Raw genomic sequence first — 144,179 nt, 5'->3', positions numbered from 1 at the left:
CAGCCTTTGTTTTGCCTGCATCCATTTCCCTTTCAGACCCCAAGAGGTGGTGCATTCACCGCCTCCTAATCTCATCTGATAATCTTAATAATATCCTGTAGTGTGTGCAAGATTGAGATTAGAGGGAAGAATATCTGTGAGTCAACCTGATTTTTAAAATCTGAGCTCAGAGCAGCAACAAACTAGAGAGAAATGAAAACACTAGCTAGCTTAGCATGTTAGCATGCTCCAGAGTATTTTTCTTCTGCTGCTGCTTCGTCTGGTTTGTTTGACGGCGGCCAAAGAGCGGATCAGTGGATTTATAGAAAGTTGTAGCAGAACAGTCTGTTTTCTCTTGGTGCGTTCACAGCCCTCTGACCTCGCACCATGATCGTATTAATATCCTCTAGTGTGTGTGTGTGTGGGTGTGTATGGGTGTGTGTGTGTGTGTGTGTGTGTGGAGTCCATTTTTTAAAATCACTTCTTCATAACATGTGCCGGTTTGAGATTAGAGAGAAGAATATCTGTGAGGCTTCTCCTTCAGCGCGTGATGCAACCTGGTTTTAAAATGTGAGCCGAGTGGAGCAGAAGAAAACCGAGAGGGAAATAGAAGCTCAAGCTGCTATGGACAGACTCTAAAACTGATCATTACAGAATAAACACAGAGTACACAAGTATTCTCTCACACTGCAAAGAAAGTTACATCACGTTGTTCTGCTGCTGCTTCGTTTGGTTGGTTTGATGGTTGCGGGGGATGGAGGGTACAATAATGTTATTAAGTAGAGTGTGTTGCACTACTGTATTATACCGATCAGCCATAACATTATGACTCCTAATATAGTGGATCATCCCACAGATACTTGATCAGTTTGATCTGGGGATGGCTGCTGCCATCAAGGAGTGTCATTGCTATGGGGTGGGGGGGCCTGGTCTGGTCTAGGTGGGTAGTTTTAATGTTATTCACTTCTCCTGTCAGTGGTCATAATGTTGTGGCTGATTAGCTGCTGTATCAGTAGCAGTGTGCATCATCACAGCAGGTCTTCTATGCCGTAGAGCAGATAGAATAGTGCAGCAGTGGTTCTGGTGTGTGTCTTGTCAGTGTGTAGACGTAGAACGGAGGAACTATATTTTTATTGACATGTTGTGAAGAACATCTTGGATCTCGACTCTAAATGTTACTAAACTTCCTCCGTCTCGTTTCCAGAGTGTTTCCATAAACACGTTGTCAGCGTGGGATGCAGCACTAATCCTGAGCCCTGCTCGTTAATGCTGCTCTGCAGACGACAGCAGGTGGTCAGCGTCGTGAGAGAGGCGCTATTGTTGATCTTCAAGTTGCGGGCATCAAGGTTTCCATGGAAACAAACCCCTTGATGCTATTTGTGATCTGCATTTTTCATTAAACGTCTTTACATCCTGTAATTACCTCATGATTTGGATTCGTCCCCTGGATGGAAATGACCTGCCTACGCACGCTGATATTATTATTATTCATACATTTTATTGGACATCAGCAGCTCTCTGCTGAGCTGCAGCCCCAAAATAAACACTCAGCCGCTCCAGCTACACTTAAAAAATGACTGAATAAAATACACATGCTCCAGATATACCACTCCGGTCTGTCTGTCTGTCTGTGGATGCTCCTTCCTCTTCGTCTCATCCTCTTTCCATCGGTCTGTGAATCAGTTTGATTTGTTTGATCCTTGCAGCAGTTTCTGGTTCTGCTTTTGTGTCTTGGTTTTTCTCTGAATTATCCAGTTCAGCCTGCTGCCGGTGTTTGGGTCTCGACCCGTGCACCATCTGCTCTTTGGCAGCAGAACTTACTTGACAGTACACCACCGGTGGAGGAAGGAGTTGTTTGTCTGATCAGCTGATTTTATGGCGTTGTGCACCAACCACGTCTGTAAATCTGAGCTGAAAATCTGGTTTGTGTTTTGTTCTCCCTATGACTGAGCCGACCACTTCTCTCTCGCTCACAACATTTCATTGCTCTGTTAACTCTGTATGAACCTGAACAGGACTAATAAACCTGAACCTGGATCTAAAGTCAGTGAAGTCCTCTCAGACTACAGGAGACTTAAATCAGGTCATATCACAGACTTAAGGAGAAAAAATCTACTGATCCACACCTGTCTGTCAAACAGACCAAAGAAGAAGCTGCAGCAGAAGAACTCACTGTAACTTTGTAAAACTTTGTAATAAGACAAACACAAAAAAGTGGTCGGCTCAGGTTTTAAAACCAGGTCGTATCACACACTGAAGGAGAACATCCACAAATATTCTTCCCTCTAATGTCAAACTGGCACACATCATAATAAAAAATGAATGGACATGAAAATACACTGATCAGCCACAACATTATGACCACTGACAGGAGAAGTCAATAACATTTAAACCATCTTGTGACAGTTCAATGTTCTGCTGGGAAACTTCTGGACCTGGCATTCATTGGTGTGGATGTTACTTAGACATGTAGCACCCACCTAGACCAGACCAGGCACCCCCACCCCATAGCAATGACACTCCTTGATGGCAGCAGCCATCCCCAGCAGGATGCAGCCTGACACAGACACACACACAAAAACACTTTAGGAACAACTAAAAAAAAACATGAAGAACAGCACAAGGTGTTGACCTGGCCTCCAGATTCACTAGATCCCAAACTGATCAAGTATCTGTGGATCAATATTAGGAAGGTGGTCATAATGTTGTGGCTGATTGCTGTATGTAAGGATCATGTTTCTCACTACACTGTGGTCAGTCAGTTATATTTATCTGCACACTGTTGCTCATTAAGTTGTAATAGTTGTGTTTTCAGACTCACTCGTCCTTTTATTCTATTCATATAAATCACATCGTCACAATCATTTCAGGAGAAGAATATTTTATTCCAACTTCATGAGCAGCAGTCTATAAATATATTTAATTTGATCTAACTTGTATTTCTGGAGCGTTACTACATCTTCCCTCAGGGATCAATAAAGTCTTATCTTTATTAAATCCAGGTAACAGTCGTGAGATATGTGTGTGTGTGTTTATAAAGTTATGTTTTGGTCGTTCACAGTCATTAGTGGAGGGAGGCAGGAATTAATGGGGGGGGGGGGGGGGGGGGGGCATGCAGGATAATAATCCAACCTGCTCCACCACAGTGAGGACAGTAGCCTCGTCAGTTTAATGGTTCAGCTGCTCTTAGCTGGTCTCCAGGTTTAATATATGTGAACTGTTCAAAGTTCTTTTTATTGGACTGATCAGTTTGTTAACGGCCGCCACACTGATGCCTCCCAGCCAGAAGGTTCTGGGTTCTAATCCAGCTTCCTCCCACCGTCCAACGACATGCTGGTTAGGTTCATTGGTGTTATGTGGAGCTACCAAGAGTCTTTGGTTTATTGCATTTAAGAAAGAAAACAAAAACACTAAATAGAGGGATGACATGCAGGAGATGTCAGAGGCTGGACTCAATCTGGCGCCACTGCTCTGAGGACGGCAGCCGCTCGTAGACAGACTGGGATGAACTCAGCTCTCAGCTCTTGTTGCCAGGAGTTAATTAAAGCGCATTTACTGTCGAGGTCATTGTTGCACCACAATGAATTTTAATAGTCATCTGTTATTAAAGGAGAGTGCATTATTAAACCTACAGTAACAGTAAGAGCTGTAATATTTCATGTTGTTATGGACTCTGTTCATTAACAACAGTCTTTACTTTAGACGGCGTATACGAGGAACAGACAGCTAGCTTCATTAGAGTCACTGTCAAGGTGTGTGTCTGGATGAAACATGGAGAGTGCAGCAGAAGGTCAGGACATAGTACAGCTCTGTAGCTGCTGAGTCTGAAAAGACCCCGGTGAAGAAGAAGAGGAAGAGGAAGAGGAAGAAGATGAAGAAGAAGAAGATGAAGATGATGAAGAAGAAGTCAGACAACACATCTGGATCTGATCTCAGTCTCTGTCTTCTACATCAACACATTTTACTTTAAAACAAACTTAATACTCACTTTGTACATAGCCATAACATTATGACCACCAGCCTAATATTTTGTAGGTGACTCATCAGAGAATGGACATGGGCCTTCTGAGGGTGTCCTGTTGTGTCTGATCAATACAATGTTGTTAGTGTGTGTGTGTGGGGGGGGGGGGGGGGGGGGGGGTCTTTGAGGGGAGGGGCCTCTGTGGGGGTGCCTGGTCTGGTCTAGGTGGGTGCTACATGTCTAAGTAACATCCACACCAATGAATGCCAGGTCCAGAAGTTTCCCAGCAGAACACTGAACTGTCACAAGATGTTTAAATGTTATTCACTTCTCCTGTCAGTGGTCATAATGTTGTGGCTGATTGGTGCAGATGTTCAGTTCAGTTTAAACTTTATTTACACATGTTGAGACAGGGTCCTGGTTTATACTGGATGTGCTGCACAGTAGTAACTGGCGTATGTAGAGCATGTTTCATTAAGACACAACAGGAAACCGATGAGAACAGATGAAGAACATCCTCCATGGTGTTAGAGGTCACAGCTGAGACAGGCATGAACAAAATGACACCACTCTCCAAGATGGATCATATTTATCCTTCCAGTGCAGAAACTCTGATTTATTCCTGTAAGAAAATGTTTGGTGATGATTACATGGACTAAAATGTTTAGATGAGTGGATGTGAGTGAGAGCTGCTTAAAGACACAACCGGAAACAAATGCATTTATTTCAGCCGTTCAGTAAACGATGCAACAGATGCACCAGCCAACATCTCATCAGCAGCCGCTTCATCTCTCAGCCTCCCGTCCACAAGCGCAGTCAGCATCAATTAAATAAACCAGTTACTGGGTAAATAACACACCAGCAAATAAAGGGAGAGGATGAATCCAGTGAACGAGTCTGAGTCTGGTTCAGATGGATGAGTTTCCTCTTTCTTCTTCTTAGTAACAGAGGGAAGTGAATTTAACAGTAGAGGAGGTTTGCTTCGTCCACTGAAGTGTGAACCTGAAATGTGACTTGACTGGCCGTGACCCCGTGACACAACATGAGGCGAGCACATCCCAACTGTTCCAGGCACACAGCTCCCAGGCTAGACTGCACCCCCCCCCCACCACCACCACCACCACCTCCTCCTCAGAGACTCAGAGTCAAAATACGCTGACACGTATTGTGCATACAGATGAGCTCCACGGCTGCAGCCGGTAGCAGAAGGCCCTGGAAGGTAGTGAAGAATTAGACGGAGTCCAGATCTCTCAGGTCCCTTTACCATTTCCTCACATTCTTAAGTGATAACAGCAACAGACAATGTTCACGCCTCATTTCATTTCATTATCGTGTCCCATTCGCCTCATCGCCTCAGTTCCTGGACTAGCCTTTTATCTCAGCATGCGGGCAATCACTCATAGACAGCAAACATAATGGAAGTGTGTGTGTGTGTGTGTGTGGGGGGGGGGGGGTGTCTAATCAAAGGTTTGCGAAACCAATTTACAATGCTCTAGAACGAGTACTCCAGAGAGGAGGCGCTCACAAAGGACTGGAGATGGAAAACTCTGCATAATACTGCGTGGGAGGCTGCAGCTTCAGTTATGGCATGGACCCTCAAAACCCACGGGAGGTTATTTATTAGCACGTGTTAGTATGCGTTCAGTTCCTTCTGCATGCAGATGCACAATAACACCAGAATAACATGAGCGAGGACGGGTGCAGGGGAGGAACAGTTATGGTTTCTAGTATGCACTCGGCTTCCACAGTGTCGGGTATCAGCGAGCTCTGCAGCTCTCCTCCAGGGAGGGAGGGGGGAGACAGAGAGAGAGAGAGAGGGAGGGAGAGGGAGCACCAGTGGGCAGCGTGACCTGTGGTCAGCTTTTACTCATCCCCTCATATCTCTTCATTTGGAGTATCACCTGGTCAGATGGACCATGGGAAGATGGATGGTCCATCCCCCAGATTTATAACATTTATCCAAACACATCAGCCGTGTTCTCTCAGACCTTGACTTCACTCCATCAGGAAATTGCGCTTGTCGTTTGTTTTATCATGTGAACGTCGTGCTTACAGAGCTAATTTGCCGTTACTCATTTTGACAATTTCCTTTGTTAATTTGAACCAGTGAATCTGAATCTGTGAATTTACTATTGTTAGAAAAAGAGGCTGAGAGATCGCTCTGGACGGAGCTGTGAAATGGATCTGGCAGCCGGTGAAAGGCATGTGAGGCGCCGGCTGATTAAAGGAGACATGCCATCCTTCCCCCTCACCAGTGCCAACCTCTGAGCTCCGGACTAATAGCCAGCGCCGCTTTGTTCGCCGTGCTGCTTTGACTTTATGGCTCACACACCGAGCAACAGCTTCAACTCTGTGTACAACTCACAGCAACTTGCTCCTTGATTATGATTCAGTGGCTGCGTCCTCAGAATCGATCACGAGTGCGAGATTATCGGCCTGCAGGATTGATGGAAGTTATGAATTATTAGGTGGAGAGAGGAAAGTAATATTGGAGGACGGAGGATTGAAGACCTGCAGCAGAAATGACCAATGACTGCAGTGCTATGGTATAAAACAGACATTCATTTGATTTATAAGGTGAAGGGAGGCCGCTGGAGAAAGGCCAAGGCTTATGCAATTAGAGCCGGCTAGTGAAGCCGGCCTCTTCACAACACCGGGCCACTTAGAGGAGTCCTTCAGTCACACACAAATTTGCTCCAGTCTTTACTTTGATGGATGATTTTACAGCCGCTGTCACAGGCTCAGATACCCTGAGTCTGACTCTGACTGCTCCTACAGATTACTGTGGAGCTGTCTCTGTCTGCTTTATGTTAACTGCCTATGAGTCTCCAGATATGATCTAAGGACCTGAATGATACAACGGACACAAAGCAAAGTCTAGAAAAGTTTAGAAGATGAAATGACAACAATATATCATAAAAAACCCAGGATTATATATTTAATAATCTAGTATAGTTTCATATTGTTTGTCTTATCTGACTCATGGAACTCACATTTCAAAGCCAAGCTGGATGAATATGACTCTTACAAGTTGTAACCTTGTGTAACAGACAATAAAGTATTATCTTATCTTATCTTGTCTTTAAACAAAGATATTTATACATTTTATAGTGCCACATATCTTCAAATCTATATTTATTGCATTATACTTTATATATATATTCTAACTTTACTTATCTATCCATCTAAGTCCAGTCTAGTCAAGTAGAGGATCTGGTGTTGGTAACCATGGTAACCTTTCCTAATCAGCATCAGGTGAGGAGTTTCAGAAACATGGAGGTAGAACAACAAGATGAACCAAGATGGAATCAATGTGGACAGAGACGATGGAGACGTGGAGACATCTTGGTCGTCTTCTAAGACTCTAGACATTCAGGACATGGAGGAGGACATGGAGGAGGAGGACATGGAGGAGGACATGGAGGAGGAGGAGATGGAGGAGGAGATGAAGGAGGAGATATTTATTCTTCTTTTTATGGTACACCTCCTCCTGGTACTTTTTTCTCATCTTCTTTCTTGTTTTTCCTCCCTCTCCATCTTCATCTTCGTCTTCTCTATCAGTCCAGGGTTGGAGATAAACATGGGAGACAATACTCCTTCTTCTTCTTCTGTTTTATTTCCTGCAGATTTGACGTTCCACAGCCACAGAACCCCTGTGTGAATACAGATCTGTGGTGACTGATGTCATGGACCATGTAAAGACATCTTCTCGTCTCGTATGTTGTCGTATGCAGCAGGTGAAATATTCTTGCTAGGTAGCTTAAAGCACAGCTGATGTTTTGTCGTCTAGAGCTGCACAGAGTCAAATGTTAAATGAGTCTAATGAGACTAATGAGGACCAAAGTGATCGGACATGAGTCTGTGGACCACATTTAATCTACTGAATAGTGTGAGAACGTCACAGTGATGCAACAGAGACATTCTGATGTATCATCTCTCCCACTGGAGCCACGTGACTCACAGGGATTAAAAATAAATGTGTAGTGACTTCCACTACAGAATAATTAAAGGTTTCACATGTCTGCCCTGGGAGCCAGCTCCAGTCAGACACGTTGAGGTGTGGAGTATTCTCTTCCGGTAACGCATCTGTAAATATGCATGAACATGCGTCCGTGTTCTCCAGCGCTCTTCTTCCTCTGCTCTCACTTCACACGTCTGCCCTGCGGCCGGCTTCATCGCGGCCGAACAACAACCTGTTCAGAATTTAAAATGGCAGCGTTGTGTGACAGTGGCGCCTGTAGAGCGACGTCAGGCTCCTGGACCTGGTTTATACGGTGGCGGGGGGAGCTCAGCGGACTGCAGGCCAACAAAACACAAGCAGGATAAGAACGTTTGACAACACAGACCCACAACGAGCAGCAGCAGATAGAGACACTCAGCACAGGAAGAACACACACAAGAAAATGGTTCCAGACGAACCCAGTAAGAGACGAACCTGCTGCTCCTGTTGTTTCATGATGTTTGGAGATGTTTGCTACTGGTCAGTGGTGGTGGAAACGCTTTAGTTTAAACATCCTGATTGTATTTTCTTATCTTTGCATGTGTTCTAATCTCTCTGGGCTACTGCAGGTTCACATAAACCAGCTTTATATTTTTCATTACTGCTCAAACCACTTGATATCTGATTGAATCATCTTCAGACCACAACGAGCAGACACACATTCAGACTTCACTCCTGAACCGGTCTGGTGGAGACGTGACACAAACAGTCATCTGAGCCTCCTGCGTCGGAGCGAGCGTGATCAAGTTTTGCTCTTAGGACTTGTTAAGATGCAAAGTGGATTTCTGAGACACAGAGTGAGTGGTCCAAGAAGCAGAAGAAGAAGAAGCAGGAGCGTAGATAAATAATGAATTGGGCTGCGGTTGTGATTGTGTTTGAAGCGTGGGGCTGTAAGTGGAGCTCTGCTCTGTGCTCTGTGCTGACATGACAGATTTGCATGGTTCCTCTCTGGTTTCCAGCTTTTGAAGAGCTTACCCGTAGCCTCTGTAAATCTATGGTAATCACATCCAAGCTGTGAGTTTCCTCTGAAAAAAAAAAACATGTTGCGAGCACTAATACAGTCCCAAGCACAGAAAATAATACTCAGTATAATCTTTTGAAAAATGATTGAAGTCTTTTTTTTTTTGAAGTTGTAAACTTTTGTTAGACTCAGCCACTCTCCAGCTCCCTGACGCCGTCTATTCACCCACAGACCATCAGTCAGTGTTCGACATAAAGAGTTCAGACGGTGAAACAGAGCGTACCGGCGTCACATCAAACCGTCGTCCTGGAAAATACCGCGTAGAGTTTAGACTCTCACATAAAAGTCTGCCTGCGCCGAGAATCCATTTCTGATTGCAGCCGAGTTTGTTCGGTTCAAATTGAATTGATGGTGTCGTGATTTATTCCAGTTTGCTGTGATGTTCAGACTCATTCAGGAACAAAGGGCCTCTCCTCTCCTCTCCTTCCTCTCCTTCCTCTCCTCTCCTGCTGCACGCCATGAAATGATCTGAAGGAAAATGTCACGTCGTTCCGGTGCAGAGCCGCTAATCAACGTAATCCATTTAATTTCCCCTTGAAGTCATCACTAAAGGTTTTCAACAGAGATCTGCTGAGTTTGCTCTACTCTCAGAGGAGGCATTGCTCCAAAAACAGATTTTAAGACTTCAGACAACGAAAGAAGGACAAGTGAAGGTCTGAAGACTGTGAGGGTTCTCAGTCGTCCAGGTCATGGTGCATCCAAAAAAATCAAAGCTGAGACGAGGACATCTGGACGTGTTGGCTTTCACCACTCAAACAAGTAGCTTCTTCAGATCCATGTCACAGGTCAAACTTAGATTTTTGTGCAGCTCATAAAACAAGAATCTTAATCTGTACTTATGATTTTATACCGTACCTCAGTGTTGCATTTCTTCTTTTTCGGGGTTGTGGCTTTGTCAGATCATCAATTAATACTGATCCTGATCAAGAACTGTGATATCATTCCATCCACATCTATCAGCATCAGCATCATGATGAAAACTAAAGATAAAATCCATTTAACACTCGAGGATCGCTGCATGTCGTCGTATCTCCTCCACAAAGTTGCTCCTGACAAATCTTATCTGAGAACTTCTTTAAATAAATGTGCAGCGTAACGTTTGCAGGTCTGATTCTCAGTAATCTTAAATGACCTGGTGAAATCTGAGGCTGAGAACCAGAAGAAGAGTCTGTGTTAGAGCACTGATTGAAGTCTTCACATGGCAGCAGGTCAGAAGTCTCATGATTAGAGACAGATCAACTCTTTGGTATTCTGGTATATTTGACTTTATTCACTTACGTTCACAAAGCAACAGGAGAAAGCTCTGGACGGTCTGTGGCTTTGATGAAGACATGAAACAAGAGGTGGAAACATAAATCCATCAAACAGTCAAACAGTAAACTCCATCCATCCATTCTCATGGCAACGTCAGGTTGCTGTGGGAACAGGCTGAGTGTGGAGACTTCTTCTAGTTCCTCTTGAGGGATTGCAAGACGTTCCCAGGTGAGATATGTTATCCCTCCAGAGAGATCTCCTCTGAGCTGGACGTGCCCTGGAGGCATCCGGACCAGATGCTGAACCACCTCACAGACCTTCCTGCTGCTCGGTTCTACGCCGAGCTCCCTCCAGATCTCTGCAGCAGATTCTCATGCATCCAGTAGCTGTCACAACATTTCACCGAGCAGCAACGATGTCGTCACTAAATGCTAAGTTCAAGTGGTTTCTGGGCAACTGCTGAGAAGCCAGTGAGGCTAACAGCTAACGAGCTAACCAACCGGGTCACTTAACGTAGGACATGCAAGGACACAGTGAAAGGATGAAGCTGTCTGGAACATCAGCGTTGTTCCCAGACATATTATAAAACTAAAACTCCACCCACCAGGAAGTTTAGGTCAAAGTTCAATAAAGAAGACCTACCTCCTCCTCGTCTCCTCATGCAGTGTGTCAGGATCTTGTTTTACTTCGTAATTGTTTTTTTCTCATTGCGTTTACTTCCTGTCTCTGTCTGTCCCCGCCCACTGAGGCTCCACTCACCTGTCCTGCCTTGTGTCTGCTTGCTCCTCCTCCTCCTCGTTGCTTTCACCTGTGTCTCGTATATAACCCTGCCCTTCCCTTCGTCCCTTCGTCAAGTCGTCGTGCTGTTCCCTCTGTTGAGTCCCTCGTGTTTCTTTTCATTTCCTCAGTTCTTGTCCAGCTTTTGGTTTTTGGATTTCACCTGTTTTTCGATGCCCTGCAGCACTTTCTGTTCCCTGCTGCTTGTGTCCTGTGTTTGGGTCCTAGCTCCCCACTCATAACCACTCATCATTCATAACAGAATGACTTGACAAAGGACAAAGGGAAAGGCAGGGTTGTATATATATATATGAAATATTAGAGATAGAGTAAGTAAATATCAAATAAATATTAAAAAAATAGCTGATTAAATCTAGCAGTTGTTCTACATGTGTGGTCAGGACAGGTGGGACAGTTGAGTGGAATCACAGGGACGGAGACAGACAAAGACGGGATGTAGGAACTTAAACACTAATGTAAATCATTGTCCTTGTCTTTCTGTCACTCCCTCTGCACCGTGGGATAAATAAAGGATTATCTTATCTCATCTCCACCTCTCCATGACCAACTTCTTCTTCTTGACTCTGGGTGTCTTGTCCTAACTTACCTGCTTCATCTGACCTCCAAACTATTTCCTCAGTAAAAGTTCCTTCTTCACCTGCTTGCCTCCTTACTGACGGAGGAAAAGCCACTTTATTGGACTCACTTCATTCTGTCGTGTGCCTTAGTTTTTATATTGTTTATCTCAGATGTTTATCTGTCTAGTGTAGTGTTTGACTCGTTGCCCCGTGGCTCTTAGAGCAACGCAACTTTGATCTGTATGCTGCACATACAGCAGAACTGACAATAAAGCAGACCTGGACTTTGACTCACGGCTTATTATCCTTAGAGGCTGGAGCATCAGCCAGCTGTCACTGGGTCACACCATGGCTTTAAAGATGAGCGGCCACTGACACTCCCCTGCTCACCAACAGACAATTTAGAAACACCAATTAAATGCAAACTTGCAAACTCTGCACAGAAAGGTCCCGGACGGCCGGAGGGTCCAAACGCTGCTAATAAACGACCACATCACAGTACAGGAAGTCAGCACTGAGCTCCACCATCTGTGACAAACGTCAGCAAACACATCAGAACTCATCAACTCAGAACATTTAGGAGGACTCTACCTCGTCTGAAGGCGGCACAAAGGCATCAATGCCAGAGTCATTTGGAGACATCATCAGGGAACCGTGAATGGTTGCAGGAAACTGCCAGCTACTTCAAACATCTCAGTCTGAACCACAGCGGAGGACCAAGAGAGACAGGCGTCCCTAGAGCCATGTCACTAAACAGCCGTGGCAAATCAGTGCATGCACCGGGGGAGAAACTGATTAATGCACATTTGCAAATATGTGTATCTGCCGCCCCATATGTATAAGTTGGCTCCTGTCTTTGGCGAGTTCCAGAGCTCCCTTGGAGTCATGGCAGGGTGGCACTTCACCAGGAAATATCTAGGTCATTATTTTGTCCAAGTCCTGGGATGTGGTGCACTGTACTCTCATTTAAGCAGCAGATTTTATTGGTGCTCACCAGCTCCTTTGAAAGCTTGTAAGTTCAGCTCCTTCCTCTAAAGTAGTGGAATTACACTGCAGCTAAATTGCACGTGGGAGAGTGTCCTTCAGAGCCGCTCACCTATTCTCCAGAGATTTGACAGGTGACATTTCCAGACTTTTATGGGCTCGTAGTGGCCGCCCGGGACGACATGAGCGCGGCCCACAGAGGACCGAGGCTCATTGTTCTCCATAAACCCGAAGCACTAAACCTGCACAGATATTAGCCATTAGCATGTGTGTGTGAGCGCAGCAGAGTGAGAGGAAACACTGTCTGATAAATGAGACGGCACTCTGTGAAATAGCGTTTCCCTAGGCATTTCTATGCACTGGTATGCGTGAGGATGACATTTTACAATGAATACTCCACTTAATGAAGTGAAGTTTTTGCAGTTTGCTTTCTGTGTGTGATGTGGTGGGGGCGTCGTGTCAGCATATCTGGAGTCAAAATTCTGCCAGAGTCCCACCTAGAAGTGAGACTACTTAGAAATAGACGCTGTTAAAAAAAACAACAAAAGCCAATGTTTTTTCTTTTATGATCTGCATTATGCATGCTGGATGTTCCCTTGAGCTAATCTGCACAGTCTCAGATAGAAAGTGTGCTAAAAGGGCTCAAAGTCAAATGTTTAGACGGAGCCTCCAACCGTCCTGAACTGAGTCCTCAGCCTCAGTCTGAGTCTCTTCTTCTGTCACCTTTCTACGAGCTGATCATTCCACATGTCTCCTCCATTTTCCTTTTAGCTTTGTCCCAACAATCAACCTTCTCAGATCTGATAGATGTTGATCATTTCTCTGCAACACAGCAGCCCATGCTGTACTAAGTGTCCATCCATGCATCTACCCACGTTCCAGCAGCATCGTAACCTGAACCAGACAGTCCACCCATCCAGCGTCCTCCATCCTCCGTCCTCTGGATAAAAGACGTAAAAATACATCACATCCATTTTTCTTTTTGGCAATCATTGGACATAAAACATAGCTTCAAACCCAGAGGCTGCATATATATTTTATTGTGCTATTTCTTGATAGTTGTGTCTCAGACGGGTCCTGTAAAGAATTACACACTGACTGAGAAGGTTTGAGAAGGTTTGTACAGACAGAGGTTTAATGATGATGCCTGTGTTACCTTTGTCTACCTCTCAGGTCTTCGGGCTAAAAACTAAAATAAAAACAGAAGACCTGAGGACCTCTGTAAAGGCTCCAGGACAAACCAAAGGCTGAATGTGATATATGTCAGGCAGGGTTTTAAATGAAGATACTAAAGTAAAGGTGCATGTGTTTACGTTGTAGATATATGCACCTCATGACACCGACACTCTGTCAGGGATTGTGTTCTTGTATATCCTTTTCTTTGATGATCATTGTTGGTGATGAAACACTTGGTTGGTTCTGCACCTCATCTGAGTCTCAAGCCTCCTGCTTCGTCCCGCTGCTACTAGGAGCCTAAAGGGTGGAGAAACACTGGGGCTTAGACTTTATTCACGGTGGTTGAGAACCATAAGTAAAAAGAAAAATAGGTGAAGATAGTAATAAATAAATAAATAATAAACTAAACTTGTCTGGCTCTTCCATTTTGTTGTGTACATGTCATGATTCTATTGTTGCACGCCCTAAAACACCAACTCACTCTTCCGTGCGTTGGCCTCCATCTTGCTGCCGTAGATTTGCTCTGACTGAAGCGTCCTGGATGCGCTGGGGCAGTTCACAGCTGCTGGTTAATGCAGGGCTGAAGGCTGATGTGTGGTAGTCTGACAGAAGACAAGACATGGCTTTTTATACTGAGGACGCTGCCATCGTCAAAGGATAGAGTGCAAAATTAAAAGCAGACTCAGAGCATGTCGGGTACTGCTCAGGACGGTCGACAAAGGACAGAGAGGAAAGACTTTATCGTCACTGCACGAGACAAATATTCACTCAATAAAAACAGATAAAAGACAGAACACGATCAGAAGACGACAATAAATGATATAAAGAATGTAGCAGGATATTCAAATATTGCTCTAGGATGTTTGTTCTGTATCCTCTAGCAGAGGAATAAGAGGAGGAAGTCCTTTATTTCTTTGTTTTATTCTTTATTTTGAACATTTTCCACAATGTTGAAACAGAACATGATGTGACTTTTCTCTTCATAGATTAATAAATATAACAGCAGACAAATGACCAAACAAATAGTTGAACAAAGGACGGACGTCTGAGGTAAATATATTTCTTCCATTTCCTCCAAATGTCATCACATTTATTTTCCTGCAGCTTCTTTCTCTTCTGAACATTTCATGGATTATTTTGTACCAGTCGTCCAGAGCGGCAGGTACCAACCAAATAAGTCTTCTGCTTTTATATTAATACTTTTTTAATTCTGAGACTTCAATAAATGTGAACTCAAATTAGGCACAACAAATACTTGGACATGGGACGTTGTTGTCTCTGCAGAGGCACTGGGAGCGTTCTCCAGCAGGTCATGGTTGGTGGTTCTAACGCCTGAACCTGAACCTGAAGCCTCAGACTTCAGACCAGCCGCCCGTGTAAATGCTCTGCAGGCATCGGCTGTTTGAGTGTGTTTGATCGTCTGCTAGTTTCTGTGCGAGTGTCTGAATAAGAAGCAGAAATGAGAAAGTGCTCTCAGCCGAGGTGAAGCAGCCGAGTGGATGTTCCTCTCCGTCGGGACTGGATGGGGACTCACAAGAAGTTCTGTTATTTGCACTTGTACCTGAGCAGCAGTGTCTCCGTGTCGTGTTGTTGCACGGTTGAGGTTAATAGTCACACCGCTAGCGTCAGTGCATGCACCTCCACACTGCTGATCTGTATTTAAATGAGCACTGCTCCACATTATATCACCCCCCCCCCCCCCCCCCCCCCCTCACCATGTTGTTCCCGTGAAATGTGGCGCTGTAGAAAACTCATTTTAACAAGGTCGCCATCAGAACGTCTCATGATTTAAAGAAATCCTTCAGGAGCCTGGATGTTTTGGTGAGAAACCAAGATGTTTATGGTGTTAATTAGGCCTACAGTTTCCCACACGATGATGATGATGATGATGGTAATGAATGATTAAACCGTGGAAGTGGTGATAACACCATGCATCATGTAGATCACACATGTCTGTCTGCAGCCCTGCAGCTCTGCTGCCTGTCCTAGTTCCATACCAAACAGTGATGAGGAGCAGGTCCTCACCCCCTGTCATTACAGCGTCAGTGTCAGTGAGGTGGGGGGGGGGGGGGGGGGGTTAATCAGTTCTAATCATCAACAATGACGCCTGTAATCTAAGTTTTAAGTGAAAGCCGCTGCTCTCTCTCTGGGCGCAGAGAGAGGAACCTTCCTCTGCACTTCAGCCCGACAAATATTCATAAATCATTTGGAAATGGCTCCGTTTACGAGTCGCTTTGATGCGAGGGAGAGGCTTGAGCCGTCCTGAGCCGACGCCAGACAACAATGGCTCCGGTGTCAAAGTGCAAGTGAGATAAATGAGTCGCAGGCGTCTGCTGTGGAGTCGTCCTCCTCTGCCCGTCGCCGGGTCAGGGACGCTCCCTCGGCTCGGTCACGTCCTTCCACCACTGGTTCTGATTCTCCAATAACAGCTCTCCCTCTCTATAAGTGACCCGTCTCCAAACCAGCTTATCCAAATAACTGAAAGAGAATAAAACATAATGAAATGAATAACCAAGGGTTAAAAAAAGAAGTCAGCATGCGGAGGAGATCCAGTTGATTTCTCTGAGGATTTGATGGAACCCAGAAAATAGCTATAAAAAAAGAGACACTCATCGACTGGAGAGAAACAACTTCAGAGGAATGCTAATTTAGTGTGCTGCTTGTGTAAGTGAGCAGTTGTTTGCAGAAATATCGGCTTAATAAGGCTATAATATATCTGGGCTGTGTGTCTGTCAGCGTCTTCCTGGTTCTAGTGGCCCCTCTGTGGCCACAAATCCATTAATGCAGCTTTAACGGTGCCCCGTGGACATTCGTCGTCAGCAGAGTCTCTGTTTACGTGGCGTGTGTTTGTGTGAATGTATTTACTTCCTCTCCTATAAATCTCTAGCAAACATTGTTCATACCCGTGCCGGTTCGTTGCCCCGCCGCCCCCCCACCCTCTCTGACTTTGTCGGGACGTTTCTTGGCGTGTTGTTGAGCGGTTTACGGCGTTCTCAACAAATGAAACAAACACCTTGATAGAAACGTTCCTCCATCACTGCTGCCTGTCAGAAACACCACACATTTATGTTTCAGTACATTCATAACGTCCCCTCCCTCTCTACATCTGCAGCTTGTGTGATCCCTTCCTGGTTCAGGAGCCAGTGGGAAGGTGGGACGTCCTGAAACAAGTCACACCTGAGATATTTGGCCCTCAGCCTGTTTTCCTTCACAGAATGTCTGATTAAGCTTTTCTATATTTTCTTTGCACCTTCACGCGCTCATTACTGGACCACATGAATAATTCATCTGGAGCTTTTGATCAGTTTAATTACTCTACTTAAATGTGATTCTCATTCCACTTACATTATGATAGAACTCGACGTTTTAGGTCCACACCAGAGGTTTTTTCCTGTTTGACATGATTTACAGGTTGTACCTTAATAGCTCCCGAGCTCATTGTAGAAACTCTAAAGCAGCACAGGTAGTGAATTCATGAATGTGGAGCTGAATTTTATGACTTAAAGCTGAGAGAATATTGGTTCTAGTTGACCTGTAGTCGCCGCTGAACACCAGCCAGTGGATGCATGACCATGGACGCCTGGGGCAGTCAGGCTGAATCATTTAACTTTATTTCTCTTTTCATATCTTCTACAACAGACCGGCAGAGCTTTGCAGGAGCAGAGTCAGCTCCCAACAGAGAGGCTCCAGACCAAAAAAATCTGATCTCCTAACAAACAGCACCTGATCAGCTGGTTTCTCTCTGGTTGTTGGAATAAATCCATCCTCTCTGCTCCATGTGGGCTAAACATCAGGTGAGGAACAGAAACATGGAGGTAGAAAAACAAGATGAACCAAGATGGAATCAATGTGGACAGAGACGTTGGAGACGTGAAGACATCTGGGTCGTCTTCTTCTACTACAATCAGCTGATGAGAGGAGGCAGATTTGATGCAGCTTCGTCCCAGGAGCTCCTGAACTCATCAATAATCATAAACATCTGAAATCGTAAAAATCCTCTTCTTCTTCTTCTTCTTCTTCTTCTTCTTTGTCTGCTGTTTTATTTCCTGCACATTCTGCAGCAGCAGATGTGGAACAGTTTCAGACCAGGAGCTTGTTTAATAAAAGCTGCAACGTGAAACCATCTCCTCCCCGACACTGAGTCATTTCATGCCTGCCTCTGTGCTTTTATCCAGATATTGTCGAACACCTTTGTTTATGGTGCGTGGTTCCGCTTGCAGGGAGTTTCATGTCCAGCTGAGGGCCTGTACTGTACGGCCGTACAGCTGATCCAGCCATGAATTGATACCATTTCAGAAAAGTTAGTGAAGCAGTGGTTTTCCTGCTGTTAAAGGTCAGTCTCAGGTTTACAGGCTGTGCTGTTAATGTCACCCTCTCCAAATACTGCAGCTCTATTTCAGGGGACTGGACTTCATGACATTTGTTTCCCAAAAGTTGACAGAATGGTTGCGGTGGCTTTTATTTGTTTCAGAAAGAGTGGGCGAAGGCGCAGTGTGGCGCTTAAAGTCACTCAACGAGGAGCCTTTTGTCAAACGACTTTAAGGAAACAGAGGAAGGTCAGCGTCCTCGTGGCCGACGGCCGGCTGAGCTCAGAGAATTTAAAGTCATGTTGTGAGGAGGCCACAAGTTAAAAGCTGGAGACATTTGATTAAGATTATGTGATACTGTCAGTGAATCCCATGAGAAGAACAAGCAGACTTGTTCCCTCTGATCATGTAAATCCTTAAAAACATTGTTCTAATCAGAGAATTAGAATGATTCATGTTAGAATTACAGCTTCAACAAGTAAACAGGAGGAAGTGGTGCGTTTGTTGGGGACTATTTTCTTATGGGGAAGAATACTGGAGTGAATATTCAGAGCAGCTGGTTAGTATATGTGAGACTGACTCAGAATAAACTCCAGAGCCTCATCCATACTTTATATATTCATATATGAATGCTTTTTGAACAACAGTAGCTCCACGGGGCAAATATATATTATGAATATGAGGCTTTTGGCAGCACGAGCGTAGGGGAGATAAAACGCCCTGCTGTTTGTTTTGGTGCTTTTAATGGCATTTCTTGGCAGAACAATGCAGAATAATGCCAGCCTCATCGACTAATGAGGAGATCAGAGAGGAATTAATGAGGGAACACATTTGTGTGCACAGATAAATGCATTCATTGTGGAGCTCAAGTCACAAAACTCACTGTTCCTAAACGCTGTAAAATGAGTTTCTTCTCCGGTCGTTCAGCGGCGAAGGCGGTTTGGAAAGAGGCTCAGGATTTCAGCTGCACACGGGACTCTGTGTTTAACCCTGTGAGGTCTGACATACTAAAAATAATAGGCAGAAAAACAGAGACGTGCTTAAAGGATCTTTAAACGGTTCCAATGGATTTAGTTTTTTTATAATATCTGGTTCATTTATGGCAAATAACCAACCATCATTTCTTTTAGTTTCTTTGGAAAAATCAGTTTCTATCTTTGTTCAGGCAACAAATGACAGAAAAACTAATAACTGAACTAGTAAATCTATATTCTATAGTCATTTAATTGTGTCACAACAACAATTACCAAGTAAACTTCTGCAACATTTGGATGAAGAGAAAAATGATACGTAAATATATTTAAATTGCGCTAATATAGAATAAATTCATGCATAAGTAAAAGAGGACATTTTAGTCTTTTAAATAATCTGTTTAAATTAAATAAAAACTGCAGATTGATCATGAAATGTGTATAAAGACATAAAGGCAGCCATTCTGGAAAGGGCTGCCAAAAGCTAGTGACTGCAGTACATGGATAAATCCACCAGGGGGCAGATGACGAATCTTAAATTGTTTACGACAGGTTTTTCGGGGGGGAGTATTTGATGTGTGGGTGGAGCAGAGGTCTCAGAAAGTCAAGAGTCAGATATGATCCGCTTTAAAAGTCGCTGATATTTAATCATTAAGTCAAAGCTCCAGTGGATACGGTGAGACTTCTGAATAATTTACCTTAATTAATATTTTACGATCTAATGTCAAAGTGAAAACAAGGTGAAGATGTGACGTTCATGGTGATGGACCTGGCTATGACCTGGATCACCTGCAGCCTCATCATTCAGCCCGTGGTTCCTCCTCAGAGCGTCTTACTCTAACGTCTCCAGTGGAAAAAAGAAAAGAAAATCAGTTACAGAGCAGCTGTATGAATATAGTGGAACATTTAGCCGCTCAGAACAGGCAGACGGAAACACTCCAAATGAAAGATAATGTTTCTCTGGAGCTGCTGAATGTCTAAATAAGTGGCTGCTTCCTAACAGGTTCACTTTAGCAGCTTAGAAAGATGAAGCTCCATCAGCGTTGTGTTTTCGTTGCCTCCAATAAAAATGAGTCACTGCAGATTTAAACAACTACTCTCTCGCTGATTTCCTACTGGAATAATCTCTTATGGCCAAAGTAATAATGTCCTGAAATGGGTTTCCACAAATAAGAGAAGTATATTATATGTTTTAAACCCGTTTCAGTGAGTAAACTGTGACTCTTTAGCCAGATTTTCCTCCACACATCTGATTGATGATAGACTCCAGCTGCTGTACTGAAGCCTAGTAGAGCTTCACTGGATCATTTCTGAGCCGTTAAAGAACTGATAACTCCTCTCTGAATGCAGCCACACCGTCTCATGTCACAGTGGCTCTTAAAAGTTTTTACATCCTTCACAATTTTCTACATTTCTCCACAAATATTTTCACCACACGTCCTGAAAGTAGACTCAAGTAGAACTCAGTCAGACACATGAAACACAAATACACAGCCTGGCCAAAATAAAAGTCTCCACCTGGATTTAACTCAGCAAACAGGTAGGAGCCTCCTATTGGATAATTACTGCATGGGTGATTATCTCTCAGCTGACAACAAGTTATTTAAGCCCAACTGATGCAGTGAGTAGCTTCTCATTTCTTCAACAACCATGTCTAAAGACACATCCTGTGGTCGTCTGTTTGAGAAGGGTCAAATCATTGGCATGCATCAAGCAGAGAAAACATCTAAGGAGATTGTAGAAACTACTAAAACTGGGTTAAGAACTGTCCAAGGCATTATTAAAAACTAGAAGGATAGTGGAGAACCATCAGGGTAAGAAGAGAGGCAGATGAAGTGATGCACCCATCATGCCTAGTGTCTACTGTACAAGCCTGTGGGGGCAGTGCTATGATCTGGGGTTGCTGCAGTTGCTCAGGTCTAGGTTCAGCAACATTATGAGGTCAGCTGACTACCTGAATATACTGAATGACCAGGTTATTCCATCAATGGATCATATTCCAAGATGACGATGCCAGGATTCATGGGGCTCAGATTGTGAAAGAGTGGTTCAGGGAGCATGAGACATCATGTTCACACATGGATTGGCCACCACAGAGTCCAGACCTGAACCCCATTGAGAATCTTTGGGATGTGCTGGAGAAGGCTTTGTGCAGTGGTCAGACTCTCCATCATCAATACAAGATCTTGGTGAGAAATGAATGAAACACTGGATGGAAATAAATCTGGAGACATTGGAGAAGATTATAGAAACAATGATACAGAGAATGAGCTGGAATCAGAGATAAAGGAGGTCCAATGAAATATGAGAGTGACCTTTTTTTCTGGTGATGCCTTTTTTTTGCCAGGCAGTGTATTATATTAATGTATTTGTTTATTCTAGTAAATTAATAATTTGTTCATATCTGTGAGTTGTAAAAGTGGGTGAAGCCTTGTTTCCAGTATCTGCTGGGACCTCCTAAATGTTTCTGGTAACTGCTGAACAGTCGTCTACACTTACGTGGAGGAGTTTCAGCTCATTCATCAGAACAGAACCACTGGTCCTTTGTGTCTTATCTATGTAGAACCTTATTTATTGTCCCTATTAATCAAACTTCTCAAGTAAAATACAAGAAACTTTAAAGCGGTGTCCAAAAGTATTTGGACACTTTTCTGTGGCCTCACTAAATCTCCTGGTTTCGTATTAAGTTTTCCTTTCTTTAACACGCAGGACACAACATCTGGGAATTAACGAGTGTCTGTAACAGCTGTAGCTTTCAGATGATCCACGCTACAGCCTCCTATTGGTGCTTCTGTTGGATTTAGGTCAGAGCTCTGGGAGGACCATCATAAGACGATTTCCTCCTGAGCTAAATATTCTTTCGAGTCACGGCTGCTTTGCTTTGGACCGTCATCCCGCCGGAAGACCCACATGAAAGTGCTTGCTTAATTCTTCGGCTGATTTATTTAAGTTCTCCTACAAAGTCCCTCCACAGTTCATGATTCCATCAATAAATAACAGGTCCTCCTAAACTATTGTGAGGAACTCCTCCCGCTGCTCCTCCCGTGCTTCACTCCGTTAGTGCCGTCTGGTTTTAGTTCTTCCTCCGGCTTTCACATTCCTTACCACCAGATCCATGTAGGCTGAATTTGAACTATTCCAGAAATAAAACACATCTTCAAAAGCTCATATCTATCTGTGGATGTTCTTTTGCAAATTTAATCTTAGCTCTCTCGTTGTTGGAGCCTTTAGTGTTTCCGCTCTGTACCCATACTGCTTTCCATTTTCCATTTCCATTTTCCATTTCCATTTCCATTTCCATTGGTCTGTGAACTGAGTTGTATCTGGTTGATGTTGTTGATCCTTGCTGCTGTTTTCTGGCCTCTTTCACTTACTTTTACTCACGGTCCACTCTGCTGCTGCTGCTGCTGCTGCTGTTTGTGAATCAGCCTCCGTCCTCCACTTTAAAACTCTCTGACAGCGTCGTACAGTACAGCAGCCGTGGACGGATGACTCGCGTGGCCTTTTTTGAGCAAACAAAAGAAGCTTGACCTTTTCTCTGAGCTCACTCCTCTTGTGTTTGCCATCCGTGCAAGTTGCTGTTCCAAAGTAATGTATAGTGTAAAAGTTAATTAAGTTCAGCGTAGGCAGAGAAACCGCACGACTGTGTCGCTATGGATGAAAAACCAGTTTATGAAATACCTTTATGAACCCTGTGGAAGTTTACTGACGGTTTGAACTCTCTGTGAATCTGATCAAACTCCTGAATGAGACCAGAGACCGTGAGGAATGAAGCATTAAAGGAAATTCTTGTGAGTTTTTGATCAATAATATCCCAGGAAACAAGAGTCCTCTGCACAGACACAGTCATTTGACTCTGGATTCAGGAACGGGGGGAAATAAATTCTATTAAATTATGGCGACCAGACACAGGGACACTTGGACTCTGCAGACTCTGGGATTGATTTTTATTTTGTCTTGTAAATTATTAGCTGATTAACTTGATTTGACTGAGTTTACAGAAAGATTAGAGATGGTGTCAAACCTGCTAAGAGTCCTGTCCTAAACAGTTCCTCTAATGATGGTCGTATTAGTGGAGCTGTTTAAGGACAGATGATGAGGTGTTAGGTGAAGATCTATAATATAATAATGTGTAATTGCTCTGAGACCTCTGCTCCGCCCACAGATTAAATACTTCCCTGATAAACACGTTGTAAACTATTTGAGACATGTCATCTGCCCCCTGGTGGATTTATCCATGCACTGCAGCCACTAGCTTGTGGCAGCCCTTTCCAAAATGGCCGCTTTCCTGGAATTTGCAATTTTTTACAGAAAAATCTTATTTTGAAAAGGTCTCATTAAGAATATCATTTATGTTGTTACTGATGTTTCAATGTGAATATTTACTTTACTGAAGCAACATAGACTCACTTCATACTTTATACATGATGTTAGAGTAAAATCAAACATGATACAGCAGCTGTATGTGGTCATAACATATTATATGATCAGCCTGCATGATACCTGTCACTATGATGATTTACAAGATACAAATCTTAAATTATACATTCATTTATTCCATATCAGTGACATTTTTAGATATTTAGATGTGATTTTTCTGTTCGACCTAATGTCACAGAAGTATATATATATATATATTTATCAGTTCAGAGATGCAGATGTTAGTGTTTCAGTCCATCTTTGTCTGAACAAGGACAGAAACTGAACTTTTAGTTCCACAAAGCAAAAATTAAAATGTCTTACAAAGGACATTTTCTAAAGTAAAATAAATAAATGTTCAGTAAATGGCCATAAATCAACGCGGTGCATCAGATATGAGACAAGACAAAAAACAAAAGGTTATTAATAATCATAATAATTCATAAATGTAGTTTGGGATTTTGTTTAAAGGTCCTCTAAGAATTTAACCAGCGGGGTCAAGAATATAAAACTCATATTTTGTTTTTTATTTTAATTTATTTTTAAAGTTCAGCTTTTAAAGTTCAGGCAACGGAAAAACTAATAACTGAACGGGTAAATAGTTCAGTTCTTAGTTTTCTATAGGTTCTGATTTATTTGTGTTACAACAACGATCACGAACAAAATGTTTCTCTTTAGTTTACAAGATTTTAAAGAACCAGAAAGTTTCCTCCTGTTCCTTGCAGTTATAATAAGAACACATTATATACAGAGTATATATAGAATGTTTTAATGCAGCCCGAGGGTAAATGGATAAAACATTCATACAAAGTGGAATTTTATCAATATCTATCTTATAAATTATTAATCACTCACGTATTGCAGAAGAAGAAGAAGAAGTAAAGTAGAATCTGTTCCTTTTAACACAGATGTGGATGTTTTAGTCTCCTTCATGGTGGCCCCACTGCCACCAGTAATATCACATTCCTGCTCCGAGTACGAATGTCTATCTGCAGGACTCATCAAGCCGTCTCCGGCCCCTGGAGAGTCTAATTTTAAAACAACAATGCTGTGCTTTTAAGATCTGAATCTCCGTCCTTGTATCCTGTATCAAATTGATCTGGTGCCCTTTTCTTTTCTTCTTTTTCTTTTTTTCACTTGACCTACAACTTCAAGAACAAAAACCCGAGCGTTCATCGTCTCTGAGCTGTGATTTAGACTCAACTGTGGTTTCTCTTATAATTTGTTGATTCGTTGAATTATTTATGATGAGAACAGCCACAGAAATCAAACGTGGGCACTCGTTTAGAGGCTGATAGAGGCTGTTCAGGTCCTCTCCAACATTACCACATCCTCCTTTCACTGAAGACCACACAGCAGGTCAAGAAGGCTCAACAGAGACTGTACTACCTGAGGAGGATGAGGAAGTTCAACATGTCTCCTGAGATCCCCAGCAACTTCTACAGCTGCATCGTTCAGAGCATCTTGACGGCTGCATCACCGTGTGGACTGCTGAGAAGGTCACCAAGACTCCTGAAGCTCTCTGCAGAGCATCTAGCAGCACAGAGTCCATCACCAAGGACCCCACCCACCCCCAACATGGACTGGTCACCCTCCTACCCTCAGGATGGAGGTACATGAGTGTGAAATGTAGGACCTGAAGATTGAAGGAGTCCTTTTTCCTCACTGCCATCAGACTCCTCAACAGCTGACAGGAGTCTAGAGTCATGGACTACTTCATGTCATATAATGCTCTGTTCACTTTTTCAGTTTCTTTTGCACATTGATATTTGAACTAGTTATTTTATATTGTGTATTATATGTATCTTTTATATTCTATTTCTAAGATGTTTTATATTGTTGGCATTTGAGTGGACGGCAAAAGAAGAATTCCATTGTACAGAGAAACATGTTTCTACACCGTGCACATGACAATAAACTCTCTGAGTCTTTGAATCCTGCCGTGTGGTGTTACACGGTATTCCAGACAGATCTGCATCACCTCTCTGAGGCCTGCACCGTCCTCTCAGCCCTCGGCGAAGCCACCAGACACGATGTGGTCACGGCCCAGCTGCAGCCTGCAAAGAGAACAGGGATTTGATGACAATGCAGACGGAAAGCGTGTAATTATTTTTCAGTAGGACGTGGTCAGAGTAGCAGAGTAGTAGACGTAATGACCACTGTATGAGCTGGCTGTGAGATTATAGGGCAGATGACAAGTGCCAGACGATTCAAAGGCTGCAGCTGAAACATGTCACGTTGAAAAGGCTGAATGCAGACGATCTGACAACTCCACTTTAGGTTGGGAGTTATTTTCAGTTTGGTATTCATGTTTAATTGTATTAGCACACGCAGCAATGATCTAAAGCACTGCTCCTATTTGTATTCACTGCACAGTGGTCAAAATGCAAAACACAGGCTGTCAGGATTAGCATAAGAACCAAGCTGCATATTTTCAAAAACATTTCCTGAGACTGTGACTAGAGCATTCAGCAGAGTTCAGGACAAAAGCAGAGTAATACAATAAATTATAGATTACTCAAAGCTGACTTTTAAACTGGGCTAACCATTTAAAGCATTCAGAGCAGACACAACGCTGACAGGTTTGCATTATTCATGGTCCACACACACACACACACACACACACACAGGCGGCTGCAAAGCCTCACAAACAGAGATGAAGGAGCTGGGCTGCAAATTTGTTTTTATTGGTAAAGACGAAATATTTGAAGGATTATCCGTGGCAATGAGGAGCAGCTACCACGTCTCTATTTTCCATTGGAAGCTGTCACTTCAGTGTCGCCGACATTTCAAAGAGGTAATTCTTCGTGCCGTCGTTGTGAGGAGTGAGTTGGATCTGTTTATCTGAGGAAAATCACCAAAAATGAAGTTAGCTAAACCCTCCGTTTGGTGTTGAGTTAAATCTTTAGATCTGTGACGTCCCCCAGCTCGACGCCGGTGCAGCCAACGCACAGCTTTTACGTTTCACTTCTGTTCATTTTAACGAGAACTGAAGGATTATTTTGGCCAAAGCAAAGTTTACTTTTTCTGTCAGGACGTTTTCAGAGGAAAGATGAGGACGTCCTCAGATGCAGAACCCCTGGATAACCTCACAAACACTCTGGCTCGAATGCTAGCGTTTTATTCTAAATCTCAGTTTATCAAAAGAAATTGAGCAAATTCTGTAACTCCAGATCAACCAGTGAAAGAAATCAAATCAAAATAAAACCATCTGCTCTGGTTTCTGCAGAGAGAAAATGAAATGTATTCGTTTTAAAAGAAGCAAACAAGCAATCTCCAGAGTCAACCTCTGATGTTTGGTTTTTGTTCGTCCAAATATCCCGGCAGCGTCAACCTGTTTGTTCCTCAGCTCCTGACGTACAAGGCCGACGGTGGGAGCGCTCTGACGGTTAACGGCTGAAACCTGCAGAGACTGAACCGGCTGCACATGAAGACTGAAGAGGAGCATCGAGTCAGGGAGGAGATCGTGAAGGTGCAGTGTCTCTGAGGAGACACAAGCTGCTCAGCTCCAGTCCCTCTGTCCTCCTCATGTCTCCTGCAGCCAGTCACCATCCAGCTGAGGGTATTTAAACCACCAGGAGATCCAGTCTGAGTCTCTTTGTCCATCAATGCAGTGATTTCACTCCACTTCACACCCTGGACTAGAGTCTGCTAAAGAGTTTTTAGCCATTTGGTTAAAGTCCAGAGAGTTAAACACAGGTCGTCTATTGATTCCTGTCTTTCCTTTAGTCTGTGATCTTAACTCTAGACAGGAGGCCTCGTAGGTCAGAGCTGACATCCCTATTTTTACTTGTTTTTTTTTTCCTCCTGTTGCTAGAGTTAGAATTAGTTCAGTTATTACTGTGATTTTATCTCCACGTAGGGACAGTGGGTTTGTTGTTGTGTCCTTGGCTCTGTTCCCAAACTGCCAATAAAAAAAGGAGAGACTGAAACAAGTCCTTCGTCTGGTTTTATGTTCCTCCTCCGTCCCCCAAGACTCAAATGGGGTCGTAACAACAACAACAACAAACAAGTGGACAGAGTGGACGGGACGACCCGACAAATCCCACAAGAACGTTCCGGCGTCGTCTTGTACCAGAGCAAACAGGGGGCCGCGGCAGAGCAGCTCAGAAACATGAGGGAGATGGTCAGAGGCCGTCAGAGATCCAGAGAGAGGGAGTCTGGTTGGTAAAACCAAGCTACAGAGTTCCTTTCAATCAGAAGTGACTCAGCAGGCGTCACAACCAGAGAAAAAACCATCTCCTTCCACCACGTCACCAGCCTGACGTCAACTCTGACACGATGAGCTCCTTTTAGATGAGATAACATGAATCAATCCTTTCTTCTGTAGAGCACAGTGTCTTATTGATGTTCCAGGTGAGAAATTGGACGAACAATCAAGGCTGGGGTTTGATTTCTGGAATCATTTCTGATGGAGACATTACAGGAGATTAGATTTGTTAGTAATCCCTGAATTCAAAGAGGAACAGATCGCACTGAGAGAGTTTTATTTATATGGCGTCAATAACAATATAAATATCTTTAAGATGCTTCACAGAACCCAGACCCTGAAACCCTCAGAGCAGCAGGATGGGTACATGAACGCATGGACAGCAAGGAAGAAGATGCTTAGAGAAGAGAAATGCTCCCAGCAGCCTGGGCCTACAGCAGCATAACTAACTATTAATAACTATCAGCTTCATCAAAGAGGTGTGTGGCTGGTCTTCACGTTCTGTTCAAGTCATGTAATGGAATCTGTGCTCTGAGGAGGAGATAAAAGTGCTGGAATCCAAGTGATAATTGTTCAATTACAGTAAGTAGCACGGTGTCATTTCAGAAGTTACTTCTACTCAGCTGAACTCTCAGTGTTTGCTTGTTCTGGTACAGTCAGCCTCATGATCGTCGTCCGTGTGTTAAGATAATTAACAGCACGACAAAGTGATCTGCTGTCTGAACTGAAGACGACGAGATGATTCAGAAATAAAGGAGCAGCCACACGTAATTTTAGGAGTCGTATTTGGGGGAAGAAGCTGATTTTAATGAGCTGCTGGTCGACTGGAGGGGCAGGTCTCACCTGGCTCCGTCCTGACACCAAACCACATCTTCCCACCTGCACACCAAAGCTCACTAATTAATGCATCCAGACCCCGACGTGTAAAAACACCAAATTAGCGGTTCACTGGGGTGATGTGCCCCAGCGTGTCTTAGTCGGGACCAGTTGCCCGGCAACTAGCGGAGAGGAAGGTACCAAGAAATGCAAACTCTTCCTGTAATCATCGGTTTGTTGCTGCTTTGTCATTCACAAAGTTTAGAGCCCACACCCACACCCACCCACGGCTGCAGCCCACCCACTCCTGAAACCCTGTCACTGTTGCAAATGTGCGTCTGTGCACAGGCTCGTCTGATGTCTCCTACCAGGACGGATTGAACAGGTGCCTGAAAAACTTCCTCCAGCCAATTTATTCTCCCAGACATCTGCTCGTTGGTGCACCGGTGCCAGTTTCTTCCAAGACACTTAGCACATGAACAGAGCAGCTTGAATTTAGCCTGACAGCGTTCACAGGTCAGGGAGGACACGGGGAAGTAAGAGCTGCACCGAAGTTATGGAACTAAACTCCTCATTGGACCAAAATTTTGAATTAAAAAAACAAAAACAACATTTCTCAAACATTACATCACGCTCATCAAATTTAAATGTCATTGTAAACATAGCCCTCTCTGCCCAGCTTGTGTTTATTTGCCTCATCCTGTGTATTTGCAATTAGAAAGACATTAAGCATGCCCAGACCGTCCTGGTGCTGAAAGGCGCTCGGTATGACCAGCATGCGGCGTCAGCTCAGGGGACTCCTCTAATGAAGTTACAATATGTAGACGTATGAGCCGAGTGTAGTAGGAGGGAGCAGCAGCCCCTCGGTGTGCAGACACTCTGATAAATATTGATGGTGGAAAGCAGGCCTGTTGACATAGCAAGTGGCTGTGACACAGTTACAGCTGGCAGCGAGCTGGCGAGAGCTGCACTCTTGGCACTTATAATTCTCGCTGAATGCTGCGAGTGCTGAGCTGTGCAACCAAACCCTCTATTAGATCACAGTAATACATAATGAAATCAATCTCCATTTGTGCCCCTGCAATGTTAGCGTTTTCCATTTTCTGGGTCAAAAATGTGCTTCTTTCACGTCAGTGTCAGCGGGTCTCACATATCTGCTTTACAACACGCCAGGCTCATCGACGTGGTGACGGACGGGAGAGGAACAGGAGTCACACACGTCTTCTGCAGTCGTTTAAATGTCTCTGATTGGTTGGAGGACAATCCAGGTGATGCAGAGGGATTTATTTCGCTCTGTCGATTGAAAATGAAATGGAAAAACTGCTGTTGGAAAATAAGAAATCACAACTCTCTGGTCTGTGCTGTGAGTCCATTAGACTCAAAGCTCTGAGCACAGAGACAAGCTAAGGTCTCTTTTCTGTCTCTCATCTACTCAAGGTCACGTTGTTTACTCCTTTCAGCTGTCTGTCTGGATCACAGGCCCTGAAAGAACATGAGAATACCACAGAAAGTATGACATACACCGATCAGGCATAACATTACAACCACCTTCCTAATATTGTGTAGGTGACTCATCAGAGTGTGGACATGGGCCTTCTGAGGGTGTCCTGTTGTTAGTGGGAGGGGAGGGGGGGAGGGGCCTTTGAGGGGAGGGGCCTCTGTGGATCATCCCACAGATACTTGATCAGTTTGGGATCTAGTGAATTTGGAGGCCAGGTCAACACCTTGTGCTGTTCTTCATGTTTTGTTTTTAGTTGTTCCTAAAGTGTTTTTGTGTGTGTGTGTGTCTGTGTCAGGCTGCATCCTGCTGGGGATGGCTGCTGCCATCAAGGAGTGTCATTGCTATGGGGTGGGGGTGTCTGGTCTGGTCTAGGTGGGTGCTACATGTCTAAGTAACATCCACACCAATGAATGCCAGGTCCAGAAGTTTCCCAGCAGAACACTGAACTGTCACAAGATGGTTTAAATGTTATTCACTTCTCCTGTCAGTGGTCATAATGTTGTGGCTGTTCGGTGTATACCTCAATAGACTTGTGGTTTAAAGCAGCATCTAAACCATCTGTTACTAGACTCTGGTGGGAGTTTGTAAAGGCTCAACTAAGTACGACTGAGAACCACAGAGTCAGTCACTCATTAGATATTAAATCATATTTCTGAGTTAGTGGAAGTAAAAATGACAGTTATGTGCTTATGTTTCTGCCGCTGTATTTAGTATTGGATTTTCATTTATTGTTTTTTGTTTAATACTGAATTAATTAGTCGTACTTCCTGTCTCTGTCTGTCTTGCCCTTCATATATGTATATAGCCTTGTTTCTCCCCTTGTCCTTCATCAGCTTGTCGACAGTCATCCATGTGTCTTTTGTCTTGTATTCCCTTTGTTCTTTTATTTTCTGAGACAGAGATTTAAATTCAGTGCTAAATTACGGCCTTTCCTCTTTACCACATTGTCTCAGTTTTGTCTGCATGTATCCGGCTAAAGTTGAGCCGTATCCAAACTTCGAATTCTTCAGTTCCATAGTGACAAAAATCCAGGTAAACTCAAGTGTCATCTGCGTAACGTCTCATGCGTCTTTTAACGTCTTTTACAGTGTGGCCTAATAAGAGCACTTTGGTACATTTAAAATAGAAGAGGTTCGAGGACGGAGCCTTGGGGAACACCAGCCATCATGGTCGTCCTTTCAGATGTATAATTATCAACTAGTTTCTGTTCTGAAGATGATTTAGAGCCGGTCTGTCCAGCAGCATGGTCACCTGTGGACTGACATTCAGACCATCAACAGAACTATTTGAAGTTGGGGTTAGGGAGTCTGAGCTGTAGTTGTAGAAGTAAACTGTAAATGTAGTAATGTTCTTAGGGAGGTCTTGAGATGCGGCTTTGAGCCTTTAGGAAAAAATAATTTTGTGGAGCGCAGAGCATTAGACTAGCGGCAACAAATCTGATGCCGAGCGGCTAAAAATAAGAAACAAGGACAACTGATGGACAGCTTAAGAGCTTAAGACGCTGAGCAATTTTCTTTCAGGGTTTTGTCATCGACAGAATAAAAACCTTTCCTCTCATGATATTAAACTTTTCATTTGGGTGTTTTACTCAGACGTCTGACGGACCAGATCCTTGTGTAGACGGACCTCAGTGCCACCCGTGATTCCCCTGATCTGATGTGAGCAAAAGAGGCACAGCTGACACTCTGCAGGGCTCAGTACAGTACAGTAACACACAGAATAATTACATGACATCATTACGGTTCTGAAAGCGCGTTGGCTGATAAGGAATCAATGATACGTTCAGGGCGGGGGGAGCTCCAGCTGAGCAGCAGCGACCCCGCAGACGAAGCCTCCCACACTCGAGGGAGCAGCTTGTTTACCAAAGCACTGCCTCTCTGCGCCTTTGGTGTTGTTTCACTGAGATTCGATTTTTTATTGTTCAAAGAGGCTTGTTTTTGCCATCAGGGTTTATATCTCATCACAGAAAGACATCAAAGGGAGATGAAGCATTCTTGTGATTCTCTCTTTGTGCCTTCTGGAGAAAACCAGCTCCGTCTCTTGGGTCAAAGGGACTCCTCAAGATCCCCTTCCTCTATGAGGCAGTTTGTTTTTTCTCGGCTTGTTTGTCATTTCATTTCTTTCGTGCGCTAGCACCGTGCAACGTGCCACAACACAAGGTGGACAAAAATGAAACTGAAAAGTAGCCGGATCATTTCAGCATGCTGCCCCCGCTGCAAATTATCTTCAGTGCTTTTCCTGTGATGTTGTGGCCGTTGTTTCTGTGAAGCAGATGGATAGAAACCATGTCAGTCAAAAACATGTCAGTCAGATGGTCCAGCTCATATATTTTAAAATTCATATCCTCCTGAGGATAACTCCTGACCACTCTGGTAATCCACTGACCTTGTCATTTCCTGAAATATCTTGAAAACCTCTCAACAGATAGCCACGTAATTTGGAAATAATTATTCATGATGGCCCAAGGATGCGTCCCAGTGATGGATGAATCTTTGTGTCTCAGTAAATCTTGACATTAAATGACAGGTTAGCTGCTATGCTGCTCTGCTTGGAGCTGGTGCAGTGCAGGAAGCATCCCCAGGTTTCGGGTTGCTGTGTAGAACTTGTCTGAGGCTGAGTTTGCAGTAAAAGCCATGAAGCGCATTCATTTCCTGATTAACACTGCTGCTGTCCTCTGGAGGCCACCAGGCTTTATTCTGCTAATCATGAAAAATGAGTGCACCGGTTTCTTGTTTGTTTACCTCTTTCTCGCTCATATAGATGATCAAACCTGCTTCCGCGGCGGCGCCCACACGGCTCCACGCGTCCTTTAATTGTTTTCTATTTTCTGTTTTTCAATCAGTGCTGATGTACTATCCTGGGACGGATCAATAGAACACCGGTGAAAGCAAGGTAACCATCTCTAGGATGCTTTCACACCTGTGCTTCATTCAGACCCTGATGTCTTCAGCTCTGCGTTCTTGCAGACAGTTTTGTGATTGGTCATAAATATTGTGGATGAGAAATGGATTTCAGGAAATAATCAAAGTGGAAGTGGAGCCTGTGTAGAGAGAGTGGTCACTGTGGTTCATCAACCAGGGACCAGTTTGATTGAACATCTATGTGTAGAAAACTACTCTATTAGATTCAACTTTACTGTCTTTGCATATAGTCCAGGTACGTACACAATGAATGAAGTTGACCGAGTATTTTACAGTACGGGATTAGTCTTAGCTGAGGACGTCATGTCTGTGACTCATGTGGACAAAGAAACTCTGTGTTTGACTCTAATCTACTGTCCATAGTTGTGTCTCTGCTGCATGTCAGACTTTCTGACAGCTTTAGTTACTTTGCAAATTCTAATTGATGATAAAAATATATTTTTATAAACATGATGAGACTATTGATCCCGAGGGAGAAGTTACAATCGACCTGTCAGCATTTAAATCAGCTACACCTTTACTGATGCTCCATTTAGTCAAAGTCAAAGTCAGCTTCATTGTCAATTCTAACATATGTGCGACACATACACAAGACTGAAAAGGCCTACGATGCAAGTTAAGTTGTTAAATGTTTTTAATGATTTCATCTGTTTAATGTGTGAATGTGTCAGAGACATCTCCTCTTCGCTCCCTAACATCTGTCCAGACTTTGATTTCTAACACATCCTTCATGATTCTTTAGAGGCAAGACGCAGAAAAAAGACAAGAATCAAACAAAAGTCTAGAAAAAGGAAAAACAAACCCATAAATCACAGAGACGCTGATTCACACTGGATTAGTTTCATCACAGGACCTCAGGGAGGTAATATGTGGTGTCATTTCTACTTTACAAATTACAGACATGGCCGATTCACACGGGATTAAGATCACAGACCACCTCTGACATTATTACTAATTACCAGAGGTCCCAGGTTAGACTAGTCCTGTCATTGGTCTAGAGGGGGGGGGGTCCACCCTGGACAGGTCTCCAGACTATCACAGGGCTAACATAGAGAGACATTCACACCTACGGCCAATTTAGAATCACCAATGAACCTAACCAGCATGTCTTTGGACGGTGGGAGGAAGCTGGAGAACCTGGAGAGAACCCACGCAGACACAGGGAGAACATGCAGACTACACACAGAAGGGAACCAGTCGGAACATGGATGAGAACCCAGAACCTTCTGGCTGGGAGGCATCAGAGGTCAGATCACGCTGCAAACAAACGGCTCCAGGTAAACCAGCTCAGTTCTGTTGATTTGTTCCTGAACACAGTGTGATGGCTGCGTTGACACCAGAACAAACCAACCCACCTGAGAGAGAAACACTTCCCTCTTAACAGGCTCACAGGAACAAAAAAGCAGCCTTAAGTCCTATTTGCATGGAATTAGTTTTATCTGGAGACACCATGTGATTTAGAAATTACCTGCATCTGTGTTTCATGTGGCGCGTTCACACTGAATAAATAAACTCTGTGTTTTATTTCAGATGACTTCTCTGCTGCTGCCTGCTCTGACTCTACCACCAGTTAATACCTCTACACAGCTCACAGCTTTGGGTACTTGGCGAATTGGGATCAATAATTAAAAATAGATGTTTTTAAATTTAAAATGTGATAACGAGAATTTATGTGTGAATGAGAGTTTACACATCTACATCTGCTGCTGCACATCTCATCATCCTTCAGGATTTCATTCTTCTGATGGCTTGGAGTTTTTTTTTTCTTTTGAACAGGTCTGAGTGCTGCACAGAGACATGTTGACGTAAAACAAAACTCTGGTGAGCCTCCATGTGGATGATTGTGTCATGGTTCTTTCTGGTCATGGTCAGGTTCTTCCTTGGTGTTTCTTGTCTTGCTTTACCTCCTGTGTTTTTCTCACTTTGATTGTTGGATTGGTTTCTTCTTGTGTCTCGTCCCTCATCAGTCTCACCTGTGTCTCGTTAGCTCTTCTGTCCATATATGTCCCTGCCTTTCTCTTGCTTCTCTGTCAACTCCTCTGTGATCTCAGCTTGGTTTTGGGCTTGTGTTTTTGGATACCCTGCCTTTCCTGCAGCAGCTTTCATTCCCTAGTTTGCAGGTTTTTATTAAAGTCATTTCGTTTCCAAGTCCTGCCTCCCCTTCGTGTCCTGCATGTGGTTCCTGCTTCACCAGAACCTAATGGATCAGCCCAGCAGGAGATAAGATTAGATTCAACTTTATTGTCATTACTCATGTTCGAGTACAAGGCAACGGAATGTAGTTAGCATCCAAGCAGAGGTGCAGAAGAAGTTAGTGCCGGGTGTGAACAGATAGATGGAGAATTTAAATGAAAACAGAGTCAGTGTCCACAATGATTATAGACATCAGGATATGTTCAGATACTGCAGCAGGATCTTTGCAGTTCAGAGCGTTGGTTAATAGAACTAAAGGGAGTACAGGATACGTACACACTATGATTAATAGAAAGGATCAGTTCCTAACGGAGAGACTCCAGACCAGATCATTCGTGTGCAGGCTGAAGCTGCTCTGGTTTGCAGCCTTGTGTCTGTGACTAAGTTAAATCTTTTGTGGAAACTCGTTCTCGGTGATGAAGCATCTGTTTGAGCATCTGGTCCAAACTTCCCTCACATCAGGTGCTGCTGCTTGAGTTTCTGAGCGGCCACCGCTTTGAGAAAGCAGGACGCCCAGACGTCACTGATGGCTCCTGTAGTAGGTAATCACACCTGGGATTAAACTATTTGTCTGCACCGAGCTGTTATTGGCAATTTCACACTTCTGGATATTTACAGTCCACATCATCCCCTTGTTGGAATGAGATTTTGCTTTCTCCAGCATTAACAAATGGCAGCAGGTGAGCCATCAGATTAGAGATGTCCTCAGGCAGCCAGAACACACATTTATCCTGTAATGGACCAGCGTGCTGAGGTGAACACCATTATTCTTAAGGCGACGTGGAGGGAAAGTTGGCAAAGTGCCCGGCTACTCAATCAGCTGGTTCAAAGTGTGACACCTCACCTCTGACTATCGATAACCCCCCCCCCCCCCCCCCCCAAAAAAAATAAAAACCCACTGGCGCCTGAACATCTTGAAAACATTTCACACCAGGTGCTGGAAGTAGTCACCTCCAGCGCCACACGGCTAGTGAGATGAGGCTAATTAGCACGTTGGCTCGGCTAAATTTAAAATTCTAAATCTTTAAAAAATAAAAGAAGTAGAAAACAACACACAAGCCCTGAAAACATCTAGAGGCCTGCTCCGTCTTCTCTTCCTGACACGGGACATAAAACCATAATAATAAAATATTGATAGCGATTGACACCACCAGGCTCCACACACACACACACACACACGCACACACACACACACACACCAGCTAACCTGATTAAATGATGCTGCCTCCTCGCCACGTTTTAATGAGCCGTCCTGTCTATAGCGTTTTAAAGGTGTTGAGATGTGTGAGAGGTGGAGCTACTGACAGCAGCCTTCGCCGGGGGGGCGGCTCTACTCAATCACTACATCGACTGCAGTCTCAACAAATGTATTTCATGTTAACACAGAATGTGTCAACAACAAGCCTGGTCTCCACCGGGCTGAGAAAACCTCCGTCGTCTCTCATGTACGGAAGTGTTTGATTTGTTTTTTTTTTATTCACATTAAAAGTTGTTTTATTATCAACGAAGAAGTAGAGACAAAGAGGGAGGTCGTCATGGTTCACTGGGTTTAACTTTTTACTGCATAATAATCATTTATACTTATTTCCTGCATTAGACCCATCCATTAGCTTTGTGTACGCAGCCATGGAGATGCAGTGGGGGGGTGTGAACCTTTGACCCTTCAGTGCTAAAGCTGATTTTCTAATCTCCAGCTCCTTTATGAGCTTTCAGCTGCAGTTCAGTTGGTTTTAGGAACCAAAGCTTCTTAAAAAGATGATGGTTTGTGTCAAAACACTGACTGGATCTAAAGATGGATGAAGCCTCCACGTGTCTCCTGAAGTTCTGAAGCTCAGCGTCCATCAACAATAATTAAACAATGGTCAAGGAGGTGGAGCGTGAGTGGAGCTGAGGCTACAGGCAGCTAGCAACCTTAGAGGGCACCCACCTGTCAATCAAAGAGGCCACGCCCCCCGAGTTCTACAAAAAAAAAAAAAACAGCTCTAGAGACCAAAGCTGTGTTAGTAGCAGGCTGCAGACATGGCGGTCTATGAGGACTAACTCAGTGGTGGAGCCTCTAGTGGACGTTAGAGGAACTGCATTCAGATCAGTGCTTGTTTAAGGAGATCAGGGTTTCATCTGCCGTGTCACTGGAGGCAGAAATCATTTATGGTCAGTTTCTCTGTAATTATCTGTTGATCTTGAGGTGAACAAACATCTTGTGATAAATGATCCTGTTATCTCTGCCTTTTGTTTTCTGGAGACAAATGAACCTGTTATCAGATTGAACTCCAGATAATAAATTCATTTACTCGTGATCTTGAGATAATAGCATTAAAAAAATAATTAAGAAAAACAAAAACGTAATGGCATCTAGGGTCGCGTTCGGCTTCGGCACACTCATACCCGTCCCGTTGTCTCATATGTCCGTTTGACCTTGCCTAGCCAGAGTCCAGCCTGGTGACCGGGGACAGGAACTGGAGAGGGCTCCTCGCTAACGGTTAGCAGGTAGAGACTCTGGAGGAAAAACCGTCTCTGTCAAGGAGGAAACTCGAGTCGACGGAGGAGGGAAATGACTGAGCAAGTGCAGGTGCCTCGGAGAATGTGCGAAATGACACATTCAGCTGGCAGCACAGAAATATCTAATTACAGAGTTATTTCCACAAAGAATATCTCACAGAGGCTCAGCTGACACGAGTACTTGAGGAAACACCAAACGCTTTTCTCTGCAGATTTGAGCAGATTTCCAGCAGCAGTAATTAACCCTGCGTTAGATGGAAAGAGAAGAAACGAGGCCCAGGTCGCAGACGACACAGAGTAAGGCATCCCAGTTAAAAAATGAACCCGATCACATGAGCTCTGAATGTGGGCTAAAAAAAAAAGCCACAAATTTAAAGACAAGGAGGAAGAGGAGGAGACTCTGCTGACGCCGCTCCCTGTTTACGCGCTGAGGAATTAGGACGGTGGTAATTAAACAGCAGCATCCAGGGCAGGCCTCGGAGGACACACGACTGAAAGTGAAAGTGATGACAAAGACCCGTTTTAAACCCCGAGCCCGACAGCGATGCCGTGGAAGCCGGTCGCACGGCGAGATCCCAACGTCTGAGGACATTTGCTTCTGTTTAGTGTTTCTCTCAGATCGAGGACGTCCTTCAATCGGTTTAATATCTGAGATGTCACAGCGTCTCAGCGTCTGATCGGCGGCGCTCCAGCTGCATGGACCGGATTTTGTTCAAAGCTGATAACCCGTGTTATCCCAGCGTGACCTGACAGCGTTCCAGAGAGCTTCTTGTGATGTCAGGAATGTTTGGCTCTCGGAGTCAACGCCACTAATCTGCTCTGCTTTGACTGATGACCTAGAAATGGAGCCAGATCTGAAATATTTCTTCTTTTATTTTATTTTTTCTTTCACATATCACAACGTTATGAGCTTTTAAATGATTCCAAGCCTTTAAGCTTTCTGAATATTGAGAATATGAGCGATTATGAGCGACTCTGGCCTCCATTATCTGCTCTATACGTTGTGTTGAGCTGAGATATAATCTGCCATCAGTTTACAGTCTGAACATCTGTCTCCAAGAAGTTTCACCCCCGTTCACACCTTGAGTCTGGAGCCTCTGGAAAACCACTGAGACCAGACCCTGGTCATGCTGGTTTCTGATGTCCCTGTTTCAACTCCAGACCAGTCTCTTAGAACTGAAGAAGCTTCTTGGACCAGTCTACAAGTTGACCTTGCTCCAGCTTGTTTTTATTTGTGTCAAAGATGATTATTAATAGTCTCGTTACAATGATTGGAAACAGATGGACTTTAATTCAACCCTAACATTAATTTATAACCCTAGAGGTGCACCTCACTTTCCCAAATAAACAAATGCACAAGTCTAATATTTCTGTTTCCTGTGTTTGGGTTCTCTCAGCTCTTTGTCTGCTTTCAGTCATTTTTAGGCAGAAATGTAGAAAATTCTGAAGGACGCAAAAACGTTTAAGCTGCACAGTGCGTATATATGTACTGTTAATAAATATATATATATTTTATTAAAGCAAAAAGCTGAAAGACCTGAAAGAAAAAAACATCCTATTTCAATCTAACACAATGCCATCGCGGTTTGTGCTGTGCAGCAGTTTCTCCATTTCAGGGAAGTTCAGAAGGGAATAATTACGGTGGTGATGAGAAGGAAGAATGTAATTGTGACTATAGACTCAGTTTTTTTTTTTTTTTTTGTCTCAGCAAAAAGAGAGAGCCTCAGTTATGAAGAGGTGGTCTGATTTGCCAGTGTCAGCTGGCCGGGCTGCAGAATCCCCAGTTGGGAGCTTAGCCGCTCTCAATTAAATCCACAGCCGAGCACTTTGATGGTGGAGGGCTGCACTGTGAATTAGCCTCTATGTGGAGCTTTTGTAGCTCTGCCACTGGCTAAGTGCACTCGCAGTGACCTCTTTCCTGTCCTCAAGCAGAGACAGAGAAAATTATAATGGAAAGGCAGCGGTGTCACTGAAAAAGTATTTTATCAGACGCCAGCATGTCATCAGAAGGAAAAAGTGAAGGAAATTATACGACGCTGCGCTCTTTTATCGTCAACTTTATAAAGCCATACATGTGAAAAGTTGTCATCAGCAGGAAGGCCTCACAGCGCTCTGCTGTCTCATTGTCTTAATTGCCGTGTGGAGGTCAGGACAGTGGACCTTTAAAGACAGACGGCTCCTCTGTTTTCAGACGCTCACGTCCTCCAGGATCAGTCACTGCTGCTCAGGCTTCCACTCCGCCGGGCTGTCGGCTGTCGGCTGTCGGCTCTGGGCTACACCTTTTAATTTAGCACTAAAAGTGTCGTCTGAAATCGGCTTACACCTGGCTCCAGAGACTCCTCCATGACAGAATATGAGACGTGCAAGACGTGACAGAAGAAGGACGGAAAGACAACTAGTGTGGAGTCTCAGAAACAAACAGCAAGCTACTTCACTATTAGTGGTTAATGCAGACGTACGTTCTGTAACTGCTGTGATAATACAATCATAGCAGATGAATGTAGTGAGGCCTGGGGAACGTTTGTGCACCGTGAATGGGAGAACCTCTGGAGGGGAGGGAGGTGACCAGTGAAACTATGGTCAACCATCACCGATGTGTCTGCACCTGGATCTGACAGATCTCTTCAGATGCTACTAATGCAGCAGCTGAAAGGAAGTGGAGGCCTTTAACAGAAGAAAACTGTTAAGAATACATGGCACAATGTCCGTGGATACAATAACGTATGTTATAATATGAAAATATAAAATATACACGAGGAAGTATGGAAACCATCTAATCAGGTCACTAAAAAGGCAAACACAAGAGGACATAGCAGGTAGCAGATTATTTATTCAGATACCATAGATCATTAAACAGGCTGAGGCACTGGGCAGGAATGACTGGTTCTCCTCATATTTATTAGACAGAAGGTTTTATGTTACCGTGAATAGTTTTAAATCATCTGTGTGTAATATAAAATATATGGTGTTCCTCAGGGCTCGGTTTTAGGACCAATATTATTTTCTTTATACATGCTTTATACTTCCTTTGGGAGACATCATTCACAGCAGACATGGTGTCTCCTTCCACTTTTATGCAGACGATACTCAGATCTACCTACCTTTCAACTCATCAGACATGAGAGTTCATTACACAACTGTCTACACGACATCACAAACTGGACGAACAACAACTTCCTGCAGTTAAATGATGATTATTGGACCCCAACAGCTGCCAAAGCTAGTTCTACCATTGGCTGGTTCCTTCTGCAAGAACATTCAAAATGTCTCAAGACACTTTACAAAATCTGGTCTGTTGTGAATAAGCTCTGTGTCTGGACTGACTGTGACCTAATGTTCTGAGCCCCATATCAACACGACAGTTCACATGTTACCATCTGAGGAACGTTTCCAAGATCTGGCCCAGTTTATCTTTTAAAGACACAGAGACTATTTGACATGCTTTTATTTCATCACATCTAGATTACTGCTGCAGCCTTTTCACCTGTCTGAGCACTAAAGTAAAACTCAGCGGCAGAACCAGGAAGGTTAGCAGATCTCCACTGGCTCCCAGTATGTTTTAGAATCGGTTTTAAGTTCTTACTGATCACTTTTAAATCTCTTCATGGCCGCGCCCCGTGCTACATTGCTGAACTTTCAGCACCGCACCGACCAGCTCGTACCTGGAGACCCTCAGACAGAGGTCTACCGTCTGTTCCAGGGCCCCGACTGAAAGCTGAAGGTGATGAGGTGTTCACCGGCTGTGGAATGATCTGCCTGAGGAAATCAGGTCAGCTGACTCTGTGAACTCTTTTAAATCTCTACTTAAAACACATTTTTATCAGAGAGCCTCTCTTGGGAGTTTTCTGAATGAAGTTCTAAACTGTATGATGTTGTGTTTTATTGTTCTTCTTTTAACTCTTCTGCTTTTATTAAGCTTGTTTTATGTGCCTGTTCTTTTTTTTTAAATTGCAAATACGTTTTTTGTGAAGCACTGTGTAATGTTGATTTGAAAAGTGCCGTACAAATAAAGATTATTATGAGTTTTAGCTTCAGAGAGAGAGACCAGACAGAGAGAGGGGGCTATGCAAAAACTGTAATAATATGTGATTCACTAGTAAATCGTATTTGTTAATGGGATGAAAATCAATAAAGGAAAAACAAACCTCAATAAATAAAGCTTAAGGAGTTTCAGAGTCGACACAGATGACGAGTGTAGACGTCAGATTTATAATGATAGGAATCAATGGGAGAGGAGACTGTGAGAGGAGAGAGTGATGTTTAAATGACTAACAACATACTCCAGTACTACAACTGACTTTAACACATTTGTGCCAAATATCAGCAAGTATGTTTTATAATATGCAACTAAAGCTGCTGTCTGCTGGTAAATAAAGAAACAGTGGAGACTCTGAAACCTACAGCAGCAGACACAGACTGTCCTCTGGACCAATGCTTTGTTATTCTGGAGTCTTTGAATAAATAACACTGGAGCGTTGAATCCTGGGACAAACATCTGTCCGTTAACATTTACGCTTCATATTCAGGACGGCGTCCGTGTCAGCGCCACTAATTCAGCCGTTTCTATTCCCCGCGGTTTTATTCTGACTCTCAAACCAAACGTCTTCCTGCTGTGACCCCAGCTGTTCCTCTTTATTACACCGGTCTACGTTAAATTAGGCCAATGAAACTTCTCTCTGCTTCCTGATTGTTGTTCTCACAATAAAACCTCTTCATGTCACTGATACACCTTTTTATATTTGTCTCACAACTTCTATATCTTAAAGTTTCCATCTATCTGGAACATTTTTATATATATTCCGATATATATATCTGTATGTAGCTCACTGTCTCAGACACATACTTAAATATACGCACAACATATCAGGAGAAGTTAATGCACATGAATAATGAGGTGTTAGTGTTGTCTACTGGGAGCAGACCTCATGTTCATTACATGCTTTTAGATTCCTATTATATTCATATGTATAGTTCATATTTGCCCTTCTTGTAGAATCTTATATATTCTACATCGTATATTTACAGAGAGCATTGCGCATATATACATTTATTTATTTGTTTGTTATATTTGTGTATTGTATCAAGGCGTGCTGACTTGATATCTATCCATCCATCTAATAAAGGGGCAGCTTGAACGCTATGTTAGTTTTGAATGAAAGCACCAACACGTCTGTCAGTATTCTGACCACAAACCAACTAAACCTCGTGTCCGTCCGGTGAGTCACTGACGGCTGAACCTAAACCAGCCCCCGTCACCGTCGCCGCTGTCGTCCCAACCCAGGCGGTGAAGCTAATGGCTAGCCAGAGACCGAGGCTTAAGCCCTGATGCGAATGCTGACATGGATAATGGACACGGACGCCGCAGCACAGTCAGCAACTCCTGCTGCATTTCCTCCGGACCGAGTCATTAACATGAGGAGGATTCATCCAGCGGAAAACAACACGGACTTAGAAAACTGTCTAACATGCATAACTGGAACCACTCTCCTGGTTATCTCTAAGGAAAAAAAACTATTAGCTGAAGGTGTGACATTTGCACAGAGGCTACTCCTCTGTAATATTTATTTGATCTTTTTATTGCAGTTATATACGTGAAGCTCCAGGCAACATACGGAGCACGTCCAGATTTCCACAATGCAATTCAAAGTATGGATTTGTTGTTCCTCATCCCCAAAAATCTAATTACTTCCTGGTTGGTCTATCTATTCATACGTCTAATTAGTTTGCTAGCTAGCAGATGAAATTACGGCGCTCCACATCTACCTCTGTAGCCTCTATTGATCTACGGTTTATTTCCTTCGCCAACAGATGAGTGAATAAAGCCGGGAGCTCAGCAGTTTGTCTGCGTTCGACATCGTATTTGTTCCAGCAGCTTTAAGCTTTTAGAGGCGCCTCTCACAAACCGTTCATGTGGCTGTGGCAACAGAACCGAGGTTTGTTTTCCTTCGCCCAGACACATAAACTTAATTGCACGAGCTAAATCTGCAGCTCCGACTTGTTCCGCTCTGTGGTTTCCAGCCAAGGTCTTTCCCATTCGCTCCCGCTCTGTAATGTAAGATGGTGGCAGCCCGGGTATGACACACAGTGTGTTTCTCTTTGTTTGACAGGATGACCCAGTGGGCGAGGAAAAGCTCCTGCAACAGGGGGAAAGCATCTGGCCAACTTGATATTATGACAAATCTCCCTCAGAATGAGAGGAAGCTTGCAATCTATTACAGCGCTGGATGGGAGCCTCGTGGCCCAGAATGATTCCAGCAGCTGCGTCCTCCTTCCTCCTCCATTATCTGCAGGAGAAAATGACAGTTCCTCCTGAATGCAGGGGGTCATGAATATGACATTACTTTAACAAGCAATCTGGGTTTTTAGGCTTAAAAATAGACATGGAAATAAAAAAAAACACGAGTCGCCCCACCGACGTTCAGCACATTTGCATTTTTTAATTGAGGCTTCATCAGCATGACAACGAGAAGGCTTTTACATTTTTAGCTTCTCTTCCCGTTCTTCCCGATCCCGTGCACATCTGATCTGAACACCGCAGCCTTGACGTCCACCTGGACAACGTGTCCCCAGCATGGACAACGTGTCCCCAGCATGGACAACGTGTCCCCAGCATGACTGATCATTCTGGTCAATGCACAGATCCACAGAGACTAAATAAAATGATGGGATCAGATATTAATGTCTTTACACCACCCAAAACACTGGTCACTGTAGAACCTGAACGACAGAGAGGTTCTGCTGCCGTGGAGCACGTAACACAACAAAAATGAAAATTAAATACAACAGAAGTCATATGCATGTATAACTGATCCATGTCATAATCACATCAGCTGATAGTAGTAGTAGAAACCCCTCATCTAATGTTTAGTGGCGCAGAGAGAAAACCAGCTGATCAGGTGTTTATTAGAGATCAGATAATCAGAGGTTGACTCCACCACCTCTACGTCTGACCCCGTCTGCTCTGATTGAGGTTACGTGAGGCATCATTACAAAACCTTCAGGATCATACTGAGTGACTTAGTGGAGCAGAAACAGATGTCACCCAGTCTCAGGCTCTGTCCCCCACAGCTGAGAAAGAGGGGATAAAAATAAAAGTGAGCAGATGTGTCTTTGAAGGCGTCTGTGTTTGCACCTTGTTTTATAAAGTGTTCCACTCTCAGCGGTTTATCTGATAAATGCCTCGGTGCCGTCATCGTGGGAGCTCACCGGATGACGGAGGGTTTTAGGTTTAGTTTTCATCAGCGACTGATCACGAGTCTCCATGTTTGACGTTCTCTGGACAACATCGTCCTTCTGGTTCTGTAACAAAACCGTCTCATCTCACAGGTTGGACAAATGAGTTTTAGTTCTTATCGTGGCCACAGACCTGAACCCTCTGTGGGACGTTTTACTCTGCTGCTTCCTCCTCTTCGCCCTGTGAGCGCCAGACAGCTGCAGGAGGGACTGACCTTCATCTTCATAGCCGGGTGTTTCCTGATTCAGAGTCTCTGCATCACCTGGACAGTCCTCCAACCAATCAGAGACATTTAAACTAACCCAGACGGCGTGTATGACTGTTACTCTTCCTGTCCATCACCACATTAAGCCCCGCCCCCAAACGATCACCTGTAAGCAGGGACGTTTCATCATGTGACAGGCGCTGCCTCATATTCTGATATATCATTAGAGACAAACAGGTTAGACCTGAGTCCACCTTTCATCAGACACGCTCTGTTCTTTTATTCCTTCTTTATATTTCCTTTGACAGCCTTTTATCTTTTATGACATCCTCCTCCAAGCGTTAACACACTCAGATGTTGTGCTTCCATCAGCTGTGTTCAGGTATTTATTTCTCTTGCAGCCAGAGGACACGGCGTGCTCCATCAGACCAACGTCTCCCTCCTGTCTTCTTGCAGTGGGCGTCGGATCGTTGTCCCGCTGTGAAGACGTTGTCCTGTGAGGACTCCTGACGCTGGGACTCATCTGTTGAGTCAGTGTCTGGGTGGACAGACTGTACCGTCTCCAAATGTCACCAACCTCCAGGGTTACACCTCCCACCTCCACGTCTCACCGCCCTGCCCCTGTCCCGCTCTGGTCCAGACCCAGACACGCTGGACCCCAGCTGACCGGGACACATTCTCAGGTCTGTTCTTACTCTTTAACTCTGCTGAGGACAAAGGCGGTCTCTGGTCAAACTAAACCCCTCCCATGAGTTTGTTGGAGGATTAATTAATAAAAAAACCTTTACAGTGGCTGTTAGCTACAGTCAGGTCCTTCAATGCATTTTGCTGTTAATGGACAGAATCACCAGAGACACAGAGAGACGGAGACACAGCAGCTACATGATGATCAATGACTCTGATCAGAGATGAACTGTTTCCACGGAGACCAAATAAAAACGATATGATAACATCTGAACACGAACCACTGCAGAGCTTCACTGACTAAGAGGTTCTGCTGCTGGGGGGGGGGCATCAAATCTGCTGGAAATAGAAGAAAAGAAGAAGAAGATGTTTAGGATGAGGCTGTAACTGAACCTGGCTGTTTTGCTCCAGACGTCCAACAGAGAGACCGGTCCATGGTTGGGGGGCTGGGGGGCTGGGGGGCTGGGGAGGGAGGGCGGGGGCTTTGATGATGCTCTGGAACAATGTCCAGGAGGGGAGGGGTGTCTCTTGTGCTGTCCTCTCCACTCTCTGATCTGACTCCTTGTCTGAGGCTCTGCAGCCGGTCACCTTGCTCCCTGCTGTGTTTCTGTTGAGAGCTGTTAAGATGGAAGGGGGTGGGGGGGGGCCTGGGGGGGTGATGTGCTCCCCTTGTCCACCTCAAAGCGTCTACACCCTGCTGTGCTCGCCTTACAAGTGATGTGGTGCTGAGAGTCCAGGTCAAACTGTCTGTTTACTGACAGCACGGAACTGATTCAGTAGAAGAAGACGATGAGCAGGATGTGTCCACGTTACCAGCACACCTCTGTCCTCGTCCCTCAGTCTGGTCCTCACTGAGCTTTTATTCTGATAGCTGGACATACGTAGAGATCCTCCCTGTTTAGGAGAATCTTCTTTACACTTCAGTCTCTAACGTTGCCTGGTGTGGTGCGTTTCATTCTCCTTCCTGAGCAGAAAGTTCAAGCAGACACATGTAGAGTTGAGGAAGCCCTGCTCTATTTTCTACTTTAGTTCAGTGCTGCTAATCTGCAGACCCGAAGAGTCCGTCGGTTTATCAGCGAACATGTTCAACAGTAATCCTCGTCTGGAGTTTTTCCATTCGTCCGGCGTCAAGGTGTTTCTTTCCCCGCGCTAAACGAGGAACTTACAGCATGTACTTATTCTGCTGCCGTCCATTTATTCAGGTGTTGCTCTTATCTGTCAGCCTGTTGGAGCCGTTCACTGCTGCCTCTCAGATACGGACGTGACGCGCTGCAAATTCAAGCCACAGAACCAGAAAATACTTTTTACATCAAACATTTTTCTCCCATATTAAGCAGACAGATTTAACACTTCCAGCCCCGCCGCCGGTGCCTCTACAGGAAGCATGCAGCGCATTTCTGTAGAGGCCACAGTCCAATAAAAAGCAGCGGCACGCAGGTCTGAACTTTAACCGACACATAACTCGACTAGTAATTGAACAAGTGGTGTGAAAAGCCGTGTGCGGACACGTTCCTGAGGACAAGGAGAGCCATTGATGAGCAACACTGCGCCTTTTAGCGGGAAGGCTAAAAGTACTTAGCAGAGAACAAGACATGAAAAACATCATTATCACAAGAGTGAAGAATATCTGCTCGCTGGAAATGAGAGCGAGGTGCTCTGATTCCGTCTAATTAGCTGCTTTGTGCATGCGCCGCAGTCATTATTGATGCCAGGCTGGAGTGTGTCTCATAAATGTCCCGCGTCCATTTTTACTTGACAAAAGACTTTAATGGAAAGAAGTCCTGAGTGGAAGTCAAGGAAGAGAAAGGCATGAATGCCAATGCTTCAGAAATGATTAACCGCCGTGGAAATGATTTTTCATGAGGCTGCGGCGTCTTGTGTCATGTTGTGTCTGTGTGTGTGTGTATATAAGTGTGTGTGTGTGTGCGAGCAGACGACGGTCCAGGTGTTAAAGATGGAACCCCCCCCCGCCCCCCCAGCTTGAGCATAAACCCAACGAGCACATTTAACGGTTCATTTTACATCACGGAATAAAAAATGAAAGTTGTCCATAAGCGAACGTTCAGAGGGACGTCGTTCAGAGGGACGTCGTGCAGGAGGACGTCGTGCAGGAGGACGTCGTGCAGGAGGACGTCGTGCAGGACGAGGACGCCGCTGCTGCAGCTTGTTGTTCTTTCATTCAGCTCCCTCATTCTCACACACAGAGCCGCTGCCTCGTTCAGATGAAGAGCAGGACCTGGGTGGAGGGCCTGCACGGACGTGACACGATTAGAAAGACGGAGGAGAACAAACATCCGACGCTGCTCTTTGTTCTGTCTTTGGAAATAACCGACACGTTGTACGTCTCTGAACAATATTTAAATTTGTGTGCGTGTGATGGAAGACGAGCAGCTGCTTTGATTTACGGGGTCACCAGCCAGACTGATTTGGAAGCGTTGATGTAATGCGTGATTATTTTGCGGCTAGGTGAGAATGGGATTGTGTCGCCTCGCCGTCTCTCGCAGAGCGCCGCGTCCTCTTGTTTTTCTTTTGTTTCCGTCTCAGATTGTTTGATTAGTTGCTTTTCTCTGAAGTTGATTTTTTGCGACGGTGCAGCGAGTCTCGACATGATTTATTTTTCAGACTCTTTTCCTGATATTGTCTCCGGCAGAGAATGAAATCAAGGAGATTTGTCAGGTTACAGCGAGAGCAGAAACTTCGGAACAACGGCGTAGATGAGCTTATTGTGGGCGTTTTAAAGGAACCTGATTAGTGAAATGATTTCATCTGGCGTCGTGTGCGAGCGAGGCCGGCCTGTTTCATTCCAGTTAGTGGATTCCAGTCGGTAATGACCACATTCCCCATGAGGCCATTCTCCTTGGCCGGGCTAAAAGAGCCGCGTGATTCATGAGAGGACTGAATTGGCTTTTCAAAAGAACAATAAAGTGGGGACGGGACGTGGAAGGCAGTGAAACAAGAAACATTAGCTCTGGAAATGATCTCATAATCCGTGCAATTAAAATGAAGTGGCTGACGCTGTGGTTGTGGCCCTCTCCCTCCACCGCCGCTGCATCGCTGGTGTTCAGCTCCTCACAGCGACGTGCTCCTTTGATCCTTTCACGACTCTCTGGAGCTCCATTCAGAGGACGGGAACATTTAGGAACATTTGTTTCAATGACTACAGCTGTGGGCAATTTGAAAATGGAAACTATGCTGGCATTATGTGGACACAGGGAATCTGAGGAGCATTCAGGCTCGGTCTAATTCCTCTCTCACGCTGGAATCAGAAGGCTTCGGCCCACGTGTCGGCTCTGAAAGACAACCCTGGGGAGAACAGAGCGCTTCCCTTTCTGTGGCTTACAGATCACCTGAGTGTGTGACACCTTTCTGATGGCAGCTTTGTCAGGATCCTCTCTCTGCGACAGAAGCGCTCAGTGAGTCGTCCTCTGATGCAGCCACCGTGGAGAATTTAATTTGGGAAGCGCTGAGAGTCGCTGCTGAGAGTTTCCCTCTCACAGATGATGGATGAGCGCAGAGTTTCCACATGCAAAGAACTCTCACATTTAGGCCCGGGCCACTTCTGTCGACGCGTCCTTGAGGGAGGGGAGTGTTCTCCTTCACAATCAGTGTCCAACTAACCAGAAAACAGGCGGAAGTAAGTTACAATTACATTTCCCCCGACTGTGATGAAAATCTCTTACCGAGTTCAAGGGTGTACTTTATCATTAGGCAAAGCAGCCGGCGTCCCGAGGCGGCCAGCCGAGAGGAACCGTGGCAGCTCTACCATCGTCATACGTACGGGGCGAGGGAGACGTTTGCTTTTAGCGGCGCTCACGCTCTTCACTTGTCTCTCGTCCGGATGATTCAGATCAAGTCTGAGCTCTAACGTACGAGTCTGTGTCCACTTTCACAACAACTGATGATAGACGGTTGCCAGGCAACAGTAAACATTCAGCTGTTTGAGGCTAACGTTAGCTAGCGTGCTACTGCAGACACATACCAGAGCTGACGGCTAATTTCACGTCCACGTGTCTCTGAAGAACAGACAGCCTTCTGCCTTTGTTTTCATTCATTTATTTATTTCCGTGTGTGTTTTATATGTTTTGTCTGTGACGTCACCAGAGGTGGTGCGTTCAATGCCTCCACCATCTGATCCCAAACTCATCTAAATAATATTCTCTGCAGCGTGTGTTACAGTTCCTCCTTCAGCGTGTGATGAAAAATGCGAGGGAACTGAAAGCACGAGCACTTTGGCCAGAAGTCACCAGGATAATTATACACTAAGAAGAGTCTGGCTCATTACTGTCACTTATACAGTAATGTACATCCGAGGTTTGCCAACATAAGCCGCTGATTGCAGCAGACTAAGTGGGCTGTTTGAGAAGAATCCCACTCTGTCACCTCTTCAGAGAGCCTCTGATGGTCACAGTCTTTTTGTCGCTCCCCCATAAATCATCTGAGGAGCTCAGCAGCAGCACGTTGACAGACAGATATAAATATAACATGTCCCTCAATAAATAATAACTCACAATATTCACAGGAAGCAGAAGGTTGCAGGTCGGGGGGAGGACGGGGGGGAGGACGGGGGGAGGACGGGGGGACGTCGTGGCGTTTTCCTGCTCCACCGACTCAGACGGCTCCTAATTAAAGACAAAACTAACTGCACTCAAGGCACCAAGACAAGACGTTTTCAGACACGAGGCGCGGTGTTTTATTTGTTAAATGTAGATATTTAAAGGAGGACGTTTAGACTCATCACCAGCGTCTTCAGCCACATCAAGCAGCTGTTTCCAGCCAGAAGAAAAAGAAAGAGAAGAGAACTAGAGTGGATGCTGTCTGCTCAGCACCAAGCAGCAGCACAGCAGCTACCTCTTGAACACAGTGGAGCATTTAGCAGCTAAAGAGGCAGATATTTCCCTCAGGAGTTGGTGGAAATCAGAACACAGCACCTACACTATATAGTGGAAGTATGAACACAGCTACACTTTTATTAAGCACCGACAGAGACACTGGAGTAACACCTACTCATGGTGAGTTTTCAGGGGGATTAAAAGAGGCGCTTTGTTCAAACACAAGCAAACACACTGACTATTTATTTATGAGAAACATGATCCACATTGACCACCCACTGCTCTTATCTGGAACTAATTTCCTGGACGTGCACCAACTGTCTCGGTTTTCACATCTTTGTGCAAAACTGAGTTCATCCCAGTGAGTTATCAGCATCACTTCCTCTGGAGGAGATTATGAGAAACTGGACCTTTAAAATAAAGTGTTACTTAAGTGGAACATGTATGTTTTTCCTCTGGTTTATTTCTGGACGTATGTACTAGTGAATTGAGGAGGCTGGGCCGGGTGTCAGAGCGAGGACACGCATGACCAGCGCCTGTGCAGAGGGAGCTGTCCGCCGCCGCCGCTGCCGTGCTGCTGGAAACGTGCGCAGACATTAACCGTTCGCCTCCGTTGTGTTTTTCTGCCACGCAGTTGAACAGTAGGACGGAGCACAGGTTCCTCAACGCTCTCCGGCCAAAAACTAAATTCAGCACGTACACGGGGAATAAACTGACATTGCAAGTGAAGGAGCAATATGTGTCAGAGCCTGAGGGAGAAGCAGCAGAACAACACATGAGATTGTACCGAGCTTCTTTGAAATGTGCCTCCTCCTCCTCCTCTGCTCGTCTCTGACTGTCTCACGCCGCCGCGGCAGAGCCGTCGTTACATCTCATTGGAGCTGATTACATATATAGTGGATTTATAGATCTCTCTCCAGGGACATGTGTTTTTCGTGCAGTAATGCGGCTGCAGCTGGAGACGCGGTCACACCAATGAGGGAAATTTGAATTTAGATTTGTGCAGTAAACAGATTTTCTGCTGCTTGTGTGATAAAACGTGTCTGGAGCCATGAACGACCTGCTGCTGCTGCTGCTGCTGCTGCTTCTTCTTCTAATGTTCTTGTGGCGTCTCGTGTTTTTATGTTTTATTCAGGAAGTTAAAATGCACATAATTAACACGTCCATCATGTAAATGACAGATTCATCCATACAGGCCCGGGTCCATCCTCCGTTAATGTATGTATTTATTGTCGAGTCCGTGCTTTTACTCTCCCTAGAGGATTTTGTTATTGAGCTTTATGTATTTTAAAAACCCACACAGGGACCTGCACTGCAAATTAACTTATGCTATAATCAGTTCAAGTCCCTATAGAAATAAACAGTGGAATAAATGAAATAAGAAAGCTGAAGGCACTCCACACAAAATCTTATCTGAGAGTGGTGGTCTGGTGGAAAACACAGCGGTGGATGCTCGGCCATTATCTGTGTGCTGCCAAGAGAAGAAGATGGAGAGAGCTAAAGCAGCTGACCATGAGGCTCAGCATCACTTTCAGCCGACGGCCTCTGACCCATCAATTTACAGCCAGGGGGGAAAGAAGAGTGCATCATCCTCTGAACAACACAAACTCAAAGTAAACTCTGGAGCCGCTTCAGCACGGAGCTGCAGACTGTCTGGGCAGCGTGAGCAATCACACACATTATTCCAGAAAAAACCCAGTGACCGCACAAGCGACCGCAAATTGGCGAGTGAGTCGAGCTGTCACAGAAAAACCTGGCAACCTGCAGGAAACAGACTGAGTCACTTCTGGAGGCAACGAGATGGAGACGAGGAGCAGCCTGAATCAAGGTCTCCAACAAAACACAGCAGCTCCAACCGTCAGATTACAGAAGAGAAACCAGGACACGTGCAGAACAACGGCTCAGAATCTGCTGCTCCACCTTCTGTGTGTGTGATTCTGTTTAAATGTCTGGTTGGTAGAGTTCATGGCTCGTTATAGCGTCCTACGATCTTTAGAAAGACAGATACTGTTGTCTCTAGCACAGTGAAGAAGATGTTGGGTCACCACGTTGGTCCAGATACCTCAACGTAGCCTCTCACTCCTTTATGAGATGATATGACGCATTTAAAAAGGAGGGTGATGCTGTAAATTCACCAACCAGCTCTTATCACATGATATAATCAGTCATACATCAGGTTCATTCAGATTTTTATCTTATTTTCTAAAATAAAATAAAGAAAAACCTGAATCTGTAAACTACCATCACCTGCTTTTATTTCCTGCTAATGTTAGCAAGCTAAGCTAGCTAGCAGAAAACATTAGTAACATAATAGATTATTTTATATTCTCTATTAGATTATATGCGTGTGCAGGGTTTTGTTCATGTTTCTTTGTCCTTTAACAGGTGGATTATTTCTTTATTACTTTAGTTTGGGTTGTAGGTGACCGGTAGTCCTGTTTTCGGTTTAATTGTTCATGTTGTTTAGGTTTAGTTTAAGCTCTTTAATTTAGTCAGGATGAGGTTGGGGTCCTACAGCCCAACGTGGGCTGGCCTCGGGTCTGAGTTCCTCTTTTGTTCTTTTTGGCCGGCACCTTCAGTCCTTTTTGGTTCTTTGAGTTTGTTTGTCCTCTGCTCTTGTTTTTGAATTTCAATAAAACACACCTTTCTGTAGACCCTCCAACTGTTGTCTGGCGTCCCTTATATATGTTATGTGTCTATTTGAGCCTTAACAGAGAGCGTAACAGTTAGATTTAAATATTAGTTCACCTTTAACTCACCAGACTATCACAGGTGAGTACGTACAGAGCAGCTTTCACCATAAAATACACAACATAATTAAACACAATAAAGAGTGTCCTACCTCTACCTGCTGACATGTGACACGGAGTGGGCGGGGCATATACAACATCCGGCCACCAGGGGGCGATTACTGAGATATCCACTTCTTTTGGGAGGTCGGCCATCTTGGAATCTACAGGTGAGTCCAGTCAGGTGAGCTTCCTGTTTTTAGGGTTTGTCTTCATTCTGATGAGTTCAGTTTAATTTAGAGACACTAGAGATTTAATGTCTGATCTTTGTAGAACAAGATTAAAATAAGAAGAAATAAGAAAGTCTCCACAGACACAGCAGCTCCAGCAGCTCGAGCTGTGGAGATGAATCCATCAGAGAGCTGCCAGACACACAATCAGCTCTTATCTCATGATATAGTCAGTTATGTGGAGGCACTGAGGCAGATACAGCAAATACAGCAAATACAGCAGGGAGGGACACACGCAGCTCTCTGAGGGTCTGAGCTATTGTTCTGTTTTTACAGCCGTGCTCGGGCTTCACTGTGCTGCTGCTCTGCCAATAAACCCGAAACACACAGGGAGAGGGAGGGAGGAGGAGAGAGAGAGAGAGAGAGAGGCTGCATCACAGTGAGGGAGTGCCTGCTGCCATCGTGGGAGCGGTTCTGCTCCTCCACATCAGACTCCTTCCATCCCTCCAAGCCGGAGGAGCGAGGAGGACCCTCTGCTCAGTTCTCTCTTTCCTTCCTCTCTGCGGACTCTGGGATAATTACCACCACGGCTGGGAAGATGGTTTTTCTGCTGTCCATGGTTTCCCTTTATACCCTGAGCGTGTTGAGCGGAGCCTCCGCCGCCACTCTCTGTAAGTACTCCGGCTCACCTGTCGCCTCCTCTTCCTCCTCATCCTCCTCCTCTGCAGCCGGAGAAACAGAAAGCTGCTCGGAGCTCCGGAGTTCTCTCACGGCTCCGGGCTCCGGGATCCGTGCTCCCGCTGCAGAGGGAGAACCGAGACCGAGACCGAGCGCTGCCTGCCTGTCACACCTGTGCGTCAGCGCCGCGCACATGAACAAGTTGTGTTGTGTTGTGTTGTGCTGTGTTGTGCTGTGGATGGTTCGGTGGGCATGGATGTGCGCTGAAGGTCAAGCAAACAGGTCCGCTGGTCGCTCCACGGTGGAGGGACAGAGCTCTGGCTCCCCCCGCTGCCTCCATGAGGACGAGGGACGGGGTGTTAAGAGTCAATCTCCGGACATGTTCCTGCTCATGTGTTGTGTGTTGGAGAAGCAAAAGTGCTGAGTGGTCACAACTGTGTGTGTGTGTGTGTGTGTGTGTGTTGGAGACAGCTGCTGGTGTCCATCCCTCCGCTTGTCTCCGCTTGTCTCCGCTCGTCTCCTCAACACTGAGTGATTTTCCATCAGGAGCTTTTTGTTTCTACCTGGAGCTGTGCAGCAGTTTAATTGCAGGCCCGTGTGCATGTTGCTGTGTGGACATCAGGACCATATTGATCAGCTATCAAATATTTATGGCACCTTTCGAGCTACATTCACAGTTTCATCTTCTCTCAGATGTGAAGGAGTCTGCTCCTCAATGGAAGACAAACTAAATGAGGCTGGTTGTAATTAAAGGACAACAGAGAGACTGATGCACATGGAGCCACGTCAGGCTGAGGCTCGCTGGTCAGAACAACACGAAGCTGAATCAGCGCCTCAGTAAACAGGATGTTATCATGTTGGAGGGTAGACCTGTGTTCAGCTAGCTGCCTTTATTGTTCCTCCAGTCAGCGTCTGAAGATGAACTCAACATGTAGATGAGTGTTAACGTGACGACAACTAAAATACTAGAAACTAGAATTAAAAGACGCCACAGCTGGAGTGTTTTACCTGAGTACGTTCTGCAGCCGCTGGTTTCAGATGTTTGCATCAGTTTGTGACGGAGGCAGAGACAGATGTTCTTGTTCATCTTCACACGGTGCTGAGACGTTCAGATGTGTTTGTTTTAACACTGAAGGGAGCTCAGGTCTTTGACGGGTCACTGGTCAGATTTCACTTTAACATTTAACTAAATGTAACAGAGGATGCTCATGCTCATCATTGTGTTTTATAACTATAAAGGCCCAGCAGTGTGTCTGACCTCGGAGCAGCCTAAACCACAGGAGACCACACACAAACTGGTTTTCTGTCCAATTTGCAATTTGGGCAAAATGTCAATTTGGCTCAGAACAACTTAGAGCTGAATCAGAATGTAAAACTAATTCCTCATCTCATGGTTCAGATCTGAATGTTTTTTCTCCTTCCAGTGATTTTTTTTATTTTTGTACTTTTATAGTTATTCTGTCAGATTCACACAGAATATTCCTGCTCATCAGATGATTAAACTTTGCTTATTTTGCACAAAGAAACCCACGACCCCAGCGCAGCGTGTCTGACCTTGGTGCCACTCAGACCACAGGAGAACAAAGAGAAACACATTCGCTTTCCAATTTGCAATTTGGCATAAAACCAGTGAGAGCTGAGTGAGAGTTTAAAACAAACGCGACTCGTCACGGTTCAGACCTGGATGTGTCTTGGTTCAGTTTGTGACGGATGCAGAGACAGATGTTCTTGAGGAATGAGACGTTCAGGTGTGTTTGTTTTAATAATGAAGGAGCTGACGGGTCGCTGGTCACATTTACTGTTTAACATTTAACTGTCAAAATTAACTGGGCTCATTTTACAGATGATAAAACCTTTTTTTTTTTTTTTTATTATTATTATGCACAAAGAAAACTATAAAAGCCCAGCAGTGTGTCTGACCTCGGTGCCACTCAGAGCAACCACAGGAGACCACACATAAACTGGTTTTCTTTCCAATTTGCAATTTGGGCAAAATGTCAATTTGGCTCAGAACAACTTAGAGCTGAATCAGAATGTGAAACTAATTTCTGATCTCATGGTTCAGATCTGAATGTTTCTTGGCTGCAGAGTCAGATGTTGTTCTTGTTCCTAAACGTCTTCACTCGGAGGAATCTGTGGCTGAGAATCAGCAGCAGAGTCCAGACCAGACCAGACCAGACCAGCTGACCAGAGCGTTCTCATGCTCCTCAGATGATGAACCTTTTTTTTTATTATTATTATTTGTTTTGCGTAAAGCAAAGCAGCGTGTCTGACCTCAGTGCGTCTCAGATCACAGGAGAACAAATGAAAACACGCTTTCTTTCCAGTTTCCAATTTGCGACTTGAATCTGGATTAAAAACTAATTTCTAAACGATTGCCTCATATTTCTGTTTTAGTTGTTTTCTAGGCCTTTTTTGTCTAAACTGTAAAAGAAGTGGAGCCCGCTGACCTTCCTCTGCCCGTTGTCCACATGTTGAAACACGTAAAAGGTCTTCCAGCCGTAAATGAATCCACCCGAGGCCTGATATCATCTGATCTGTTTGTCTGTCTTCACTCTCCGAGGGCGAGTGTGACACCAGGCTTGTGTTGGGCTTTAAGCAGTTTATGTTAAGATGAGGAACTGAGCTGAACTGACAGCTGCATTAGTCATTTATGACAGTCATGTGCTTCTCAAATGTGTGCCGTGATCAGCTCTGACATCCGGCGCACAGATGAAACGGTGAGCTGCTCCTGGAGGTCAAAGAGCTGCTCTCATGTTTACCGCCGAGCAACAAGAGGAGGCGAGCAGGGATGTGTCATAGCTGCTCTGTCAGGTGGCTGACATGACGGCAGCCATTTCCTCTCACAGCTCCCTCTGCACTTTCTTTGGGTTCTCCTCCAGAGAGACGATGACGAGCAGCGGGGCTCACCGACGCTGTATCGACGCGGCCTCCGCAGCGATCGCCGACACGATGGACTCTTTACAAATACATGGAAACAAGTCTTAACTTTATCAATTATTTTATTATTGTGGTACAATACGACGTTATTGACCATGGAGGAGATTTGTCTTGACAACAGTAAACCGCAGGGAGCTCTGCAGCAGTATCAGTAAAAGGACGGGAGGAAACTGATCATGTTGGCGTTGAGTGCTTTCTTTAAAACGTATCGAGCTCTTTGCACTATTCCCCAGCTGCTTCAGCTCAGGCTTTTAATGACTTTACTGCCGGCCTCTCTGCAGCGCTTTGATATTTTCTCTTTATTCGTTTTCAGGACGTGGAGTTGGACATTTTTAGCGGCTCCTTATAAATAACGCCCCCGCCGCCGCGGCCAGCTCCGAAACCGTGTGCATCAAATCAGGTTTTATTTAGAGACGAGGCCCGAGACTCGTTTAGAGCTGAGAGGCAGTAAAACACTGAGGAAACCAGAGTCATTCTGCTCAGGAACAGGTGATGGAGCGCTCAGTTAGCTTAGCTTAGCTTAGCTTAGCTTAGCTTAGCTTAGCTCGGCCAACTGTTGAAGATGTTCCCAGCAGCGTTCCTGTCCGTGTACATAAACACATGTTTCTATATTTTTAAAGTTTCTGTTATTGCACATGTTCTAGTATTTCATTTTTATTTTATTCATTTTTATTTTATTTTTTATTTTTTTTGGCGCACAAGTTTTGATCTGTAGGTTTATGGAAATTTCTCTCTTGATGTCAGCTCCCTCTGCTGTGCTGTGTCCGTCTGAATTAGCATCTTATTTTATCTTATCTCATTTAGGGTTGCTGCTTTTAATGCAAACTGTGTGTGTGTGTGTGTGTGTGTGTGTGTGTGTGTGTGTGTGTGTGGAGTCGTCTGAAAATAAGTCAGTAATGAATGCATCTAAATGTTTTAGCCGTTGAGCAATTAGAAGTAATTACCTTTTCACTTAGGATAATGAGAAATTGATAACGGTGATTTATAAAAATATGTTTGTTAGCGTCGCCGCTAACGACCGCTTCCCTTATTGATTCGCCCGTTGTCCATATATAAGACGTGACTAATGTGTGTCGCTGGGGCTTCGTCCTTCCAACGTTCTCCGTAAACTAAGAGAAGAAAGAGAAGAAAGAGAAGAAAGAGAAGCGCTGCCACTTTTCCTGGAAGTCGAACTCAAACGCGGTGAATTGATTGAAGCGGTTTCCCGTTGCCTGACTAATTGTTTCTGCGCTGCGTATCTACATATTTATAACTCAAACACAAACGCTGTTGTCTGTGTTCCGGTGGCGAATGGCTTAATTCATAATCATAATCTGCTTTACCGTCCTTAATAAGGCCAGCCAGGGCCGCGTCGGGGGCCGGCGGGAGGCCTGGTTTGAAGGAATTTGCTTTTGGCTGCGAGGAGAAAGGCTTTCATTAGCGGCCGATGTGACGCTCCTCACCGCCGCCGCTCTGTGGGAGGAATATTGCTGCACTTGATCCCCTCACAGCGAGCGGAGACCGCTTCAGCAGGCATCCATTTTTTATATGATAGAATCAGTTTCCGGGAGGGTGCAGCACCGCACACACACACACACACACACACACACACACACACAGACATATTTACTTAAAATTTCATGCTTCAAGTTAGCTCGGTGAGCAGATACTTCACAAGTAATTATATCCCGTCCCGAGCACCTGAACGTGTCGGAGAGGCGGCGGAGACGCGGCGGCGTGCGCTGGAGACGATGCAGCTGCAGATCCCCTCACTAATGAACGTGAAGGAGACACTCGGGGAGGGAACACCTACGGCTGCACACGTTCAAGGCCTGATGAGTTTATCAAAAGGTAAATGAGGCAGAGCGCTGGTGTGACTGCGCGGCGCCGGCGCTTTTCCTCATGTTTAAACATGCAGCGCCTCGTCTTAGAGGCAAACTGAACCGGAAGGAGATCTCAGGCTGAGCATCCGCAGGGACGGGATTACTCTCATCATCATCATCATCATCAACATCAGCATCATCACAGGGAGATGTTTTATAAAATCTAGACAGACGTCAGGTTTTATTTAACTTTAGCTCCTTCTACTTCATAAAAACAAAACGTGTAATTCTCTTTAGAGTTTAATCCTCTGTGATGAATCAGATCCAGGTTAATGTGGCCGCATCAAAGGAAGAACATCGTTGGTTGTTTTCTGAAGAACTGTCCTCAGTAATTTGTCGTGTATAAATCCCACAGTCACTCTCTGACCTCTTCGTCCTGATCTTCGTCAGCTTGAAGTAAATTCCAGAGATGACTGGAAGCGTCATTTGCAGCCGTGTGGGTTTGTGTTTGCTCCTGAATAAATAGTTGCCTTCCTTCATGAGAAGAAAAAACAAAAAGCTAAATTAACAAGGTGATGTTTGTGCGTTTGCTCCTGAGAGCCGAGCGCGGAGCTGCTCCTGTAAACACATGCAAATACAGCAAACAGCATCAGAACAGGGAGACGTCCTGACGCAGGAGCAGCGCTCAGCGTTTAACAGCAGCAGACACACGGGAAACGTCTCCGGGAGGAAGTGGACGCTGGCTGCCCGTTGCCGTGGCGACCCTCATTACGCCTGATTATTTCAGTTATTAGGTCGATACATAATCAGCTGATTGCGGTGGTTTGATGTGACGGAGATGATTTACATGAATTAATTAATTTAAGGAGGATTTCCATTCACATGAGTAAAAACCAACAGGGAGGACATGTTTCATGTTTCCATCAGCGTTCTCCACCTTCCTCTCCACCTTCCTCTCCACCTTCCTCTCCACCTTCCTCTCCACCTTCCTCTCCACCTTCCTCTCCTCGCTGACATCTTCTCCTGGTCTAACGAGACCTGAGGGGACGATTAGCAGCTAACGGTTCATCTCCAGGTCTTTAGCTTCTGCTTCAGTGACAGTTTATAGGCAGAGAGATACACTGATTTACACGACAATTAACTGTTAACTCTGGTGATTGTGACGCCAACGTGGTCCTGGATCTAGTCAGTACTGGGTCACTGTCAGTTCATTCAGAGAGAGTTTAGTTTTGAAGAGATTTTCTTCAGACTAATGTCCTCATTGGTTCCAGACGTCTGTAGTTTTCATGCGTCTTTCATTTCCCTCACACATCCACTAATCTGTTAATGCGACCTCGACGAGAGGATGCAGGAAATGGCTTGTATTTGAAAAATCTATGTGAGTATTTTATGAATCAGATCTTTTAAATCAAGATCTCTTTGAGTTGTTAAATTCAAACCCAGCCCTAGTAGTGGTCCAACCAGTGTTAGAGTCTTATGAGTCTTATAAAGGATCTCTTTGGACATTTACATTTTAATTGTTCAACTCGATTAGTTTCTTTCTTTCTTACGTGAACCAATGTTTTATTTTTTTCCGGAGTGGAACACAAGCTCATTGATCTTCTGTCTTATTAATGCTGGATCTTCTTCCATGTACGTTTTATCCGTGGTAATGTTTTAATAGCCCTCAGCCGTGGCTCCAGCAGCAGAATAAAACCATCCTTTGAGAACAGCTGGGATTTATTTGAAGTAAATCAGATCAAATGGTCAAATGTCACATTTATGTCAGGTTATTCTGATCTTTTATTTATTTGTTTCTTTATCTTGTCGTTGCATCAGTTGTAATTTAAAACACATTTGCAGAAGTTATCGTCTGTGCGTCTGGTTTTCATTCATCTGTTCAATGTGCAGTTTTTATTCTGTGTAACCTTTACTGAACAAAAACACCTAAAAATAATCTTAATGGTGACTAAGAGGAGGAAGAGAACGTAAAGCTAGCTGCAGTAGCTTGTAGCTTTGACATTTTAAACACGTCACAGCGTTTGAACGAGGCTCATGATGATCAGCAGCTCTGAGTCTCATCTGAGTCCGTCATGGAAACACGTCCTTTGTTCCTCGTCTCTCTCTGAGCATGAGGTGGTTTTTCTATTCTTTTAATTCTGTGTCTTTGTTTTCAAGTTGCTGGAGACACTTTCTTGATTTGCATGTGTTTTTCTCTGGTAGCAGCGCGTGTTGAGCTCTCGGGGGGGCTGCTGTACACCACCACCCCCCCTCCACCCTCCACCATCCACCCCCAAATCAATCTCCATCACAACAACCTGATTTTCAAACGCCAGAGCTGAATAAAAAGCCCGGCCGCTGAAGGCTGCGTGTTTATTTGGCTAAACTGTGTAAATAGAGTATTTCGAGTCCCCCCAGCCTGGTCCCCACCATTGTCCCCAGCCTGGTCCCTGCCGTTGTCCCCAGCCTGGTCCCTGCCGTGTCCCCAGCCTGGTCCCGTCCCCGCTGTTGTCCCTGCCGTGTCCCCAGACGGGACGCAGCGCCTCTCGGTTAGAGCTCGGGGACGTTGTTGTGTTTGAGGTTTTCCATTGATTATCTGGACGCATGAAGTGTTGGTGGTGAAGTCACAGCGTGTGATCTGATACCGTGACACAGATTAGCTTCATTTGTTTAAAGTTAATAACCAGAAATAAATCAGACTCACTGATTATTCATTTTAAATATTTGAAACTTTTAATTATTGGTTCTAAAATGAAGCTTTGTCTCTTCCAGAGCAGTTTTTAAAAACCTCTGACAATAAACTAATTTACATGATGTCTTACTGTTGATGATTATTCTTCCTCCCTCAGTGGCTGCAAAGCTATTAACCCTCCACGCCGCCGTCTCCGTCAGGTCTCCGTCAGGTCTCCGTCTTCAGAAGTCTTTAAATTGTGGAGAAGAAAATCCAATGACACACGATATCAGACTATTGAGAGGAATAATTTCTGCCTTGTCTCTCAGGAATTGAAATAAATCTATTATTGCGATGCGTGCGGCGCCAGTGGAGGCCTTTCCATTTCCAGCTGCAGCGGTCACACACTGATGCTGCACCAAATTCCAAATCTATAGACTGCAATGAATATGCTTCAGATTGCTGAGGAGTCTGTAAGTTTCACCCTCGATTTATTCTCCGTGTTACTGGCAGAGGGTCTGAAAGGATTATCAACACCCACTTTATATCGACTGTGCCAATAAGATGGATGCAAAAACCAGCAGGGACGCCGATGAAAAATGAGACAAAAAGAATAATATGAAAAAAAGAGAAATCCTTCAGACGGCAGAAAGAACAAACTGGCTGTTAAATTAAAGGGGGTGAAATCCCAAGGCCTGCTCACAGCGGCTGGATTTCACAGTCTGCGTAGCGCTTCATTATTTGATGTAATTACATTGTGTGATTACCTGCTGCATGTTCACACTGTATGATTTGATATTGATCGTGATGTGTTCATGAGGAGCAGAGAAGCCTTTCGTCCACATCGCTCTCTGTTATCTGATTTTTCTAGCGTCCATCCTTTGAGTGTCCGTCTGATCCCGGGGGCCGAGGCTCAGCTCTCTCTCTTATTCTACGGCACTGTGGCGGTGGCTTTGAGCGCGGTGTGTGTCGGCGCACCCTCAGCCGTGACTGCGTCGTTGAGGCGAGGTAGATAACTAGAAGAGCTCGTAAATGGAGCTGCTTAATCTGGCTCTTTACACTGTGTTATTAGGAAGCGACCGCCTGCTGCTGAGGCTGATTGAGTCCGGCTGTAGCGTAGCCGCGGCTGCTCCTTTCGTCCTTATGATTATACACTTGGTGCAGCACTACATGCAGGGGTCGTGAGTGTGTGTTACAGTCGGTGTAATATCAAAGCTCCTGAACACATCTGCAGCTTCTGAAGCCGAGCACAGCGTTTCCTCCGCTAGCAGCAGCAGCAGCAGGAGTCGTGATGTGCGGCGGCTCCTGGAGACGTTTCTGCAGCGTCGTCGCCGCCGCGGCTCCATCACATCACGGCGTTCACAGATTCATCCAGAGACAGACGATGAAGGCAGAGCTGCAGCAGCTGCTTCCTTCACCGTCCGTGGCTTCACGCCGTCGCAGCTCGGCCTCTTGACTGGAGCAGTGAGCAGCACAGTAAATACATCATCTCTCCTTCAGAAGCCGCTGGAACTGGACAAACGTACCTCTCCCTGTGGATCAGAGGGAATGCAAATCTTAATTCAAGCTTGCACCAAAATTATTGTGAAGTTAAATAAAAGAAAAAAAAACTACAAAGGAACAGAAAATAATTCCAGAAAGAAGGTTTCAGCTTCACTGCTGCTGCTGCAGCGAGGGGACAGACCCAAACCATGTTTCTCTTTATTAATATTATTAAACTAATTTATGCTTTGTGGTAATTGGCAATTAGATGTTGTGTTATTTTGGCTCCATTTAAATCAAACATGTCTAATCATGTTAGAAACACAGTGGAATAATGAGTCTATTATCTAATATCACCGCGTCAATGCGAAGCTGTTTTCTTCCAATAGATACCGTCCCCTGATGGCGACTGGCCTCCGGGTCGTTCCTCGTTGTTGTCCATTATTGGACCCTTTGTGGACAACATGTTAACCCGCTATCACCTTGTCTCTACCCGGCTGTTGTGTAAAATGCTTCCAGAAATCCAATAATCCAAGAGAAAATGATCACGTTTCCCGTCTCGGCCCGTTCCTGAATGAAGGCTGAATAATTAATGCTTGGCAGATGAGACGTGTGTAATCACTAAAGCTGTCGATAAGTCATCCCGCAGGCTGCCTGTAAATGCTTCTGGGTCCCTTTAGATTATATGCAGTGTTCAGAGAAATGAAGTGCTACAGTAAACCGCTCCCGTGTTTCTCAATCACTTGTATTGACGAGTGCTTCCTTGAATTCAGCCAACGTTTGGAACTAATTGTCAGCCGATACCTCGGCCCCCCTCGGCCCCCCCGCCCCCCCCCCGGCCCAGGGCTGAGCAGAGGTCACTGAGCCCCAAAGCCTGTTAGTCCATGCACGGTATCATATGAAGCTCTATCAATACCACACAGAGGTCTGAGGCCGCTCTGTTACCGGATACCATCACTGTACCCTTTGATATTATTGACTCTGTGGTCTGTGTTGACTTAACTGCTGCACCCTCCTCCATCACTCTGCCTTTGCTCTTGTGGGGTCTGCACACAGCTGCAGGTTATACTGGCCAACGTGTAGTTAAATATATCTGAGCAGAAGGTAGAGCAGAAGTATTTGTTCATGTTTATTCTTTGGTCTCGTTCGATTTAAGATAGAATAGTGTCTCTAACGTCAGGGTGGTCTGCAGCCAGGGGACGATACGACTCAGTCCAGCTACTTTTTAATCTCTAAGTTTTCTTTTAAAAGGTTTTATCTGTGATTTAATCTCTGTTATTATGTCCACTTGATTGCGTACTTTGTTTATTTGTGTTAAGGCGAAATAAATCCCAGCTTCTGTGGAATAGATGGAGGTTCTTCTGTCCTCAGAAGGAAACAGATCAGATCACGACAACTTTCTCATTTCTGTCCCTCAGACGTTCCAGGTGCACGACTTCCCACATAAACTAAACGTACGACTGTTTAACTGGTCAGCTGGTGAAGTCCCGCCCCTCCCTGTGGAAACCTTAATGCAGGAAAAGAAAAATATGAATGTAGTTAATATCAAGAGGCAGCTGTCAGGTTGCAGTTTCACATAAAGACGATAAAAGACCTTTTGGTTTGGTATGAACCAGACCTCTGATCCTGCACCGACACGGCCGTCACTACAGCTCATGTCACCTCGTTCTCCTTGAGTGGAGGGAAATGTATAAAAAAGAGATGGAACTACTATCTATCTATCTGTCTGTCTATCTGTCTCTGTTCGTCTCCATCTTTGTCTGACTCCTCCTACCTCCAGCGGTCAAAGGTCATTGGTAGCTCTTAGCTTAGCTCGTAGCTCTTCATATGAACTTAACTTAGTCTCATCTAAGTACTTTATATCACTGTGCTGCTCCTTCAAATTTCATATCCTTTCTCCTCACTTGTAGCCACAGGCCTTGTAGCAGCTAGCTAGTTTTGGTAGCTAATGCTAACTGAGGAGATCAGGCTAACGGCTCTTATCCAATCACATGACAGGATATTCAGACACTTAACACATCAGATACCATCCTAGGCTCGTCTCATTTACGTTCCCTCATAGTTTTACCATCAGATATTAGTTTGTCACAGAAATAATGCTCGTTGATGAATACTTTTCGTCTTCGTTAGTGAAATTAGAGCTGGACTCTGAGCATGTGGATGTCTACATGTGGATGCTTGGGTGAGGAGGGCAGTGTGTGTTTGATATGTTTGTCACTACAGCGTACTACCAGCAGTGAGGAGAGCCGAGGAGCTCCACATTTTCTACTTTGAATAATCTGTTTCCCTGTGATGCTGACAGAATTAATCAGAATAATCAGTCAGAGGACGCTGATAGATGACGGCTCTGATAAATCCTTCAGCTCATTTATCAAGTAAAAAACACAAAGAGTGTTTCAGAGGGCCGCTGTGAATCAAAGCTCGGAGGTTTGGGACTAAATTGGATCCATTTTGGAAGGACGTCTTCTGGATGAATGATTAGTCCTGTATTGTTGTTATTCCAGACGTTAATGCTGCTGTGAAGCTTTGTCTTTCTGGTTGGTCCTCAGCGTTTAGAAGCAGCTCATCTAAACGCTGAAACACAGTGAATCGTCTTTAAACAAAGACTAAAAATGAATCTGCTAATTAACAAATATTGATTAAGAGAAAAATACAGAACATGAAGTGATCACATGACAGCGTGAGGTTTCCTGCCTTTAACAATAGATGATTCAATCAAGCAACAGATGGTTTCATAATGAAATGATGCTTCCATTTACATCCACAGCATTATAAACAGTGATAAATGTTTTAATGACTTCTTACTGATGCCCATCGAGGGACCGCTGTTGGAAATTGGCTTCAGCTCTGCACACACATGCAGAACATCAGGCTCCTGCAGCCGGTCAGTGTTTTACAGACTCGTCTCCTCAACGTCACGTGGAGAAAGATATCTGAGAAACAAACGGTTCATTTACATTATTTACATGTTAGGAAAAGATAAAAAGGAGACGGGTCAGACATTATGTGAGCTACTGGAGCCGAAGAGTGGCGTCGTCTCCGTTAGGGCTGGGTTTTAAAGATCCACTTTCAGATTTAAATCAGTCTCAAATTGAAAGATCTGATTCTGATTCATAAAATGCTCTGATCAGTTTAAATTCATTTCCTGCATCCTCTCGTTAGAAATCTCGCTGCAGTCTCATGAGAGCAGTTTCACACAACAAATGTCAAGAGAGCTCACAGAAGCTCCAACTCTGAGAGCATTTAATGAGTCTGACGGCTGAGAAGAGCTGGACAGACGCAAAGAAAGACGAGAAACTAGAGGGAGACGATGGAGGAGACGCCACGAACAAGTTGTTTCAAAAACCTCGAAATGAAATGAATTAAATCAGTTCAGGGAGCTATCCTGTCCATCCTCCCCCTCCTCTTCCTCCTCTCCATCCTCTCCCTCCAGACATTTATCCACATGACGGGGGCAGTTGATCCCACAAACCCCCCACAGACACTTGTACTACCACAGCCTGGCCACCAGGGTGCAGAGGGGCGTGACTCAAACAAACCAAACAATAAAATACAAAGACACATGGAGCCTGTTTGAATATTTAACACTTGACTCTGCTCGTCCATACAGACAGTAAATCAGAGGGAAGCTGCCGTGTGGCGCTGCGTCTTTAAGACTCCAATAAAACGACTGAATGTTGGTTTTCGCCGTTTCGTCGCCGTCTGATTGGGCAGCTGTGGCTTTAATGGGGTTTGGGTTTGATCCACGCGGCGAGAAGGATCAGATGAGACTGAGGAGCTCGCTCTGCTCCGCTCCGCCTCTCTATCCCTCATACATGCTCTATTTTTACCAAATCCCTTTGGCAATTCTTTTTTTCATATCCAACTGTTTGTACATTATTTCCAGAGACTGAAACTTCCTGGTATGTGGCGAGCCGTGTTGATATGGCTTAGGAGGCAGCGATGCCTCTGGAGCTGAAGCTTAGAACATCACGTGTGCATCGAGAGGCACTTTGTCGTCACGTATGAATCAGATTCCTTATTCTTTAGCAGCATGTAGTTTGTTCTTCGGGGGAAGGTCAGCGTGGAGCACGGCCGATAATGAACAGGACGTAAACCTGCAGCCGTGTCTCCGTTTCACTCTCCACCAGGTGCCCTTGAATTCAGAAGATTATTTATGCAAAGTTAATTACAGATTTTCCTTCCATATGAACACAGATATTGATTGAATGAGGACAGAGAGGAGAGGGAGAGCTCACGTGTTTGCATTCATACGGGGGAGAAGGAGAACCTCTAAAATGAAAAGAGTCCAAGGTTATGAGCGGCCTTAAAGGATAACAGCGCTAATATTCTGTGTGTGTTTTATTGGCGGGCAGCTAGTGGCCGTACAAAGGGCAGGAACCAACAAAGAAAGTGATCCTTTTGTTAAGGACTGTCTGTGTAGCCAAGCCTGACGTACTGGAGCTCATTGCTCTGTGCCACCGAGCCCCAATGTCATTATTATACAGCGTGAAGGACACGGACACACTCCTGGTGCTATAAATATTGGGGTTGACAGAGTTCAGCCTCCTATACGGTATTTAGCTGGAGTTGGAAGTTTGTTGCATCACAACAAAAGAAATCTATGTTTTTTTTAAAAATGAAAACACTCAGAGTTGTTGTCTTCAGATGCTGCGTACTGTCAGAGAGAGGAGACCTTGAGCCGTTTACTGTCTGCTCCTAAATGAATCAAACTCAATGTGAAGTTTAATCATAACCAACTTAAAGGCAGCTTTAAAGCCGGCAGGTCAATCTAAGCTCCAGGACTGTCTCTGTCTCTGTCCACACTGAGGACTTTATTGAATTCTCAGTGGACAGAGTGAATGTGGGCAAACGTTCAGGTTCAGGCGGCTGGAGGGTCCATTAAAATATTAGGTTTGAGTTCAAATATTGTACAAGGTTCATAGAAATCACTCTGTGTCTGCAGCTTTAAAGCGGGACAGCGTGTCTGTCCGTCCACGTGGGGGGACAGGAAACATGTTCTTTTCTACAAAAAGGGGGGCTGGCAGAAAAACCATGGGCCCCACTGCTCTAATGAATGGATTCAGAGTTGTTCTCTTCTTCTTATGTTCTGTTTCTGGCAGATCCAACGCTCCACTGAGCTCAGAACCATTCTGTTCTTGTCCATAAAGTCTGATGTTTTCAGTCTCATGGTCTCAACACATATGACGCATCTTACTACGACTTGATGACTTGGTCTGACACGTGATCAACATAGAAACCCAATGATTGGCTCTAGATGTGACCTGGTGAGTGCGGTCAGGTTTATTTCAGGTCAGGTGTTTCCATCTTCTCTTCCTATCCCCAGCAGAGTCCATGATAACCTCTGGAGGTCTGCTCAGAAACACATCATCCTCCCTGAGTCTGCCGCCGATGCCTCTCCTTCCACAGCGCTTGATGCACTTTTGATTTCAAGAGAGATTAAGTGTTCCCTCTCTGCCAACACTCGTGTGCATGTGTTTATGGCCGTGCATTCAAATGCAAGTCTGGGTTGGTTTGGCTCTAACGTCGGAGCCGCCCTGAGCTTCGCTCCGAGGCCGTGAGTCGGCTTGAGAGGATTGTCAGTTATCCCGCAGGCCAAGGAGCAGCTTTGCAGACAAATCATCCTCCGTCCATAAGTCTTCCTGACTGACAGCCGGGCATCTGGCTCCGGACCAGAGCTCTAAACAACAGCAGGAGGCTCTGTCAGATGCTCATTCTGCACATGGAGGCAGCACTTCACTCCACTCCACCTGCCAACAGGAGAACGTGAGTCAGAACATCACAATTCTGGTTTGTTTCACATCTTCAAAGCTGTCTTGGTCTGATTTTGATTGGGTCGACTGAATGAAGGAGCAGAGCGACTAACCAGGCCTCGGAGGTGCTGCTCTCATCTCTGCCTCTCCTACCAGAGGCTGGAAGAAAGGTGAGCGAGCAGAAAGTTATTCTGAGGGATCAAACGCAGGATCAGGGAGACTTTTGACAGATTAACAGAGTGACTTGCGTAACAGCAGTTCTTGTGGAGTGTTAAGTTGCCAGCGTTCTCATCCTCAACCCCCCCTCCCAGCCCCCCACCCCTCGATGAACATCTGCAACTGCACTGCAGCTCAGCCTTACTCTGAGTCTTGGACAAAACAGCTTGATCCACTTTAGTCACACTTGAAATCAGGATTAGAAAAAATCTCTTGGCGAGCGATCTGAGCGCAGTCAAATCAGGTCAGACCGAATTCAGCGGGACACCCAAAAGGAGAGCGGGCGCACGCTGTCAGCTCGGCGGCGCTCTCATCATCCAGATGGACGGCCAATCGCAGCTCCAGATGTGCTCAGAATCCGTCCCCAAACAAAAGGCCCCTCGCTCGCTCAGAGCGCTGGAGTGCTCGCTGATGGAGGGAGGGAGTGGAGGGATAATTGTAATCAGGCCGGTGCCAGTTCTCATCACGTTCTCAGACACAGGTCTTAATGCAGCTCTTCTCTGGAGTGAAGCCGAAGCGTGAAGAGGATGTTGTTGTAAGACTCGCTGCTCTCGTGGCAGGCAGCTCTGGCTCACGCCGAGATGAGACCGACAGCTTCAGATCACTGGACTCTTAATCTGCTCCTGCCTGTTGGATGTGATGTAATCTCACAATGTGGGATTAGAAAGAACACACACATAAACACAGGAGGAGCCTCGGCGTTTCTCTGCACTTTCCAGGGGTCACTGCATGGGTTAATAGACTGTTGGAGCATCTGAGAACTGGATAAGTGAGGCAGCCCTGTTATTTTTCTCCAATTCTTACTTTAAAACCCGCCCGCTGACAGGCAGCGCTGCTCTCTGAACCAGTGTGTTTAACTGCTCCTGGATGCAGCTTGTGTTATTACTGTCAGCTGAATAAGTCCAAGTACGGCGTCGAGCTTTAACGCGGCAACGATAACGCCGTCTGAATTGTTTTCTGTTTGTTTTCTTTCCCAGATAATTGCAATGGTCCCCTGGTGTCAGCGCTACCACATGCCTCCTTTCAGAGCTCCTCTCAGTCCTCGGCCAGTTACGCCGCTCACAACGCCAAGCTCAACAGAAGAGACGGTGAGTACGCCCCCCGCTGCTTCTAAGTGTTTCCAGTAAACGGTGACGGTCGAGGTCGTACGGGCCGCTCTCTGACGACGGTGACGAATGTGTTCTGAAGCTGCATGTTCCTCTGTTTGGATGTGGCTCTGGGACAAAACACGTTCTACAAATAACTGCAAACAATACAGGTACAGGGACGCTGCAGAGAGTCCAGCAGCAGCAGAGGATGGAACGACTTCATCAGGGTCCTCAAGAAACACACTGAGAAGGACAATTTAAATACTTTAAATGGAAAATATACATGTGAGAATCAACACATACACATGCAGGAAGTATGGTCAGGTGTATTATCAGGTGGTTTCTGGACTAGATATATTAACTCAATAAAAACAATAAACAGACTGTGTAAACAGGGCACAGAAAAGATATATACAAATAGAAATAAATATAAATACATCAGATAATGTAAAACCATCTAGTTAAAGAATTATAAACTCCTAAATCCTAAATGCTCCAGTAAATATAGAACAAGATGGCTCTGGCTGTCCATGTCTTTGTAGCCGACACTAGTCGTCTCTAGTGGATGTCCCGGCCTTTGGTTGCCGAGGTAACCCTATGTTATATTTCAACAAAGTTCAACAATCGGAGCATATAAATATATATGTTGCTAGTGTGTGGATGGAGCTGCTATCATCATGGTGGATGTGGTGGTGGGAACCAAAGTTTTCCTCCTGAGGCCCTGCGTCCTCATATGTGGACATTAAGTTTTAGGTTTGTGGCATCTTCTTCTGCATTCTGCTTCATTTAGTCCTGTTGTCCTCATAAGTAGACATTTTGTCTGCCAACTAGTGGAAGCAAAGTGTCACTACACTAATCAGTGTAAAAACACAATAGCGAGCATATCATCAGATTCATTCTACAAAAGTGGACGAGGTACAAAACCTCATCAAATACTACGGATTAAACTTTTTTATTTATGCTTATTGACTTTTCTAGTTTGCGATGACACACATTTAACAAATGCTGTCAATAGTAACAAGCTATAACATCACTAATTAGCAAGTACTCGTTTGAGGACATTGGGACTTTATTGTTTGCAATATATTTATATTAAATAATTTATATTTTGTTACACGTTGCTGACTTTATTGTAATATACAGTGAAATAATCCCCACGTCCACATTTGAGGACATTTTGTTTTTAAACTACTTCCTGTTCACAGATGATGCTTAGTTTTTATACTTCTTAGATCCTACTAATCCCAAATACCTTTGAGAAATTAAAAATGCATACCAGACAAAAGCTCAGGTCTCAGCTGGTTCGCTGCTGGACTTCATCCTCAACCATCCGTCCGTCCACAGAACCAGGTTTAACTGATTCCTTACGTCTGTGTTTTCAGGGGCAGGAGGCTGGTCTCCCATGGTGACCGACCAAGAGCCCTGGCTCCAGGTGGACCTCAGGGAGCAGATGGAGGTGACGGCTGTGGCCACGCAGGGACGTTTTGACAGCTGGGACTGGGTCAGCAGTTACCTGCTGCTCTACAGCGACACGGGCCGGGCCTGGAAACAGTACCGGCACGAGGACGGAGTGGCGGTGAGTCAGTCAGCAGTTTGAGTCCAGAAGGAGACTCTGGGATGTGTCCAGAAGCTTCAAGGTTGAAGGAATAAACTTCACTCAGACGCTGCTTTGCTGAGAAAAAGTGTTGATGCCACTTTGATATTTGTGTATTTTCCAGCGCTACAGCACAGCGTTCAGTAATCTAACTGAGACTTAGAGGCGGAGCTAGCCTTCCTCTAAAGGTCACTACTTAACTTGATTGTGGAATCACTACTTAAAATATTGAAATGTCAAGTTGTGGTTCAGGGTACTGTTAACATTTTCTCTCTGCTTTGAAAACCTCAGCGTATCAGTCTACTTTTAAGATTTAGTCAGGAATTAAATAAGAATTTATTCATCGAAGAATGGAAAAATAATGGTGTCATATTTAGGGATGGGCTTAAAAAAAAATATAGAGCTCCTGGATCCTCTCATGAGAAATGTTGTGAACCTGGATTCACGAGACGAACCTTCTTGATTAGTCCACGTGTGATGGAGACTCAACGCGTCAGGGTTTTGAAAGCTGACTGGATTTAAAGAGGACAGAGAGGAGCTGGATGAAAGATGAGAAACTAGAGGTCATGAGTAAGTGAAATAGTTTTGAAACTGAAATATCTGTAAATGAAGCGTTATGGAGCTGATATATAGGAAGCTCTCTGTGACTCTGGTGTCTTTTCCATTTCCAGGCTGGGATCATAAACACTGATAGTGAGAATAACATTTAGCCCGGTGTCACATGAGATAGCGTCGGCTCTCTGTGGAGTATCTATCGATGACACCGCAGGTCAGATAACATCCTCACAGGTTTGTAGGCGTGGGACGTGTCCCAGCGTGGACGCCATGATTACGGCGGCCCTCTGTCTCCTGTGTGTGATGTGACCACAGGTTATGGCGTCCTGTTCAATGATTCAGTCCGAGGAAATGGCCCCACCGTGGCACGTGCCATTAAATCTTTATTGTGTTTGCCCCAGTTATGTCACAGGCTGCCAACAAGATGTTAAACTGTGTTTTCAGAGTGTTTTTCTACTTGGCAGTCCAATTAGCAGTGTGTAGTTGCCCACTGGCGTGTCACTGCTGCAAAGTGATCTTTTTTTCATTGTGTTGAAATTAAAAGAGAGAGAGAGAGAGAGAGAGAGAGAGAGAGAGAGATGTGAGGCCTAAGAATGTGTCTGCTCTGAATTATTTATCCTCCTTCACCTATTTAAAAATTGATTATTTAAAACACATTAAAATGTAGGAAAGAGACCCGATGAAGCCTGAACCTTCCTCCACAGACCCAGCAACCACACACACAGCAGCAGCAGCACGCTGTTTACAGCTCATGTGTTAATACGCGTCTGAAAGTAGTTCCCACAAACTCCAGGACTGACTCCAGTCAGAGTGATCCTCCAGTGTTTAATATATTTAATCCTGGACACCGTTATTCCCTCTGTTAACGTCAGGACTGAGAGCTGACTGCTTCTGTCCTGCTCTTCTCTGTCGTCGTTTTAAATCCAAAGACGCAGGAAAGATGAGAAACTAGAGGGAGAAGATGGAGGAGACGCCACAAACCTCTGGAACTAATGCCGACGTTAGTTATAGTTTTCAGTGAAATGGCGTTAAAACAGGACACCAGTAGCCGATTAATGAGCCTGTTGGTGAGAGGCAGCAGCAGCAGCAGCAGATTAAGACCAGCTCATAGTTTCCAGCGAGGCGTAAACTGACTTTGAAATCATATCGCGGCCTAGTCGTCCAAAGAGCAGCGGACGGAGCTGGATCAGGTCGTCCTGCTCCTCTAACGATGACTCATGTCATGTGGGGATTACAGAGTCTCTGCTGTTTTCTGGGTTCAGCTCGGTCACAGATTTGAGCAGATGCCGATGTGAACGTCTCGTGGATTCAGAAAGCATGACTCTGCAGAGCGTGCCACTGCTGGAGGATTTCATGAAGCCTCTGGAAAAAACATGATGCAAACTCTTGGTTTGTTGTTGTAGAGATGAACAAAAGAACTTTAATTAGTGGAGGAAGGAAAAAAAAGATGTGAAAGAATGGTAAGGTTCCTCAAACCTAAGTTTTTGGTTTATGTTAAAGTTCACCGAGCGGCTGATTTGTTGGATTATCGTGACGAAGAGCTGGGAGCGTCTTCCTCCCGCTGCCAGGTCTCATCATTATGTCTGAGAGATGAAATGAAGCTGCTGTGCAGGGAGAAGACGAGGCAACATGACCTGCAGCTATCGCCCTTTGTGACTGCCCCATGAGAGGGAGAAAACAGACGCTGGATTCCTTTTAAATATTCAGATTGTAACGGCTCATCCGGGACGTACGGCGCTGCAGCCACCCCAGCCAGAACAGGCACCCTCCTCTGGGACCTGGCAAGCGTTTAAACGGGGCGTGAATGGTCTTTATATTTACTGATGTGTGTTAAACGCACGCTCGCTCAGGCTCGCTCAGGCTCCCGGCGCTCTGCTTTGGTGTTCATGTGAAGGATGAATAGCAATGATTAGCAGCCAGTTTGTCTGCGGCCTCTAATGAAACTCACACACAAGATGACTAACTCCGGCGTTCAGCGGGACCTTTTGGCAGAAGCGACTCACATCCGTCTGGAAGCTCAAAGGTAACAGCTTACTGTCAGAAACTGAACCGAGGGCAGCTAATGAGCGAGCAGCAGCTGCCGGTGCGACTGCTAGCTCTCAGCCGCTCGCAGCTAAAGCTCGGCCAAATTAGCTGCACGGAACAAAAAATTAGCTGGGTCGAAGGTGGACGGGAACTGTTAATGAGCCTGCTGAAGATTTAAAGAGAAAAATAAATGCAATTATTTTAAAGTCGTAATTTGTTCTGGCTTGAATAGAATGTGTGATGGAGGTCCCCGTGAGACTCTGACCAACATTCTTCTTAACGGATTAGGAGATCTTTTAATTGCACCGTTAAAACGTCGGCCGGTGGTTGAGGGGAAATAAAAACTCCTTGAAGTGTCACAAGTGGGAAACGTTTAGCCTCTGGGGAGCATGACTGCACCCGGTAAACACATCTGACTTTTAGTTGTTTTAAACTGAAACGATGAGACAAGACACCAGATTCATCAGGATTCATCCTCTGGGGAGAATGAACACGTGCGTTAAGCTTTGCAGGCCTCTGGTGAATGGATCAGATTAGAGAAAAGCTTTCCTGATCAAATCATTGCCCGTTATAAGCATTTATACCTGTGTCGGCATCGTTCTGTCAGTACGTCGCTAAAATATAAGTCACCTGAGTTGGAGTTGGAGCGGATGACCTGAGGAGGAGGAGGAGGATTTTCTGAGAGACTTGGATGAGGACGTGATTTCAGATCAGTCACAGCTGTTGTAGTTTCTGAGGAGGTGAACGTCATCCTGCAGAAGAATAGATCTGCTGTATAGATATGTTCCTCCACAGATACGTTCCTCTAAAGTAATTTTTTCTAGTATTAGTTTTTGATCATGTTTGTTATACTGTGTTGCAAATACAGAGTATCCAGATTACTGCACAGTGACATTTTATTTTCCCTGATCACATGTACAGTTACAGTGAGCTTGTCTTTACAACTGTATTTTTAACCCCACTGGTCAAAATGTACTTATTCCCTCAAAGCAAATTTTTAATTTTATTAAAATAGGCAATTTTATTGGTCATTTTGGCAAAGACATTTCAAGTGAGGACGAGACGGCTCCTGCTACAGCCCCAAGTTAATTAGGATTCCATCAAGTGAGCAAGGAGACGCCACCGCTGCAATCGGGCCATTTTGGATCAAGTGACTCAAGTGACTCGCACAACCCGGCTCATATTGACTCGGAGTGATCTGAATCCCTCAAAAGATCCGCGTTTTACACTACTACTGCAGAACCGAATCAAAACAGCACTGCAGCAAAAATTCAGCTGCTGAACACTTCACAAAATGCGTATAAATTCCTCCACTGGCACTCGTGAATGTAATCACTAATGAGCTTTGTCATATGACGGATAGCTGTCGCTTGTGCAGTCACGTGATCGCAGCCGTCAATCAAGATGCACCAGTGCAGATATTTTATTTTGAACTCGATTTATATTCATGAAAATTGAAAGAATACAGTTGTTTAAGATTGTGTGTGGTGTTTTTAATCATAATTTTAAAAAGAATAATAATTAGTTAAAAAAAATATTTTCATCAGTAATTTTTTTTATCAATTACTAGACATTTCAGGCGACCCCATTTGAATTCCAGACGACCCCACGTGGGGTCGCGACCCCAAGGTTGAAAAACACTCCTCTAAAGTAATTTAATAGAAGAAATTACCGAGCCACTGAACAATGAACAAAGCTACGTGCTTGTATTGTCCAGCGCTGGATGCTACGTATGTGATGCACCAATAAAACTGGAGACTCTGAACAAACATCCATATTTATAGGCTCTCCTCCCTCTGCACACATTCACAAGTTTAGTTTGCTTAACTTAGTTTCTCTTTAATGAGTCACTCGCCTGTTTTTTTGTTTGTTTTTTGTAGTTTTTTTGAAGCCGACGTCTGTGTTGACATCACTGTGTGTTCCTGTCGCTCTTCTGTCTGTGGGAGTGTTCAGAGAAAAGCCGGCGGAGCACGAGGACGTCTTTCTTCTCCTAAAAGCTGATAATAAGCTAATTAGTGCAGCCAGGGGAGGAAATCAGTGAAAATGACTTGTCTGTGGAAGCTTTGTGGACTTTTGTTGCCTCATGTGTGTTAAACACAAACAAGGACTGAGTCGTAATGCTCCTGACATCCTCGTCTTCTTCGTCTACATTTAAAGTTAGCTCCTTAAAAACGGCAGAGCTCCTGTTTCACATCTAAATCCCTGGATGATATTTGCAATCTGCTCCATCGTGAATTAGCTGCAAATATTCATAGGTGGGAAGAGAGAGACGTTCCAGCAGGGAGTCCATATTATCCTTCATTATCCTTGCAAAGCCTTATTTAAAAATCTCTTTTAATGTAGCTCTGAATAAATGTGTGAAACAAATTCTCCTCCCCAAGGGGGGGTTCAGCATTCATTTGCTGCTAGTTCAGGTAGATGGGAATCTAATGGGAGTTAAAATGTGTTTGCATGAAGGCTAAAGAGTCCCTTTTTGTTAACTATTAGCGCTTCACATTGGTCTAGTTCCATTTAGCCGAGTGTCACTGGGAATAAAAACGAGCCTCTGGTCAATGTTTGTAAAAAACAAACCTGCAGTCAGATCATCAGGACTGATCCAGGGTTTATGTCTGGTAATTCAGTTTCCTGCAAAACTAAATTACATTTAGCTCATGAGCTAATGTTAGCGCACACTGCTATTGATATTTACACCAATCAGCCACAACATTATGACCACTGACAGGAGAAGTGAATAACATTTAAACCATCTTGTGACAGTTCAATGTTCTGCTGGGAAACTTCTGGACCTGGCATTCATTGGTGTGGATGTTACTTAGACATGTAGCACCCACCTAGACCAGACCAGGCACCCCCACCCCATAGCAATGACACTCCTTGATGGCAGCAGCCATCCCCAGCAGGATGCAGCCTGACACAGACACACACACAAAAACACTTTAGGAACAACTAAAAAAAAAAACATGAAGAACAGCACAAGGTGTTGACCTGGCCTCCAAATTCACTAGATCCCAAACTGATCAAGTATCTGTGGGATGATCCACAGAGGCCCCTCCCCTCAAAGGCCCCCCACTAACAACAGGACACCCTCAGAAGGCCCATGTCCATTCTCTGATGAGTCACCTACACAATATTAGGAAGGTGGTCATAATGTTATGGCTGATCTTTCCACCTTATTTATTTAAAAAATGTCATTACTGTCGTCAGGGTCGTCCTGAAGCCCGTCTGACTGGCGTCCTCATGGAATAAAATAACTCACATACTGACAGAGTCTCGATGCATCAAAGGTTTCTCGTCTCGTTGATTCTCCAAAGACAAGGACGCAGAAAAGTCTGGATCTCTGATGCAGTTCTCTGTTCCAGGAGGCTCATCTCTGGGTCTCCTTTCAGTCCGATTCAAAACGAACAAATATTTCTAATACTTCATGTAAGAATGTGTTTTTTTTTTCTTTCTAAAGCTGCAGGGAGCTGTTTAATTCAGCTCCTCGTTTCCCTGAAACTCTGCGGCACAGAGGTGGGGAGTGACCCACAGAGACACGGCGGAGGCATTAAAGAGAAACACAGCAGGCTGAAATAATTCTCCCGTTACATCCACAGTTTACACTGAGAAGCAGATCGTTTAAGTCAAACTACTCGGTCACGGGCAGGACTGAGCTCTTGGGTGTTCGTTTTCAGGATCAGCACCTTGGACAGCGGCCGTGACGGCGGCAGTGGTTTTAACGTTTAACTCCCACGTCACCGTTCGTGAGGAGCTGCACATTCTTGTTTTACATTTAAGAGAAATAAAAAGTAAGCTGATAACATGAGAGGACACTCCTACGGCTCTCTGCTATCCGGTGGCCTCTGCTCATTCTGTTTGGGGGACTTCCACATCGGACTGGACCGGTGATCGGGGATCATTTTAGTGTTTTTGGCCCGTGGCAAGGTTATGTGCTGGTAGCTTCCTCTTCAGTGTGTGTTCCCTCAGGCTGTTTAACTTGCCTGTGACCTTCTGGAGCACACTGTAGCGTCTTCAGCGCCGGCAGCAAGATTTCCCCCCCGAGAGAATTGATTAAAATAAACGTATGTGCCTGTTCTGTATGCAACAAAAAGGAAAAGTGACACGGGGGAGCTCATCACTGGAGAGGAAGAGTAAAGAGTCTTAATTAACGGGGAGGGAGACCGCTCCACACTGACAGAAACATAAATAGAAATAATGAAGTCACTGTGGGGTTAGGACTGTTTTTGTGGATAAGGACCAACCTCCGTCCTCGGGGCCTTTCGGAGAGTCTTGTGCACCCTCAGGCTTTCATTCAGAGACGTTTCTTCTTCTCCCCGCTGGAACACACAGGATGTTCTGCTGTAAGATTTTCCAGAGAGTGAAAAACACGGACGTCACAGCTCAGGACGCCTCAGAGGAGATTCTCTGAAGACTCAGGGTGATGTATATCTGGGCGTGGTCAGCTAATGAGGGAGAGAAGACTCCGGTACAGTCAGAGTTCATTCTGATCAACACATTCACAGGCTTTAGATAAGGACGCCCTGAATACACACACTGTCTGCCAGCTGGTTGGTTACTCCAGTGTCCTCTCTGTCTGAAATGGGCGTGGCTTAACAGTTAGATTTGTCTCCTGTTATCTTATTATTAACGTCTCTAAATGTGTGGTTTGCTTTATGTTTTATGACGTTTCCTGATTTAGTGGTGACACCTGGGTACACGTGAAATTAAAACGATGATATGTTTAACATTCAGGCTCTTCTAGCTGAATAAAACATGGTTGTTACTGGATGATGTAGACGTCAATAGACTTAGACAAACTTTATTGATCCACAAGGGAAATTACTTGGTCACAGTAGCTATAAAAAACACTCATAAGAACCACAGATAAAAGAAAGATGAAATAAAATAAAATAAAAATAAGTAAAATAAAATCTAGTAAGATAAAATAGAAATAGTATAAGCAAAAATGTACAAATTAGCATATGGACAAATGTACAAGAAATAGAGACAGAAGAATATATGTTATATACACACTACCTTTTATTTCTTAAAAAAAACACTATTACACTACTATACTAAACATACTATTATTAGTATCATATTGATAATATAATGTTATTATAACTGAGCAACATATAATGTACTATATATTATAATATTACTGTTCTATCTGTATCATTACACCAAATAGCAACGATCTCTCATCATCCTCTCCTCTTTGTTTACCTGTACTGTATTTTATTTATTTATTTTGTTTCTATTTGTTTCTTGTCATTAAATCTCTCATTTCCACACATACTACCCTCCAGACTGAACATCCACCCACACAGCACAGCACTTGCTATGTTGTTCAATGTCCTGCACCAACTAAATAAATAAATACATAAATTAGACTGAATAGGGTTTAGATAGACTGGGATGTGACCCACTTGCTAGCCTACATTAGACAGGTGTAGAAGTCAAAAGACAGAGCTACAGGAAGCCTCTGGTCTCCTGACAGGGACAGGGACTCTGGCCCTGAACATAATAGATGTTATTAGAAATGATAACAGAAATGTTACGGTGAGATTTTATGCTGATCTGCTGTTTCTTTATAGACGCGTAACAGGTACTCTGGGTGTTTAAGGTGGATGGGGGGGGGGGGTGTTTTATGTAAAGAGCTATTTAGGTAGTCAACAACATAAAGAACCTGACACATAAACGTAGGTAATAATTTTAATTCTAATCATTTTCCAGAGGTTTTAATTGACCCTGAGCATAAAAGGTGAAGGTGAGCAGAGGGTTAATGTCCAGGACCAGTAGCCGTGGCTCTGGTCACTGACTCCATCATCTGCATCACTGCTGCAGACTCTGGTTACATGAATAAAGCAGAAACATCTGAAGGTCTTTGCTCCACACCAAGAGAAGAGAAACAGGAAGTGATGAAAGTAAAGAGAAAGGTTCAAAGGTCACACAGAGGACTCTTCATCTTCATCTAAAACCCACAAACATCTCCACAACATCATGATCATCTAGACTGAATGAAGCGTGGATCAGCTGATTCAGACACTTTGCTGCTCTACCTAGCCTCAAAGCTAACAGCTAACTAACTTCCTGTTTCCTCTTTTGGATGAGGAACTCAGACTACTGCCACCTGCTGGTAGGTGGAGTTATTTCCTCGCAGCTGAAGGACGCGTACCAGCTGATCATTAGCTGAGGTCTTTGTGGTGTGTTCAAGTGCAGGCTGTTGGTCCGTACAGTCGGCCTTTGTTGCCAGTAGTTTCTAAATGTCTGTACCTGTAGAGCTGGTGTGAACGGTGCAGGGACACGTCCTGTATTTCTGTTTAACCAACCAGACGTTAACGAGCTTCGTCACACCAGAGCGGCGCGGCCCCGATCGACAAGATCAGCCACCTTCATCTGACTAATGAATAATTACCAGCAACGTTTCTGTTCTTTTTTTTTTTTTTTTTTGTTTTGATCGTTGCCTCTGAACGTTTGACACGCATATGCTTGAGATGTGAAACCACATTTTCAGAGCAGAGTAATTAAACAGTATTGTTCTGGAGCACAGATGAAAGTAAGAAGGTCGTAGCTGGAGCGCTGTGTGACATGTTTACATCAGACCAGCTCCCAATGAAGCAAAAATCAGACTCAGTTTAGTTCAGGGGCCACAGGCAGCACAGTCTGATGGGAAGGGGGCCAGACCATAAAAACAGCATAAGAAACTGGGGAGTATAAGTGTTTGCTTTAGACCAAAGAAGAATATATCCTTTTACAAAAGGTTGACGTGTCTTAGGTGTAATTTCAGCTCGTTGCTGTGTCTGCTGTTTAGGTCTCAGTGTCTCTCATCAGTTACTTTTATTAATAATATCCATATGTAATTTTTTGCACTTTGCAGATTCATCCCGTTGGATTCTCCGGTGGCACGGTACGAGTGTTGTGAATGCGTCACGCAGCGATGCATGCAGCAGCTTTAAGCAGCTGCGTGTGACGCCCGGCGATGACGTGAATCACTGAGCCAGGATTGTACCTGTTTTAATATTCAGCCACAAGGCTCCACTCAGCGAGGGGCTCAAAATGGGAAAGTGGTGGCATAAATCACAATAACAGCCCTAACACTCTCACGGTTGCTTTGATTATCTACCGAGAAGCAGCGCCCCGCCGTATTTAATGATGCCTCCGGTTCGCAGCGAGCCTCGGACACTCATTTGCGCCGCACTTCATTGTGTTTCTGTTGGTGCAGAAAGCAAGCTGAATGATTGGCCTTGTCTGGCTGGGTTGAACCGTTCACAACAGCCTGGAGCTGCCCTGTCAATGATCTATCCTTCTGCTTCTTTATAGTACGAGTACTTATTGATCTGATATGTCACCTGCCCAGAATCGGTGATGACGGAGCTGGTAATCAGTCATTTGAGAGGAGAGGTTGTTTGTTTCTGTTTGGGTCTCCATCCTTCACTCTCTCTCTGTCTCTCAGAGCTCGTGTCCCCTGGTGTTGTCTGGTGCAGACTGAGAGCAGAGGAGGGGTGGAAAGGAAAAAAGAAGAATGACATCTCAGAATTGCACGCAGAGGTTTTTGTTTTTAGCTCTGCAGGGAGAGAACACAATACAAGAGCCCTTATTCTGCCCCCGGCTGCCTCACTGGTCGTTTTTCCTCCGCCTCACATGGAGCTGATGGAACGGATATTCTCGTATTTCTACACCACACCATGATTCTTATCACTTTACATCAAATAGTATGTTCAAGGAGAGGGAGAAGATATCGCCCTTGGCTTCACCTCGTCAGCACATTGTTGATGTTTGTGCTACTCAAGGATTTAGGTTTTTATTCTGCTTATATTTCAGGTATTCAGCTAAAAGACCTCTCTGCTCTCTGGTGGACATGCTCCTATTAGACGTGAGGTCACGAGCTGCTCCTCAGCGGACCCGTTCACATTGTCCTGCGTCAGGTTTTAATGCGGCCGTCTCTTTCTCTCCGCTCCTGCAGAGGTTTGCCGGGAACGTGAATTCGGAGGCCGTCGTCCAGAACAAGCTGTCCCACCCGGTGAGGACGCGGTTCCTGCGCTTCGTCCCGCTGGACTGGAACCCCAGCGGCTGGATGGGCCTCAGGGTGGAGGTGTACGGCTGCTCCTACAGTGAGTAACACGCGCCCTGCAGTTAATCACACACTTTGGGAGCACTCAGTCTGCACATCAAACCACGGTAGTTACACCACACCTGGCTCTGCTGCTCGGCTCTTGATGGAGAGTAATGGCGACTATTTCGTCTTCATGTGGTTTTATCATTCTGTGTGGAACTGAAGACAGAACTGAAAAAAAAAAAAAAAACACTTCCAGGTAAATGAATCCCAGATGCATGGAGCTGCTGTGACTCTGGGCTTTTTACTGTGATTTATCAGCTTAAAAGGGAACATTAGTGGAAAAGCAGCGTCAGTGTTTTATTGTAATGATACAGGTTCATACTGTGTTAATGGATATTTTCTACATTTCTGCACAAACATCATTTCTGGAAGAAGACAAAGAGAACCCAAGTAAACAAATGAACTAGAAATATTAGACGTGTGCTTTGATTTATTCAAGACATTTGCAAGTGAAGCTTTGTCTCCAGTATCTGCTGTGACCTCCTTGTCACTAAATGTTTCTAGTAACTACTGATCAGTGGTCTACAGCAGCTTGGAGGAATTTTAGCCCATTCCTCAGAACAGAACCACTTCAGTTCTGAGATGTTGGTGGGTTTCCTCACATCAACTGCTTGCTTCAGGTCCTTCCACAACATTTCTATTGGATTAAGGTCAGGACTTTGACTTGGCCGTTCCTAAACATTCATCTTGTTCTTCTTTAACCGTTCTTTTGTAGAACCACTTTTGTTCTTGGTTCTCGTTGTCTTGCTGCATGACCCAGTTTCTCTTCACATTCAGCTCATGGACAGATGTCCTGACATTTTCTTTTAGAGTTCACTGGTAGAATTCAGAATTCATTGGTCCATCAATGATGACAAGCCGTCCTGGTCCAGATGCAGCAGAACAGGCCCAAACCAGGACATTAGCACCCCCATGTTTGATGGAGGGATGAGGATCTGATGCTGGAATGATGCAGTGTTGGTTCATCTCATTTAAACCAAACTATTCTACTTTGGTCTCATCTGTCCACTAAACATTGTCCCAATAGTCTTCTGTCTTGTCCACATGATGTTTAGAAATGTTCTTCTTGGAGAGCAGTGTCTTTGTCCATCACACCATGGTTGTTGAGTGGATTCATCAACATTAACATCAGCCAATGAGAGAGAGGCCTTTAGCTGCTTAGAAGTTCCCCTGGGTTCCTTTGGGAATTTTAGCCCGTTCCTCAGAACAGAACCGTCCTACACTTCCACAAACTGTGAAGACTTGTGTTTTGTAAAACTAAACAAGGCAATAATTTGGCTTTAACACCTCTCTGATATGTAATATTGCCTGAACAAACAAATGAACGAGTACAGTATTTCTGTTTCATGTGTTTGACTGGGTTCTATTTATCTCCTTTAAGAACTTGTCTGAAAACACGCTGATGTTTTGAGTCATTATTTTTGTTGTGCAGAAATTACAAAGGTTGCAAATACTTTTGAAGCAGCAGCTCTGTGTTCCTACTACGTTTGTATCAGGCTGTAAACATGTTTATTTCTGCTGTAAACATGTTGGAGGGACGTTCAGGTTGTAGCAGCGTTTCATTTTTCAGGCTCAGAGGTTAAAAACGTGCCCAGAGCAGCTTCCACCATCACATTGCATGCCTCCGTTCGTATTAACACCAGCAGGCTAATTAATATACAAACCTCCATTTAGTTTTCATGCCTCATGGTCTCCTGTTAATGCTGCTGGTTTCATACAGACACAGTAGAGAACAAATAAAGACCCACACACACTGACTCACTCCAGTCGCTCCATCATTTCAAACCTGTAACACCCAGCAGATGTGAAGATAGCTGCTCTTCTGTCAAAAACAAAAGGTGCATGTGTTTCCAAGAGCATCACGTGCTGTTAGAGAGCGTACCCTGAATCACTGGCTTTATTTAACCGCCCCGACATAATGGAAGGTGGTGTAATTAACGTAGCGCGCTCGGCAGTTACACAAGAGCCTTAAAATATTTCAAGAAGCTCCGGGAACGCACGCACGTGCACGAAAGGAGGAGAAGAAGAAGAAGAAGAGAAGCGCCGGGACGCACGGCAGCAGTTCCATCCAGAGCAGGCCTCCATAAAACACATGTAATGGGGATTCACTGGCACGCTGCGCCCACGCGTTGTGAGGCGGCGCTAACTAGATGAGCCAGTGAATTACTGTAGTGTGGAGCGGCATCAGAACACGGCACACTGAGCAGGTTTATGAGAGCCACCCACACCGACCGCTCTAACGTTAGACAAAGCTGCTGCCTCATGTACTCACTGTTGTTGCTGGCTTTATGTTTATGTACCTAAACTAATGACAGAACACACAGAGCCAGGTAACACACAGCTCTCTGCAGAGTTACAGGCTGGAAGCTCTGGATCAGTACTGGAGACGATTCACATTCATACATTTAAAGACTGGCTTCATGTGGACAGGGCGAAGGTCACAGCTCACAGGCTGCATTAGATCCAGTGAACCTGAGCAGTTAGCAGGAAAAATACAGGTGTAAATAATTAAAGCTGGGCCCCGCTCCATGAGCAGCACGTGAGAGCCCCGGCCCGGATCCTTTGAGTGGAACCATCCAGCCGTCGTTAATATCAGGGAGGCATTATGAACACTGGGGGGATTATTCTGCTGCACTGCAGAGGAAATGAATCCATTAGAATAATTAAGCAACAAATGTCAAACATCACTGCAGCTTCATTGTGTTTAGTTCTCTTTCTTTGTTTCTGTTGCTAACAGTCATGCTATCATCATATATGCACAGCGCTGCTTAACAGTCAGATCACTCTGCAGAGTTTTCTACGTCTCTGCACAAGTCTGAAAGTAGACAAAGAACTTAATCAATACAAGGAACAGAAGTAGGTGTAAAAGTAGTAGCACCAATAGTGTTCTAATAATAAGAATAATAATAATAGAAGAAGAAGTCGTGTCCCTGTTTTGACCTGATGCTCAGAATACACTATTTGCAATTATTATTATTCTCAAACATCAATTATTGAACGATCCACTTAATGATATGCACATAGAGAATTTCTGATTCACATATCTGTATCTGCTCAGGTTTGTTCTGATCTGAAGCAGAGAAGCTGCTGTTTGCTCAGCAGAAGGTCAGCGTGTCCCAGAGCGTCTTACTGTGGTCTCCTTTCAGAGTCCTACGTGGCAGACTTCGACGGCAGAAGCTCGCTGCTGTACCGGTTCAACCAGAAGTCCATGTCCACGGTGAAGGACGTGATCTCTCTGCGCTTTAAGAGCCACCAGGCCGAGGGCGTCCTGCTGCACGGGGAGGGCCAGAGAGGAGATTACATCACCCTGGAGCTTCACCGAGGAAGACTGGACCTTTACCTCAACCTAGGTCAGATCACGCCCCCCCACCACCCCCATCCCCACCCCCTCCCTGCCCCCCCACCACAGCATCAGCTCTCAAAAATCAGTTCTTTTGTTTTCCAGTCCAGGATGTGAGTGTCCTCGTGGTGATTTGGAGAGTCATTGGTGGAGATTGAGGCAGAGATTGAGAATGATTGAGAGCGTATGAAGCTTTTAGAGGAGGTGTGCAGCGCAGGATGTCTTCCTGATGGAGCTGGCATTTCATTTCTAGTTTTCCTGCGACATACCGAAGGACAAAGTTATGTCTTCAAATTGACAAATCTGTAGACGACGCTGAGAGCGCAGCTGTGTTATCAAGCCACAGATCCACATGGTAACAGACAGGCAGCTGATACCGGTCCAGTCACGTCTCTGCTGTGGTCTCTGTGTTTGTCTCCAGACGATAGCAGGCTGAGGTTCAGCAGCCGCCGCGTGGCCGTCACCGTGGGCAGCCTCCTGGACGACCAGCACTGGCACTCGGTTCACATCGAGCGCTTCAACAGGCAGGTCAACCTGACGGTGGACGCCCACACGCAGCAGTTCCAAACCAAAGGAGAAGGACACTCTCTGGAGGTGGACTACGAGGTGAGTCCAGGCTGGTGAATGTGTACGACAGACAACACTGATGGAAAGAATGAATTATACAAAAGACAGAGAAGCAGCAGACGTCTAGTGTTTGATGCCTCAGAGGATGAACAGACAGCTAATAGGACCAGCCACCTCTGCACAGCTTGTAACACCGTGTGACTTTAGATTTTAACCCTAATAGTCCTCGACTGGTTTTAAAAACTGAATGTTACTGAAATCTCAGCTGCAGCTCCACCAGACCTGATGCAGCAGAAACTAAACTGTCTCCACGTTAGACACCGTTGAACCAGGCAGTTTATTTTTGGGTTGGTTCAGTTTTCCAGAGTTTTGCAGCAGTGAGGAGCTGACCAGAGTTAGCTTTAGCCCTTTAGCGTCACGCATCAGGTGCAGGTTTCTGTGTTGATTTCCAGCCATGAGCCGACTGCTTTTGTCTGGACTTCAAGGGTAAATGTGACGTCTGTTGTGATTAACTGCCCCCTGATGGAAGTGAAGAAGAGCGGAGCATGAATACTGACCTGCAGTGACCACATATATGTAGATGTGTGTCTCAGAGGATGATTAGCCTGCTAAGAAGACGCCTGCACAGCTTTTAACACGGTGAAATGGAGACATTTACTTTTAACCCTGGTAAAGGGTCCTCTGCTGTTTTTAGACGTGTCTCCCTGAGTGGCGGCGCTCATTATCACCTGCACGTCTCCGGTTCCAGCGTCTAACACCGACCTGTGGATTGACCAGATATATGCAGAACATTAATTCACCCGTGGCTGCTGCAGCCCCCGCTCCTCTGGGAGGGCTTCTCTAAAGATTTTCAGGATTTGCTTCAATCCATCCACCAGATCATTAGGGAGGTCGGGCACAGGTGTGGGGCCGACTCGCTGTTGGTGTTCTACATCGTCTCAGATGTGAGGACGAGGTCGGGGGCTCTGGACAAACCGGACAAAAAAAAAGTTCTCCCACACAAAAAACCACTCTGCAGACTGGGACGCGGTTTGGGGGGAGGACAGAGAAATGTTTCTCAACGTGAAGCTGGAGCCTGAAGAGACGGACAGATACTGAACCATGAGAGCAGCAGCAGCAGAACACAACCTCTGAGCAGTGAGCAGTGTCCCCCTGGATGCACTGAGTGGGCGTCGTTCTCTCACTGTACTGATTTACTGGCTCAGCTGTCCATGCAGCTAGAGCTGAGGGCACATGTGTGCAGAGTCCACTCTACTTTACTGCTGCTGCTGCTTCAGCATACAGAACTATCTATCTATCTATCTATCTATCTGTATAGTTGTTTGACCAGGATCCGTTCCTCCCTGTACTGATGACCGTTTCCTGTTTCCTCTTCATCACAGCTGAGTTTCGGGGGCATCCCTCTGCCCGGTAAACCCGGCACCTTCCTGAGGAAGAACTTCCACGGCTGCATGGAAAACCTCTACTACAACGGGATCAACGTCATAGACCTGGCAAAGAGACGCAAGCCACAGATACACAGCGTGGTGAGTCACTTAGACACGCTGGGGGGGGGGGGGGGGGGTCACCCAGTCCACCGTGTGTCCTGAAGAACCTCCAGCTGAAGGGACAGAGCCCGGCTGTGTCTGCAGCATTTAGAAAGTATCTGTTAACATAAATTTACTTTGCTCTAATACCTGTGTGATGATCTTCCTTCAGCAGAACACTGACCTATTGATTGACTGTGTTGTTGACAGACAAACACTACGTTTCCACCTCAAGGTTGACCCCCCCCCCCCCCTCCTAATGGCTTCCTCCAGCGTATTTACACTATACACTCATTGATTTTCTGCCTTTAAAGGCTCAGACATGTGAAAACAGCACTTTGCCATTTAGCATCTATCTCACGGCGCAGAGTCTCCATTAAGGAGAGAAACTGATGTGATGATATTTAAAAGGAGTGGAATAAATACGGAACGAGAACACGTGTAGGCGACCGAGAGGAGGTGGGCGAGCATACTGAGAGGAGAGACGTGGAACTAACGCTTTCATTTACTAACCATAGATCAGTACAGTAGGGTCCAAGTTAAGAGTCTCACGCAGAGAGGCTGGCTGTACGTTCCTGGAGGTGTCTCCTCATCAACAAGCGTCTGTGTTCCTTTCTCTTCAGCGTTATATGAAAATAAAAGCGTACATTGTGGACGCAGAATGTGGAGAGCTTCAGGTAGAGGCCTGGAGATGGTTGGTCGGGGTTAAGGTTGTCAGGACTCCTTAGTGTTCCTCTAATAATCAGAGGTAGAGGCTGGTGTTAAGAGAATATTAGCTCCTAATAACCATATTCAGGCGCAGGTAAACAGAGCCAGTGATTCAGATGTTAGCAGGTATAAAGTTTCTCAGGCTTCAACATGTGTAAACACGGAGCTGAGGCTGAGGCTGATGATGATGATGATGATGATGGTGTAGCGTCTTATCTGCAGAGTGCTTTCTTGTTTTTCTTTCTGCTGATTTGTGACAGCGTCTGATTAGTCAGCTTTACCAAAACAATCATCACATCCATTATGAAGGCGGCGGCGGCGGAATTAAGTCTGAGTGCATTCTGGAGGGGTCACCTCCTGCACCAATCAGACGGGCCGGGCCAAAGAGCCACGGGCCACATCTCATCGGAGACAGCTCTGCCTCCACCGTCTGACTGCTGCTGCTTTAACGGGCCTCCGCTGACAACCAGGGCTGAGGTGGAGCGGCGAGCTGCCGTGATGGAGGCTGTAATGGAATTTCAATGGGACAATCTCGCCGAGGTTGATGGGAGGGAATCGCTTTGAGAGTCAAAGAGCTGTGATTGCTCTGCTCTGGGCTGCAGGCAGCACCACTGATGGGACTCTGACCTCAGCAGACGCTGAGCTAACACAGCCGCTGTTTCTGTTGAGTCTGCTCGGCCACATTGGTTTAGATCATCAACTTCATAGATTAATAGATCCTTGTATTAATCTTGGATCTAGTTATTTTTTTCTTATTCTGTTTAATTTGACTGAAAACACAGTGAAGGCACAAGAAAAGGAAACGATTAGAGATTCTTAAGGACTAGTTTTTGCCCAAAATGCTGCACTGCTCCTTTAATCCTTTAATCGTCCTGGTTTTTCTTTGATTAAACTTTCATCTCCACCTCTTTAATGTCATTTTAATGAATTCATATTTTCATCTAAGTTGTACAAATTGCTGCTGATGAATAATTTCCCATTTAAGACAAACAGTGTGATTCCCGGTTCTGTTTTGGGCTAGAACAAGTCTCTGCTCACGCTCCTTTAACCAGCCGCTCCCTTTTCTTCTGCATATCAACGTGACATTTATTTGCAGACATGCCACAGCGGATCTCCCTCGACACCGGCCTCTGACTTGTTGCTGGAGTTGCATGTAAATCTGGGTCCGTTGCTTTTTCGTCCTCCAGGGCAACGTGACCTTCTCGTGTTCCCCGCCCCAGCTGGTGTCTTGCACCTTCCTGAGCTCCAGGAGCAGCTTCCTGTCGCTTCCTTCGGCAGCGCCGGCCGTCGGGGGTTTCTCTGTTCGCTTCCAGTTCAGGACGTGGAACCCGGACGGGCTGCTGCTCTCTGTGCAGCTCAACCCGAGCCCCCAGAAACTGGAGCTCCAGATCAGCAACAGCATGCTGCACCTGACCGTCCACAGCTCGGGCCGACAGAAATCCGAGGTCTTTGCTGGTGAGTGTCTGAATTTCTCTCTGTGTTCAATAAATAAGTAATCAGACATTTTGTGCATCTCATTCCCTGAGTGAATTTAAGAATCTCTTTTAAACCAAATCTCACGTTTGAGGTTTTAACGATTAAATCAAATCCATTAATCCTACAAACAACAAACATGATAAACGTTGCATCCAGTTCACAAAGAAGCAATAAAATCTATTTGAGGCATGATGAACAGCTAAAAGGTGCTGTGGATCTATTCCACTCTAAAAGACCTGTCCTCTGCCAGGACAAAAGACCCTGTGAGTGTTTCAGTGGGACTCTGAGGCATCGCTGAATAACACTGTGTAACGGATGGCCTTCACGATGCCAGACGTTTTCAATTTAGCCATTCTTCTGGTTTCTACAGTGACCTCAAGTGAGTGCAGGGTAGGACCAGTCGCTGAGCCAGCCCTCCTAATCATCCTATTGATCCTGGTCTTATCGTCTGCAGTGATGCTGCCGCCCCAGCACAGCGCAGAAAGACTCCAGCTAAGACATGCTGGTGGAAAAAAACCAAAATGGCTTTTTGGAAGAATAGTCTTGATTGAACATGTTATTAAACTAAACTTTAGCGCTGAGTCTCAAACATCAACACATCAGAGCATCACTGCAGAATAATCTACAGTCATTGTCCTTCTGGAGAGAGGAAAAACATCCTGGCTCCTTTTTCTTGTTTGTATTTCTTGAAACCAATCAGAAGACGTCTTTGGATGCAGCCGCGTAAAAATAGAAGGAGGAGAAGCCGGAGTATACTTCATGGTGTATTTCAGGAGGACCTCACTGGACTCATTAAATACGATACGATACGATATGATACGATACGATACAATACGATATACGATACGATACAGTATGATGCAATTCAATACGATACGATACAATGCAATACATTTTTATATATACGATACGATACGATACAATACGATACGATAACATTCGATACGATACGATACAATACATCACAATATGATACGATACACTGGGATACGATATATTGCGAGACGATACGATACGATGCAATACATTACGATATACGGCACGATACAGTATGATGCGATTCGATACGATATGATGAAATATGATGTGATACGATGCAACATGATACAATGTAATACGATATGATGCGGTATGATACAATACATTACGATACGATACAATGCGATACAATGCAATACATTACGATGCGATACGATACAATGTGATACGATATATGATGCAATACATTATGATACGATACAATGTGATACGATACGATACAATGCGATACGATATATGATGCGATACGATACAATGCAATACATTACGATACGATACAATGCGATACGATACGATACGATACGATACAATGCGAGACGATACGTATCGATGCGTTGCGATGCGATGCGATGCGATGCGTTGCGATGCGTTGCGATGCGATACGTTACGTTACGTTGCGATGCGATGCGATGCGATATGATACGATACAATGCAATACATTATGTTACGATACGACGCGATACGATACGATATGATATACTGCGTGAACAATTATTAGGCATTAATAAGTTGCACTTTCAACGATTAGATTTGTTATTTAACAACAACAGTGCTCTTGGTCAATCCAAAATATTAATAAACCTCAAACCTGAATATTTAAGAAAGTGAAAATGTGGATTTGGCTTTTGTACGAGAATATCTGTGTGTGCAGAATTATCATGCAACTCAAAGAAACACAAAAATATTCCCCTCTCAGTTAAGGAAGCAGAGTTAAGAGGAAGAAAAATACAACGTTAAAATGGTGGAGGTTGAATAAACAACATGTACATCATGAATAATAGGAATACTGAGAACTCTGACAGGAGTGTTGCACAAATATTGCACAGAGTGACGTGAAGAATGTGTCAAATCCTTGAGGTGCACTGCATGTGTACAGCACACAAATATTACTGCACAGAATGAGTGAGAGGTAAATTAGTGACTGAAGGAGCTACCTAAGGTCCTACCGTCTCTTCCTCCTGTCATGTTAAAGCTGCTCATTTTCTGGGTTTTTACAACAAGAAGGTCTTATTACGTATCTAATCGATCCATCGGGGCGGTAAGATGGCACAGTTTTACTATGAGTAGGCTCATTGAAACATAATATGAGCCCTTTAAGGAACAGTTTATGGAATGAGTGAGATGAGAAGCCTGCACATGTCTGTCTTTTAAACTTCCCCTCAACACTGTTAGCATTAGCTTAGCATAAAGACTGGCCTAGCCAAGCTGTGGCCTCAGATTTAACTGCATTAGACTTAGTATATTCTAAAATGTATTAACTGCTTTTGTTTTAACTGGAAAAAAAAACAAAAACTTGAAAATGTGAAAATCTGTCAGCTCTCACAAACATCTGGGCAGTCATGTACATTTCTTCCGGATCCTGTTTCTTGTTTTTCTGGCCTGAGTGCTTGTTTGTGTTCTTCACACTGATCCACAATCTGAGGATAGAACACGCTGCTGCTGAAAGTAATTTCATCCGTCTTCCTTTTATCACCTTTGTCCTCAATAAGTGTATTTTCTTGGAATTACTTGGATGAACCAAAATATCATCCAATCCTGCGGATGGGATTTCTTAGCAAAGATAACGCAGATAAGTGTGATTGTTTTGGGGAAGTCAGACTTTGGGCAGGTGGTGGGCTTCAGGGAAATAAAGATGGAGGAGACAGCCAGAGCTGAGGGACAGTATTCCCTTTTATATAATTTACCTCAAGCTGCATTAAATTACCATCTGCACAAGGACATATCCGCCTGAGAGCTGCAGCACACGAGGAGGACGACCCAGAGTCCTGCTGGAAGTTTACCTGCAAATGAATTTAGCGCAGAGTAGAGAAGAGGACTAATGTAATACAAGTCATTAGTCATTTAGTTTACTCATTATTTACTGGGCTTTTCATGGGGATTCCTTGTCTTCCTCCCCGGGTTAAATTTTTGGAGGTCACAGCTGAAATTATTATCCAGCCAGAGCTCTGATAGCATCTTGGTTACAAATTCAGGCGGCTAAGAAAGCCATTATCATATTCCACACACTGAGGGATAATCCCCAGGATCAGGTCTGTAAATGTGTGTCAGATTTACCGCAGACATGGGGGGTAAATTCCTTCATTTACGCCACGATACTGAAGTAATATTAGTCCAGTGTGAGAGGAATGTAGGATGTGTTGTAACCAAACAGTGAGATAAGAGCAGAGAAGCATGAAGATGGAGCCGGTCAGTAAACAGGAGCATTATCTTTTTATTTGCATTTAAGTGCCACAAGAAAAAGTTTTAATTAAAAACAAGTTCAACTCATAGACTGCTCTCACATTTCTAACCACGTCTCCTGCAGAGACATCGGCCTCTCATTAAAATCAGCTGCTACCATTCATTACATGTTTCTAAATTTAAACCTTTCTCCTCCAGTTTTCCGTTTTATTAGACGAGCGGCTTTTAAACTGTATCTTTACCAGATTGACGAGCAGAAACCAGCTGAAGACACCGGAGCATTAATGTGAGAAGAGTATTGATGTTTGTCCTCCAGAGATGATTGGCTTCATTTTCACACAGAACAAACGCCTTGCCGTCGAATCAGCAGCTGCACAGCGGTTCATGTAAAGTCAGCTTCAGCTTCCTCCACCTCACTCTGCACCTGTCTGACGTGACGTGAGGCGGCTCTGTGCCTCTGCAGCTCCACGGCAGCGGCGACATGAAGCTGTCACATGAAACGGCGTCTCCTGCAGGCGGTGGCGGGGAGAAGGAGGGAGCGCACAGCTGAGCAGCAGATAACTGAATAAATAACTGATTGGACGGCTGTCTCATGATGCTGCTCTGACTCTTCGGGACCGGCCAGCAGCCGGGCGCCCAGCAGATTGTTTAGATATATTATTATGACCTGAAAGGGTGAGGAGAAAGTCAGACGGATGCCTCCCTGCAGCCCCTCGCGGCTATTCTGCTTATTCCCTGAAACAGTCAATGGAGTGAAGAGAAAACGCCCGTGGCTCTCAGTCTCACGGGATGAGAAGCATCATTGGACTCAGAGTGAAATTCTCAAAATCTCCCTAGAGCCTGGACAGTTGTGATTGTAGGGTAACTAAAATAACTGCACACCTCCGCCTGGATGCTCATTCAGTCTGGATTAGTCAGATTGGAGGCGTGGCCAGTAAATCCCCTCCACAGCTGACTGTCTCTTTAAAGCAGGATGCTCTGAAACACCTCCAGTGTTTAATGACAATAATTAACAAGCAGGCAGACGCTGACGAGTCATTTCTCCACATTTCCACGTTCACCTAAGCGATGAAGCGTGCGGAGAGAATGGAGTTGACAGGTGACAGAGCGGAGGAGGCAGAGTTTGAGTCGGGGGGCTGTGAGTGACGGAGGCGGCTGGAAGCTCTGGAACTATCTCGCTGAAAACAACTGCGCTGAGAGGGAAATTTAGGATTTGACAGGAGAACTGGCAGCTATCACCGCAACTAAAAGCGCATCAAACGTGCATCTCTAACTAAACCCCAAACAGCCGCAGAGAATATTCAAACACGCTGGAAGCTGCTGAGCAAACACAACTAAAGAGGGAGAGAATGTACCGGGGTCTGAAGTGTCTGGATGTGTTCTCCGTCAGGTCGCAGAGTCAACGATGGGCTGTGGCACTCCGTCAGCCTCGACACCAGGGACCTGCAGATCACCTTGGCTCTGGACGGCCAGCCTTCCTCCACGACGGAGCTGTGGGAGGAGGTGGAACCGAGGAGCAGCTTCTATCTTGGAGGTGAGTGTATTCTTTCAGTGTGTGCAGCAGTAACAAAGCTCTGATTCATTCTCTGTTTGACTGAATATTCTCATTTCCGTGCAGGCTGCCCCACCGCCGACTGTCAGGGCCTGACCACGGCCTTCCAGGGATGCATGCAGCTCATATTCATCAACAGCCAGCCCATGAATCTGAGCCACGTGCAGCAGGGGCTGCTGGGAAATTATAACGAGCTTCAGTTTGACACGTGCAACATAAAAGACAGGTAAAGTAGTTTGAATTTCTGCTCTGCACTTTTATTTAATAAGAGGACGGTTCTCACATGTCGGCTGAAACTTTCAAACATTTGACTGTTGAATGTCAAACATTATGCGAGCTGGCAGCAAAGAGTTATTCATGCCCACACTGTTAATTTGTGGATGGCAGTGTGTTGTCTGCAGAGCAGCCTGGAAGTCACTGACATCTTGTCCTATACAGACAAACAAGCTGACAGGATCAGCCAATTAAATTGCAGCAGAAACTCTGCAGCACCTTCTCTGGCAGAGGACTATGCTAACAAGCTGCTCCCTACTGTCCTGTGTGGCGTGCTATCCCTCATTACCCTGCACAGCTGAGGGCCCCGTGAGCAGGATTGGCAGACCTACGAGCTCCATAAACGCCTGCGTGTGGATTGAACATTTATAGAAGCGAGACAAACATGCAAACCGCCGTTTTCCTCTCGTGTTTGCCCCGAGGAGACTCTCTCCTTTGTCAGACTGCAGACTACCTGCTCTCTGGGCCAGATTGTTCGCAGTCGGAGGATATGCAAACACAACAGCGCTGCCAGTCTGTTGTGTCAGTGGGCAAAGGGATGCTCTGTAGGAGCTGACAGGATGATGGAATGAGATGTTTTCTTTTCTCCAGCTAAGCAGCAGCCGTCTCCCACAATATGTTTTTATTCTTGTTGTTTCATCAAATTGTCTTCAGAGGAGCAGAGAGGCTGTGTTGTGCCGATTGGACTCTAAAGGGAGAGTCTTTTCTGAAGCAGAGCGTTTCTCTGAACTGGCAGCTTTCTGAATGAGTGGACCGACACATTAACTGTTCCCGTGGCCCGGGGGGGGAATGCAAGAGACATTGCAAGGGAACGCAAAAAGTTGATGAGAAATAAATTCCCACCGTGACTGTGTGGGGCTCCTTCCTAATGTGGTGTGACTGCTGGAGTTTCTTTTTGCATGATTACTGCAGCGTTCGTTATTTGATTTATGTCTAGTCTCTGGCCACTAGGAAGAAGAAGAAGAAGAAGAAGAAGAAGAAGAAGAAGAAGAAGAAGAACATCTGTTCACCTCCTTTTCCTTTAGCTTCTAGCTCTGATTTGGTCTCCACCCTCTCCTCTTCACTGTAACATCAGCTAAGGGTTGCACGAGTTCAGATTTTTTTAAAGTTGACTAGTCTCTGATGACGTCACAGTAGAAAGTAATACATCTATCTTCTAGACCTGAATCCATCTCATGTGCTACATGGCAGCCCCTCAGCACCATCAGTAGCATTTAATAGTCCTCCACAGTGTGTTGTTAGATGGGATAGTGTAGCAGCTAAAGGTCTAATAACTTTATCAAATAGTTGATGTGCAGCCTCCTTCTCTCTGTTACCACAGGACGTTTGGTCAAGTTGTTAACTTGGACCGTTCCTCTGCTAGCGTTAGCATTAGCATGTCTTTGTTGCAGTAGTACTTTAGTTGTAGTTCAGGACTGACATGTCACAGAAGTATGGGCTTCATCTTTAGTGAAGTATGAACCAATGACCCACTGGACTCCTCACCTGTCTTCTAGGAGGCGTCCATGTTGTTATTGTCAGGTGATCAGAGACTAGTCCACATGATGCTTAAAGAGTCACGGCATAGAGTAGAAGTCAACTAGTCTGTACCAACCTTAGTTCCAACGCCTCCTGTCAATATCCCCGGCAACGCTGAGTGAGTTGCAGCTAATGTCGCTCGTAGTTTAAATGACTTTAAACACCAGTTAGATACTGACTCTGGTTGACTGTCCTTTATATCGCCTGCTGCCACAAACAAGGACGATAGTTTCATCTAAGGCTGAATATGGGAAAATAATCTAACTGCGATTTATTTATTTATTTTTTACTTTATCCTCTTTTTTTCCCAACAAAACATAATGAATGATTTAAATATGAACAACACAATATTAGATACATTCAGTGTAAATGTTCTTTCCCATAGGCTGGGCCTGTTTGTTAGAATTAAATTAAAAGATGTATGACTTGAAATAAATGACATTTTTATTTAACTGCTCGTTACAGAAACATCTGAATGTGCATTTAAAGGGAAACTACTGTTTTTTACAACCTGGACCTTATTTCTAGCATAAAATATCATCGTTTACTCACCAATGTCACTTTTGTTTCATTTGCACTTGTTCAGGAGATAATTAGATCAGCGTATATCCATATAGCGGGAGTGGTCAGGGCATCGAAACGCAGCCTCTAAATAACATTATCTGCAGCGAAACTCGTTCATTTTGCCAATATTTTGTTATGATACGCTAGTGCTATTCCCCGTTGAGTCTGGAGTTACGTGTTAACATCATCCGTGGTCTGTAGATTGACCTACAGACCCCGGATGATGTCTTCTAACCTCTGAGCTGCTACGGTCGACTTGTTTACCAGTAACTTGCTACTGCTATGGTTCGTCCACAACCTCAGAGTCGGACAAACATTCATCCATGTTGCAAAAAACTACCAGCAGCAAATTACAGGTAAACAAGCCGACCGTCGCGGGTGCACACGCCGCTCAGAGACATCGTCCAGGTCAGAAGCTTATCATCCACGTCGCTCGCGTCACGTGACCACCTTGTAATCGCGCAAGTTGCGGTTAGAAAATCGCTTTTTATCATATCGCAATATTATCGCAAATGCAATTAATCGTTCAGCCCTAGTTTCATCATTAGAGGTGACGTTACTGAACTTAACGATGTTTAAAAAGCATCTGAATGGACGTGTCGTCTTTTATAGAAAGGTTTTGTATGACATATAAAAATAAAAGAAATAAAACATCTATTGAACATTCACCCCTGAAAGGAGAAGCACCCGGGTCGAGTCCGTATCTGCTCCACTCAACAAAGCCCAGCGATGCTGCATCCATTTTAATCAGGGTGGTACCAGGCGGCCTCTTCACTTAATGAGCCACGCTCAGCAGCCTTCTCAAAATGGTGGTAGCTCGCATTTTAATAAGAGACGCAGCCCGGTCCCGCTACACAGACCTCCAGGGTCGAAGAGATTAATCTGGAAAAAATGTGAAAACGTTGCCACAACTAATAGAGCTTGTATCTGCCGCCGCCGACGCAGCACAGACTGTGGAGATGGAGAAAGTGAAGCAGAGCTGATGTGTGATCCGGTGTCTGGACACGTGAGACCGATGTCTGCATCCACGCTAACTGTCATTCACATCCGTCGGCCGGTTTAACGATCCAGAGAATACAGGAGAAAATGAACTTTTATTAAAGTTAATCTTCTTCCTCCTTAGTCTAATTACACCATGTGACTCGCTCCATGGCTGCTGTGCACTTAGGTGTGCTGGCTACTGTAATTTCATGACCTCTAAGGGCGTCCACGGACACAACAACAGAAAATAGCTAGATGGTAATTAAACCAACGGCTGCAACCTTATCCATGTTGCGGCTGGCCCGCTCCGCTGCAGTTAATAGGTGAGAGATAAAGTGTATGAAATTATAGATGCATGCTTGAAAGGCTGGCAATTATGTGAAACTGAAGGAGGCTCGAGGAAGGGACTATTAATCAGAAGAGTGCGGTTGAAAGTTTTCTGCGAGGCGCTCATTGTGGTGAGATCCCATTAACGGGCGTCCTGGTCTGAAGGTGACAGTGATGCTTTTATTTTTAGAGGATGGCCGCCTCACGTTCACGAGACGCCGCCGCCGCCGCTTCACGTCTGCTCGGGATTAGTTTTGAATTTAACTTTACAAAATGTGATTGAGCAGTGATTCTGTGTTCAGGGCGAGCGCCGACGCTGGCGTTGGCAGCAGGAGAACAAAGAGGAGAGGAAGGATGGGGGAGGGGGGGCTCTTCTTACCTGAGAGATAAAAGATCGGCAACAAAAGAGTGATTTCTTTTCTAATGCGACAGCCTGAGAGGATTCTGTGATGCTTTCTGTTTTGTCATAAATAAATGATGGTTTCTGCTCCTCTCCCTGAAGCTTTATTTGTTCTGAGAGGAGGAAGGAACGAGCTGGAAGACGGCGATAAAGGCACATTAGGAAGAAACTGGAGATTTTTCAATCAGCTGATGGGGGGGAATTTAATTAGCAGTTATTTTGGATAATCAATTCATTTGAAGCAATCAGAGCAGAGGAACATTTGCTTGCAGCTTTTTAAACGTGATAATTGTGGCGGTGGTGAAACGACACCTCTCTGTATATCTCTGTATTTCTGTATTTCTGTGTTGTGTGGCTGTGATCGACGCTCATGTCTCACTGAGGGGCCCTTGTGTTTCAGATGCCTCCCCAGCCTGTGTGAACACGGGGCCCGCTGCTCCCAGACCTGGACCTCCTTCTCCTGCGACTGCTCGGGGACTGGATACTCTGGAGCGACGTGTCACAACTGTGAGCAGCTCGTCTCAATTTCATTTCTCCGGCTGGTCTCAGGCCTGCCATTACACCCTCTGCACCTCCCCATTTATTCCAGGTCTACTGAGCTGTGTCATTTGATTCTGCACACACATCCACCTCCCTTCGCTCCGTGGCTCTCTGCGCTTTGTGCCGCTGAGAGCTGAAGTAAAAAGTTGTCCCGCTTCGGCCCCGACATGACCTTCCATTCATCGCTGCTATTCTGGCTTTTCAAATTTCTGCAAATCTCTTTTGGCCGTTTCCTTAAATAGCGTCAGGCGTGCTGACTATAGACGAAGGCACGTAGGAGGCTGTTTTTTTTTTTTCTCCCTCGCGGGTGTCATTTTTTTTGACACTGCATTGATATTTGCTGAGGAGACGCCTCGTTGGGAACGTATGTGTGAAATTCCCCTGCCCCAGAATACTGATATCTTGTTTATATGCAGGAGAACAAGTGTGTGTGTGTGTGTGTGTGTGTGTGTGTGTGTGTGTGGAGGCTGTTGGAGGGAACGTGGCAGATAGAAGCTTCTGCTGAATTAAAAATAGGTCCTTTCATCAACCCATAAAAAACACACGGCATCAACTTTTCTATCTGCTGCTCAAACTCCACTCTCTGAAAAATGCAGCACCTATAGATGGAAGAAATGAATGAATGAATGAATGAATGAACTGCTGCTGCAGCTTCATGCTCTGACTAAATAAATCCAAGAGCTTGTCCACAGTGACAATATTTAATTAGATCAATCTGCAGACAGACTGAAAACGGTTTATTGTTCTGCATTAAACCTAAATTCTTAGCGAGGACTGAAGTGAGAGACTCTGACGACCTCCTCACCGCTGCAGGACCCGGCTACGGCGTCGTCGTGTCTTTGATATCTGCAGCGTGAGTTCAAACCTTGAAGTGTCGCCGTGCGTCGTGTCGCCTGTCGTCGGTGATTCAGCCGCGGGGCCGTGAGCCGGGGCAAGAGACGGATCAAAACCAAAGCGACTCCTGTTTGTGACACGGAGCGTCGTGTTCAGGTGTCGACTAGCGTCTGGATGTCTGACAGACGCTGGTGACGCTCGCTCAAACGACGCAGAACTAGTTTTAACACTGAAGAGTAAAAATAGTGACTTTTATTGGAAATATTCAGAAATCTAAATATTTATAACAAAACACAAACCTCAGTTTGGATCAGTCTGAAAGTAACGGTCTGATTTATTTATGATCAGAAGTAAAGATGCTGATAAATCTGATGTAATTATTAGAATCAGAAACAGGTTATAGGAGCAGACACATTAAGGTCCAGCTAAGATCTGCAGAGACAATAAATTCTTTTGGAGTGGAATAAAATGTTTAAATCATTTAAATTTCTAGCTCAGTTTATTATTATTATTATTTTAGATCAAAACTGATTCATCTGAATTTTCTACTTTTATATTTTCACTTATTCTGTGTTATTCTTAATCAATGTCACATGACCAGTGGAGTGTGATCTCATATTTAAGATCTGGAGGAGCTTTAGTGTTTGGATTCATTCATTCATTCATCTTCTGTAACTGCTTGTCCTCTAGAGGGGCCACCACACCACTGCACCGCCCAGATTTGATTCTGAATTTTAAACAAATTAAAAGTTAAAAATGTAAAAATGTGTTGATCTGTTTCCTGAGAAAGAAAAAGAATCGGAGTTAGAAACTGTGAGTCTCCATTAAATAATAATAATAATGATTAATTCCACTTTTCAAGAATCACTAAAGTGTGAAACCCTGAACGTCTTGACTTTTAATGAAACACGACTCTGATGTTCCATTCCTCCTCCTCGTTCTTATCACACTGGCACCGACTCCGCTGCAGTCCGGGCCGACGTTTAGCCCGAGGCCTGTTAGCTTTAGCATTGTCAGCCAGAAACATTAATAACTCAGCTGGAGACTTCATTTCATCCCACCATCACACCGACACACACACACACACACACACACACACGTCGACACACACCGCCAGGCGCCATCTTCCTCTCTGAGTAACTTCTGTGACTGAACGCTTTCTGAGGCGTCCTGCTCCTCGGAGCTTTTACGTCCGGCCGAGGACACTCAGGTCATGAAACCAGATGCTTTTGGGTTTTTTTCAGTCTAATTGAAACTCAGAGGGGACGATGTCCTCGTGGTTACACCTCCACACGAGCGATGTGCCAAGTCCTGACCTTGGATTTTAAACCTCTCTGCCTGTCCTCCGTGTTTTGTGTGTTGTTTTTTTTTTTTTTATAATTTATCTTGCTCTCGTTGTGCAGCTCTACGGTCGGAGCAGAGTGTTTTTTATTTTGCTTGTAAGAAAAAAAAAAGAAAAAGAAACAGAATTAATTGTGTTGCTCGCTTTAAAATTAAATCTTTTTTATTTTTCTGAGCAGAAAGAACAAAATAACAACACAACTCAGGCGATAAATCAGCCACAACCCTTAGAATTATAAAGTGTGTATGAGCTGTTAGATCTGTTTTCAGACACATTAATGTGAACGTTTACCTGGAGTCTCTCTGTTGGGAACTGATTCTGCTCCAGCAAAGATCTGCAGAGCCAATCAGATCCTGATTCTGTCCTAAACCTGTACCTGTACCTGCAGCGTCTAGTAGCTTTGATCTGCGTCAGGCCTACAGCAGGACAGAGACAGGACAGAGACAGAACAGAGACGTGTCTTTGTCACAGAGTTCATTAATAAAGACGGCTGCTGTGTATTCATGACCGGAGCCGTGGGCTCATTCTTGGAGGACGGTCTGACTTGTGTCCCCGCTCTGCTTCTTCCAGCCATCTACGAGTCGTCCTGCGAGGCCTACAAGCTGAGTGGCAGCTCCTCGGGCTTCTACTTCATTGATCCAGATGGGAGTGGTCCCCTGGGGCCCACACAGGTATACTGCAACATGACAGGTGAGATCATTGTAGTCCTCGCGTTGTCACCTTTGCTCTTTTCACATTCAGCCCAGAGTAAAAGGCAGAAAGAAAGCCGGGTCCTCTGGTTTACAGCTCCTCCTCCTCCTCCTCCTCCTCCTCCTCCGCTGGCGGCATCGATCCGTCGGCTCTGCGGCGATCGGTTTACCCCGGGACACTCACTGAGGGATCAGAGCATATCTGTGTGCAGCGGTGCAGCCTCTCTTTAATCGTGATTTAATCTTCTAAATTCATTATGTTCAAATAACACTCCTCTGCCTCGTCCCGTCCTGAGCGCCGTTAATTAAAAAAGCAGGTTATCACGGCGCCTCCATCAAATAACACCAGCGCCCCACCCCGGCTCACGTTTAAAGAGCATGCTTCACCTCTCAGTTGTCACCGGGAGCAGCCGTGCAGAAGTTACAGCTTCTCAAATGGAAAGCATCTGAACCCCCCCTCCCCTCCTCACCCCTCCTCCCCCCCGCTCCCCCCTGGGTGGCCTCCAGAGGCTGCAGTCATTCCAGTCAAAAGGGGTCAACCCTCCCGAGAGCATCAACCCACTCAGAGGATTTCATGTCAGGAGGCTGCTGCGTGCACGGCTGACAGCGAGCGGCTGAGCTAAGAGGAGAACGGCTAATTCTGAGGACGCAAGAGACAAACGTGTAAATAATCTGATCTGTATTCATCATGTGGCAAAACTGAATCTCTGCATCACAGTCCACAGACAATCTGCACATTGATTAAACACTTAGAGGCCAGAACATAGGAGGATGATGTGTGGATGTGTGCATCTAGAAGGAGACTACTTCAGTGATGGAGGCAGCAGCACAGTGATGTGATGTGATGTGAAAGCAGGGGATTGATTGTGTTGTTAAATGTGTTCACAGAAATATTCTGATGTTCTCGTTAGGATTCATCAAACAGAATATCAGCGTCACAGAAATCTGTCCATCGATTTTAAAATGTTTTATTATTATTATAGAAGACAAACACTTAGAGGCCTGGGTACTACTGAACATAGGAGGTTATGAGTGTGTGTGTGTGTGTTTGTGTGTGTGTGTGTGTGTGTGTGTGTGTGGGTGCATATTGAGTCTGGAGGAAGTGTATGAATGTGGAGGAGGAAAGAAAAGTGTTAGAGGTATGGAGGTACAGTACAGTCATATAACAGGGAAGTGGTCAATAATACAACAACACTGATCGATTATGTGGATGCAGGTATGTGTGGTATGCACACACACACACATACACACACACTTACACACACACAGCACGGCTAACTGTGCATCGTTCATCCTGAGGCTGCAGAAACAAATGTGTTCTCATAAGGTTCCTCCAAACTCGTTAGTATTGGTCGTGTGGCAGACGACACAACATCCACATCACATTTCACAGAAATTTACCCATCGATTGTGGAAGTCTCACGTGTTGGTGTTTGCGCGCCGCTCCAGGAGAAATGATTGACCTGTTGCTTCAGGAAAAGTCCATCACGGCCGAGGAGTCGATAAAACCATCACGGATGTTCCACTGAGCTCCGTCCAGCATCAGCAGCATCAGAGTATCGAGCTCTGACCGTCGTAGCGTCTGACCTTTGATCATTTACAGCAATTAGTGCCTTCTGACGGGAGCTGGGTGTCAGGACGCAGCGGCGTGCTGCTCATCACCTGCACCGTCACCTGAGATGTGACATTTGACGGAGACGGAGGGACGCGACCCGATCCGCGGTCCTCAGCCCGACGCGTAGGACGAAACGTGCCGAGTTAAGTTCTGATGCTCCGGAGACAGAATTCATCACGAGCTGCCACAACTCTCCAGCTGCTGCGTCCTCGGGAAGGTTAATGTAGCGCTGGTGTCATTACGGAGGAGAGCGCTGGCGTGGTTTCGGCCTCCTCCTCCTCCTCCTCCTCCTCCTCCTCCTCCTCCTCCTCCTCGCTGGCATTGTTTGGCAGCAGATATGCCTCAACTTGACCTCAATTAAAGAATCCATTAGAGATGTAAATAACTCTAAGCCCGACAACCTGAGGAGAATAATCACAAAGTGGAGAGGGGATTTTCTCTAAGGCAGAGTAAACATAAAATCCTCATAATGAACTGAGGACGGGCAGACGGAGGCCTCGTCTCTCTGCTGGTATGGAGATGTGTATAGAATGTGTCAGGGAGACTCTGGGATGAAGGACAGCGTTCAGTGCAGCCGTCCAGGACGCTCGGCGCCCACGGACCGGCCGTCTAATTGTTGCCTGGAAACAAGTGAAATCATTTTGGTCTTGGGAGATGAAAACTGAGGAGATTTGTGAAATGTCACCAGCAGCACCGTCGGGTCAGCCAGCAACACGGAGCGCTGATGAACCGGCGGCTCGGCGCTCAGCTGCTCAGTAAATAGGACGCACAAGTGGGTCAGAGCCATAGCAACTGATAAATCTGCAAATAATCATCAGTGAATTATCATTAATCTGCTGAGTGAGTGTGTCTGTACTTTGTCATGTTCTTTACTTGATGCATTTGTAGTTTATTTCACATGTTCATCTTATTTCAGCCACAAACACAAACAGATGCAGAATAAAGGTTTTCTGCTGCAGGAACTTTAAGATTTAATTCAGTTACTTCAACTTTAAAATGAATTAAATCACAGTCTGCCTTTAAACTTAACTCCAGTCATTGTGCAGCTTCCACTGCCTTCATTTATTAGTTGCATTAATTATTTAAATCACAGTCAACAGTCAGATGATGATGCTTTATTAATATTATTGTTTTACATTAACATGAATCTTTATTGATCCTCAGGGCCAGTCAGCTCCGCCTCCACCAGCTTTAAACTGATGAACACATTAATGCATCAATAATTAAACTCAGACGTCATTAAATAAATGATCCAATTAAATCCAGAATAATATACACTATTCTGAAGTGGGCTTTTCTGTGTAACGGGCGTTTAATAACGAGTCTGCTGATACTTTGACGTCAGAGCTTGTACTCGAGTAGTTTCTTCTCTGAATCAAAACTCTGAGGTTGTTGATTCTCACACAGACGGTGTGTTCTGTGGTGCAGACAGATTAAACGTGTCTTCTTGACTGACAACCTTCCCACATATATCCCCTTGAAGCCTCTTCAGTTCTGGTGGGGAGTTGATCTTCAGAGATGCCTGGATGTTTGTTTGCTCCGGCCGTTTTATTGAGGATGCATCGTGAGGTTCGCTTGTGTGGACTTGCCTGCACATCTGCCCCGAGTCTGAAAACGTCTTGATGAACGCCTCACATTTTTATTTGAACATCTGTTGGCGGTGCACGCCTGAAACTCACATGACTAGTCGCCTGCTAACAGCACGATACTCAGCTCTAATTAGACCACGTTGTTCAGTGTTCTCTGTTCCTGATGAATGGTTCTGCAGCAGCACATTACCAGCCACAGACTGGAGGTGTGAATGGAGCTGGAACTTGTTGTGGACAGATGTTCAGACTTGAAGGCAAGATTATGTCTCAGTCCTCCTCTGTTCATTTATTGGTGGAAATGAGCCAATATTACATATCAGTGAGGTGAAAACCCCACAAATAATCCACAGTCAGACAGATTGAAGACGACTGTTCCCCTCCACAGGAGTGGTCCACCAACAAAGATCACTCCATAATAGTCTGAGAGGTCCCAGAGGAACCCAGGGGAACTTCTAAGCAGCTAAAGGCCTCTCTCTCATTGGCTGATGTTAATGTTGATGAATCCACTGAACAACCATGGTGTGATGGACAAAGACACTGCTCTCCAAGAAGAACATTTCTAAACATCATGTGGACAAGACAGAAGACTATTGGGACAATGTTTAGTGGACAGATGAGACCAAAGTAGAATAGTTTGGTTTAAATGAGATGAAACAACACTGCATCATTCCAGCATCAGAACCTCATCCCTCCATCAAAAATGGGGGTGCTAATGTCCTGGTGTGGGCCTGTTCTGCTGCATCTGGACCAGGACGGCTTGTCCTCATTGATGGACCAATGAATTCTGAATTCTACCAGTGAACTCTAAAAGAAAATGTCAGGACATCTGTCCATGAGCTGAATGTGAAGAGAAACTGGGTCATGCAGCAAGACAACGAGAACCAAGAACACAAGTGGTTCTACAAAAGAACGGTTAAAGAAGAACAAGATGAATGTTTAGGAACGGCCAAGTCAAAGTCCTGACCTTAATCCAATAGAAATGTTGTGGAAGGACCTGAAGCAAGCAGTTGATGTGAGGAAACCCACCAACATCTCAGAACTGAAGTGGTTCTGTTCTGAGGAATGGGCTAAAATTCCTCCAAGCTGCTGTAGACCACTGATCAGCTGTTACCAGAAACATTTAGTGACAAGGAGGTCACAGCAGATACTGGACACAAGGAGGAAAGGATTTATTTTTGTGAATAAATAAATCCAATATCATAATATTTCTGGGTTCTCTTGAGGACACTGATGATGTTTTGAGTCATTTTTGTGCAGAAATGTAGAAAATGCTGAAGGCTGCAAATACTTTGAAGCAGCTCTGTGTATCTCCTGTTTCTGAGGAGGCCTCTTGCTTTTATTTCAGACAAGAAGGTGTGGACCGTGTTGTCCCACAACAGCTCTGACCCGGTCACGGTGCAGAGCTCCTCCCTTCAGAAACCCCACATCATGAAGTTCAACTACAGCGCCTCGGCCAAACAGCTGCGCGCCGTCGTGTCCGGCTCGGAGCAGTGCCAGCAGGAGGTGGTCTACAGCTGCAGGAGGTCCCGCCTCTTCAACACGAAAGGTGAGCTATCGTACAAGTGCTTTAAAACACAGTGAAGTGAAGAGGAGGCCAGTCTACGCCTGCGTAGCGCTGGACGCTCAGGAGAAGAGAAAGTGAAAGCAGCTCTGCATTAACACAGATAATAAAGTGCAGTCTGGAGAGATTAATGTGTTTTAGGGCTTAGCAAACACAGACCACAACACAGCAGCTTATAAGGCTGCAGCAGGAGAGCGCGCTCATAACGATGGAGAGTTAAACAGAAATACAGGATTAAGTCATCTTCCAGGAATTTGCTCTTACGTGGATTTGTTCACCAGATGTTTGAGGTTTTTTATTTTTATTCTAGCAGCGCCCGCCACGCCGTCCTCTCTGAAATAACCGAGCCCCGAGCACCACGTGTGTCCGGACTCGACGCCGCGCTGAACGCTGGAATTGAAAGTCAGGAGCTGCTTCCTGTTCCATTTTAACAGTAACTAGAAAAGACCTTCTCCAATCTCTCGCTGGCCGTGCACTCATCCTGAACCGCTCCGGCTCCTGCGGCGTCCCACTCATCCAAACATTTGCTCTTAAATCATGAAACATTCATCTAGTCCCACACTCGGCCGTTTCCCCGGCTGCCATGTGTGTGTGCAAACAAACAAGTTCATTATCACGGCAGACATCAAAAACGAGGCCCAAAAGCAGCCTAGTTTCTATCTGCTGGAGCACTTTCAGGAGCAGCCTGCGTTTCTTTAAACGGCCGTCTTTGTTGTCGGCGCTCAGACTTCTGCTGTGGAAAGAGGAAAAAAAGGAGACTCTTTGAACTTCACTTTCCTGAGCGTGTAGATACAAACAATATCCCTTTTGACAGGAGCCACACTCGGCAGCGTATTCAAATCATTTCGTGACAAAATGGCACTCATCATGCTAATTTACTGTGGAGAAAAAAAACAACAACGGCAGCAGCTGTTGAAAGGAGCCCAGTGGGTTTACAGAGGCAGCCGTGTGCCAAGAACGTCTGAAGTTCACCTCCAGTTGTGGAGATTATCTGAGCATCGTCCTCTCTCTGCCGTCTTCCCTGCCAGTCTCTATTGTTCACTTAAAACACAGATGTTCCCTCATGTAATGTCCTTGTAATGGTGTTAAACTCTGCTTCCATTTGCATTTTAAACACATTCTTGTTGTTTTTTTTTTGTTTCTTCTTTATTTAATGACTTGGACTTGCTGAGATGTGACTGTGGCTTTTAACAGCTCGCTGAAATAAGATTCACAGCTTTAATTACCGCTCCTCTTCTCCGTGTCCTCTTCCTCAGCCTTGTTATTTTCACATGCTTATTGAATGTTGATGGGTTTATTTAAGAGCGTCTCCATGAACCCACTCCCACACCTGCGTGAAACTTGTTATTCAGACGGCTGGCGTAGAAGCAGCTGTGGTTAGAGTTTAGAAGACGCTTTGGCCTCCTCGGATCAGACGAGGACGATGATGATGATGATGATTAACGTCGCTCAAACCTGCAGCTCTCTCAATATGCTTCCAGTTTGAGCTTAAATGAGCAGACAAAGCAACTATTTTAGTTTCTATTCTCAGTAGAAGCTGCGACAATCTCCAGAATTTAGATTTGCACATGTTCCTGTAAAAGGAGAGCAGAGGAATCCTTTGGTTTCTTGACGTTAATACGTTCGGTCAATATGCAGCCAATCAGAGGGAGAGAGTGACCTCTCCTTCAGGACGTATTGATTGTTGCCTCTTCTTATTTGTGGACCTGTTTGGTGTTTTAAAGCCAGCGCAGGAACACGAGGGAGGTGTGATATCTGCAGTGCGTGCGGGGAAGCGGGGAGTAGGGGAGGAGGGAGGAGGGGGGAGGCGGCTGGCGGCGGGTAAAGCCGTGTATTATTTTCAACCTTTGTAATGCAAATGTTGGCTGGATAGTCTGTGTTATTGGAGCCTCTCTGGCTCCACCGCTGCATACAAATAACTTTTTGCAGTTTTGATCAGACGATGACATTAAACCGTTGCCGGCTTTAACGCCATCAGATTTCCAGGTGGTGTCAGAGTTTCACATGAGCAAACACAGGCCAGGAATCCTGCGTGGAGCCAAACATAAAACTTTGCTTAATGGAGCTGTAATGTATGCCGGATGGGAGGAGAGCGCCATAGCATGTGACACTTGATTATGTATTGTGACATGTAGCTTAATGGGTTTTTCCCCGCGGCCTGGCCTCTCTGCAATGCAGGGTCACGCTGTGTGACGGATGATTGAAGCTGGGCACTTAACCCCTTAGTGGAGGTGGTGGATTCTACCTTTATTGCTCCTCTGTGGCCTCATTGTCAATTGGCAATGAAGAAAATATCTAGTTTGTATGTGCAGAGTGCACAATTCACCAGGAGGAGCTTTATTTGTACAATCGTTTCTCAGAAGAGGCCTTTTTAGTCGACAGATTAAACTGTTCTGTTTCTTTATTTTGCGAGCTCTTTGTTTGTCGTGGCTGTTAGCAGACTGGTGCAGCTCCTCACTGACTGTGGTCCGTTGCAGATGGCAGCCCCATGTCCTGGTGGCTGGACCGGGACGGAGAGAGGAGGAGCTACTGGGGAGGCTTCCTGCCCGGCGTGCAGCAGTGCTCCTGCAGCCTGGAGGAGAACTGCATCGACATGAACTACTTCTGCAACTGTGACGCTGATGCAGACTCGTGGTAGGCCGTCCAGACGCACAACACACACACACACACACACACACACACACCCACACACACCCATATACACATATCACTAATCCAGGAAGATAACTCTCTCTACGCCGTGTTGTTGTTGGATGATGTAAGACAAGACAACGTCTGCTGAGTTATTCCTCTAATAATCAGAATAAAAGCTCCTCAGTCAGATCAGACTGATGGATGAGGTGTAGACCTTTAACCATCATCTAATGATGAAGATGAACCAAGCTGGAATCAATGTGGACAGAGACGATCTAGACGTGGAGACATCTTGGTCGTCTTCTAAGACTCTACACATTCAGGACACGGAGGAGGAGAAACCAAGGGCTGGGTGTCACTGCTGATATCCTGATTCAGTTTGAGATATTTCAGTTTCCAAACTATTTTACATAAAACTGAAACGTCCTCGTTGGTTCCAGAGGTTTGTGGCGTCTCCTCCGTCTTCTTCCTCTTGTCTCTCATCTTTTCTTTTGTCCTCAGACTTTTTAAATCCTGCTCTCAGAGTTGGAGCTTCGGAACCAGTCGCACGAGACTGAAGCAATATTTCAAACGAGAAGATGCAGGCGTGGCGTCAATCTCAGTTTCAATCGGAATATCGATTATTTTTTTAAACCCAGCCGTAGAAAAAAAACCTGATTGATATGAACACATTTAATCTGAGGAGATGATTTTATTTTCATGACTGATCCTGCAGGAGACGTATTGTCTCTGTTAAGACAGCCTCAGAGACGGCTCGTCTTTACGTTGATCAAAGCTCCTGAATAAGTGAGAAAGGAAACGGTGACAAAGCCACGAGAGAAAAAGTCGTCTGCTCTGTGGTTTAACTGCTGCCCTGAGATAATCCACAGAAAGACTAAAGAGACAGAACGTAGACCTTGTGACTAATTAGTCCTTTCACTTCAGAGAGAATATTCAGCAGAATCAGGGCTCAGACCGAGGCGTCAGGCCGCCGTCTTTCTTCTTCTCCCCTTCACACAACCCTCGGTTTGTTTGTTGGAAATTAAAAAATCCATCATGCTGCGGCGCTGGCGTCGCCTCCTCGCTGCTCATTATCTGTTTGGGCTGCGTGGAAACGTCTTGGACAGTTTTTCCTATTCCGGGGTGATTAATCACGGCTCATACATAATATTACAATTATGATCAAGCTAATCAGAATTTCTGAGCAGTGAATGAAGAAACAAAGGCTGCATGAGAATCTCTGCGTGTTTGACGCTCTGGAAGTTAATCCACTCTGGAGCTGCCTGCATTCAGCTCGCTTTGCATATTTCCACAGGCAGTTGTCTGCATTGTGATAGATTACTCCCCTTTCAGTGTGTTTACTGTGTGTTCTGGGCTAATGGTGAGGAATGGATGCGTTTATCTGGACCCCCAGAAAGGGAGCGTGGCCCCTGAGGGATCTGTGTTTCACTTTATTTGTTTCTTTTGTCGCAGGGCTAATGACACCGGCGTCCTGTCCTACAAAGACCACCTACCAGTGAGCCAGATAGTGATCGGAGACACCAACAGGACGGGCTCGCAGGCTGTCTACCACGTGGGCCCGCTGCGTTGTTATGGAGACAGTAGGTGATCACCTCAGCTGAAGCTGAAGCTGAAGCCACTGTGCCAGATTTGGTGTCAGATGGAGGCTGATTAGAGGCGGATCATGTTCAGACCGTGTCTTTCTGGGCTCACGCCTTCGTGTTTGTCGGCGGCTTTTTAATTTCCCTCCCGGTAAACACGTGAAGACGCCACAGCTGTGGACACAGAGCTCTGTTCATGTTTTTATTTTAATTAGAAAAGGAGAAATCAAAGCCTCCTAAAGACGTCAGATGTATGTGGCTGAATTATGCATCATATATGGAAACTGTGAGAGGCTCTACTGTCACAACTTTTTATATGAGAAACTAATTTTCTTTAGCCCTATTCGCACGGGACTACTTTTACCTGGGGACGTCATGTGATTCAGAAACGACCTCCGTCTGTGTTTCATGTGGCGCATTCACACGGGACAAACAAACTCTGTGTTTTACTCTAATTTACTGTCCATAGTTATGTCTCTGCTACTTTCTGAAAGTCGGAGGATATTTTACACTTTTAGACAGCTTTAGTTACTTTGTGAATTCTAATTGATAATAAAAAATTTATATTTTTAAAATTAAAACAAGACTATTCATCCTGGGAAAGAAATTATGAACGACCTGTCAGTATTTAACCTTTAGCCCTGTTCACACGGGACTAGTTTTACCTGGGACCTCTGGTAATTTGTAATAATAGCGGAGGTCGTCTGTGATCTTAATATCATGTGAATCGGCCATGTCTGTAATTTGTAAAGTAAAAATTACACCACATATTACCTCCCCTATGTCACATAACACAGAAGTCCTGTGATGAAACTAATCCAGTGTGAATCGGCATTTCAGTGATTTGGGGGTGCGTTTTTACTTTTTCAAGACTTTTGTTTGATTCGCAGCTTTTTTTCTGCCTCACTTAAGAATCATGAAATTATAAGTGTTTTAAATCAAAGTCTGGGCAGATGTTAGGGTAACGTTGAGATGTCACTGACTCATTCACACATTTAGACGGAGGAAATCATTAAATCAAGCTTTAATGTGTTCATTGACAAAGGTGGAGCTGATTTAAATACTGACAGGTCGTCCATAATTTCTTTCCTGGGATCAATAGTCTTGTTTTATTTTTAGAAATATATATTTTTTATTATCAATTAGAATTCACAAAGTAACTAAAGCTGTCTAAAAGTGTAAAATATCCTCCGACTTTCAGAAAGTAGCAGAGACATAACTATGGACAGTAAATTAGAGTAAAACACCGAGTTTGTTTATCCCGTGTGAATGCGCTACATGAAACACAGACGTAGGTCGTTTCTGAATCACATGACGTCCCCAGGTAAAACTAGTCCCGTGCGAATAGGGCTTTTGTCAATGAACACATAAAAGCTTGATTTAATGATTTCTTCCATCTAAATGTGTGAATGTGTCAGTGACATCCTGACGTTGTACCCTAACATCTGTCCAGACTTTGATTTACAGAACATCCTTCATGATTCTTAAATGACGAGAAGCAGAAAAAAGCTGAGAATCAAACAAAAGTCTTGAAAAAGCAAAAACACGCCCCAAAATTTACAGAGATGCCGATTCACACTGGATTAGTTTGATCACAGGACCTCTGTGTTACGTGAAGTAGGGGAGGTAATTTGCGGTGTAATTTTTACTTTACAAATTACAGACATGGCCGATTCACACGATATTAAGATCACAGACGACCTCCGCTATTATTACAAATTACCAGAGGTCCCAGGTAAAACTAGTCCCGTGTGAACAGGGCTTTTGATGGTATTTTATTAATTTTCTTTCCATTCTCAGCGTCACACGGCAATGAACTCTGCACACAGAGGTTTTCTTTACAGCTTCTATAAAACGTGTCATTGAAAAGGTGCAGGTTGTTGTTTTTGTTATTCCTGATGACAGAATCATTTAATAACTGTCAGAGACGGAGGCCGAGTTTGCTTCCTGTTTCCTACCAGACGTCAGCGTTAGATATAACTCCTCCTGATGTTAGAGAGAAGCCATCAGGGAATCTCCTCTTTCATCCCTCTCTCTCTCTTCTCTCCTCTGTCTCTCAGAGTCTGTGTGGAACGCTGCCTCCTTCTACCAGGAGTCCTCGTACCTCTACTTCCCCACGCTGCAGGCGGAGCTCGCCTCGGATATCTCCTTCTACTTCAAGACCAGCGCGCCTTCAGGAGTGTTCCTGGAGAACCAGGGCCTCAAGGACTTCATCAGAGTGGAGCTCAGCTGTGAGTGAACATCCAGACAAGGACACAAACACCGACGCCGCGCTGCTCTCACATGGAAAGGCTGGCTGCGCTGTAGTTGACAGCTTATTTCCCGGAGATGCCGGCTGTCAGGCCTGCGCGGCGTGATGTAATCCTAATGATACAGCTGACAGTAATGTCATGCTGTCATAGACACACATAGGAAAGGCTTCCTCCATGACCCGCGTAGTCAAGCTTAATGCATTCAGCAAGAAAGAAAGAATCAAAACACCTCCCGGACTTACCCAAACCAAGAAGAATATATTTACACATAAGATTCCCATTATAAAACTCCACCTCACCAAGCAGCACATTTATTAGGCGCCGGGTCTGGAGCCGGTCCTCAGAGAGGCGGCTCAGGCAGCCGAGCGTTGCTTTATTCGCTGTAGGTGTTTAAAACAGTGTGAAATTGTTGATTACGGTGTGTTTTGTTCCCAAACCTGAGGGAGGAGTTGTAAGGATGTTTGGAGCCATTATGTATTACTGCAGCATCGGAGGCACTGTGAAATATTGACGAGCTGTCAGCCCAGCCTCCTCATAAATCTATGCAGGTCATCACGTTTTCCCAGCAGCATTGTATCGCGTTGCATCAGAGCGGCCGGATAGAGAAGGAGAAGAAAGAGGAAAGAAAAACAACACACCCTCATATCACATTCAGGCTCAGACTCTCTCTCTCTGTGTGTGTGTGTGTGTGTGTGGGTGTGTGTGTGTGTGTGTGTGTGTGTGTGTGTGTGTGTGTGTGCGCGGCCCTCAGCTCCCTCCGTGGTGACGTTCTCCTTTGATGTGGGCAACGGTCCGGCGGTTCTGTCGGTGAAGTCCCACCTCCCTCTGAATGACAGACAGTGGCACTACGTGAGGGCAGAGCGTAACGTGAAGGAGGCGTCCCTGCAGGTCGACCAGCTGCCCCTTCGCTTCCTGGAGGCGCCGGCTGACGGACACCTCCGCTTACGGCTCAGCAGCCAGCTGTTCGTCGGTAGGCTCTCCGTCACACTGAGCGTTCCTCCGCAGAGACACCGGGGGTTAATTAAATCTGCATTAATTGATTTTTGATTGATTTTTGTTTTAAAACCATATCTCAGGCAACGATGCAGCAAGGTGTAAAAAACTACATTTCCATGGACAGTATGTCTTCAGACAGGTTAATCATTCTACTCAGAGACTAAATCATCCTGATCCGTATCGGCCTTCAGCCAAGTCTGATCTTTGGTAGTTATTTATTTTAGGTCTGACATAAACCAAAACCATGACCTTATAGCAGCAAAACATCTTCTTCTGTTTTAATAAGAATCAGTACCCTGGTTCTACCATGAAGGTCGTCCTCTGTTAGTCAGTAACTAGAGTAATGTGGATGTGTGGTGAGGTGGTAGTAGTTGATCATCTAAACAGAATCCATGGAGTCCACTCAGTCAAAGGCTGCACCCAAACAACAACAACAAACACTGAACGTTTAAAAAAATCTGCTGGAAATAGAACTGAAGACGAAGAAGAAGGAGGAGGAATGAGAAGAAAGATGAAAGAGATGAAAAAGCACAAGATGGAGAAGAAGTATTGTCTCTTCAGTGTTAGTGTCCAGAGGAAGAAGAGGACAGAGAATGAGAAGAGGAAGGAGAAAATAAGGAATAAAAAGAAGAGGAGGAAGGAGGATGAGAAGAAAGAAGGGGGAGAGATAAAAGTAGGAAAAGAAGTAGTAGTAACTCATCCTCCATCTCCTCCTCCATGTCCTCCTCCATGTCCTCCTCCAGTCCTGAATGTGTAGAGTCTTAGAAGACGTCTCTGTCCACATGGACTTCGTCTTGGTTCCTCTGTGTCCAAACCACTCAGCGTATTCTTGTGACAGGAACCAAAATAAGATCGTGAGAGGATTGTGTCCTTCTTGATTTGGACGTTTGAGACATGCTGTCTTTTTATAAACTCGATCTTTGGTTTAGCAGCTGATGGAACATCTGGAAACTCGTCACGTTATTATTCCAGCATTTAGGAGAGATTACCACCTGATCTGTCAGTCTGATCTGAGTGATGCTGGTGTCCATGGAAACAAAGACGCTGTTAGAACGGTTCTTTACGTCTTCCTAATGCAGCATTAACTCAGCCTTTAGCTCAGTGTTTAGTGTCCTCCAGCTCTGCAGGGACTCAGAATCAATCCTTTGTCCATCTGTGTTGTAGATTTCCAGTCCTCTAAAACCTCAGCAGTGACACCTTTCAGATTACATGAGGTGGTTTTAATTTCTAGATTAAAGAAGTGTTGATGAGTTCGGCTCTAAAGGAGAACTGGACCTCAGGTTCTATCCTGTATGTCTGGAGAGCAACTGCTCATCCATCATCAGAGTATTGCATTAAGGTTTACAGTTAGGACGTATTATAGCAATTCTAAAAGAAACTCATTTATTTTATTGTTTTTTCATTATCAGCCGGGTCAGAGATCGTAGCTCCTCCTCCTCCTCCTCCTCCTCCTCCTCTGCTCACATTTCTCCTGCAGCCTTCCCCTCTCTGACATTTTAATGTGTCTCCTCAATAATACACAGAGAGAGACACCATTATAAAGCTCTGGGGTTTTCTTTATGTGTTCTCCATTTTAGGTCGGCGCTCCTAATGGATCATTTACCTTAAGAAATAATTCATAAGACTCATCAGGACAAATGGAGGCAATAATCCTCTGAGGATCTGAGAATAAAAACTTGTCATAGGTGAAGATTTCTTTTTAATAAGGTGTCATTTCATTCCTCTCTCAGAAAACAAAGTTAATATGCTAATGCATGTGATTAAGTCTGTGACGGGGCCGTTCTCTGTTATTGTTGGAGAACAAAAGCCATTAAAATAAGATGTGGGAATAGGTTTTCAGACCAAAACCAAAGTACACAGTCACAAATAAACCTGAGGTCAGTGGAAGCTCATTTAAGATGTAATGTCTTTATGAAAATAGCATTTATTCAGTGAAACAAACACCGAATGAAGGACATGACTTTGTGAGCACGGTGCTGCTTCTGACGTCTGTCGTCTTTACCTGAGACATTTAAGATGATGTGGTTCACAGAATATAAAGACTACGTAACACATGCAATGATGCTAAGAGGTATATTCATACAAAGAGAAATATTATACTTGTTTATTCAGGAAAATGAGCCAGTAGGTAATATTCCACAAATAATCCACAGTCAGACAGATTGAAGACGACTGTCCCCCTCCACAGGAGTGGTCCACCAACAAAGATCACTCCATAATAGTCTGAGAGGTCCCAGAGGAACCCAGGGGAACTTCTAAGCAGCTGAAGGCCTCTCTCTCATTGGCTGATGTTAATGTTGATGAATCCACTGAACAACCATGGTGTGATGGACAAAGACACTGCTCTCCAAGAAGAACATTTCTAAACATCATGTGGACAAGACAGAAGACTACTGGGACAATGTTTAGTGAACAGATGAGACCAAAGTAGAATAGTTTGGTTTAAATGAGATGAAACAACACTGCATCATTCCAGCATCAGAACCTCATCCCTCCATCAAACATGGGGGTGCTAATGTCCTGGTTTGGGCCTGTTCTGCTGCATCTGGACCAGGACGTCCTGTCATCATTGATGGACCAATGAATTCTGAATTCTACCAGTGAACTCTAAAAGAAAATGTCAGGACATCTGTCCATGAGCTGAATGTGAAGAGAAACTGGGTCATGCAGCAAGACAACGAGAACCAAGAACACAAGTGGTTCTACAAAAGAACGGTTAAAGAAGAACAAGATGAATGTTTAGGAACGGCCAAGTCAAAGTCCTGACCTTAATCCAATAGAAATGTTGTGGAAGGACCTGAAGCAAGCAGTTGATGTGAGGAAACCCACCAACATCTCAGAACTGAAGTGGTTCTGTTCTGAGGAATGGGCTAAAATTCCTCCAAGCTGCTGTAGACCACTGATCAGCTGTTACCAGAAACATTTAGTGACAAGGAGGTCACAGCAGAGACTGGACACAAGGAGGACATGATATGTAATATTGGCTCATTTTAACTGATTGGGTTCTCTTTGTCTACTTTTATGAATCCACTGACGTTTTGAGTCATTTTTATGCACAAATGTCTAAACTGTGAAGCATCACTTTGTGTAGAAATGTCCCCTGTGTCTGACTGGATCTAAATTCATGTTAAGCTACCAATCTCAACTGTCTTTTGACATTTCAGTCAGCAGCAGCAGCAGCTCCACAGCTGTGAGGCCAAATAAGCAGCGTTTGATAAGAGACACTTAAATAAGAACAGGCCAGAGATTCAATTTAATCGTAAATCACAGCTTCACAACGATAACGCTGACGTTATTGAGCGCGCTCTAAAAACTCGACCAAATCTGATGCAGCGGAAATGAAACTCAACAAAGCTGCATCCGTTTTAGTCGCAGCAGTACCAGGTGGCCTCTTCATGCATTCAGCCTTCAGAATATGGCAGCAGATCACATTTTATTAAGAGATACAGCCCGGGTCGGCGTCAGGGACCAACACGGTGGAAAGCTGGAGCCGCTCACACAGTCTACATCACAGGCAGCAACATAAACATCTAGCGTTTCTCTACAGATGTACAGGCCGAGCTGCAGCTGAGACAATACAGGCTTTAACAGGCGTCGTTTATCAGCCTTAGGGGATCATGAGAGGAGATTATTGCCACACGTTTGTATTTTTTCTCAGATAAATTATCATCACAGCAGCGTGATGCATGATCCATCCAGCGTCATCAGTCTTCCACCTCTGGAAATCAGAAATTAGCTGCCAATGTTTTGTTTGCTGCATGTGTGCGTCGTCGTCTTTGTGAGGGTCCACATGCTTCCACTGGGATTAAGTTAAAGCTTAATAAATTATTTTTAGCTTGTTTAGGAATTAAATTTAAAAAAAGAAATTACAGTTACAGAATAAATAAAGAGCAGATTTAATAAAAAAGGTTTAGGAACACACACTCTCTACAATGACTGCCTGGAGTCTGGCAGCCTGGACGCCCTCCTTTGTGATGATTTGTCAGCTGATGTTTTTATTTGTCCTGCCTTTAATTAAATCCTAAACCCCTAACAAGAGTCTGCACATACACGTCTGCATTCGTTATCTGACTGAATGTGCCTGTGCTGCTCTCAGGTGGGACGGCGTCCCAGCAGAGGGGCTTCCTGGGCTGCCTCAGGTCTCTGGCGGTCAACGGCGTGAGCTTCGACCTGGAGGAGAGGGCCAGGATGACACCGGGGGTGAGCTCCGGCTGTCCCGGCTACTGCAGCGGCTCCAGCAGCCTCTGCCACAACAGGGGGAGGTGCATCGAGAAGAGCAACGGCTACATCTGCGACTGCTCCCAGTCCGCCTACGGAGGAACCACCTGCAACCAGGGTGAGTCCTGCGCCGCCTTCAATCGATAAACGTTGATTATGGCCAAAAGATAATCGATCACTGTCAGGGGTATTCATTACAGAGAACCAATAAAAATGCAAGTAATGCAAGAGGCAATTAATACTTGTCCTGGCTCCAGAGTCCAAGAACATTTAAAATGCATTAGAACAAATTATCTGCTGCAATATGTGAGCGCAGACACAAACAAGTGAAAGCCATCAACGCCCTGCGCCGATAGGAAGAGGAGCCGGCTGAGCAAACAGGCCGACAAAGAAATAAATTGAATACACACTCTGTGGGAGCAGAGATGAAAGTTCTGGCTGCAAATGTGGATTACCACATTGCAATATTTACACTGTTTCTTCTCGCCCCGAATGTTAAATATTAAGGTGGCACCCGCGCCAGGATGCTCTAATCCCACGGCTGTTACACTTCAGCCGCGCACACGAGCGACCGCACCGAGCTGTGTTGTCGTGGAGAGGAGCCACGAGAGGTCACGGAGGGAGCGCCGCTGATCCGAGCCTCCGTCTCCGTGGGGGGGTGGGGGGGGGGTTTAAAGCTCTGTATGAGGGAAAGGAGAACGCAGCGCTCTGGTTTGTTTCACCACAGATGAGGAGTCACAGTAAACAGCTTGCGTCGCTGCAGCTCTCTGAAAACACAAACCTTTCCACAGATTCACACGTGTAAACAGACGAACACGCAGGTGATTGGATCAGCCGACAGATATCCTCTGATGCAGTCAGCAGCATGTCTGTTCCAGGCGCCTCATTCCTCTCTAGTCCATCACTTCTTTAATCTGTTTTAGTTTTAGTCGACTCTTCGTTCCCTGGTTCTCTGAAGAGGAGAGTGTAACGTCATCACAGATACACAATAAATCCATTCACAGCAGGATGAAATAAACCACTATGGTCTTTTAACAAAGAAATAGGAAGCTGTTTTATTTTTCTATTTGCTTTTATTTTTATGTGCGTTCAGTTGTTTTATGGCAGAATAAAACATTTCATTTTCTTTTATTTTCTCAGCAGATTTGACCTGATGTGTGTGTGTGTGTGTGTGTGTGTGTGTGTGTGTGTGTGTGTGTGTGTGTGTGTGTGTGTGCTCGCTGCAGAGGCTGAACGGTGTCTTGGTTTATATATATTGGTTTATACATATTGTTTCTCCGTTAACAGCAGGAAATACTGATTAAATCTGGAAAATAATCTGTTTTCATCCATTAAAGAAAAAGGAGAATTTAAATCTCAGCTCTCATGGAGGTATCAGGTTTCTGAGTGGCATCAACAGCCCTTCAGTGCTGCCTCATCCTCATCATCATCAGCGTCGTCGTCGTCTCCTCCTGGAGGACATGCTGCTCCTTTTACCTCCTTGTTTTCTTTCTCTCTGTTTCAGATTTTACACGTTGAAGTTGTTTTCAGGTCTCAGGAAGTACCTCCTCTGTGTTTGTGTGAGGAGAAATAAAAAATAAAAAGTTGAGTAAAGCCTCCGTGGCCCCAGAGGGAGCCGTGTGAAGTCTGATAAATTGCCCAGGGGATGAAAACAGCAGCGGAAACATGAAATACTGCAGCGAGATGGACACTAACGCTGGCTATTTATAGAGCTGAGAGAAGGTGAATCCACCGCACGGCCGCTCTGTGTACCTGCAACACTACGCACACCTGAAGATACAAGATGGAAGGAAGGAGGAGAAGACGAGAAGGTATAGAAGAAAAAGAAGAAAGATGGAGAGGAAGAAAAGAAAGATCTTGTTGAAGGATAGAAGACGAATGATAGAAGAAGAAAAAGAATAGGAAAGATGACGGAAGAAACGGAAGAAGAAAGAACAGAAAGATAATAGAAGAAGAAAAACAAAGAAGGAATAAGAAAGAAGAAGAGGAAGAAAAGAAAGATCTAGGAGGAGGATAGAAGACAAATGATAGAAGAAGAAAAGAAGACAGAAAAAGAAAGATGATAAAAGAAGAAATGTGGAAGAAGAAAGATGATAGAAGAAAGAAGAAAAATTGTAGAAGAAGAATGATGATGGAAGAAGAAGAAGAAACCTGATAGAAGAAGAAAGGTAGAAGAAAGAAGATAGACAATGAAAGAAGAAAGAAGAAACAGAAGAAGGAAGAACAGAAAGATAATAGAAGAAGGAATAAGAAAGAAGAAGAAGAGGAAGAAAAGAAAGATGATAGAATAAGAAACAGAAGACGAAAGACAGAAGAAGAAAAATGATAGAAGAAGAAATACAGAAGACAGAAGACAGAAGAAAGAAGAAAGAAGAAAAGAAAGATGATAGTAGGATAGAGGATGACTGATAGAAGGCTGGTGCCCAGGATAAAGTTTAAATCAGATCAGAGTAGTTCAGGGAGCGTGTTGACCTCTGGATTTAAAACTGGAGCAGATGAAGCAGATGAAAGGCTCAGATGAGACGATCAGAGAGGCCGTAAACAAGCGCTGCGTACGCCGGGTCAGAGCGTGGCGAGGCCTCATGTGTGATTAGGCTTCTAACTGAAGGAGGAACGTCTTTGGTGTGGCCACATTTCCATTAAAGCTGCTGCTTTTGTTTAATCAGAATTATTCATGTATGCAGTTTAAATGGCCTCCCAGCCTTCAGAGCAGCCACGGCCGTGAGGCAGACTACATCACTGACCTACATTACTGGGGACTGAGACTCTGCTCTCTCTCAAACTCTCTCTCTCTCTCTCTGTGCAGAGGTGTCGGTGTCCTTCGACAGAGAGTCCTCGGTGACCTACACCTTCCAGGAGCCCTTCTCAGTGATGCAGAACCGAAGCTCCCAGGCCTCCAGCGCCTCCTCAGACAGCAGGGCCCGAGAGGACGTGGCCTTCAGCTTCGTCACCTCCCAGAGGCCGGCCATGCTGCTGACCGTCAGCACCTTCAGCCAGCAGTACATCTCTGTCATCCTGGCCAGGAACGGTGCGTATGGGTTTACTTTATGAACACGGACAAACGGTAATGAAGGGTGTAGCCTGGTCGCTAAAGATGGCCCTCTGTCAACGGGATCTGTAGCCTTCACACATTTAACAAGGAAGCACTGCTGACTAGGACTTATACAGTCCACCTTAAGGAGTCACGTGGACTAGTCTCTGATCATGTGACAAGACGTCATCAAAGACTAGTCAACTTCTGAATAATCTGAAGTGTTTCTGCAAATATGAGCTGTAATCATATGATCAGATGTGTTTCTGGCCGCTGACTAAAGTGTCTAAAGATGAACGAAGAGTGTTGTTTTCCAGCTAATTGAACAAAGCTAACAACCAGAGGTTAGTGAATGTGACAGAGTTTGGTTAGAGGGCTGCAGTGACTCATGAAGGAAATAACACATGTTTACATACACGTTGCCCTCAGTTATATGTTAATGAGCTGAATGAAATGTGTGTCCAGGAAGTGCTGCTGTCAGTGACCTCAGTAATAGAGTAGAATGATCTTAAATATCTTGAGGCTGAATCTACTGATTGGATTCATCTTCACGGGTGTTCCTAATAAAGTGGCTGTAAGGAGGACGTCCTCTTCACAGCTCGCTGCAGCTCCGTCACGTCGTGGAGCCGCCTCTCCGCGGCTCGCTCGCCGTCCGGAGAATTCCTGCGCCGGCAGACCTGACACAAAACGCGTCACCGTGGCAACCAGAATGATCTCGCATAATTACACGGCTGATTGCTTCCTCGACGGAGAACTGGTCCACTTTAGGCTCAGAGAGTTCACCTGGAGGCGGACGGAGAGACGGAGAGAGGGAAAAATAGAATCCACTTAAAGAGGAAGGATCCAATCATAATCCCACTGCTCTCAGGTTATCAGAACCACCAGCCCACAGCAAGGACATCCATCTATCTATCTATCTATCTATCTATCTATCCATCCATCCATCCATCCATCCATCCATCCATCCATCCATCCATCCATCCATCCATCCGTCCATCCATCCGTCTCCTGAATGACCAGATGTAACCTCAGTCTTTCTCATCTAGCCATCGTCCCGGCGTGCCTCTTCCATCCATCACATGAAATAAAACAATGTTCTGACTCTCTTCTTTCACATCCCTTTGAAAACTAAAACACAGACTGAGAATAAAGGAAGGTGGCTGCTTCGTGTCTGGCTTTAAGTGTGAAGAAAGTTTCCCAGAATATTTGTAAAGCTTGTTACGGGGTATTTCCTGCTGTCATCGCGGCGTCTTCACCGTCTTCAGCCTCCGACACTAGAAAGGCCTGGAAGCTTTGAGCTGACAGCCTTTAAGCCGGATCCAAACCTGAGAGCGTCACTCAGAGCGACGTGAGCAGCGTCTAATCCAGTCGGCGTGGTTCAAGCTGAACACCTGTGTTCTCAGGTCTCAGTAAACAGCGGAGGGCAGAGGAGACACTCTATCCACGGTGACCTTCGTCCACTGGAGCGCTCTCAGGATCTCAAATGAATCACAACTCCAAGCCCTTCACTTACAGACTGGGAATTGTAATATTGACCCAGCTCCACTTCACGATGCACGGCTTTGATCTGCACTCGCGCTGTGTGTGTGTGTGTGTGTGTGTGTGTGTGTGTGTGTGTGTGTGTGTGTGTGTGTGTGTGTGTGTGTGTGTGTGAGACACTGAGCACATATTGACTTGTTCAGTTTTGAAGCGAGGAGCTAGGAGATAAATATTTGTAGACTCTCAAAAGGCAACTGAAGAAGCTCGGATATACCGGCCTATTTATAACCCAGCAGCCGCATAGTTCCAGTGAAAGCGGTTTATTCTCGCAGCGAGCACACGTCTCTGATGTTAGGCGTGAAATATAGTTACAGTCCACGCTGTCAGCTTGGGTTTGAATGTGAGGACGAGCGCCGCGCTGACTGCAGCTCCGTGTTTTGATGCTTTGTGTGCAGGGAGCCTGCAGATCTGGTATCACCTCCAGAGAGACAGGAGGCCTGACGTGTTCAGTCCCGTCCTCGGTAACCTGGCCGACGGACGCCTTCATCGGGTCAGGATCCACCGAGTCGGCAGAAACCTCTACGTACAGGTGAGAAAGAAACAGGAACATGTGGAGAGTGTCTCATGAACGTGATCAATGATTCTGATCAGAAACAAACTGTTTCTATGGAGACCAAATAAATCTGATCAGAGTTTACATCAAAACATCAGTCACAATAGATATGACGAAGAGGAGCGTCACATCTACTGGAACTAGAGGAGGAAGACGAAGAGAAAGGAGGAGGAGGAGAAGAAGAAGAATGGGAGAATGAGGAGGAGGAGGAAGTAGTAGTAGCAGTATGTCCTCCTCCATGTCCTCCATGTCCTCCTCCTCCATGTCCTCCTCCATGTCCTCCTCCATCTCCTCCTCCTCCATCTCCTCCTCCTTCTCCTCCTCCATGTCCTCCTCCTCCATCTCCTCCTCCATGTCCTCCTCCTCCATCTTCTCCTCCATGTCCTCCTCCATGTCCTCCTCCATCTCCACCTCCATGTCCTCCTCCTCCATGTCCTCCTCCTCCATCTTCTCCTCCATCTTCTCCTCCATGTCCTCCTCCATGTCCTCCTCCATGTCCTCCTCCAGTCCAATCCTGTCTAGAGTCTTAGAAGACGACCATGATGTCTCCACGTCTCCATGGTCTCTGTCCACATTGACTCCATCTTGGTTCATCTTGTTTTTCTACCTCCATGTTTCTGTTGATTAGTAAAGGTTACCATGGTTACCACCACCACCAGGACCTCTACTCCTGATCCATCAGGTCTGGTTCTGGTTCAGGAGGTTATATGAAGCATTTTCTTTATTGTTAGAGTTGATGTGAGTGTTTTATATCTATAAACTTAACACCAGCCTGAAAAGAGTCTGACAGCTCGTAACTCTGTACGACTTCATCAGTGGAGAGAGAATCCTTCCTTAACTACAGCCGTGTCTTACTGCTACGTGATGAGTCGGCGTGGAGGTGGTGAGGGAGGTGGTGAGGGGTCCAGCTCACTTCACATTAAACTGTGGGCAGAGATGTTTTCATGTGAGGCTGCAGAGAACACACTTATCAATGTGTAGCGCTCTGCTCTGAGCTGCTGCTGCTGTTTCCTCGGTTTAGATTTCTTGTAATCGCCTTGTTATTTGATTTCTCTGCACTCCACCAGATCGACCAGGACATCCACAGAAAGTACACGCTGTCATCCGATGCAGAGCTGATCTTAATCAGATCCCTGACGTTGGGCAAAGTCACCAGTAAGTCGCTCCAGCTACCCCCCACACCCCAGCCCCCGCCGTGCTGCTTCTGTCCTCCACATTCATTTCGTGGTCTCATGGATATGTCCCCCTCCGGTAACGGCTTCCTGTCTCTGCAGGCACCGACAGCTTTGACGAGGACATAATACAGGCGGCGTCTAAAGGCTTCGTCGGCTGCCTCTCGTCGGTGCAGTTCAACCACGTCGCTCCGCTGAAGGCGGCGCTGACGAACAGAGGGAGCTCGCTGGTCACCATCCGAGGCCCCATGGTCCAGTCCAACTGTGGAGCCCTGGCAGAGTCCACCTCACACACCCTGCAAGGTAACACACACACACACACACACACACACACATCATGACGAGCTAATTCAAATTCAGAACAAACCCACGGATAAAAAAACAAAACCCGTCTCCAGCGTTTTCTGCTTCCAGCTCCTTAAACATGTTCATCTGCTGCTTCTCTTACAAAACGACTAATTAAATTACCCACATTTTAATCAACGGTTTAAAATAAAAAAAGATGTTCAGAGGCCCAATTAATTCCTCCATGCTCTGGCCTGCAGCCAACACGTGCATCATGAAACCTTCAAACAGGAGCAGCTGCATCCAGAGTCCATGTGAGGACGAGACATGATGAGGACCAGGGACGGGTTTAAGAGAAAACAAAAACAAAAACGGGTTTTGATTCGATGGTGATTCATAAAAATCGATTTCTTGCATCCTCTCGTTAGAAACTGGTTTTTAAACGAGAAATCTCATGAGACCAAGCAACGAGATCAGTGGAGCTCCAGCTCTGAGAGCAAACAAGAAACCTCTGGAACCAATGAGGACGTTAGATTTAGTTTTAAGTCATGTTGTTGGAAACTGAAATATCTGTAAATGATTAAATCCTGACTCAGAATCAGCCCCAGGTTTTAATCCGTCTCCAGATAAACCTGCTCACACACTAACCAGCCCTGACGCTGCAGCCTGTCACACACAGGCTTCATCTGTTAAAAAGAGACTCTTGATTGTGGTTAATTGAGGTTCTGTCTAGATCACTGTAACAGCACAAGCTCGTGTTTGTTTGGAGTGAAGCGAAGCAGCGGAGTGGAACTCACAGAAATGATTAGTGCCTGATAACGAGGTGCAGACATGAGGTCTCAATCTGAGGCAGCAGAGGTGAGTCACAGCTGGACATGTTCCAGTAAAATATTGGTTAATTGAACTCTTTTTATTTATGGTTCTGCTGAGGAACATCACGCCTTAGTTGATGCAATAACGAGTTCATAAACCGACAGGATGGAGGGATGAGAGGATGAATGAGGTGAAGGTAGAAGATGAACTCCAGGTCAGATCAGTACGTCAGGGTTTTCATAGACTCCTCCTGATCTCTGGTGGGACTCAGCTTTTATTAATCAAGACGAGCAAAAGAACAAACTATGGAGAAGGTTTGATTCTTTCTGTATCTGACTGACAGAGAAACTCTTCCTCAGGTAGAAGTGTGGAGGAGAGAGGATGACCTGTATGATATGTATCTGTGATGTTTTATCAGGAAGTTGAACCTCTTATAATTATTGTGCACGCTGCGTCAGAACGACTCAATAAACCAACGTCCATGAAACCAGGTGATGTTCTCTGCTGGATCCAGATCTTTGTCCTAAGGTAGTAAATCCAGATTCATGTTCTCTGAAGAGCAGACGACATCTGTGGCCACAAGGGAACGAGAGAATACACAGATTTGTGTTTTGCTTTCTATTATATCAGTTACTGAACAGTTTAGGATCTGACTCATTCTGACCTTTAACCTCTGGTCTGGTTCTTCAGATTCAGTCGTTCCTTTGAACCGAGCGGTGACGGGCTCCTCTAGCATACAACACCAAACATTACTTTGATACGTACCACCACCAGAACCACCTGAGGACCAAGTTCACTTCCATGGCAACAGCATCCTGGTGTCATGTGTTCCCAGGTCAGAGGTCAGAGGTCAGAGGTCAGCATGGACATCCTGACTGTGTTCTGACTCATTTCTGTCAGAACCAACATCAACTTCTTCAGTAGAACAGACTCAGTGATCCTCGGTCCAGGACCCTGAATCTTCTTAATCTGCCTCCTCCTCCTCTTCCTCTGGCTCATCCTCCTCCTCCTCCTCCTCCTCCTCTTACTTCCCCTTCTTCTTCTACCTTCTCTTCTACCTTTTCCTTCTCCTCTTCTTTATCTTCCTCCTTCTCTTCTTCCTCCACTTCTTCTTCTTCTTCTTCTTCTACCTTTTCCTTCTGTCTCTGGTTCTCCTCCTTGCTCGGACCTGCGTTGATGGATCCAGACCAGGAACACCCCACTAGAGCATATTTTATATATATTTAATATACTGTATTTATATGTATATATGTCGGATCATGTTATTTACGTCAAACCGGAGGTGGTGATGTTGAGATGAGACCACGTCAGTGACATTTAAAAGTCATTCAAAGAACCAGAGAGTTTGTTGGAGCTTATCAGGAGAGCAGGAGGGGAAGTGAACCTGAAACTGAGCGCTCTCATGGTGTAATGTAACCTCATCTGTCTGCTGAAGATGAGAACCAGAGATTCCAGAGGTCCTCTCCTGGTCTACGTATGAGGGTAATGAATTAACCTGCTTCTCATTTGCTCCTGCAGATCAACCTGTAACAGCAAATAAAGATAAGGAGCAGCGTGACGACGGCACCCAGAAGGACTTGGCTGTTATAGCAGGTCTGTTTTCCCTCTCCTCTCTGCTGGGTGTGTGTTTTCTCTCTGGCTGATTGAAAATGAGTCCCAGCTGTTGGTTATTTGTCATTCTCCCCATTTGCCTCCGTCTTAATGCCTTTTTCTAATCTCCTCACAACAGTCTCGGCTCGGCCTCATTTTCATTATTACGCCGCGGTGTTTGAAATTAAACGTGACGATTCATTGTGAGCCTCTCTTTGCTTTTTACACGTGAACAGTTGACACGTCCCAAACTGATCAAAGATGCTCTTTAGATCTAAACCAACACTCAGATATGGAGCTTATGTGGAGAATATCGGAGCTAATTAACGGCGGCTCAGAGGGGCCGCGAATCAAAAACACAATAAATAACCCCGACTCCGATTTTACACCTGAGACCTGTGACCAGATATATTATTGACGGTGCGCTTGTTTTAGATAAAAGCAGCGGTTTGTCATTTGCTTTGCTGCCAAAAGCCGAACGAGGAGATTAAATCCACTCTGACGTCTGTCATTTGAACACAAAGCCACAGCCAGGAGACGGTTAGTGGAGCTGAACATGAAGGCTGGAAGCAGGCGGGATAAAACCAGCCTCCCAGTGCATTTAAAGCTCTCTAATTAACACATTACGTCTTATTTGTTTAATTACAACGGGAAAAAAAATAAAAAGTGTTAAAAAAAGAGTTGGTTTCCAGGCGACCAGGAAGTTACCGCTCCTCATGTTAACCAGAGAGACATGAGAGTAAATACGTTTGTTTCCTAGAAATGTCAAGAATGAGATTTAAACTGAAGCTGCTGAACAATATAAAACTTTTAATGAACAACCAGACGTCCCTCAAGAAAAAACAAGTGCAATTCCTCCATCCTTCACACAGGTTACTAAAACTGTGCAGTTCCTTTTTTTGGAAAAATTGCAGTTCATGTTTTCAACTTAATTTTTGCAAACTGATCCAGAGGGCCTGATTAGAGCCTCTGGTGGGATGTTTGACACCTGGGCTTTAAGTGGTAAATAAATGGAAACATGTATTTAGAGCATTAGAACATCAGCGCTTGTCAACATCCACATTATCACATTACACGACATCAGGCCTCTTCTTCATGGTCCCTACCAAAGCAGAGGTGGACCTTACCGACCACATTAGACCCTGATTCATCCTGACAACGTTGATCTTCTCTGAGAGGAGTTACCGAATATGGTTCCTCGCCCCATAAAGGGTTAAAACTCTTCTACAAATACCTGAGCTCAGGAGGTTTCATATGTTTGTGGAGAATAAAAAGACTCGTCCGTCTGTGGATCCATGTTGTGCTCAGGTGCGTCCGGTTTGCTTTAATTACCCTCCAGATGAATCCCTGAATGGATTAGACATCGTTTAAAAAGGCACAAAGGGAGCGTTAAACTATTTATTCTTAATAAACACCTGCATACGATGCGTTTTCTGTTTTTAAATCAGCTGGTGCATTACTAAACGATTCAGGTAGCAGTCCTGGTGGCGACGCCGTGTAATGACTCTGCTCTTTGTTTCTTGTAGTAATTATGTCTGTGTACAGTAAAAGCTACACACCAGCCTGAGGCAGTGGGATCACACACACACACACACACACACACACACACGTTCTAGTTTGGTTCTAGTCGTAGCAAACAGATCGTGAAGCCTGCAGTCGCGTTCCTAATGAAATAAACAGGAAGTGAAGGGTTTGTTGTCTCGGAAACACGGGTCAATACGTCTCCAGCCTGATCAATGAAGACATGAACCGTTTCCATGGAGACTAAACGAAATAATCTGATCAGATCCGTGAGTTTACATCAAAACATCGGTCACTGGAGAACTTTACTGACGAAGAGGAGCGTCACATCTATTGGAACTAGAGGAGGAAGAAGGCAGAGGAGGGTGGTGAGGAAGAAGGAGACAGAGGAGGAAGGTGAGGAAGAAGGAGACAGAGGAGGGTGGTGAGGAAGGGGGAAAAGAGGGAAGAGGGAAGGAGGATGAAGGGTGGAAGGAGAAAAAGTAGAAAAAGAGAGAGGGGTGGGGGTGGAATAAGGAGGAGGAGAAGTATAGTCTCCTCCATCTTTGTCATAATGTGTAGAGGTAGAAAGTCTCCAACGTTGCTTTGGAGGAAGAGAAGAAGAAGTAGGTGGAGGATCAGATGACAGAATAATCTGATGGAAATATAATGTATGAAGAAGAAGAAGAAGAAGTAGAAGGAAACGGAAGAAAGGAGGAGGAAGTTTCACTACATATTTATCTCCAACCTTTCCAGTAGAAGAAGAAGAAGGAGGTAGACGTTGGTGTCCAGTCCTGAATGTGTAGAGTCTTAGAAGATGAACCAAGATGTCTCCATTGTCTCCATCGTCTCTGTCCACATGGATCCATCTTTGTTTCTCTACCTCCATGTTTCCTCCACGTGGAGCAGACGTGCTCAGAGAGAATGGATTTATTCCAGCAACCAGAGAGAAACCAGCTGATTAGGGTGTTTACATGCTTGTTAGGAGATCAGGTTATCAAAGGTTGACACCACCCCCTCGTGTCCCTCTGCTCTCTGAGGCTGATGTATTGATCTGTACGTTTGCGTTGCTTCATTCTAAAGTCTGATCAGGACTCTGGCTGTTTGTTAGCGCTGATTAAAACCAAAGCCCCTCACGTCTAACACCTCCTCCTCCTCTCCCTGCTGTGTTTTCAGGTGTGGTCACAGCGGTGGTCTTCATCGCCGTGTGCGCTCTGGCCGTGATCAGCCGCCTCCTCTACCAGCACCGTCGCGCTCAGAGGAGCAGCAGCAGCAGCATGAAGGAGGAGCACAGACACAGCGTGTACACAGACTACAGGACTGAGCTGCACCTCCACAACTCAGTCAGGGACAGCGTCAAGGAGTACTACATCTGACGACTGAGTGCAGCCTGTGCCACATACGTACCTCTCTCTCTCATAAAGGACTGACAGGTGGATGGACGTGCCGCTGCAGGACCCTCACAACAACACTTCTCTGTGCCCTGCAAGCCTCCCAGGGACACTGCAGACGCCTGTAGCCAGTAATCCTCTCTTTTCAACGCTCCTGTACAAGCAAGTGGCCCCAATCTTTGCAGCCGTTAGTGTATGTGGTGTTGGTGAAGTTGTCAGAATCGAGCCGCTGTGGTTTCTGTCATTGCAAAAAAAAAAAAAAAAAAAGAACAAAAAAAAAAAACATGTAAAGCAAAAGACAAATGTTTTGCAGGGTGGAGGGACGAGGGAGGGAGGGAGGGAGGGAGGGAGGCGGTGCAGTGAGTGGAAGCTGCTGTCCATCCTGAACGCGCACAACTCAAACGCTGAATATCGCCACACCTCAGTGGAACAACGTACCTGCACGTCAGGAGCCGTAGGCCAGGCCTGTAAGATAAGCGCACATTCGCTGCTGTATTTGTTTTTCCAGTGGTGGTGAGTGTCGTAGAGGAAACGGGGACAATACTGCCTATACTGTATGAGTGCCTAATTTGCATCTTTATTTGAACATTTTCGAAGTTAACCGGTGTGATTTGCGCGGAGGCAGTCACATCTCCGTAGAGACGAGCTTATCGTCCCACGCAGCAGAGAACAAACGGCCACGCGCGACCTTCCGCCGGGCGACCCTTGGTGGCGGTGGTGGCGGTGGTGGCGGCGGCGGCGGCGGCTGACTGTCAGTGACGCCAGTTGTTTTTCACGTTCACTGTCTGAAGCAGCACTGGAAACTGGAAAAAAAAAAAGTCCATTAAATGCAGGAAGACGTAAGTCCTTGTTAAGTGGGTGTTCAGCAGAGGCCTCGTTTATCAGACTGTTCACAGATGTGGTTTTAAATTTTAAAGAACATGCAGCGTGCACACGGAGGATGGAATTTATCACGCAGGGCGACGATGAGCCCTCCACCTGCAGGAGCTGGATCTAGTCTGTGGAGAAGCACACACCCAAAATCAGCCACATATGTTAACCTGCTTCCCTGTGAACCTGGGGTCTCTGTTTTCTTTTGCACCTCGTCTCCTCTCTCCTCCGTTCTCCTGTGAACTACCCTCAGCTGAACATCCTAAAATACATCCTGTAGGAGCTACGAGCGAGGAGGACGTGCACCTGTGACGTACAGAAGACGTTCACCTGACGGATCATGAAAGAATAGGAGGCTGCTGTAAGACGGAAATAAAATGTGGAAAGAAGGATTATCAAAACATAGAGGAAGTGGACAAAGAAGTGAACACAGAAGTAATAAAGGAGAAGCTGGCGGAGGCTGCACCATCACAGCTACAACATTATTTTATCATCAGGGATTTTTCTTTTTTTTCTGAGCTCACTGAACTGAAAAACAGAGGATTCCACTGGCCCTGCAGCAGCAGAGGAGACTCTGTGTGCACTGGGATGGTCTGAGCTTCTGTCTGGCTTCTAAATCGACTGATCAGAGTCTGAACATTCAGCCGGGGTCTGCTTCATCCCCAACGATTCACCGAGCATATACATCTCTAACCTTAGCTCCTGTCTTCATGTGAGTCTGGTACATGTGTTCAGGGGTGCTGCTAAATTTACACACAAGATATAAAATCCCAATCTGGGCTTTGGGAGAAGTCTGAAGGCTCAGATCTGTGTGTGAACGGCTGATAAATGAGGCCACGGCTCCGTAACTCTCAGCTAGTTTGCAAGTTTTATTTTTTATTTTTTTTTGTCTGCAAGAAAGAATTGCAGTACATAAAAATCATATTGCATCATCAGGAGAGGAGCAGAAATACAAAGTTAATGGAGAGGATTGTAATAAAAGTCTGCAGGCAGCCAGGAACAGAAACTACAGGACGCTTCACCACCTCCACAAGCTTGTTTCAAACAGGAAGCGTCGGCTTCTGCGAAAATCACTGCAGCTTTGACGTCGAGCGAGTTCGCACGACTGCAGGAGAAGAAGCTCTGATCGTTTCTTGGAGTCATCCGGCGCCGCTGTAAGTCCTGGTGAGCACCAAACTGAAAGCTGAACTGCTTTAGAGCTTACAGCTTTCTGCCGCCGGGCGCTGACGGAGGTTCTTTATTATTGGAGCTACAGGGAGTCAGTGATGTTTTCTATGTATTTAAAGCAGAACACTTTTTATATGTATCTTATACTGGTAGAGCCTGAGGAAAAATAAATAAATAAAACTCCATAGTCCTGCAAGCCTGTGATACACAAGACACGTCAGCAAACTGAATTAAAGCATGGATGAAAAACAGACACTACTTTGCTTTTTTTTTGTTTTCTAGATCGTTGCTTCTAGTTTGACCTGAAGGTGATGCCAGAGGGAAAAAATCCTGTTAGCTAAATAAAATAAATCAAACGGAGCTCATTATCCGCCGGCCTCAGCTGCTCTCTGACGGCAGGATAACCGTCTACGTCACCATCAGTTGTGCTTTCAACGTAACAGGCTACACGTGAGGGTTAATCCCAGAGAACAGCCAAATCCCCGGCTGACAGGAATGTGCTTATAATTTTTAGCATCTTGTCATGAACTAAAGAGTTGGAGTCACTATGATTCATCCTCAATGTCTGTAGAAAAAAAAAAAATCCAAGGAAAGCAGGAAGCAATCCAATAAGCGATATTTCACTCTGGTTTTTGAAGCGGTGCGCTGAAGGACTGATGGATGGGAACACTTGAGCTCCACCGCTGCCGTGGCTGAACATTACGTGACTCAAATGGTGAGGAGAGATGAAGAGCCCTCTCTGTGCATGTCCTCCAGATATGAATACATCCAGTACCTGGCAGAGCGTTTAGGGTCTGTTGCAATGGCTAATATCACGTGGTCACTTCTTAATGATTTGTATAGCTGCAGTTTTATTAAGGTTCTATTGTATAGATGTATAATTTAATAATAAAAGTGAATATATTGTTAAACATCGGTTGTAATTTGACTTATTGTTAAGAGACTAACTGTGACCTCTGGCTTTTTTCTTCTGTGTCGGCTGCTCCAACATTGTTTGGGACGATAGAGGGATTACATAGGTGCTGCAGGCTAGGAGGCTAGCTGGGAGGCTAGGAAGAACTACTATTAGCTGGGACGCTAAGAAGAGCTACTATTAGCTGGGGGGATAAGAAGAGCTACTGTTAGCTGGGAGGCTAGGAAGAGCTACTTTTAGCTGGGAGGCTAGGAAGAGCTACTGTTAGCTGGGAGGCTAGGAAGAGCTACTGTTAGCTGGGAGGCTAGGAAGAGCTGCTATTAGCTGGGAGGCTAGGAAGAGCTGCTATTAGCTGGAAAGCTAGGAAGAGCTACTGTTAGCTGGAAAGCTAGGAAGAGCTACTGTTAGCTGGGAGGCTAGGAAGAGCTACTATTAGCTGGGAGGCTAGGAAGAGCTACTATTAGCTGGAAAGCTAGGAAGAGCTACTATTAGCTGGAAAGCTAGGAAGAGCTACTATTAGCTGGAAAGCTAGGAAGAGCTACTATTAGCTGGGAGGCTAGGAAGAGCTCCAAAGCGTTAGCCCACAGAGCAGGCTTGTCCTGACTCAGCTGATCAGTCGCTCTACTCTTCATTCGTTCTTAATCATCATGTTGTTGCAGAAATATCTGAAGACTTGAACGTTCAGAAGAAGACGAAGAAGAGAAACGAGTCTTCTGTGTAACTTCCTGTTTCTCTTCTCGTGCTCAGCTGATCAGCCTGCTCTGAGTCAACGTGATGAATCAGACACAGGTTTCAACTGGTGGCAACGGTTCAGGACGCATCACTAAAACAGCCTCCCTTCCTTTCAACAGTTTACTTAGTTGCACGGCTGTAAATTGCTGCAATTTTAAACCCAATTTCCCCGTCCACTCATGAAGATATGGATGCTGCATATTCTGCCACTCCAGCAGTGAGGGTCACTTCATCCACGGCAGCACAACACAACACAACACAACACAGCACAACACAACACAACACAACACAACACAACACAACACAACACAACACAACACAGCACAACACAACACAACACAACACAACACAACACAGCACAGCACAGCACAACACAACACAACACAACACAACACGGCGTTTAGTATTTTACACCATTAGTAAGTTGTGATTATGCAAACTAAAAGCCAGTGAGTGAGGCAGCGCATGGTAATGTGTTCATTCAGTGCTGCTCATTTCAAACTGACTGTGTGGATGTTACAGGTTCTCAGAGCACAAATGAACTGAGCTGTTGCTCTGTGCATAATCATTGGACGTGGACACATCCGACGCCAAAGAATTTTTAACTCAGAGTTGGTAAAATGTTGTCAACAACAATCTCCCCTGTGCCCACCACACACCACACCTAGAAACTAAAACTAAATGGTGGTCACGATGCACGAGAGGCAGGCAGAGGCAGATGGTCATGAAAAACAAGCAGGAATTAATCAGCAGCAGGCGCAGGGTTGATCAGCTGAGTGGAATCAGGTGTGAGGAGAGGAGGGGCAGGTCAGGTGTCACCACTGGGGGGTGAGGGAGTGCAGCCAGGTGGGAGTGGAGCTCTGAGACGGCCACAGAGGAAGTAGCCGGGAACAACCCGACTGAATGGATGAGTGAATAAATGAACGAAAAAAGCCCAGCAGCGTGAAAACCTAAATGGAATTACCGCTGACCATAAATCACTCGCGTCAAACTGTTTCACTTCAAAGTTATGGAATTAAATCCCTTAAATGGAACTTTAATGAGATTTTATTACCATCACAAAGTAGCTCTAAAGAACGAGCTGCAGCCTAAACACACCAGAACAAGATGGATGTCTGGTTGACTAATAAGAGGAGAGAACACGGCTAGAAATGAGTTTATGCTGCTGCTGCTGCTGGAGCATCAGCTCTACTGGAAACAGAACAGAAGAAGAAGAAGAAGAATGTGTAGAGTCTCAGAAGACGACCAGGATGTCTCCACGTCTCCATCGTCTCTGTCCACATTGATTCCATCTTGGTTCATCTTGTTTTTCTACCTCCATGTTTCTGTTCCTCCTGGAAACTCCTCACCATGGTTACCACCACCAGAACATCTACTCCTGATTAAAGACCGGTTCTGATCAGGTCTCTTCATGTACTTCATGAATATTGTCTCCAGTCTCCCCCCACCAGATGTCTGAACCTCCTCATCCAGCCTCTGTCTCCCCCTCTCTGAGGCTGAGCTGCCCCACAGAGGATCCTCAGGTCATGAGCAGAGATGAGGGCTGGAGCAAAGATGGACTGGTGAATCAAAACCTTTGCCTTCCAGCTCAGCTCCCTCCTCCCTCCCACCACCACCACCACACCCCACCTGTCTCGCTCCATTTACCTCCACTCATGAACAACACCCTGAGGTACTGGAGCTCCTTCGCCCGGGGCTGGAACTCGACCCCAGCGCTAGCCCCTTAGCCTGGATGTGTTAGCGTAGATGTAGTGTGAGCATGATGAGAGCTGGGGATACTTCAAGGTCATCTGTTTTACACTGATCATAATGGTGGTCAGTTTATTTAACTGACATTTAGTTTAATTGCTGTTTCTGTAATCTGACCTCGTTAACACGGCTGAGAAGTTTTAATTGGAAATCTCACCGACTGTATCTGAGCTTTATTTGAATTCTTCTTATTTATTTTTTGTTTTCATCATTTTATTTTCCCTTCTATCAGAGTGTATTCTTACACGGCTCTGCTTTTAAATGTATTTGCATTTATTATCTGCTCTTCTTGCACAGTCAGAAATGTGTCTTCTGAGCTTTTCATAGACTCATAATAAAGTCTGCTGACGTGATCGTCCTCTCCCGTCCCCCGTCGTCTCCGAGGGCCACATTTTCTTGCAGATATTGTTAAAATGCAGATGCACATATGCAGCACAATGTCTGAAAACTGCTGCTGAAGCCTTTAGGAAATGTGGCCTCCAGTTGGCTGTTGGGCATCAGCCTTGACTTTTGAACGTATCAACAACAAACCAGACTGATGAAGCTCCCGTACACTCGGCCTTGTACTCTCCAAAGCCTTTTCTTTGTCTGAGCTCTGGGGCTTTGGAAGCAGATTGACTGCCGAGGCTGCTGCTGACAAACCTGGCTACATTCCCCCTGCAGCCGCTGGGAGAGCGCAGCACAAGTAATGTGACACTCTCTCCTGGCTGCTGGAAGACGCCTGCAACCACAGAGGCATTTTCATCTGTTACTCTGCAGCCAGTAACAAGTCCCCGCAGCCCTTCCTGTCCCAGCAGCTTCACGCTTTGATCATTCCTCATGTCCGTCCGTCCTCCTCAGCACCAACTAATTGTTGTTGATGTTTTTTTCCACACTGACTTCCTGTTTGTTTGATTTGATTTGAACATCAGAGGTACACAGATTTCCTCGTCAAACCAACGGAGGCTGGATCTCTGCCTTGATGTTCCCTCATTAATAATTTATTCATTATTCTAATTATTGTTACACTTCAGTTGAATTTGTTCCCTCAAGTTTGCATTTTAAAACATTTTAAGTAGGATGTTTTTAATTCAGGTGATGCAGTCATTAGTCCACGTAGAGAACAGGCAGGGACAGGTTGAATGTGACCTGAATGGACCAGTGAGGAGGTAGCTGTCCTGAGAGGGAGGACACAGACAACCTTGACCACTCCCAAACATAGACTGTATATAAATATGGACAACATTCATCAACATTATATTAACGACCTAAAATCACAGAAACCATCCTTGAAAAAAATTATTTGAGGTGTGTTTTAGTGTTTTAGTTTGGCCCAAGTCCCGCCCACTAACATGTAAGGGGTGGAGCTTATGACCTATACTGCAGCCAGACACCAGGGGGAGCTCTACTTGATTTGACTTCACTTTAGAGGAGCTGTCATGGCGTCCATCTTTATACTGACTATGCTCCGTGCCCCATTAACCACGAACACAGATTAGCTGTAGCCCAGAGGTTGCGCTAGACTTTTTCATTGTCGGTCATTTTGACTGACAGGGTCATAAAAATCCTGTCATAATCTATTTTTATCCGTCACTTTAATTTTTAAAAATTATAATAAAGACATATATTTAGTAGCATTTAATTTTCATTTCAACTTTAAGTACTTTTTTCAGAACAGTATTGACTTTAAATGGTAACAAAGAAAAAAAGTTTTGGCTGCTGACACGTCTTGTCCATACTCAGACCGACACTGCTAGCGCTAACAGATCTTAGACGTCACCGTAGGGTTTTAGCGCTTCGGTGGTATGCTAATTCCATTTTGGTAGCCGTTAGCTGCATAGACATAGACATATATACTGTATATGTCTACGGTTAGCCGAGCTCTGACGTGTGCTTCAGTGTAAATCGTGCACTGACAAAAGTTCCGCGACGTTTGGAACGCAAACTGCAATGAGAGACAAGAGCCAATTAATAAGGTCACTCGCCACCAAGTGGTCAGGGGTGTGAACTGCAATCTGTCAAAATGACGGATGGCCTTCAGATTTTTCCGTCACATTTAAAGAAAAAAAAAAAAAAAACGGTTAACGCGACCCCTGCTGCAGCCATAGCTGAGTTAGCCTGGAAGCTGAGAAAATGTTACCGTGGAGGGAGAGAGGCCCCTCGACGTTCTGCATGTACCAACGAGGAAGGATTTTATTTTCAGCAAGTTCTTATTTGTTCAGTCTGGAAGCCAGCCCAGACTTCCTTCACCTACATTTTTCTTTTTTGGAGGGGGGTCAGAAAGTTGATGTGGAGTCTCTCCATTGGGAACTGATTCATTCCAGCTCAGATTGTTTGGGGGCGGGGCTTAATGTGGCGAGCACTGCAGAGTTGAATTAGTTTCCAGCTATCCAGTATCTCTGTATCTGAACCACGCCCTGTAATGATATCCAGAGGGCTGTGCTACAAGGCTATGTTATTGATTTCCTTTCCCTAACCTTAAACATTAACCAGACTGCTGTCGGTGAATATGAAAGATTTTTTTTAGCAGCTATCTGCAGACAAATACCATCCTGTAGAGAGAGATGTGTTTCTCTTTAGGGCCCAACAACATATCCTGTCGTTCAACATGGAAGGACTAGTCTTCTCCCCCGTTCCTCCTCCCATAGAGACGATGCTTGGTTGGATTCTTCTGACAGTCGTCCTTTATAAAAGCTGAACCCGGCTCCTCTGCTAGCACACCGCTATAAATCACAATAAACAGAGCAGAGGAGAAAACTTTCCTCCTGTACTCAGACCTTTCACTGACAAATGTCTTTGACAGCAGAAATATCCAGCCTCTACGTTCTGATGTGTTCTGCCAGTCAGCTGCTTTATTTTTCATCTGTTTACCATGTGCGTCATATCGAGCCATAGGACTCAAACCAATAAAAACTACCGACTGTAATGTTCATCCGCTCATAAATAAACTGCTGAGCTCCTGTTTATTACTAATATCTCAGAGTTATTCCACAAAGTCGCCTCGCTGTTCTTCCCAAAGCTCAGGTAAATAATGTTTCCACATCTCAAATATCTCTCCTTGGTCTTAGTCAGTGTTGCTTTTATTGGAGGAATATCTGGATGAATAAAACTGCTGGGAGACGGTTGGTTATTGATTGATCTGAGGATCCGTGGAGAGGGTTGCATGGGTGCAGCCTGCAGCGAGACCGGGTGGTGTTCTCTGAATAATCCTCCACAGAGATTTAAAAATACATACAGCAGCTCGTCTTTACTGTAGCTCCACTCCAGGGCCCGTGGAAGCTACTGTGCACAAGACCCACAACACATTTTGTACTTTACAAGCTGCTTGTGCATCATTTCAATCATTAATAGTTAGATTACCAGAGTTTATTCGGTTCCATTCAAGGCCTCTGATCTGCTTCTTTTAGATTCAGTCTGGTTTGATTTTTTTTTTTTTCATGAATGCAGTTTGAGCTGAAGCCTAAACACACCAGAACAAGATGGACGCCTGGTTCACTGATCACTGCATTTACACAGATGTTATCATCATGGACCTGATCAATGACTCTGATCAGAGATGAACCGTTTCCATGGAGACCAGATAAAATCACCTGACCAGATGTATGTGTTCACATCACTGTAGAAGTTTACTGATGAAGAGGAGCATCAGGTCTACTGGAAAAAGACCAGAAGGAGGAGGAGGAAAGGAAGAAGAAGTATGTTCTCCTCCATGTCCTCCTCCATGTCCTCCTCCTCCATGTCCTCCTCCATGTCCTCCTCCTCCATGTTCTCCTCCATGTCCTCCTCCATGTCCTCCTCCATGTCCTCCTCCTCCATGTCTTCCTCCATGTCCTCCTCCTCCTCCATGTCCTCCTCCATGTCCTGAATGTGTAGAGTCTTAAAAAATTACCAAGATGTCTCCACGTCTCCATCATCTCCGTCCACATGGATTCCCTCTTGGTTCAACGCTTGGTTCAACATCTGGTTGTTTTTCTACCGCCATGTTTTTTGTTTTTTGCTGTGGGGCGATGGTGTGATCATTGTCACTGCTCTCTTTGAAGGAGAAGCGAGTATTCGAATAGTTACCAGAGTTAATAAATTGCTTGTCTTGTATATTACTGTGAATGTTTGAATAATATCCGATGCTACTGTGAACGAACGTAATCAGATGATATCATGAGGAGTCACTTTACTTTTAATTAATAAACAGCTAGTTGCCAATTGACGAGGTCACCGCAACACTTTCCCTTCAAGAGATTTAACAGGAGACGACAATGACGTCATTTCAGAAGAAGTTTAAAGCCTCTGCTCTGAAAAGTAAAGTAAAGTTTGTGGACCCCCCCCACCCCCATCAGACTGGAGTGTGGCCTGGTGCTGCATCGGTTCATTACAGGCCAATTGATCGTGTGGATATTGAACAGAACTGGTGTACAAGTCGAACTGGTCCCCTGTTGGTGGAGGAGTCAGCAGACTCAGAAGGTCTGGATGACTCATGTTCATCAGGAGCAAGGAAGGGTGAGGTGGTTCAGACTTTATTTCTATTTTCTTCTCCCAGAGAAGAACAACAATCTTCTCCCAAAGTTTCTACTGTGAGAATAAAGAAGTGAAGGAGAAGTGATTCTCATCCAAACTAAGATTTTCCCTAAACGGAACCGCTACTCATAAAATCTGACTTTAAGAAATATGACACAAAACTAAAATCATCTCAGGCTTCAGAGGGTCAGCCTTAATGAAGTTATGCTGTTATAATGTGTTGGTGAAAAGTTGATTCTTCTTCCTGTTAAGTGGTAAAAACTCAGAGGAAACATTCTTTATATCACGTTTGTCAGGTTTCTCTTGGTCTTCATGTTCTTCCCGACCTTAAAAGATAAAGCTGGTTTATTTCAACCATAGACTTTATATAAATATGGACAACACATCTCCACTTCTTTGCATTGACCAAACTGAGGCTAATTTCCTGGGCATATGGGCGGAGCCAGAGTCTGAAAAAAAAAAAAAAAAAAAAAAAACTTATCCAAAAAACTGATATCTGAAATAACAGAAACCATCCTTGAAAAAAAATGATTTGACGTGTATTTTAGTGTTTTAGTTTGGCCCAAGTCCCGCCCACTAACATGGAGGGGGTGGAGCTTATGACCTATACTGCAGCCAGACACCAGGGGGAGCTCTACTTGATTTGGCTTCACTCTAGAGGAGCAGTTCCACCGTCTGTCTTTATACAGTCTCTGATTTCAACTTGTATGTTTCCTGTTATTAATATGCCTCCTGTGGATCATGTGCTAATATGCTAACAAGCTAATTCTCGTCGGTAAACAGGCTGACACAGGTTGAAATAAACCAGAATGATCCTTGATTGACTCACTAATTCATGTAGTAGGAAAGAAAAATGAAACCAAAGATTGGTTTTTACCCTTTTCCTAGTAAATGCAGCGCCTCTTGTATGCTAGTTATTATTCTTCAGAGTCTGTAAACAAAATCATTAGTGGGCTGGTGCAGACCTTTATAGTCTGTGCAATAAGGCACCTGATTACTTAGTTTGGTGCTAACAAAGAAATCAGCCTGGGAAGAGTATTGGCATCAGAGCTGGGGAGAACCAGACTGCATCCATTCTGTTAATGACTTCTCCTCCTCCTCCTCCTCCTCCTCCTCCTCCTCTTTCTTTATCCCCCTGTGCTGTCTGCTCAGCTGGTGCTTCTGCATGTTTGAAGGAAAAGACGTGCGAGAGCCAGAGCGGCTCATCCGTGAACTTTCAAAGGTCGCTCAGCATCCTGGCGAGCTGCCACGGGACATTTACCAATACGGCGGACTTTTCATTTTGTTGTGTCACCTTGATGTGCTGAGGAGGACGGGGCAGGAGGAGGGTGGGGGAGGGATGGGAGGGAGGGGGGATGATTAGCAGCATTTCACTGAGCGATCATCATTTGAGACACTGTTTGTTATGAGTAATGCAACCTCTCAAATTCATGATACAAAATATGAGCCTTAAATCCCTTTTTCTGTGAAAATATTATCTGGGGAGCATCGTTTTTCATCCGCTGACTGGTTATTTTCCCTGAGAAATGAAAACCTGTAGTCTTACTCCGTCCTCCACACACACACACACACACACACACACACACACATATATACGTACACCAGCCAAGGGGCTTGAGTAATCTGTGACTATGAAATCGTACACAGCACACTTTCTATTCACGGTGTCAAGAGGTTGATAAAACCCCAGCCACACTTTAACTAGGAGCTGTTTTTTTCCATTAGTTGTTGTTTTTTTATCTGCTCAGGTTTCTCCGTATCTCACAGGTGAACATGACACAGAGCGGTTTGCTGTGCAGCTTTTCTTTACGGCGTGACGCGTGGAGAAGATTCAGGCGCTGATACATGAGGAGCAGCTCCTGTGCTGCTCGTCCACGGCGGGGGGAGAACTGATGAGGTTGACTCAGGGGTCATCTGCTCCTCCTGGGCGGGACGCCGCTGATCATCATCCTCCTCCCGCATCGCACCGCTGCTCAACAATCAGCACAACACCAAGACCAGGGGGCAAGCAGCATGGGGGGGCCCTTTACCTCCCGCCGTTCTGCCTGCAGGACGACAGCACGGCGTACCGCCATGAAGCCTCGCATGAATATAAACATGTAATACATTTGTTGTGGGGTCCCATCTCTTCCCTCATTGTGGCCATTGACAAAAAGAACAGTCTAATGTAAAACTAATTCACGTACGCAGACTGAAGAAATGGATGCTGGGCGGTAAAAAGAATGGAGTTTGTATTTATTTTTCCACGGTCTGCAGTGATTTCATGCTCCAGTGAGAGAATAAAGCTCAGATCCCCAGTGACAGTCCACCGCTGCCAGCCACTGCCACGGGTCAGCAGAGGTTAACTTGTTCCCTAAACCCTGAACACTTCGCTGCAGCGCACGCCGAATCATTTTAGACTGATTTAACTGGAAAACATCAAAAACGTCAGTTAACTGAAGTGAGTTTTCAGAGAAACTGAGAAAAGTTCAGCAAGTGTGACGTCTTGAGCTGTGGCTCAGACTCACTTGACTCTGGAGCAGAGAAAACCCAAACACAGTGTGAACCAGAAACCTGTTCAGAGGCCGCATTAAGATCAGAACTGGTCCAGGTGTGAGACCTGATCTCTGGACCACATTTGGAGGTGGTCAGTGTCACAGTAGAGATCCATTAGAGACAACAGCTGTCATAATATTCTGCTGGGTCCCAGATGACTCACAAGATGGCGCCGCCAGTATCCCCAGGAAAATACTGTCCATATTTATATACAGTCTATGGATGGGAGTGGTTTAGGTTGTCCTGTGTCCTCTGTCTCAGGACATCTACCTCCCTATTGGTCCTCTCAGGTCACAGTCAACCCGTCCCTGCCCACCTTCAAGTACTGACACCCTGCACCACCGCTCCTCAGTCTATTTAATGACTGATGTAAATACATGAACTGGTAAAAATGATATTCCTCCTCTTGTCACTAACTTGAGCCAGACTGATACCAACGTATGAACACATGCCCATCATGAGACGATGGACGGGGCTCTCTGGAGAACTTTAACTGTCAAACAGGAAGCAGAGAGTCACAATAATACCTCAGACCTTCATCCAAATGTTATAGAAGTTAAATCACTGTCACGCTGCATGCATGTCAATCTACACCGCAACAAAAACAAGAATAAATGTTTTAAAATGAGGCATTTATTACTGAAAATAAGCAAGAACAGGAACATTTTAAAACCAGTAAATCTCTGGATCCTCCAAGAAGCTCCAGATTTCTCCAGACCAGAGTTTCAGACTAAAACCAAGTAGATTTCTATTCATCTTAATCATTAACTTCTTACAGTAACAAGTTAGAAAAGATTATTAAGAGAGTTTAGGAGCAAAACACTCAAAGAGTCAAATGCTTTAAAACACTATAACTGCCCAGTGAGAAGAATGATCCTGAAAACCAGCTTTAATTTATGATACTTCATCTTAATTAGACTTCAGATTTTGCAGAGCAGTGTGTTCCCTGCAGAGAGCATGGATCACTGTTTTCTGTTTGGGAAACTGTAAAACAACCAAAACTCTCGATACGACAAACCACGAGGGGAAACGTAACGTTAATGTTCCACAGTTTATTGAAAATGAATCATCTGCTGCGCGTGCAAGACTAATAGACAGCTGATAAATATAATATACTACCACACCCAGAGAGAGAGAGAGAGAGAGAGCTGTGGTGATAATGTAATTAATTATATGAACAGTAAAAGAGGA

The 144,179-nt window shown here is 45.0% G+C and overlaps 1 protein-coding gene across 1 annotated transcript; it reads left to right on the top strand.

Moving 5' to 3' along the window:
• The first annotated feature begins 54,053 nt into the window (after positions 1-54,053).
• On the top strand, positions 54,054-130,761 carry LOC311488302 (contactin-associated protein-like 5). Its single transcript, XM_084544929.1, has 24 exons — positions 54,054-54,149; positions 69,977-70,087; positions 71,470-71,663; positions 82,204-82,351; positions 85,503-85,706; positions 86,118-86,302; positions 87,646-87,789; positions 89,685-89,952; positions 94,583-94,726; positions 94,811-94,970; positions 99,208-99,314; positions 102,094-102,213; positions 106,762-106,962; positions 109,455-109,611; positions 111,064-111,191; positions 113,252-113,422; positions 114,195-114,413; positions 118,536-118,775; positions 121,464-121,685; positions 123,623-123,756; positions 124,848-124,935; positions 125,055-125,255; positions 127,569-127,643; positions 130,317-130,761. Exons 1-24 carry the CDS (start codon positions 54,077-54,079, stop codon positions 130,514-130,516), a joined length of 3,894 nt encoding a protein of 1,297 aa, XP_084401055.1. The 5' UTR covers positions 54,054-54,076; the 3' UTR covers positions 130,517-130,761.
• The last annotated feature ends 13,418 nt before the right edge of the window (positions 130,762-144,179 follow it).

The sequence above is a fragment of the Chelon labrosus genome (assembly GCF_963514085.1).
Source record: "Chelon labrosus genome assembly, chromosome: 5".
Taxonomy (NCBI): Eukaryota; Metazoa; Chordata; class Actinopteri; order Mugiliformes; family Mugilidae; genus Chelon; species Chelon labrosus.
This window is presented reverse-complemented; position numbering and strand designations above follow the sequence as displayed.

Excerpts from the sequence above, each read along its gene's own strand:
- LOC311488302 (XM_084544929.1), top strand. The coding sequence starts at position 54,077 with ATGGTTTTTCTGCTGTCCATGGTTTCCCTTTATACCCTGAGCGTGTTG. Across the intron at positions 71,664-82,203 it reads GGCACGAGGACGGAGTGGCG|AGGTTTGCCGGGAACGTGAA; the intron begins GTGAGTCAGTCA and ends CCGCTCCTGCAG. Across the intron at positions 113,423-114,194 it reads CATCAGAGTGGAGCTCAGCT|CTCCCTCCGTGGTGACGTTC; the intron begins GTGAGTGAACAT and ends CGCGGCCCTCAG.